Source organism: Podarcis melisellensis (genome assembly GCF_964234715.1).
Source record: "Podarcis melisellensis genome assembly, chromosome: 6".
Taxonomy (NCBI): Eukaryota; Metazoa; Chordata; class Lepidosauria; order Squamata; family Lacertidae; genus Podarcis; species Podarcis melisellensis.
The window spans coordinates 1,472,252-1,603,034 of record NC_138538.1 but is presented as its reverse complement, the minus strand read 5'-3'; the positions used below and the strand labels follow the sequence as shown (position 1 = coordinate 1,603,034).

Here is a 130,783-nt window from a genome sequence, read left to right as displayed (position 1 = left end):
TCTCCTGCCATTGCTTCCCCTCTGCTTAAGATCTCCGTGGCCAGGAATGTTTTATCCGAGGCCGAGGCAAATAAAACAAAGCGAGGCAAATCGGGCGGTTCCTTTCAGGTTTTTGATTCCTGCCCCCTGAAAAATCGATATGTGAAATCGTCACAGAAATAATCCTGATCTGCGGTAATGGGGCTTCCTCTGCAGGGTGGCTGTCTGCGAAATACAATGCAGCGGAACCAGCTAAATAAAGGGAAGCGAGGGGGGCAAATTATTCAAAGCAAACAATCTTTTCACAGAGAAGCAGCTTCGAGGAAAAGAAAAGGGGTGTTGGGGGGGGGGGCACCGTGAGCTCAGTAGGTGTCTTTGCCGCATCGGATATTATTCACACAAAGCGTGAGATAAGCTTCATCCCGCAGATTTCCTTTGCCCACAAATACTCTCAGCTTCCAGATTCTAAAACTCATAGGACTGTAGAGTTGGAGGGAACCCCAAGGCTCATCTAGTCCAACCCCCTGCAATGCAACCCTTTCTCTCCATCTCTGTGCAACTCCACACCTGCCATTCTGTTGTTCTCCTCTCACAGAACTCAATTTCCATCTTGGGCATTGAGGGGAGGGCGAGAAAAAGCTGCCCTCTTTAGGCATTCTAGTTGTCACCCTCATTTACCTAACAAAGAGGATATCCTGCGCCTGGCTAGGGATATAAATAAAAAAATTAAAAAATTGTCCAGTAGCATCTTAGAGACCAACGAAGTTTGTTCTGGGTACAGTGGTACTTCAGCTTCAGGTTACAGACTCCGCTAACCCAGAAATAGTACCTCGGGTTAAGAACTTTGCTTCAGAACAGAAATTGTGCAGCGGCAGCTAAAGTGGTACCTCAGGTTAAGAACAGTTTCAGGTTAAGAACGGACCTCCAGAACGAATTAAGTTCTTAACCAGAGGTACCACTGTATAAACTTTTGTGTGCATGCACACTTCTTCAGATACACTGAAACAGAAGTCACCAGACCCTTATATCTAGTGGGAGGGTGGGGTTTTGGGCTAGGGAGATGTAATAGTTGGGAAGAACTGGTTTGGCCCTCTTTTTTCTCCAGACTCCAGAAGGCATCCATCTCTCTCCCCCCCTTAACAGACTGTTTCCAGATGTTTCTCCCACTTCTATTGGCCCCCTCTTAAGGGTGCGTGTCGAGCCATGATGTGGGAATCAGCCCTGAGTTGTCTGAACTCTTCAGCGGTTCAGTACAAAGAGCTGCTACCTGAGGATTCTTCTCAGAGGTCCAACTATCCCATACGCCTCTCTTCCAGGTTCTGCAACAAAGGTATTTTCCTCCAGACCTGCTGCATCTGCTTCTGGTTTTGGGTTCCTTCTGTAAACATTAGCAGTTAATTCCTTCAATGTACAGATTGCCGCATCCACTCACAGGCCCTAGGAGATGCACACACACAAAACTGCAAAAACATTTGCAAATGAAGCACTTTACATAAATGAAAGGAGCTGGCATTGGCCACTTCCTGCAATAGCACTGAGGATGGAATCAAAGAACGGAATTACATTGCAGGGGGTTGCGTGGCAGGGAGGTTGGACTAGATGACCGTTGAGGTCCCTTCCAACTACAGCTCTAGGATTCTATGAGTCCAGGGCAGGGGACAGAGAAGCAAGGAAGAAGCCAAAGTTTCCTGGGCCTTTGAGGAAATACATGACATCCCATCACGGCACACTAACCCAAGAGAAGGTGATTGCAAGTTCATTTGGCGTTGTCATTGTCAAGAGCATAGGAGCATAAGAGGTTCCTGCTGGATTAGACCATCTAGCCCATCATCCTCTTCTCACAGTTGCTGAGCAATTGCCTGTGGAAAACCAGCAAGCAGGATTCGAACACAAGACCAACTATCTCCCCTCCTGAGGTTTCCAGCAACTGTGATTCAGAAGCATCCCTGTCTCCAGCTGTGGAGTCAGAGCAGAGCCACCTTGGCTGGGAGCCTTTGACAGGTCTTTCCTTTCACCTTTCCCCCCAGCAGCCCAGGGTGATCTACGTGGTTCTGCCCATCTTCATTCTATCCGCACAACAACCCTGTGAAGTAGGTTAGGCTGCATTATAAGTGGCACTTTATATCAGCACATGGGACATGGGTGGCGCTGTGGGTTAAACCACAGAGTCTAGGGCTTGCTGGTCAGAAGGTCGGTGGTTCGAATCCCCACGATGGGGTGAGCTCCTGTTGTTTGGTCCCTGCTCCTGCCAACCCAGCAGTTCGAAAGCACATCAAAGTGCAAGGAGATAAATAGGTACCGCTCCGGTGGGAAGGTAAACAGAGTTTCCGTGCGCTGCCAGAAGCAGTTTAATCCTGCTGGCCACATGGCCCGGAAGCTGTACGTCGGCTCCCTCGGCCAATAAAGCGAGATGAGCGCCGCAACCCCAGAGTCGGCCATGACTGGACCTAATGGTCAGGGGTCCCTTTACCTTTTTTATATCAGCACAAGGAAAATCCAAGCCTCTGCCTCCAAGGAGCTTACAGTTTACATTTCAATGGTGGGGTGAGAGGGAAGGGAGGCCACAGTAAGAAGCCTCTGCGGATTCCGTGTCCTTGGGCTTCTATCGCCAGCACACAATTTCCTACCCCCCACCCCTCCAGCCCCCCCTTTCCCGAAGTCACCCAATCCCACCGGCGTTTAAATCCATCTCCAGCCCGGCATTATTTCTCCCATTGAATAAATAGGGCAGCTCTCCCTGCTAGCGCTGCCATAAATCCTTGGCACAGCCTTCCTTTTGATTATTCCTTTTATATCTAAAATCTGCCCTTAGCTGTCTCCATGGAGCTGTTATCGTTCTTGTAACATGCTTGTGTAATAAAACGCTGCCTTTTGTTTGATCGCTGGCTGCTGGTAATGCCATCTTGTGATGAACACAGATCTCCGGGAACAAGAGGGGGAGGGGGACACCCCCCGCTTTGGGTGCAAATGCTGGAGGGGGGAGTCATTCAGTAAGATGAGGGCGGGTGGCATCAGGTCAGACATCTGCAGTCACAACAACTTGCCCCTGGTGTCTCAAAGAGGCAGAAAGAGCATTAGCTGGACATGAGGGGCAGCAAAAGGTTGGCGTCCTCTTGGACAGTAGCCCCTTATCTGCACAGACCCAAGGAGCAGACCACAGCCTTCCCCATCCTGGTGCCCTCCAGATGCTCAGGGCTGCTGCAGCTCCCTCCAGTATCAGCCTCCAGAGTCGTGCTGGCTGGGACTGTTGTTGTTCTTTAGTCGTTTAGTCGTGTCCGACTCTTCCTGTCCCCCTGGACCAGAGCACGCCAGGCACTCCTGTCTTCCACTGCCTCCCACAGTTTGGTCAGACTCATGCTGGTAGCTTCAAGAACACTGTCCAACCATCTCGTCCTCTGTTGTCCCCTTCTCCTTGTGCCCTCCATCTTTCCCAACATCAGGGTCTTTTCCAGGGAGTCTTCTCTTCTCATGAGGTGGCCAAAGGATTGGAGCCTCAGCTTCAGGATCTGTCCTTCCAGTGAGCACTCAGGGCTGATTTCCTTCAGAATGGAGAGGTTTGATCTTCTTGCAGTCCATGAGACTCTCAAGAGTCTCCTCCAGCACCAGAATTCAAAAGCATCAATTCTTCGGCAATCAGCCTTCTTTATGGTCCAGCTCTCACTTCCATACATCACTACTGGGAAAACCATGGCTTTAACCATACGGACCTTTGTTGGCAAGGTGATGTCTCTGCTTTTTAAGATGCTGTCTATGTTTGTCATTACTTTTCTCCCAAGGAGCAGGCGTCTTTTAATTTCATGGCTGCTGTCACCATCTGCAGTGATCATGGAGCCCAAGAAAGTAAAATCTCTCACTGCCTCCATTTCCTCCCCTTCTATTTGCCAAGAGGTGATGGGCCCAGTGGCCATGATCTTCGTTTTTTTGATGTTGAGCTTTAGACCATATTTTGCGCTCTCCTCTTTCACCTTCATTAAAAGGTTCTTTAATTCCTCCTCACTTTCTGCCATCAAGGTTGTGTCATCTGCATATGCTGGTTGGGGCAGATGATGGGAATTCTGGTCCAAAATTTCAACAGGCAGAAATGTCTGCACTTAGGCAGGAAGAACCAGATGCACAATTATAAGATGGGGGGCATCTGGCTTGCTAGCAACACATGTGAAAAGGATCCAGGGGTCTTGGTGGACCACAAGCTTAACATGAATTAAAAGCATGATGCAGCAGCAGCAGCAAAAAAACCTAATGCTATTCTGTGCTTCGTCAACAGAAGTCTAGTGTGTCCAGATCAAGGAAAGTAATAGTCCCACTCTATTTTGCCTTGGTCAGACCACACCTGGAATACCGTGTCCAGTTCTGGGCACCACAATTTAAGAAAGATGTTGACAAGCTGGAACATGTGCAGAGGAGGGCAACCAAGATGATTAAAGGTCTGGAAACCAAGCTTTACAAGGGGTGCTTGGAGGAACTGGGTATGTTTAGCCTGGAAAAGAGGAGACTGAGAGGAGATATGAGATATCTTCAAATATCTCAAGGGCTGTCACATAGAAGAGGGAACAAGCTTGTTTTCTCCTGCTCTGGAGGGTAGGACTCGAACCCATGGCTTCAAGTTGCGAAAAAGGAGATTCTGACTAAACATTCAGAAAAAACTTTCTGACAGTAAATATTGTTTGACAGTGGAACAGACCCCTTTGGGAGGTTGTGGGCTCTCTTTCCTTGGAGGTTTCTAAGCAGAGGTTGGATGGGCATCTGTCAGCGATTCTTTAGCTCTGATTCCTGCAGTACTTGAAATAGATGACCCTTTAGGATTATGACTACCATGTCCCCAAAGGCCGGGTCTGTATGTCAAAAAACAAGAATGTTACAGCCATTTTCATTTCACAATGCAAGACAATGGAATTTCTTGGTAATTTGCAAAATTTAGATCCGGATCTGGTTGGATCAGGTCCGGAATGGTCCTGAACCAGATTTACAAATTGGAGCCACAAACTGGATCAGTGTCTCTGTGTGCGTGTGATAGGGAAAATTCTGGGTTGAGAGACTACTCAGCAGCCCAGCTCATTGGGGTACCAGTCCCCCGCAGATCCATGCGGTCAGGAAAAGAAGGAAATTCCAGCCAAGCAATTTGGAGCAAAACAGCAGCCAGTAGACTTAGATCCTTTATTGTTGCGCAACAGGTTCAACAGCAGCAAGTGAACCCAGAGTATGGGGCGACATTGACTTTTAAAACTTCCCACCATATCCCAGAATAGTCCTTGGTACAAGATGAGCATAAGCAGACATGGCAGGGCAAGACTCAGGTATAAGATTAGCATAGGCAAAGACCCCTGAAATCCCACCACCCAAAGTACAACAGAACTTCCTTTGCATGTCTGGACCCCTTGGCAAGTCTGGGGATGGGATTAGGCTTTCCTTGGCCAACAATCAGCTCAGCAATTGTCACCTCTGGGCACTTCCTGGGGTAGGAGGTGTGTCTACATGTTTTCATGCTTGGGGAGGTGGCAGGGAAAAGAGTCATTTTTCAGAAGGGCAAAATAGCGCAGAAATGGAGGAAACTGGCAAAGGAGTTGATTTTATATAATTTATAAAGCTAGGTTTCTTCCCTGAGCTGTCAAGTCGAAAGGATACATTCAGGCATAATATTTGTAACATTTAACAACTTTAATTTCCATAACAGCGTGTTTGTGTGTGAGCACACGGGCCTTGTTGTGTATTGAGTCAAAGGATTTTATATCTGTATTATTATTGTCTGTATTTGCATTAGGGTAAAGTAACTGCCTTTTGGTTCCAGAGGGTACAGCTACTATTGGTTCATTTAAGCTGCTGTATTTGGATCCTCTGTCTTATTGGTTTCCTCCAAAAGGCAGGACTGCGATTGCCTGATATTGTTCCCTCCAAAATTTATCCTTTCTAGCTAGTTCCCTGTTCCTATAAATGTAGCTCTCCCCTCCTCAGGCCCCAGTCTTGTTTGCTTTAATAAAGAAGTGTTACTAGAGAACTGTCTCCAGCATATTATGTCAAGAGAGCTGAAATCACAAACCCCACGTCACAACAGGCCTCTTATTTGTCGCTTTATTTTGTGGCTTACTCAAGAAAAGGACAGGGACTCTCAGAGGCTGCCTGTTTTGGATCCGAGCCCTTCCAGAACCACCCACTCAGGAGGACTTCCGGGACAGCGCGAACGGGTAATGGCGGATTCCCTCCGAGCTCCGGAGGGAATCGGCTCCGTCGAGGACGGGTCTTGCCGTGCCGGCGACACGGGGACCCTTAAAAACCGCAGGCGCGGAAGCCTGTGGACCTGATAACTCGGTGGGCACCTTAAACTCCCTCCCCGACCCGCGAAGAGCCTTTTTAAAGGCTGTGGAGCGGACTGGGGAGCGGAGCGGTGCTGAGAGTTCATCGCTACCTCGGCGGAGCGAAGCCGCGAGCCATGACCGAAGAGCGCTGTCTTTCTTCCTGAAATTGGGACTGAAAAAAAGCAACCCGTGAGTAGAAGGAAATTTTGGCACTAAAAGTCTTTATTTTTAAATTCGAGTACGATCGGGGGACGTGTTAAAAAGGAAGTCCACACTCCCCCCCCCCCACCAAAAGACTTAGAGCAAGGAGAGGAGCACTAAGTCGGAAAGACTCTGGTGTTTAAACAGATAACTTCCACAAATTGGATTAAGAAGCTATTTGTGCTGGAGAGGAAGAGAGAGGAATTTCAGAGGTTTTTCTGTTTTGGCTGACCCCCCCCCCCCCGGACCCGGGCAGCGCCCTGTGTGTAAGCCCGAGAAAAAGAATAAAGAGTTTGACAGCTGTCAAAAGAGCTGTCAAACGGGTTGCTAAAGTTTGGAACTGTGTTACAAATATCTCTTTGGATTAAAAGTGCTACATTACAATTGAACTGACTGGAAACAAACCAATTCTGAATAACAAAGTAATGGACTTTTGGAAAAGAACCATGATGGAAACCCCCCTGGAGGGAACTAAAGATACTGCAATGGCTGCTGAAGGAAAATTACTGGCAGAGATAGAAAAAATGTTCTCTCTTGTGGGAACTCTACAAGAGCAGAGCTCAACTATGAGTAAACAACTGGTGACCTTCAATCTTAAACTAAGCAACTCTGTTGATGGAATTAAATTGATGGGAAAAAAATCTGCAGCTGTAGAAGAAGAGATAACTTCAGAATTGGGGGAAAAAGAAGAAGGAGAAGAGGAAGCTCAGGTGCAAAAGATTAATCAAAAGCCTGCAACTTTTGGGAACAAAAGAAATAAAGAAGATAACCAATGGATTACAAATCTGCAAAAAGAAAGAAAGATGGAAGTCCCTGGAACAACTGGAATATTGGACTACAAAAGAATGAACAAATATGATGGGGACTTCTCCTTTAAGCCGGAGCACAGGAGATTTGTTGATCCTGGACAGAAACTGTTTTTGTGTGATTTGGAAGGAGGAAAATACGAGGGGCTGGTGACAGAACTTCCTCGAGAGGAGAAGACCAACAAAAAGGACTATCAACAAAACTGGTGGAGAGAGACTAAATGGGGCCGAAGGGCCTCTGATGTGAGAAATCCGGGTTAAAATTGTTTTTCTTTTTTGAGGACATTGATCTGGGAAGGGGCAGAAACCGGGGTAGGGAGGGAGGGGAGAGCAGGGTGGTAAAATTCTGGGATTTAGAACTGAAATATTATGATTTTTGGTTTAATATAAAGAGGGAGGAATTTGTGGGAGAGAAATTGGGCCGACCTTAGAGAAAGGATTTAATGTGTAAAATGGGATATGTAAAATTAGGATAAGTAAAAATGGAAAAATGATAAATTTTAAGAAAAGATACGAATAATATTCAAGAGATACGAATAAATAACTTGCTGGGATACCCAATGAAATTGGAAGGTGGGTAGGGGGGTGTGGGGAAGTCACTGAAAGAAGGTAATGAAAGTAAGGGTATGAAATTATAGATGTTTTATTTTGTGTTTGTTTTTATGTGTGTGTTTGTTTGTTGAAAAAAATTGAAAACCCAATAAAAATTTATATATATATAAAAAAACAGAACCACCCACTCAGTGTTTAGTCTAGACCCGGCAGACGGGCCTTCTGTTCGAGAGTCTGGCACTGGAAAGGAGGGAGAAGAGTCATCTGTAGCTGCCTCCGCTCCTGCAAAACAGAGCTAAGCCTTCCTTTGCTGACAGGCAGGCTTCGCTAAGCCAGTTTGCCATGGAGATTGGAATGCGCTGTTCCACAAACGTTCAGAGCTGAGGAGGGGATTCGAGCATCTGACTGGGGCCAAAGGATACAGAATCGTAGGACTGTAGAGTTGGAACAGACCCAGTCCAACTCCCTGCAACAGGACGGAAGGAGTTAATAACTTGTCCCTTGATGCTGTTTGGCAAGCAGAGGTTCCGTGGTGAAAGGCACCACAAACTGTGGGCCATCACCTCCTTACAAGAGAAGGCTAAAAGCAGTGACAAGGCAAATACTCAGATCTGTTTGGGCTTGTTTTTAATTTTCTCAAGGCTGTATGAGTCATTTTTTTGTGACTTGCTCAAAGACCACCAAGTCCCACCTATCCAAAGGCCAAACCACCCACCATCATCGACCCATCTAACATCTCTCTCTCTCTCTCTTACACACACACACACACACACAGAGAGAGAGAGAGAGAGAGGGGGGGGTGCCTAGGCAGCCTTTCTCAACCTGTGGGTCCCCAGATGCTGCTGAGCTACAACTCCCATCACCCCTAGCTAGCAAGGCCAGACCTCAGGGATGATGGGAGTTGTAGTCCAACAACATCTGAGGACCCACAGGTTGAGAACCGCTGGCCCTAGAGTGAGATCCCATGGTGCTGAGGAACAAGGGAGGTGCAGGAGCGAGGGGCGCTTTTGGCCAGCCTTTCCCAACCTGTTGCCCTCTGGAAATGGTTGGACTATAGCTCCTATCTGCCTTGGCCAATGTGCTAAGCATTGATGGGAGCTATAGTCAGACTACAGCTCGCTGACCCTGGTCACTGCCCAAGAAAGACAGAGGCTGGAATATGAGGGGAGCCCTGTGCCATCTATTCCGTGGATAGGTGTGCAAAACTGAAAATCCAGAAGTGACTGCATGTGTTTACCTTGAACTAATTTTTTTAAGGGGACAGTCAGTTATAAAGGGATGTGGGTGGCACTGTGGGTTAAACCACAGAGCCTAGGACTTGCGGATCAGAAGGTCGGCGGTTCAAATCCCTGTGACGGAGTGAGCTCCCGTTGCTTGGTCCCTGCCCCTGCCAACCTAGCAGTTCGAAATCACGTCAAAGTACAAGTAGATAAATAGGTACCGCTCCGGCGGGAAGGTAAACGGCGTTTCCGTGTGCTGCTCTGGTTTGCCAGAAGCGGCTTAGTCATGCTGGCCACATGACCCGGAAGCTGTACGCCGGCTCCCTCGGCCAATAAAGTGAGATGAATGCCGAAACACCAGAGTCGGTCACGACTGGACCTAATGGTCAAGGGTCCCTTTACCCTTTACCTTTTACATGTTATAAATGTGATCATTTATAAGCAGTAAGAGCTGGGATTTTGCAGCCCCTGTTGTGTTCTGCATACTGGAGCCCTTTTTCTCCTCCTCCTCTTCTCCCATCGCTTCACAGAGGGAGGGTCTGCAACAAGAGGGTTTCCAAATGCCCCCCCTTGCCCCCCAAGCAAGGGCAACAGCTGCTGTGCAAATGGGCAGGAGCAACAACAGTGGCCGGGCCACTTCCCTCCCTCCCTTGCCTTCCGCTTCCACACCCCTAGCCTCCAAGTGCTTCGATCAATCATGCTTCCACTAATTAACTTCTAATTTACCTCTTTAGTCAAATCTGCTTACAACTGGAGACAAGAAAATATGGCCCCAAACAAAGAGGCAATAAATTGGCTCCTTCCCTTTCTCCAGTCCAAGCCCTGCAGGGAAATGGAGGGAGAGGGAAGGGGCTCAGGTCAGAGGCTGGCTCTGTCCCTCCCTTGAATTGCTGTCATTTGCAGGAGAAACCACACTGGTGTTTGAAGGGGGGCAGACTTGTGTGCACCTGAACGCTTAAAAGACACCTGCATTCGTGCCCTAAATTGGCTTCCCTTTAAGATGCTAAATAAGAATGAAAGATTGTTGTCCCTGGAGAACCTCATAGTATTGTGACCTGCCACCCCAATCTCTGAGCAGTGAGAGACTCCAGGGGTTCCAGGCACTTACTCAGGTTGAGTGGGATGCAGTCAAGTACAACATTCCTAGAGTGAACATGTTTACACATGGGGAGGAATGTTTGTCCAGCCAGCAGGTAAACTTCCTGTTTCCTTCTGGGCTGGGACAGACTTCCTCTGTATGTGACTAGAGGTGGGTGTGGCCTCACCTGTGCAGGTAATGACAAAAGCACAGGGCAGGGCAGCCATCTCTCTCTTTTGACTACATGCATCGAAGAAGCAACATCTGCTTAGCCAAAGATGCTCTCTTGGCTTCCAACCAAGAGACGACAAAGGGACTGTATCCTTATGAGATAGTTTCCAGGTGTATGTTACTTTTCTAAGCTAAGTCTGCCTTCTGGGATCCTATTGTGAACAGAATGATGTGTGAGTAAACCTTTTTATACTTTTATAGAAGACTGTGTCGTGTCTTATCTTTTATGAGGGAATAATACCAGAACAGTTATTATAGAGGTAGCAAACGCATCTGCTGCAAGTTTAAAAGGAGGGATGTTACTCTGCTAAATTGTGAACTTGTTAACACAAGTCGGAAAGGCTATTATCAGACAATATATCCTCTCCTGCATCCCTGGACATCCCCACAGGTTGGAGCGAAGGTCAGTGGGGACTGCGGTGTCTTCAGATGGTTTTATTTGCAACCTGAGTATAGGATGGAAGGGTCACAGCATCAACACCCCAGGAGATCTTCCTTCTCCATTCGTCACAGCTTTGGATCCAGCCCAGAGCAAGCTGGTCTCTGGGTCTCCAGCTGCCAGCCTAGCTCTCTCTGGCACTTGTTCTCCTACCTAGCAGCTAGGAGAGGGGGGGAGGGGGAGGAAAGCCCCCCCCCATTAGCTTGGAGGGCACTGCCACTCCACTGTAGCTCTTGCAACCTGGCTCCTTCTTTTGGGATGCGGGCCAGCTAAGGCCATTGCCTTACAAAAGGAACTTGCCTGACCATCTCAGCAACTTCCTTTATAGTCTAGCCCTCCCCAGGTGCAGGGCCCCAAGCCAGATGGACCCTCACAACCCGCAACAGTGTCAATACCATCACAGACGCTTAGTGCTGAGCTCCGCGGGTCCCTGGAAGTCAAGCCAAGGTGAAAACTGGCAGAGGTGAGCTCCTTTAAATTAAGCTCATAATTAGGTGAGGGATTACAACTTTTGGCCAGGGTGGGGGGTGGAGGGGAATCGCCTATGGAGGAGGGGAGTTGTTTTTTTCCACCTCACAATGGGCATTGGTGTTGTTTAGCTTTGTGTGTGTACATCTGGAACAAGAAAGAGGGGTCGTGTGGTCTTGATTGGGGGGGGGGAGAACAACCCCATGAAATTTTGGGGGGAAATGGGGGGAAGCACTCAAAGAGGGAAGAAACTCCTAGAGACATATAATCATTGTGTAGGAAGGGACCCCTGAATGTCATCTATTCCACCCTCTGTCAGAAAAGACATCCTCATGTCCAGCGGCAATCTCCTTTTTTGAAATTTGAATCCATTGGTTCAGGTCCTCCCCTCTGGAGCAAGAGAAAACCAGCTTGCTCCATCTTCCATGTGACACCCCTTTGGATAGTCAAAGAAGGTTCTCCCATCACCTCTTAGCCTCCTCTTTGCCAGACTAAACATACCCATCTCCTAAAACCAGCTCTGCTGGCTGTTGGCTTCTGGGGCTTCTGCCAGGTCACATTTGACTGGAAAGGTTTCTTTTCCCGGCAAACTGTGCTGTGCTTGTTAGATAACCGAGCACTGTTTGCTGGACGGATTCACATTCCGAACCGGAATCTCATTGCAAATGCAGGCAAGAGCTCTAGTCAGAACATCGGAGCAGGAGATAGCCCCGTTTCCCCAGCAAACCCTCCTTCCCACTGGATGCAAGGCAGCAGATCTTCGCTTGGAATAACTTGCTCTGGGGCCTTTGCTTAATGAACTTGCTGGGGAATTAGGCAGACCAAGCCGGCATGCTTGCCCCAGCGGGGGAGAGGAAAGCTTGGCTCAGCCGCCTTCCCTTCTCCATGCTCAATTAGCAGCAGAAAAAGCCAGTGGAGGAGGAGGAGGAGGCACAGCAAAGGCCTCTCCATTTGGCGGGTGCCGTTGCCTGGCGGGGTGCCAAGGAGACAGCCTAGCTGTGGAGAGGCAACAAACACAAAATTCAAATAATGGAATTGTAGAACTGGAAGGGACCCACCAGGGTCATCTAGCCCAACCCCCTGCAATGCAGGAATCCCAGCCAAAGCATCCATGACAGATGGCTGTCCAACCTCTGCTTGGAAACCTCCAAGGAAGGAAAATCCACAAACTCCTGTGGGGGACACTTCCACTGTCCAACGGCTCTCACTGTCAGAAACTCTACCCTTCTGCGATTCGATGAAATTGTTTTGGAATCTACATGGCATGGCTTCAAGCTACAAGAAAGGAGATTCAGACTAAACATCAGGGGGAATTTAAAGGTCTGTATAATTAAAGCCTAGCAGTTCGAAAGAACATCAAAGTGCAAGTAGATAAATAGGTACCGCTCCAGCGGGAAGGTAAACGGCGTTTCCATGCACTGCTTTGGTTTGCCAGAAGTGGCTTAGTCATGCTAGCTACATGACCTGGAAGCTGTACGTCCTTGGCCAATAAAGCGAGATGAGCGCTGCAACCCCAGAGTCGGTCACGGCTGGACTCAATGGTCAGGGGTCCCTTTACATTTACCTTTATAATTAAAGCCATGGTTTTCCCAGTAGTGATGTATGGAAGTGAGAGCTGGACCATAAAGAAGGCTGATGACCGAAGAATGGATGCTTTTGAGTTATGGTGCTGGAGGAGACTCTTGAGAGTCCCATGGACTGCAAGAAGATCAAACCAATCGGTAATCAGTCCTGAGTGCTCCCTGGAAGGACAGATCCTGAAGCTGAGGCTCCAAGACTTTGGCCACCTGATGAGAAGAGAAGACTCCCCGGAAAAGACCCTGATGTTGGGAAAGATGGAGGGCACAAGGAGAAGGGGACGACAGAGGAGGAGATGGTGGGACAGTGTTCTCGAAGCTACCGGCATGAGTTTGACCGAACTGCGGGAGGCAGTGGAAGACAGGAGTGCCTGGTGTGCTTTGGTCCAGGGCGTCACGAAGAGTCGGACACAACTAAACAACAACAAAGAGCTTTAAAAGAGTGTCACACACATTTGTGGAGGAGAAAAGGGTGATCAATAGCTACCAGCCAGGATGGTCTGCCTGTGAGGAAGATATGCTTCCAGTCCTGAAAGACCTGCATTGGCTCCCAGTATGTTTCTGGGCGCCATTCAAAGCGTTGGTGCTGACCTTTAAAGCCCTAAATGGCCTTTGTCCAGTATACCTGAAGGAGCATCTCCACCTCCACTGTCCAGCCCCGACACTGAGGTCCAGCTCCGAGGGCCTTCTGGCAGTTCCCTCTCTGCAAGAAGTGAGGATAGAGGGAACCAGGCATAGGGCCTTCTCGGTAGTGGCTCCCGTCATATGCAGTGCCCTCCCATTAGATGTCAAGGAGATAAACAACTATCTTTTAAAATACATCTGAAGGCAGCCCTGTTTAGGGAAGTTTTTAAATGTTTGATGTTTTATTGTTTTTAATACAGTGGTACCTCGGGTTAAGTACTTAATTCGTTCCGGAGGTCCGTACTTAACCTGAAACAGTTCTTAACCTGAAGCTAATGGGGCTTCCTGCTGCTGCCGCACCGCCAGAGCACGATTTCTGTTCTCACCCTTAAGCAAAGTTCTTAACCTGAAGCACTATTTCTGGGTTAGCAGAGTCTGTAACCTGAAGCGTATGTAACCTGAGGTACCACTGTATTCTGTTGGGAGCCACTCAGAGTGGCTGGGGAAACCCAGCCAGGTAGGCAGGGTGGGTAGGTATGTATGTATAAATAAGATGATGATGATGATGATGATGATGATGATGATGATGATGATGATAAATGTCTGGATGGGAGAGTTGTTCTTGTGCTCGGATCCTGTTGCTGGTTTCCCATCTTCTTGGCCACTGTGAGAACAGGATGCTGGCCTGGCCTGATCCAGCAGACTCTTCTTTTATTTTTATGGGGTGAGTCAGAGAATCTGACCAAGTGAGCCCTTGGGAGACTGTGTGCAGGTGCCTCTAGACAGAGTTTTCTTGGAAGTGGCGCACACTCTTTGTAGAACGGCACTGCGATGCGGGTGGATTTGTTGCCCTTGCCCACTGGCTGGGCTGCAGCTTCTTCCTTGCTCTATTGCACAAGTGAACAGGCAGTGGAGGAGCCCCTCCCCCCCACCTGCCTTTCCAGAAAGCCCACTTTTCCCTCCACTCTGAAGGGATGGCAGGTGTTCAGCCCTTGCCGTGGGTTTAAAGGCTTTAATCCTCCCAAGTCAGTCTTCTGCATTCATCCACTAATAGGTTTAAGAGGAATTACACACAAAACTTGCTCCATGCATACAGGGGATCTTCGACTCTCCTCTCTTGGCAGGGGAGGAGGAGGCTGGATTGGGACCTGCAAAGGAGGGCAGAAGAGGGGCCAGGCAGACCTGGCCACGAGTGCCCACTCTGGCGCTCTCTTTCTCCACCAGCCCTGCTGGAATAACAGGAGGATAGAATAGTAGAGTTGGAAGGGACCCCTGAAGGTCCTCTAGTCTAACCACTGCAATGCAGGAATAGCTGCTGAAGAATCCCTGTTGGATGGATCAGTATGCAGATGATACCCAGCTCTACCTCTCTTTCAAATCAGAATCAGTGAAGGCGGTAAAGGTCCTGTGAGTGTCTGGAGGTGGTTGAAGGATGGATAGCGGCTAACAGATTGAGGTTGAATCCTGACAAGACAGAAGTACTGTTTTGGGGGGACAGGAGGTGGGCAGGTGTGGAGGACTCCCTGGTCCTGAATGGGGTAACTGTGTCTCTGAAGGACCGGATGCACAGCCTGGGAGTCATTCTGGACTCACAGCTGTCCATGGAGGCGCAGGTCAATTCTGTGTCCAGGGCAGCTGTCTACCAGCTCCATCTGGTACTCAGGATGAGACCCCACCTGCCCGCGGACTGCCTCGCCAGAGTAGTGCATACTCTAGTTATCTCCCACTTGGACTACTGCAATGCGCTCTATGTGGGGCTAGCTTTGAAGGTGACCCAGAAACTACAACTAATCCCTAAAGCAGCAGCTAGACTGGTGACTGGGAGTGGCCGCTGAGATCACATAACACCGATCTTGAAAGATCTTCATTGGCTCCCTGCATGTTTCTGAGCACAATTCAAAGTGTTGGTGCTGAACAGCCCTAAACAGCCTCGGTCCAGTATACCTGAAGGAGTGTCTCCACCCCCATTGTTCTGCCCGGACACTGAGGTCCAGCGCCGAGGGCCTTCTGGCAGTTACCTCCCTGCGAGAAGCCAAGTTACAGGGAACCAGGCAGAGGGCCTTCTCGGTGGTGGCACCCGCCCTGTGGAACGCCCTCCCACCAGATGTCAAAGAGAAGAACAACTACCAGACTTTTAGAAGACATCTGAAGGCAGCCCTCTTTAGGGAAGCTTTTAATGTTTAATAGGTTATTGTGTTTTAGTGTTTTGTTGGAAGCCGCCCAGAGTGGCTGGGGAAACCCAGCCAGATGAGCGGGGTATAAATAATAAATTGTTGTTGTTGTTGTTGTTGTTATCCCCCCTCTCTTTAAAAACATTCAGTGAGTGCTGCTCAAAAGTGGACTGGGCTCCCCAGGAAGGTGGTGGGTGGTTGTTAAACAGGTCGTGTGGCCACCTGTCAGGGATTCTCTAGCTGTGATTCCCGCATTGAGAGGGTTGGACTAGATAGCTACTGGGGTCCTTCTATGAGCCACAGCCACGCTTCCCCGCTGGAGGTCGAGGGGATGCCACGGCAGGTGGTGGCTCTGCCCCGAGACCCAGGCGAGGGCCCAAGGATGAGGCCCGCGGAGGCAGCGAGGCAGGCAGCCGGCCCCCGAAGCAGCCTGGCCGGAGATTTATGGCCCTCGCGCTGCTGGAACGGTGCAGCTTCCTTTCCTAATGAATTTTTACTGCATGTGGGAAGGAGATGCCAGCCCAGCCCAGGCACTGTCCCTATTTAGTGATTACCGTTATTTATGGGCTGGCAGCTCCAGCACCGCCTTGCCAGACACACGCTAAGCCACGCTGCTCTTTCCGGAGCATCTCTCTCCCTCCTTCATGTCCTGATCAAGACCCTTTCAGTGGAGGGAAAAGGCCTCTCCTCTCATACTCACAAGCTCCTGCATTACTGGCCTGCCTGCACCTTCAGCGGGCAAAGGTGGCTGGGGCACAGTGGTGTGGCGCAGTGGTTAGAGTCGGATGAGGACCTGGGAGAGAGCAGGGTTCAAATCCGCACTCGGCCACGAAGCTTGGGCCAGGCACTCCCTCTCAGCCAAACCTACCTCTCAGGGTTGTCGTGCGGATTCAATGAGGCGGTAAAACCCTGTATGCCACCTTGAGTTCCTTGGAGAGTAAAGGTTGGCCTATAAATGCAATACATGAACAAAATAGCAATAAATAAGTTTGGAAAGCACTGGAAGGCACTCCCTCTCTGCCTAACCTACCTCGCAGGGTTGTTGTTGAGGATAAAATGGGAAGGAGGAAGACTGCGCACGCCAGCTTGGAGGAAAGGACCTCTTTCCCCCATAACAGCACCCAACACGGGGCAATTGCTGAAATAATGCCAAATTGTTCTAGAAGGAAAGGAGGAGGAGCTGAACATGACCAGTGCAGAGTGAAGCTGGAACAGGCTTACCAGTTTCAGGGGGAGCAGGGTGCCTTCCTTGGAGGTCTTTAAAGAGAGGTTGGGTCTGTGGGGGGGTGCTTTAGCTGCGATTCCTGCAACACGGGGGGGTTGGTCTAAATGACCTTTGGGATTCCTCCCAACCCTGCAGTTCTGCAATATTTAGCATCCAATCCCAGGAGGGGAGAGTGTGGCTCTTGCACCCGGGTCTTGCTTGTGGGTATAATGTTGGCCCCTGTGAGAACAGGATGCTGGACTGGATAGGCCCCCATGGACCTGATCCAGCAGATGCTCTGCATATATTCCTATTTCTTTTCAAATTTTTGAACTGTGATGAAGTGGTGGGAGAACATAAATCATTCAGCGAACAGATGCTAAATCTATGCTGGAGCAGGGATAGATTTGCTCGTAGCCTGGACTCTGTGACCTGACCGGTCTCGCCTGTTTCCAGGGCTTGTAGTCAACCGCTTGTCCCCTGCTCCTCCCCTCCAGGGTGGCCTAGTGGTTAGAGTGTGGGACTAGGACCTGGGGGGCCAGGGTTCAAATCCCCCCTCATTGGCCATAAAGCTCCCAGGATGTAACCTTGCTCTGCTCACTGCCTCCCAGCCTAACCTACCTTTCAGGGTCGTTGTGCGGATTCAATGAGGAGGCGAAACCCTGAATGCCCCCTTGAGCTCCTGAGAGAGGAAAAGGTGGGTTATAAATGCGATATATAAACAAAATAGCAATAAATAAGTTTGGAAGGCATCGGGATTGCAGAAATTTAGCAGCGTTGGTTAGTGACAGCCAGTCCTGGCCCAGATAACAGGAATTGTGTGCAACATATGGAGCCTCGTTCAGCATCCATCACAGGGACGAGATACCAAGATTGCTTTGTACTCCGATAAGCTATGGCATTTCAGGGTTTTTTTTATAATCCCCTCAAACATTTCTTTCATTTGGGAGAAGAAACGCAGAGAGGGGGCGAGGAGGAAGACAACAAGCAAGAATTATCTTTGCAGGCTTTTTTTTGGGGGGGGGGGAGCTCCCGCTGTTCTTTAGAGCCTCCTTCAATGCGAAGGGAAGCACTTTCATCTTGAAAGGTCGGTGCAAAGCACTCCGTGTCCAAAGATCTGGCGTGTGAACTCCAAGGGTCAGAGCAGGTTCTTGACTCATCCTTTCCATTGCAGGGGGTTGGACTAGATGGCCCTTGGAGCCCCTTCCGACTCTGCGATTCCAGGACTCATTGGAGTTTCTTTAACAGGTTAGATGGTCAGGTCACCTGAACTGTGATTCCTGCACGGCAGGGGGTTGGACTAGATGACCCCCAGGGTCCCTTCCAACTCTACAATTCCATGATCCTTAATGAAAGCAACTGTGTCAAGGAGGTCCCATTCCCTAGAGCTGGGCTGTGGGGCAGCCCTTTCCTCTGAAAACCTGCCAGGAATATCCCAGGGGCCCAGAAACCGACACGTCTGTCTCACCAACTTCCACAAGCAGCTGCACGATTCCCACCACACTGAGAGCCAGTGTGGTGTAGTGGTTAAGAGCTGTGGACTCGTAATCTGGTGAACCGGGTTCGCTTCCCCGCTCCTCCACATGCAGCTGCTGGGTGACCTTGGGCCAGTCACACTTCTCTGAAGTCTCTCAGCCCCACTCACCTCACAGAGTGTTTGTTGTGGGGGAGGAAGGGAAAGGAAATTGTTAGCCGCTTTGAGACTCCTTCGGGTAGCGATAAAGCAGGATATCAAATCCGAAACTCCTCCTGCACGATTCCTTTACCTGCAGCTCAAGAGAGCAGTAAGCAACACATGCATGTGGGTGGTTTTTTCTGTTGTTTTTTTTTTGGTCAGTCTTGATGCCCTGAGTCCCTTCCAGTTCTTGGGTCCTGTACCCACTGAGGGTTAGAATCCAATAGAGGGTTCTGTTGCTGAGCTGGTCAGGAAAGTCTCTTTGTAGGACAATGGCCTTAGCTGGCCAGTTAAGTGTTCTCATCAGCATCCCAAAAGAACGAGCTAGGCTGCTGGAGCTGCAACCCAGCTAGCAAGGTCCTACTGGCTGGCGCTGATGGTAGTTGTAGTCCAAAGCATCTCGAGGGCCCCAGGTTGGGGAATGCCAAATCCAATTTCTATGTGTGCATTAGGGCATTTTCAACTATTTGATCTCCAAATACCCCTTGGCTTGGAGAGAAGTTGGAAAAAATGCAAGTCAATACAGTATGGCCACATCTTACACAGTGGTTTATGTTGCAGATGGCGCATATGTTCAAACCGCCCTCACGTGAGCATCCCTAGTGTGCCAGAGACAGTGGCACAAGAGAGACTTGCCCCCCCCCTCCCGGACCAGAGAGCTCAAAAACCCCTTTTGCGCCAGGTTTTCCTGGCAGAAAAAGCGCATTAAAAGCTCTGCCTTGCTTGCATTTAGCTGGTGGAATTTCAAGCATTCCTGCTGCTAATGGTTGAAATCAAGTGAGCTTAATGCATTTAAGATGCAATTGTTCTGTACAGTTCTCTCTCTCTCTCTCTCTCTCTCTCTCTCTCTCTCTCTCTCTCTCTCTCTCTCTCTCTCTCTCTCATATGCACAGGTACTCCTTCCATATTAATCAGTATTTTGCTTTTCTGGACGCTGTTGCTTGACATGTCTGCAACATCTCCGAGTGGGCAAGACGCAACCTACGCAAAAATGCACAATACGGGTCCACACCTCCCCACCATCTGGTTTTCTCGTGGTTTTGGAAGGAAATGAGTTGCCTGTGGCCTCATTCAACGTGGTCCCAGGTTCTTTTGGAGCAGCTTGCAGCTGCCAGTAAACAGCGCTGCATGGGGAGGCCACGGGGGTCTCTCGTATGGACTCCCTCCAGCGCTCCAAAGAATGGAGGGAGGTTATTTGTACAGAATGCGGAAGGAGAGAGGCAAAGGCCCTGAGAGCCTCCTTGGAAATGCTTCCACTGCTTTTCTCCAGCCAGTGGGCTCTGCAGATCCCAGGCTGGTGACCAAAATAACAGCCTCCCAGCCTGCGATGCCAACAGGCACCTCTAAGCTTCCCTGACAAGGCGTTTTTTTGCAGATAAGGAACAAATGCTGCCAGCATGTAAATCTCTCCAAATGAGGCCCAGCCCAGGTCCACGGGAGAAGCTGTGTGGCTTTGTGCCGATGGACGGGGACAGCACCGAGAGCGGAGGCAGACCCAGGAGGCAGCTGCGGCAAATCCCTTCTGCCCCATAGGGGCACCTTGAAGGGAAAGGCACAGGAGGACCTCACACCCGGGGGGGGGGGAGCCCCCGCATCAGGAACAGGGCTTTTTCGCCACCTTGGAGGAAACAGGGCAGGATCAGCAGCTCAGGCTGGACAGGAAGGTCAAAGCTCTGAGTGGAAAAGAGAACTCTCTATGGCAGCCTTTCTCAACCTGGGGGTCCCCAGATGTTGTTGAACTACAACTTCCATCACCCCTAGCTAGCAAGGCCAGAGCTCAGGGATGATGGGAGTTGTAGTCCAACTCATATAGGGACCCATAGGTTGAGAACCGCTGCTCTATGGGGATGGTACGAGCCTTGGGGGGGTGGAAAGCGACTCCAGAAAAACCAACTGCAGCAGGAGAAAATGTTGGTTTGGCTCTGGTCCTCAAGGAGGTTTGAATCATAAGAGTCAGAAGTGACCACAAGGAACATCCTAGTTTAAGCAGCTATTACCAAAGGAGTGACAGACACATCTTATGTGGGACTCTGTTCCAAAGAGTTCAGCATATGCATGAAAAGTGTGTATGCCAAAACCCTTGGAGCTTCCCCCGTGGCCAGTGGATGTGTGGAGAGAGAAACCTCCATACTTCAGGAGTCCACATACCAAGGAGGTCTTGAAAGCTCTTGTTGCCAGGTCTGGCCGGGATTATCCAGCACACAAAGAGCTTTAATGCTCTCTGTTTTCTGGGGAGGGGGGTAGGCAAGGTTCACTCCGCATGGTGGCTGGGTGATGCTTTCGCTGGACCTTGCCAGGGCTATCCAACTTCCGGGAGAGCAGCCCAGGGCAGCCCTTACCCACACCAGGAGGGCAGAGAGCTTAAAAGCTCTTTCTGTGCTCAACCGGCCACTCCAACCAGCAGAACTGGTGCTGCTACAGAGGCCACACAACATGTATTCACCTTCTGTACAAACTGGATCTATTAGTGTGGCAGCGCCTGCACTTTGGAACTCCCTGCCTATTGAAATAAGCGCTCATTTGGCACCTGCTAAAAACATTCTCGTTCAGACAAGCCTACCCAAATGCTAAGAAAGTTAAGGTAATTTTTATATGTTTTAGTATTTCATATTTTGTAAGCTTTTAAGTAGGGTTGTACATTTTTGATTTTACTGTTTTCTCTTTTGTAAACCACTTGGAGATTTTTTCCAGAATCAAGCCGTGAATAAATTTTATGAAATGAATAAATTTTGTTTACTGATGGTTTAGCAGCTGGTTTTGGTTTGTGCAGTTTTGATTTTAGGAATGCATCGTTTATTTATTTGTTGCGTTTATATTCCGCTGCCCCTCCCGCCCCCACCAGGGCCTCAGAGTGGCATAACACGTGGCTCTCTTCCTCCCCACTTAATCCCCACAACCACCCCGGGAGGTAAGTTAAGGTGAGAGGTAGTGGCTGGACCCCACGGTCACCCCCAGTGAACATCATGAGTAGAGTTTTGAACCCTGGTCAAGAGAGATCCCAGGCCCTAGTCCAATGCTCTAACGACTACACCACACTGGCTCTGTTCACAGCTCTGAGCTCCCATGGGAGAAAGGAGAGCATAAAAATGGAATCAGTCAACCCGAAGGCATCCTGGGCTCCATACTGGGGTAAGGAAGATGGGAATGCAGAGCAGCCACCATCACAAGATCTAATGGATTATGCAAAGGACCATCAAATTGCATCAAGAACCCCTCAACTTTTAGCCTGCCCCAAACCTGGAAATAAAGTGGGACAATAAAGTTGCCCAAAGCAATCCATTCCACTTCAAGGAGGTGGGCCTCATCCTGTGCTCCCACAGCAGAGAATCAGTCTGGAAACGTAAGGAAAAAACCAAAACAAAATATCCTTTAATATCTCAAAAAGCCGCCCAGAGGCTTATTTCCTCCAGCAAGTCCTTTCTGTGGCTCCAGAGTTGCAGCACAAGGTCACGGGGTCCTGAAAGGGGCGGTGCTGCAGCCGCTGAGTGGGGGACCCTCAGAAATTCTCCAGCAGCTCCACAATCCGCTTCTGCTCGCTCTCCCGGAATTCGGGGTTCTTCCCGTCTCCGATGTTCTCCGCATACTCTGCAGGAAGACAAGAGGTGGCTCTCAGGAGAAGAAGCCGCGGCTGTAGCTCCACATCTGGGGCAACCCCACCCCCCAGCAACTGAAAGCCAGGTAAGATGGGAACAGAAAGGGAGAAGCTTTGCCTTCTGAGCTTCAATTAGGAGGTAAGTGGCCCTATTAGGAGATATACTTGGTGCCATGTTGGGGGCTAGTCATGGGGTGGGATATTAATTATGGGACGGAGGGCAGCTGAGGGGAAGCAGAGGGGGGCAGCCAGGAGCTGAGCAGGGCATGGCAAACTGGCCCATCCTGTGACCACATAAGAACTCAAGCAGATTCTGCTGGATCAGGCCAGTGGTCCATCTAGTCCAGCATCCTGTACTCACAGCGCCACCCAGATACCTGTGGAAAACCTGCAATTCTCCCAGTAATTCCAGAGGTGCCTCAGAGGGGAAAGGAGCAGCTTTCTCCGTTCCTGTGCAGGGTGCCACCCGGTCTCCAAAACAGAGCCGTAACAGCTTGCAGGGCAAAGGGCTCCCGTTAATACAGGGCAGGGGGGGTCTGTGAGCCCCCTGATGCATGGGGACGCTGCTCCCCCCTCACCTCAAGCAGCACACACAAACAACGCTGCTCTGCCGCCACCTCTGCCAGGGCTCCTGGGAGGAGGGCCTTGAATATGCATGAAGCTCCAGCCTGGGAGCAGCTGCTGCAATGGGGGCTGGGCCCTCCGTGGCTCAACTTGCTCCAACAGGCAGGGCAGGCTCTGCTCCTCACTTCCAGAGACTGCGGGGAGGAGGGGACCTGAGCGGGAGAAGTCACAGCAGCGAACCCTCTGGGCTTAGGTGAAAGAGAGGGGAGACCTGCCTGCTCAGCAGCTCTTGCAACATTTGCAGGGTGGAGGGGGGCAGAGCGATGGCCTCAAAGCTAGGCTTAAATCCCTGGGCCATTTGCACATCTCTCCCCCCCCCCCAAGTAACTGGGGCACTGTAAGCACAAAAGGGGCAAGAGCCGCAAAACACCTTGCTAGTAAGTGGTGTATTGATTCTACAAACCAGTCCCCCAATCTAGGTTTGCTCATCCCTGCTTCTCCAAACATCGCCTTCTCGTCTCTGGTCTTGTTCCACCACAGCCTCCCTCAGCTTGACCCCCTGCAGATGTTTCGAACCAGCACTCCAGTCAGTCCCAGCCAGCAGGGCTGGAGTCCAAAAGGTCAGCAAGACACCAGCCGCAAAAGGCCGTTCTTGGCTGGGAGTCCTGGGAGACCTTGCAGGCCTTTTCCATCTGGCAGGAGAAGTGGGACTGGGACTGACTCCAGCTGCAAAAGCTGAAGCTGCCGAACAGACTCTTCAGAAGGGGTCTTCTCTGGGGATTTTTGTTTCAGGTTGTTGCTGCTGCTATCAGTATTAATTTGTTGTATCTTTACTTTAGATTTTATTATGCTATATGTGGAAAGTGTTCAGTCTGGTTGCATACTTTTTTATGTTTTATTTATCGTTTCCGCTTTTGGTAATGTTTGTAATTGTGTATTTTTTTCATGCTGATGCAGGTTGTGGGATGCCAATGGGAAGTGGGGCAGGGGCTTGGTCAGAAGAAGTCTGGGCTTAACTCTGCTCCTTTGCAATTCTTTCTCCCTCTCTGTCTGCCTTATCCTACCACACAGGGCTGCTGCATGGATAAGTAAGAATTTCAAAGCATTTTGCACATAACTGGTACAAGAGATGTTCTTTTTGCATGAGCCGATTCTGGCATTTCTCTTACTCTGCTTGGACCTCAGACAAGCTCAGAAGACATGCTACAGCCACCATTTCCTAAGGTGTGAGTCTCATCCCCCTTCCCGTCTGGCCAGAGAAAAGCCTTCGCCCAGTGCTGCTCTGTGCCAAACAAAAGCATCGGCGACCGAGAGCGCACCTGGCAAGACGTGTCAAACTGCAGGCCCATCACTCAACTCCTGGAGAGCCGATTCTGGCCTTACACGCCCCACGGACCATGTCCACGAGTCCTGAGCACAACGAGGCACCACCTAGCAGCCCCATTAGGGAGAGAAATGGCTTCTCCGCATCACTTGCGAAGGCACCTCAAGGTCACTGCTCTCCCCTGCATCTTCAGCGCTGGGCTGTCGAGATGCCATTAGCCACCTAAGGAGGCTAAACTGGAAGAAGCCGACAAGCGAGCCAACACTCTTCTCAACCAACCGCCAGGAGGCCACTCTTTTGGGGTGGCAAATTCAGCAGCGGCAGCAGCAGCAAGTCAAGTATTCTTCTGGAGAAGATGGGAAGGCCTGTGGGCTTCCGATGCCTAGGGAAGTCAGGGTGGGGGTGGAAATGGGAGGGCTACTCATTGCTCTGCCGGGTGGGATGTGCCCCTCCCATGTTCCCCTTCCTCCTGAGAAGTGAGCGGATGCCCACCCCGAGGCACCCAAAAGGAAATCTGCTCCCCCACTTTGATCTAAGGGTAGGATCCACACACAGCTAAACTGATTAATCTGCGCTGTTCAAATGACTATGTGTCCCAGGGAGTGAACGAGACACAGAAGAGGCAGGAAGTACCTGCAGGCAAGGAGCAATTCAATGCATTCAAGCTCAAGCAAATAAGCAGAGGCCACTTGGAGAAAAATATACGAGAACATGAGAAAAGCCTCCTGGATCAGGCCCTGGGCCCATCTAGTCCAGCATCCTCTTCTCACAGCAGCCAACCAAACAACCCAAAGAGATGGCAAGGGCCATTTCATCCGGCTCTCTATTTCTCATTCTTTTAAAACGTCTACTTTTTTTTTATTAACTTTGCTGAATCAAATGTGCATTTTGTAGCTGACCTGTTTTGCAATGTTTTAATTTGAAATTTTTAAAATAGCATTTTAGTTTCCTGTTCATTCCTGCTCTGAGTGTGTGCTTTATTCAGTAATGTTTCGTTCTAGATTGTTTTAATGTGTTATAGACTGCTTTGATATAAAATGGTATAGAAATGCTAATGCTAACAATGATGTTATCTATCCACCACTCCCATCAATATAGCTTTAACAAATCCCAAGAAACATGACCCCATACATGGCACTCAGAGAGAGGGAGAAGGAGCTAAACCCATCACCAACACTTGCTTCAACAGTTATTGGACCTCTCACACCCCAAAGCCCCCTGCCTCAGTGGGGCACCCCGGGTGGTTTGTCTCTCCTAGACGCTGTTGGTTCCCACACCAAGGCAGCTGCACCCCCACCTCCAAAATTTCTCCCCAAAGCCCAGCCTGGTCAGCCATCAGAGAGGAGCCTTAATGAGGCTGTTGCCCCTCCCTGCTTGCCTCCATCCCCACTTAAAATAAATGGAGAGCCCAATTTCTCTCTCCCTTTGCATCCGAAGCAATTCTTGGCCCTCCCCAGGGACCCATCAGCTGTCAGGCTGCCAGAGAAACAGGGAAAATATGTAGGCCATAAAAATCAAACTAAGAAACAGGCTTCCAATTAGCATGCAAAAAAGCAGGAGAGAGAAGGGGACCAGAGCCCTGCATGCAAAGCGGGAAAAGGGAAGGAGGCAGAAGATGCTGAATTAGCTGAGCCTCCGCTGGCGGGGGGGGGGGCGGGGGCGGGAGCGGCTTCTGCTGCTGCTTGGGTGCTCCTGCCACTCCCCACCACCATCTGGCTCCAAGCCCCAGAGAAACCCCCTCCCTCAAGAAAGAACCTGTCTTCTTCCTGCAGCAAGAATGGCTTACGACTCCAGCTGTGCGAGGCTCAAGGTGAGAAGAATCCCACACCGAAGGAGAAAGGCAGGAATCCAGGTCTGCCCCCCCCCCTACGCAGGGGGAGGGGGTGGCTACCTGGAGCCTGATGGAGGACTTGAGGAAGCCCCGCTTGCCCCAGACCCTCCTAGGGTGGGTCAGACTGCCTGAGTGCTGTTGTAACCACACGTGTGCCAGTTCAGGTCAGAAGGTGAACTGTGAATTTCTCAGGGAGACTCAGGACCCAGCAGTGGGAGATCTAGGGCTGGGGGGTAGAGGTGGTGGAAGAGGAGCTCAGCAGCAATTTTATTTTGTTTTTAGTTATTTATTGCATTAATAGTCTGACCCTCTGACCACTACACCACACTGCTTCTCTCCCCAAGCCTTGCCTACCATCAACGCATCTTGCATCTAAATTTAGGGGTCTCCTAAATGCCACCGCTCCTCTTCAGTGCAGAAGCATAGCTGTGAACCTTTCCCTTTTCTTGCGAGGAATCCTATTCGGAATATGGGAATTTCCCTTTAAAAAAAAGGGAAACGTTGACAGCTATGTGCAGAAGCCCACAGGCCAGGAGCCACAGAGGCCAGCCCAGACCTTGCTGCTGGCGACGGCTTTGCACCAAACACTTACTTTCGACAATCTCGCAGGCAGCACAATGGGGCTGGAAGGCAGGGTCTGCCAAAAGGGGTCGCGGCGGCCGGATGAACAGGCAGAGAGGCGGTCTCTTGCCTGGCTCCACGTGCCTGAGGCTGTGAGGCTGGCTCCCTGCTTTCTGCTGGGGCTGCTGGCCAAAGAGGAGCCAGAGTGGGACCTCAGAGGAAGCCGCCCCCCCCCTCCAGGGCTCAAGGACTCACCTTTGATGATGTGCCGAACGATTTTGATGGAGCTTCCCCTCATGTTCAGGATCTGATGGACTCGCTGACGAATCTGGCCAGGGAATGAAAAACAGGTGAGGGCGGGAGAGAAAGAGAGAGAGAGAGAGAGAGAGAGAGAGAGAGAGAGAGAGAGAGAGAGAGAGAGAGAGAGAGAGAGAGAGAAAGCTGCAGTAATTGTAATGGAAACAGAGAACAAAAAACCCACAGGAGAGTTGGGTGTTTGTTTTCCCCAGGGAGGCAGCTTGCTTGAACTGTGCCGGGATCCTGACCCAGCACACTCACACGGCCCCAAAATGGCCAGAAAGGAAAGTGCCTTAATCTGTGCGAGCATGAATGAGCAGCCCTGCATCTGTGGCCTTGGGATCAGGGCATTGGAATCAATGACCCTTTGAAGGCCTTCCAATTCCATGATTCTGCATGTGGAAGCAGCCCATGTGGCAAAGGAAAACCTTGCCGAATCCTTCCCTCGCCCCACTCAGGTGTGTTAGCCCAAGGAGGGGAAGGGAAACAGGGACATCCACCTTCTAGAAAGGCTGCCACCTTAATTAATAATAATAATAATAATAATAATAATAATAATAATAATAAAGATTTTTATATATATTCCGCTCTCCCTCAGAGCGGCTAACAACAATAAAAGTAACACAGCATTCTAAAATCAATTCATTCTAAAATCAATTCAGAGTCAAATTAATGGCAACCATTGGGCTAGAGTTCTGTGTGGATCACCAAAGGAGGCGGTCAGACTGTGCCCTGGCCAAAGGCCTGGTGGAACAGCTCTGTCTTGCAGGCCCTGTGGACAGATGTCAAGTCCCGCAGGGCCCTAGTCTCTTGTGACAGAGCGTTCCACCAGATTGGGGCCACAGCCAAAAAAGCCCTGGCTCTGGTTGAGGCCAGCCTAACCTCCCTGTGGTCCAGGATCTCCAAGGTGTTTTTGTCTGAAGACCGTAAGGTCCTCCATGGGACATACCAGGAGAGGCGGTCCTGTAGCTACAAGGGTCCTAGGCCGTATAGGGCTACTGCCTTACCCCCTAGCCAAGGGAAAACTCAAAAAAGGGGTTGCAACATAAAATGTGTGCACCAAGCACCCCCTGACACAGATGCGCTGAGTTCTGGGTCCTCCCTGGTAGGGAGGGACAGAAGCAAAGACACAGTCCAGTGGGGGCCCCCAGACCATGAACACTGGGGGTGGGGGGGGGGGGTAATGTGGCAGCCGTGCTGCCCTCACCTGGGGAATGCTGGCATTGCAGATCTCCGCCATGATGTAGCAGATGAGCTGCAGGACAAAGAGGCCGGCGTCCAGGCGGCGGAGGTAGAACTCATCCTCCATGTCATCATCAATGATCTCTCCCCGGCGGACCATGTCCTGGAATCACAGAATCACAGAGTTCGAAAGGTCCCCTGGGACGCAGGTGGTGCTGTGGGTTAAACCACAGAGCCTAGGACTTGCCAATCAGAAGGTCGGCGGTTCGAATCCCCGCGATGGGGTGAGCTCCCGTTGCTCGGTCCCTGCTCCTGTCAACCTAGCAGTTCGAAAGCACACCAGCACAAGAAGATCAATAGGTGCCGCTCCGGCGGAAAGGTAAACGGCGTTTCCGTGCGCTGCTCTGGTTCGCCAGAAGCGGCTTAGTCCTGCTGGCCACATGACCCGGAAGCTGTACGCTTGCTCCCTCGGCCAATAAAGAGAGATGAGCGCCGCAGCCCCAGAGTCGGCCACGACTGGACCTAATGGTCAGGGGTCCCTTTACCTTTACCTAGGGTCCCCTAGTCCAGCACCCCACAATTCAAGAGTCTCAACCAAAGCATCGCACGCCAAAGAGAAGCACCAGGAGCAGCTCCGACTGCAAAGTCCGCAGAAATCCCTCGCCCGGTGAAAGAGCCATTTGTTCCCGGGCAAAACATGTCCCTGTGGGCCCCCCACTGCCCGGCGCAAGCCTGCCAGCCCACCCCCTGCTTCTTACTGGCCCTGCGCCAGCAGTAATGCATGCCACACGTGACCTTTTGCTATCCTCACGCTGGAATTTTGTTTTGCCAACCCGCGAGCTCCCTGCTGCTTCTGTGATTTATTATATGGCGGCCCAGCAGGTGCGTGGCAGTCCGCCCGAGCAATGTCTCCTCATTAGAGCGGGCACCCGCTGTACCTGCAAGACTTGGCAAGGAGGGACCCCCCTCCTGTGTGTGTGTGTGTGTGTGTGTTGCAGGCAAAAATAGGGGAAAGGCAAGGCTGTGCGGCAGCGGCAAGCTCCTCCGCCCCCCCCCCAGCCAGCTGCCCAGCCCCAGACCTTCCTTCCCCTTGCACCTTGACAGTTCTATGATTCTATGACCCAGACCCTTTGCTACAACAAGGACCTGCCCTCTTGTGACCAGGCACTGACCTGGCTTGTGGCGGCTGCCTCTCGGGGAATGCGCTGGAGCCTCAGAGACCCTTAAAATCCTGGCTCAGGATTAGCAGGAATGTCACCAGCAATCTACAAGCCATGGCAGGAGGCTCTCCCCCCTTGCCTCTCCAGCTCCTAATTTCTGCCCTTCCGCCTTGACAGCTCTTGATTTTCATTTTTTAGAAATGCGAATGGCAAGTGTTTTCGAAGCCATCAGCCGTGGCAGCTCAAGCTGACATCTGAGGCGCAAGGCGCACGACACCTGCAATCCAGGATAACGAAGTGATTTGGAGGCCGGATCCGCTGATTGCGCAGGCGGAAACCGGGACGGCTCTTCTCTCGCGCAAGGCGGGAACCTCTCCCTGCGGGGCTGGCAGCAAGACAAAAAACGCGGCGAGCTCCGGGAAACTTAGCCAAAGCTGCTTGCCAGTGTGCAGGGAGCTGGTGCGTGGATGGCTGCGACACCACCATGCCATTTTTGAAAGCCCTGTTCACAGCCACCATTCCTCCCTCCTCAAACTGTTGTTAATCTTTTTCTCTCTCTCCCCCACCCCAAACCCTCTGCAGCCGTCAAGATGCTAACCTCCAAATGAATGCTCAGGTGCCATTCCTTATCTGCCGCGAAATGCCCCATGCTGATGGGAGACGACAGCAATAAGATGGGCTCCTGTGAAACTGAAGCAAGCTCCCCTCACAGTAATGAGGCTGGACTGACAGTCGGGGAATGGCAAAATGACGATTGTCAGAGCCCAGCGGGGCCTGTTGCAGATTCAAGCAGGGAGGCTTCCTGATCCCAGCAGAGATTCTGCCCCTGCTCCTCTCCTCACAGCCACCCCGGCCTGCCACAATGGGTGGCAGGATTCTGGGTGCTGGAAAATCGGGCATCAACGCCATTTCCCTTGGGTACTCCGTGGGTGTGCAAGGGGACAGGAAGTGGCTGGCTGCTTTATTGGGGCTTAGGAAGGATCTTCCTCCTAGTCCTCTGCCAGGGGGTCCAGGAATAATAATAATTATTATTATTATTTATTCCCCGCCCATCTGGCTGGGTTTCCCCAGCCACTCTGGGCAGCTTCCAACAGAACACTAAAATACAACAACCTATTAAACATTAAAAGCTTCCCTAAAGAGGGCTGCCTTCAGATGTCTTATAAAAGTCTGGTAGTTGTTTTTCTCTTTGACATCTGGTGGGAGGGCATTCCACAGGGTGGGTGCCACCACCAGGAAGGCCCTCTGCCTGCTTCCCTGTAACCTCGCTTCTCGCAGTGAGGGAACTGCCAGAAGGCCCCTGGCGCTGGACCTCTGTGTCCGGGCAGAACGATGGGGGTGGAGACGCTCCTTCAGGTATACTGGACCGTTTAGGGCTTTCAAGGTCAGCACCAACACTTTGAATTGTGCTCGGAAACGTACCCAGAAGGCTACTCTGCTAGTCCGGCATCTTGTTCCCCCAGTGGCCCACCAAGTGTCTGTGGGAAACTCATAAGCAGGATACTAGCACAAGAGCCTTCCCGTCTTTTGCAGTTCCCAGCAACTGATATTCATAAGCACTGCTGCCTCCAACTGTCAATAGTCTCCTCCATGAATTTGTCTTGTCCCCTTTTAAAGCTCAAGTTGGTGGCTGCCACTGCCTCCTGGAGGAGCAACTTCTGCAGGACATGGCTAGGTGGCACATGCCCTGTTGGCACACCTTTTCATGCCCAGGGGGCACAGCAGTGCAGACCGCTCCGGCTGCTCCGTGCAAGGTAAGCACGAGTGTCAGGCTAGATTATCTCTTCCCGCTTCCCAATTAAAATCAGCTGTCAGGGTGACAGACAGGTTGGGACAGCCCGTCAGGCCAGCTGGGGCGTGAGGAGCAACTGCGGCGAAGCTGAGCAAAGGCTGATGAAGGAGGCTGGCAGAGGCAAGATCTTCCTGCTTCCACCAGCTGGGGCTGCTGGCAGAGGGGAAGAGGCCAAGGGGGCCAGCCCAAATCTATGCCAGGCGGGGAGGGAGGAGGACTGATCCTTGAAGGCCGGCACACACCCCCCCCCAGCCCCATAAAGGGGAGCTCAAACCAAGGGAGGAGAAAACTCTGGACTGAAGGCCTGATTTCTCTCTCCAGCTTCCAGAGTTGGCACTGAAGGGGCATTTCTGTAACAGTTGCAGCCTCAAGAAAAACTTCCTTTAGAGGCTGAAGTGTGAGGGAGAGCTGCAAGTTTGGCACCAGATGTGAGACCCGACACTTGCAGGGCAAAATGATAAGCAATGCAAAAGGCACACAAATGTAGAACCCCTGCAGGATGACTCGGTGTTGGCTAACGGGAGGGACAACGTTGCTTGTTGCTGGTCACATTTGCAGAAGAACATAAGGAGAGCCTGCAGGATCAGGCCCGTGGCCAATCTAGCAAAGCGTTCCCTGTGAGCTGAGTCGTCCCATATAAAACAGGTGCAGGCCTTGCAAGTTCTTTCACTCTGTTTGGGATAAGACGTCATGGGGCTTTTAGGATGAGCAGCTGTGCTCTCAGTCGGCAACGGATGTACTGTATTTTTCGCCCCATAGGGCGCACCGGTCCATAGGGCACACCTTGTTGTTGTTGTTTTTTTGGGGGGAAATAAAGAAAAAAAATATATTCTCCCCCCCCCCAGGCGCGGGGCTGGGGTGGGGGAAGCCCGAGCTTCCCCCGACCCCAGAACAGGCTGCTATCCGCAAGCCGTGGGAGAGCTGCGCAAATTCTCACAGATCTCCCACGGCTTGCAGAGAGCTGCGCGAAGCCCGAAGCCTGGGGCGTGCTGAGCTCAGCGCACCCTAGGCTTCTGGGTGAAGGCAGCTCTCCGCAAGAAGTGGGAGAGCTGCGCGAAGTCGCGCAGCTCTCCCACGGCTTGTGGATAGCTTCCTGAAGCCTGGAGAGCAAGAGGGGTTGGTGCGCACCGACCCCTCTCGCTCTCCAGGCTTCAGCGAAAGCCTGCATTCGCCCCATAGGATGCACACACATTTCCCCTTCATTTTTGGAGGGGAAAAAGTGCGTCCTATAGGGCGAAAAATACGGTAAGGGGCTTCAGCTCAGAGCCCAGGTGAGGAAGGTCTGAGCAGCTGAGGAAGTTCAGCTGGGCTGCGGAGCCTCCGGCCAACGCTGCTGTTCCTCACGCTCTGCATTAACCCCTTTCATGATCACCCTCTCGCAAGGCACTTCTGTGCAATTCAAACCATTTGCTGCCCCACTCAAATTCCAGGTTAATTCCAAAACCTCATTTAGGCTATCAAAGCCCACGGAAGCCGATTCTCCCTTTCAAGGATGGAATGACTTAACAGTGGCACAATTAGCATCTAATTTGTAAGTCGTTATGGCGCAAAGTATCCGGCGAGAGCGCTTTTATTGAATAAACCTGCTGAGCATAATTTCCTCGCAGAACTAAGAAGAAATGCATTAAGTCATCACCTGCCTTTGCCTCCCTTTCTGCAGAGATCACCGCTGAGGCTCTATAATTGCACCTCATCTCTGAGGGAGTTAAAAAGCTGTGGTGGCTTGCCACCTTTTTCTCAAATAAAACATGAAATGGACTGGGGAAGAGGGGAGACTTTTTCACCACAACCTGACACATTGAGATTTTCTGAGCGGCAGCATTCCTTGGGGTTCTTGCCATGTCCTACCTGGGGGGGACACCTGCTCCCTCTCTGACTCTCTGCCGCGTTTCAGGGCTTCAGTGCACAGGGACGGCTGCCTTCTCCACGGGAGAATGAGAAATCTGGCTTCTCTAAGTACTCTACCAACCAAATATAAAGCCACTCTTGGATACACTGTGCTGCTTTTTTGCTATTATTTTTGAATGGATTTGATAGACTTAGATAAAATATTTTTTAAAAACCAAACTCGTGGTAGGTATTGTTTTTATTATTAATAATTATTAATAATAATACTACAGTGGACCCTCTGGATACAAATTTAATTCATTCTGGGGGTCTATGCGCCCCCCGAAAAATTCGTACCCAGAGGCGCCACGTCTGTGCATGCGCAGCGGCGAAACCCGGAAAAATACTTCCAGGTTTGCTGCATTCGAGAGTAACGTAACCCGAGGGTCTACTGTATTATTAATTGAATTTATAAACCACCCTATAATTGCAGGTTTTTTGCAAATTATTCTCCAGTGCTTAATTGAATGGGGAACAACACGCACATGCCCTCTCGCTTAAGCTGGGCAGCAGGCCTTCGTGTCTGGAGGATGCTTTTGGTGAGCTCGCAGGCAGTGGGGCAGGAAGCAAGCAAGCCCTTGAGCAAACCACAGCTGCCTCTTTAAGAACCGAAAAATTATTAATACTATTATTTATTATTAATAATATTAATTGATTGTGTTAGTCACTTTACCTTGCCCGAAGCAACTCAATGCACTAAAAGCACAAAGAGGTAAAAGGAAAACCTGACATATGCATTTTACTGGGGGGAGGGGGTTTACATTAAAAACATCCCACCCACTTCTAAAAGGGCACTGATAGTTAAAGGCTGAAGGCCTGGGTGCAGAGCAAAGTTTAAGCTAGTGCCCAAAGATAATGTAATGATGGCGCCCAGCAAGCCTCCCTGGGAGAGCGTTCCACAAAGGGGGAGCCAATGCAGAAAAGGCCCTGTTCTCGTCCTCTGGATCTCTCACAGAGGGGGCACACAAAGAAGGCCCTTGGATAACGGCTGCAGGGTCTGGGTTGGTTCATATGGGAACTTTAGCATTTCAGGGAACTTGCAGGCACCACCTCATAATGAATTGACAGGAGGGGGTGGGGTGGGGGTGATGACACCTACATGCTTTTCTCCTTCAATCTTCTTATCGGCTGCTTGCATTGCATCCAGGTACTTGAAATATAACTCCATCAGTCTGTCAACCTGCAGGGGGGTGGGGGGGGAGAAGAAGAGTGGAAAAGGTTTGAACTCATCACACAGCCACCCCACCCCAATAATAATAATAATAATAATAATAATAATAATAATAATAATAATACAGTGGTACCTCAAGTTAAGTGCTTAATTCGTTCCGGAGGTCCGTTAATAACCTGAAACTGTTCGTAACCTGAAGCACCACTTCAGGGCTGCGCTGCCGAAGCCCAATTTCTGTTCTTATCCTGAAGCAAAGTTCTTAACCTGAACCACTATTTCTGGGTTAGCAGAGTCTGTAACCTGAAGCATATGTAACCTGAAGCGTATGTAACCCGAGGTACCACTGTAATAATAATTTATTATTTGTATCCCGCCCATCTGGCTTGGTTTCCCCAGCCACTCTGGGCGGCTTCCAACAAAGATTAAAAACACATTAAAATGTCACACATTAAAAGCTTCCCTAAAGAGGGCTGCCTTCAAATGTCTTCTAAATGTCAGGTAGTTGTTTATCTCTTTGACATCTGATGGGAGGGCATTCCACAGGGCGGGTGCCACCACCGAGAAGGCCCTCTGCCTGGTTCCCTGTAACTTGGCTTCTCGCAGTGAGGGAACCGCCAGAAGGCCCTCGGAGCTGGACCTTAGCGTCCGGGCAGAACGATGGGGGTGGAGATGCTCCTTCAGGTACCCTAGCAAGACAAAGGGTCCACGGACAGCGAGGTGCCTCTGCATTGAACAAGTTTGGCTTCTAAAGCCAGGGTGCCACATCCGTACTGAATGGGACACCGGAAAGCAAACAGCCTGCAAGGTCCTGCTGATTCCCTGCTCACAGACTGCACGGCACCCAACAGCCCCAGATGCTCTGAAATCGCATTGATTCTGCTTACCTCAGCACCCAATTCCCTTCCAGCCTGCTTGATCACTGCTCCTCCAAGCTGGCCTGACCTAGGGGATCCCTTTACACTGTTCTCCATCTTGCCAAAGCAGCTGCATCCGCGTCTCCCGAGAAGCAAGATTTCCAAGGCCAAAAGGGGAGAAATCTGCACTAGGCTCCCAGGCAGGTGCTGCCAGGAAACCCACAAGGAGGGCACGGGAGCAACCTCCCTGCCTCTGCCCCTCGTTGACAGCTATCTTGGCCAGCAGCCGTTGCCAGACCTGCTCTCCCACATATATTTCAGGGTGGGTGCGTGCGGAGACGGCAGATTTTATTCCAACGGCAGACGTCTGAAGCTCTCAGGATGCCTTAGCGGCTGCTCTTTGCAGAACAAAACCAACAGCAGCCCCTGGGGACCCACTTTGCAAGTCCCACCAGAAGTCCAGGCTTGCACCGGCCCTCCCCTCCAGCGGGACACCCCTGGTTCCCTCTCCGCTCCTCTAATTGATTTCCAAAGAAGATACAGGTCCTCAGAGCCAATATCAATTTTCAGGAGCACTGAGAGCACTAACCATTTCCTTAGCTTGAAATGCTGGTGGTTGAAACTGCAGGTTTCCCCGGAAAAACCGGGGGTTAAGGACTCCGGCCCACCCTATCCATGCAGCCAGGGCAAGGCTGCACTCAAGGGGGCTGGGGGTCTCAAGAAGGGTCCCTGAAGGAAGCCTATGCCACTACAGCCATACCTCATGTTACATCCGCTTCATGTTACGTTTTCAGATTACGTCCTGCGGAGATCCGGAAGTACCAGATAGGGTTACTTCCGGGTTTCGCCGCTGGTGCATGCGCAGATGCGCAAAATGACGTCATGCGCATGAAGCCAGCGGAGGGGTTGGCAGAATTTGGGGGTGTGCTGTTAAGGGCAGCAGTGTTGCACCACGGGTTAAATAGGAAAGGGGCAACAGCACTGTGGGTCCTGCGCAAGGGAACTTCTTTGGAGGACTGTCATGGAATCACAGAATTGAGCAGCTGGAAGAGACCCTCGGGGGTCATCTAGTCCAACCCCCCTGCAATGCAGGAATCACAACTCAAGCATCCATGACAGGTGGAACATTGTGCCAAATGTTCACTACTAGAACTTGTGGGGGCAGGAAAAAAGATAACTGATTGAATTAAAGGTGGCATGCAAGGGGGTCCCCACGTTTAATCCCAGCCTGAGAGGCAGTGTTTGCCCGCTCACCTGGTGAGCTTTTTATGGCTGAGTGGGGGACTTGAACCCAGGTCTCCCAAGTCCTGCTAGTCCAACACTCTAACCATTACACCACACTGGTTCTCACCATCCTAGGTACCATTTGGACAGTATCACTGAGATTTCTCCCACCCCCACCACTCTGAACCCCCCTCCTGTTCCTAGCTCCCCAACACTGCCCCCCGTCTCTCTCACCTTCTCGCTGTCGTTCTCCGTGAACTTGTTGAGCAGCCGAGTTCTCTGCTGTCCCCTCAGATTCCTCAGGAGGGAGGCCAAGATGGAGCAGATGTGCTCTGGGGGCAGAGAAAGAGATGCACACACTCAGGTTGGGTAGCTAAGGCTGCCCCCCCATCCCTTCACCAAGGGGCAGAGGAGTCGGTGGCTTCTTGCGTAGCTGAGTGTGACGGAATCATAGAGTTGAAAGGGACCTCCAGGTGTCATCTAGTCCAACACCCTGCAGTGCAGTATGAAGAGAAGCAACTCGAGAGAGGCTTGCCCCTTCTCCTGAACAAGCTCCCATTGAAGGGATGGCAATTGGGACATGACAGGAACAAACGGCTCTTGAGCCTGATTTAGCTGCAGTGGATTCTGCAACTAGGCTTGCATCTATTCACAGAAAGGCCATTGTGCCAAACACGGAGTTAGGCACAAAGGCTGCCCAAAATAATGAGCTTTCTCTTGCCTGCTTTGCAGCCTCTCAGATTTTGCTGACGGGTCAAGTTCAAGGCAGCACAAGTCTTGGGAAAAGAGGGAGAGCAGAAGCCCCCAAAGGAAACTACTATTATTATGACTATTCTGATGCCTCCGCTGGGCTCTTGCTGGCACCAAGACCAACAGTTCCATTTTTTTTAAAAAAAATATTTATTAACAGTTTAGAGACTACAAAAGAAAGAAAAAGAATTAAACAAAACAATACAATACAAAAACAAAGACACTACATAACACTAACACTAAAACATTGAATTAACAAAACAAAACAAAAACAATTTAAAACACATCCAATAGTTTCAATATCTTATCTTTCATTCACTTGTTTCAACGACCTCCTCACACCTCCCTTTTTGTATTCCACTTCAATTAACTGTTTCAGCAATTCCTTTCCATCTTCCTCTGTTTTCTGTCCTGTAATTTATCTTAACATGTTCTAACCTTATTTTTTCCCGTTAATACATTAATAATCTATTTGTACTTAGTTCCTTATAACATTTCTACTAAAGCCATATACCTTCATTCCAACATTTTTCTAACATTCACTGATTTTACAGTATTTCTGTAAATAGTCTTTAAACTTTTTTCAGTCTTCTTCCACCGATTCTTCTCCCTGGTCTCGGATTCTGCCAGTCATTTCCACCAGTTCCATATAGTCCATCAACTTCATCTGCCATTCTTCCCGGGTGGGTAGATCTTGTGTCTTCCAATACTTCGCGATGAGTATTCTTGCTGCTGTAGTTGCGCACATAAAAAAAAGTTCTGTCCTTCTTTGGCACCAACAGTTCCACTCCAAATCTCCATCCTGCACCTTCACAGGCCTGATCCTGAAGTGCCCAAGGCGAAGGCATCCTTCAGCGAAATGGGAATTTAGAAATGGAAGAAGAGCCCTGCTGGATCAGGCTGACATCCTGCTCTCCCAGTGGCCAACCAGATGCCCCTTGTGGGAAACAAGCAAGCAGGATTCGAGCACACGAGTCCCCTGCCCTCCTGTGGTCTCCTGCAAGTGGTATTCAGAGGCATTGCTGCCTCTGACGCTGAAAGCAGAGCACAGTCCCGATAGCCGCCTCTCCTCCTCCATGAATTTGCCTAATCCTCTTTTAAAGCCAGGTGGGCTGCTAGCCATCACTGCCTCCTGCAGTTCTGAGTTCCACAGGTTAACCATGTGCTGTGTGAAGAAGTCCTTTCTTTAATCTGCCCTGAATCTTCCAACAACACTTTGCTTCCTTGGGTTCAGGTGCAAGCGGTGGGGCCAGCAGCTACGGCTAGCAGAGGCTTGACAACCATATGTCAGGAGTGCTCTGATGGTGTTTCCTGCTTGGCAGGGGGTTGGACTCGATGGCCCTTGGGGTCTCTTCCAACTCTATGATTCTATGCTTATATGGCACCAGAAGCGGCCTCTGCCAACCTAGTGCCCTACTGAGGTGCCAGCTCACATCCCCAGACAGCACTGCTGTTGGCAATGACAGGCAGCCGTGGTCTAGAGGCACCAGGCTGTGTTTAGCAGGCACCGAACAGAGTCAACATAACAAGTGTTCCAGGTTTTGCATGACAAGGGCCCAGTGGGCTACTGTTCCAAGGCTGCAGATTGGTTTGCTAGACCCTAAAAAGGAAGACTGAAGGCTCACTGCTCTGAACACCTTGTGTCTGTCTTCACTGTAAGAGAGAAGCAGAGCTGTCCACTTTTGCACCGAGGGAGCCCAAGCGCCAATCCTCTTGCCAAGGCAGGTGCGGCTGCTCCCTCCTGCGCTCAGAGCCGGCCTCGCCTTGCAGGCATTTCAGAGCAAATGCAATTCCAACCTCTCCACGCCACCTTTGCTTTAATCCCGCCGATTAAGATTGATGAGGCAAGGGGGGCCATAAAATTTGCCTCTATTGGCTTGCCGGAGGAGAGGGGTGTCAGAATCTGTTATTTTTCAGAGAGGAAAATGCAATGTACGGAGAAGAGGGATCATCTCCTCATTGCTGTCAAGACAGATTAACATGAGTTTCCACAGCTCTGCCTTAGCCCGGGGGCCTGAGAGAAGCCGCGATCAATTGCTCATAGAATAGGAGCGACAGGCACCTCTTTGCAAGGGGCTTTCAATAAACTGGTGTCTCGGCCTTTCGCAGGAAGGGCTCTGCAACAGGCATGGGGGATACCAAGTGACAGAGGAGCCCCTCTCTCGTGCCCGGGGATCCCACACTCTGCACCTGGGCAGCGCAGGGCGACAAGCAAAAGGAGAGCCTGCCGGGTGAACAGGTTTTCTAAGCCACTAATAAATGTTCCTCCTTCGGCAACAGATTTCAACTTGAGGGGGTGTCAATTTTTCATGCACCAAGGAGATTGGTGGAGGGGAGAGAAGAGCTGACAGCAGGAACAGGAGAGGCGATAAACCTGTTATCTGGTGGGCAGCCCAGCTCAGTGGCTCCATTACTCCGACGGAGCAAGATGGAGGTGAGCTGGAGAGACACCAATGCACAACCTGTTTGAGCAAAGCGTACAGTGGCAAGCGACCACATTGTAACACATGCGCGCACACACACACACAGTCTCTCTATCAAACCAGAACCTTCTGCTCTAAAGGAGTGTGGGGAGAGAAATTCAGAACCCCAGGCAAGGCTATTTGCAAAGAATACCAGTCCCGGGAGTTCTTGCCTTTATGTGGAGAGATGCAAGGGTGCATTGCCAACGTGACTTTGGTCCATGCCAAAAAACTGAAGATAATCCCCTTTTCCCATGAAAGACAACAGCAAAAGGGAATTTTGCACTTTCTTTTTAAAGCACAGACACCAACAGCCTAGGAAATGCTGAGGCAGTACCAAATGCCGGGAGTTGACATGGCTCAAGAATTGGCCTACCTTCCCTAAGAAAGGTTCCCTCCTAGCCAAACCCGAGATCCTGCTGTTTTCGCAGCATCTGTGGGGAGGGAGAAAGGGGGAGACGGAGCCACGGCTCTCTGTCCTTGCCTGGCCAATCTGCTGCGCATTTGGTTTGCTTTGTGTTAGCAGCGCCAGCCGCAGGGGAAAGGGGCACAACCAGAGGGGTGCTCCTGATGTTTTGGTACCTGCTGTTTTGGTATCATTACCAAACTAAGCACACTCAAAACAAAAGCACCAAGCACCAGGCTCAGCTCTCAGCCGGATCCGAGGGGGCCGAAGGCGCCATCACACACTTTGAGCCGTACAAAGCGAGGCGCCTGCAGCAGATCGCATTTGATCTCTCTCCCCCCCCGCCCCGCTGCGGGGCCACTTTCAGCATTCCGCAGACTGCTGACAGGCCTTGGGGCGACACTCCAGGCATCGCAATTGAGAGCCTGCAGTTTTGCAAAGGAAGCTCCCAGACAGCGGCAGCGACACAAACAACAAAGTTAACTTTCCCAGCCTCAAAAGTCCCAGGGTGGGACGGAGGAGACAGGAGTTCTGAGCCAGCTAAGTGGGCTGCCATAGGCCTCCCCTTAACAGAAAGGCAGTTGATAATTCCCCATGGAGCCCTGATCTCTGTCTTCAGCCTGGGTCTTTCGGCAGGGTCTACCTGTCCCAGAAAGGGACACAGGTGGCGCTGTGGGTTAAAGCCTCAGCGCCTAGGACTTGCCGATTGAAAGGTCGGCGGTTCGAATCCCTGCGGCGGGGTGCGCTCCCGCTGCTCGGTCCCAGCGCCTGCCAACCTAGCAGTTCGAAAGCACCTCCGGGTGCAAGTAGATAAATAGGGACCGCTTACCAGCGGGAAGGTAAACGGCGTTTCCGTGTGCGGCTCTGGCTCGCCAGAGCAGCGATGTCATGCTGGCCACGTGACCCGGAAGTGTCTCCGGACAGCGCTGGCCCCTGGCCTCTTAAGTGAGATGGGCGCACAACCCCAGAGTCTGTCAAGACTGGCCCGTACGGGCAGGGGTACCTTTACCTTTACCTTTACCTGTCCCAGATCACTGGGCTCCACCTAGCTCTGTGCGGCTTCTACTCTGACTGGCAGCACATCTCGAGGGTTGCTAGGCAGGCAGTGTTTTGCAGCCCTACCTGGAGATGCTGCCTGGGATTGAACCCGGGACCTTCTGCACTCCAAACACATGCTCTGCCCCTTCCCCCAATTAAAGAACGAAACCAAACCCCACGCAGATCCACAGCCCCATGAGCAAAATGCGCAGCACAACGCAGGCACTATCTCCCCAACGACCACTGTTCTCCGCAGATAAGAGGGATGTTCTGCAACTGCGGATCAGGCGCCAGGAAGTCGGCTGCCCTGCTTTGCCATTTGAACCAGGGTGCTGGAAGTCTTGCCCTGCTCTACCCCGTGGAGATTGTGCTCATGCCAGTTCCCAGCCGTCCACCCCTGGGCAAGCGGACGGGACTGGGCTGGGGAGAGACTTTGGGATGCAGGGAGTGTCGAAAACATCCTAATGAGATTGATCTTGACTCTGGCGGCTGAGCGGTGGAATGCAGATGAGTCTATTCCGTGGCTGGCATGCTGGCAGCTGCAGGAGGTCCCGTCAAACCGTGCCTCAACCCGGCAGCGTTGTTCTGCCTTTGTTGTTGTTGTTTCCCCCTCCTTCCCACCCCCTTTTGCACTGCGTTATAATGGACATCTGCCCAGCAGGGGAGGTGAAAGGCAGCAGGCCGAGTGGAAGCCTGTGCACACTCAGGCAGAATACTGATGCCGGCTCGGAAGAAAACACACAGCCCCCTCGGAAAAACCAACACGGCAACACACAAAGCGCTGCGGATCCTCGCAAAGGGAGGGTGTTGTGGACTTCTTAGAGCAGATCCAAGATAAAACGCAGCAAGATAGAGGGTGGAGGGAGCTGGGAGGACAGTTTCCTCGCTAACAAGCTCAGGAAGGGGAGTGGAGTGAAGCCGCAGGAGCCGCCTGAAGACCCTCTCCAGATCCTGGCTTGATTTCTGATGAGGAGCAGAAAGGGAGGAGAGGAGCTGGGCTTCGTGCCCTCCATGCCAATCGGCTTTGTCCGTTTGCTGCGTTTGCCAGGATGGAACAAGGTGTTCGCAAGAGGCTCCGGAGAGCTGCTCCTCACCGCCTGTCATTGTCCCCCCACCCCAAAAAAAGAGGGTCAGGCTGCCTCTTTCGGACAAAGTGCTTCCCGGATCCACGGCTGAGTTGCTAGAACAGAAGGAGACCCCCACAAAGGTGCTTTGCATTTGCCAGAGACTGTCCCCCCAAGCCACCCCCCATCCCCACCTCCACAACAGGCAGAGGCTCCCTCCGTGCCACAGGCACGAGTCTGTCTTGAAAAGCAATGGTCAGATCACTGGCTTTACCATGTAGACACAGAGATGAGAGCAGCTCTTTTAACAAGGGCATGGAATGCTCCCTTAAAGGAAAAGCTGGCTGCAGCCCGCACTTCACCCCAGGTGTTGGAAATCAAAGCCAGGCCAGCAAGAACGTCTGCCTTCTTTATATTTAGCTGTAAAGACAGCAGTGGCCGTGTCTGCCTGATATTTAAGGGGAGGGCATTCCAAAGGCAGGAGGTGCCACAGCATTGAAGACCTGGTCCCTATTTTGTGGGGAATGAACCTCCTGAAAAGATATCTGCAGAGCACAGTGATCTATTGGGTACACAAGGGGTGTGAGACCAGGTATCCTGGTCCCAAGATGTATAGGACTTTGTACACCAACATTGCTACCTTGAACTTGGCCCAGTAGCTAACTGGAAGCCAGGGCAATTCTTTCCACAGTGGGGTGGCATGTTGGGGGTATCCTTCCCCAGTGGGCACTCAAACCACTGCATTTTGCACCGTTTCAAACAATCAGCTACTTTTAAAATGCATTTGCACAATATCAACACTCTCAACAGATGCATTTGTGAGGTACTGAAGGAATCACAGAATTGTGAAGTTGGAAGGGACCCCAACGGTCATCTAGTCCAACCCCCTGCGACGCAGGCGCAAAGGAAGTACGGGATGACTTACAATGCAAAACAGGCAAAGTCGCCACTCATCGCCTACAGGCGAGGATGATCTTTGGCGCAAGCAAAGTCATGGTGGTCCTACCTGAATTTGAGGCTGTCAAGTGTCCCGCCCTCCGGTGTGGCTGCTCCTTGGGCTTGGCCACAGAACCCTGGCAGGCTGACTCTTTTGCAAGATCACAAACAAGGGCACAGTTCTATAAAAGTGCTGCAAGGCGCACGTGGCTGCAGCCATATATTGATAATGAGGCCGCAGTTTTCAATAAAAGTATCATTACAACTGCAAAGTGCACATTTCAGCAAGGTTCACACAGAACCATACAGCACAAAAATAATTATTATAGCGAAGAATGCTTCAAGCAGTTGACAACAGACAGGCTTCCAGATAAGGTCCTGTCTGGAATATCTTCCTCGATGATAACGCCTTAAAAGCATTTCAAGGCCCTGATTGCGGTTTTCACTCCTGGGGTGGACTTCAGGAGTGCTTCTCTCTCCGAAGAAGTTACCAGATTCCAAGAGGATAATGACACTGCAAGACTCAAAAACCATAGGCAGGCGTGTGTGTGTACACAAATAGAGACTTTTGTGACTGTAAGGAAACACAGCATCCTGGCAACAGCCTAGAATGTGGAGCCGTACTGGACTGAGAGGGAGCTGGTGTGATGGCAGCCTTCAGACACGTTGCACGTTGCCTCTGTGTGCAAAAAACAAAACAAAACAAAGCCCCTCTCTTGGTTCTCAGAGCATTGTCAACAGCCGTAGATGTGCTAAAGGGATCTTGTTAAGGTATTATGAAGCTGAAGAGACTGAAAATATTTGCACTGTCAATTAACCATGGTGCAGTGTGGGAGGGGAAAGAGCTTCCATGTAAGACTCACTGAAACAAACAGGGGCTGCAGCAGAGCTCAGCTGTGCTTTCCGCCCCCAGGCTGGCACAGAAGCTCCAGCTGAGGCACAAGCAAGACTTTTTCCAAAGGACCACATGAAACGCAACTGTGGATTTAGGATCTGGCTCCCTGATAAGATCCACCCCTGTCTGAAAACCTGCCAGGGAGTGTTTGGGATTCAGCTGATGCACTTATTTGAAAGAGATCCTTCCATATTTCCCCAAAGGCTCAGGGCAGGCAACACCTCGGAGCATGTAATAAATGCAGCGTCTGCCCAAAACAGGCTCGTCTCCAGCCCCAAATGCTGGCCCAAACAAGCAATATTTTGCTTCTGCTTAGGGAACCATTTCAGGCTGTGCAGGAAAGGAATGTGGAAACTAGGGAGCAGCCGCCAGGAATGCCTTGCTGTGTGACTTTGCAAATTTTGTGTATGGAAGGGAACCCCCTCAACTGTCCGAATACATCTCGGTGGGATACAGAGAAGGAGGCAGATGCAGAGAGGGGGTCTGACCCGCTGATGGACTAGTGAGCTCTTCAGCCTAGCTTGGAAATGTGCATTTGAGAAAGCCTGTGGGCAACTCCAACATGGTGCCAACTCCCAGAGCACAAACCATTCACCCATGGATCTGACTCCCACACCTGCAAAGACAGGAGACACACCCAATATCCGTGGGGTGAAAGAAGCAGATATTGAGGCATTCCACCACACAGCTTGCTTGCTGAGAAATGTATTTGTTACATTTATATCCTGCCTTTCCATGCTTTCTCACTTCCTGGAATAAACAGATCCTTCTGGATCAGACCAGTGGCCTACCCAGTCCAGCATCCTGTTCTCACAATAGCTGCCCAGACACCCATTACGGGAAACCCGTAACCAGGATCCAAGCACAAGAGCAACTCTCCCGCTCCTATGGTTTTCAGGAACTGGGATTCAGAAGCTCTGCTGTCTCCAACTGTGGAAACAGAGCAGAGCCACCAACAGTCCTCTCTTCCATGAATTTGTTTAATCCACTTTTAAAGCAGTCTAGGTTGATAGACACCACTGCCTCCTGTGGCAGCGAGTTCCACAGTCTAACTTTGTGATGCATGAAAAACTAGCACCAGAATGGTCAGCTTTGTTCATGTGCAGCTGCTGGCTTGTTATGCGCACTGCTCAGATCCAGAACAATTCCATAACCTGCAATCTTGCGCTGGCTGCTTGGAGGGGCATCTAAGCCTCTTCCGAGGTAGTGATTTTATTATTCTGATCACACAGCCGCCTCCACTTCCCTCCTCCTGCCAGGGCTCAGTAACAGCAATGAGGTCACAGTTTGCCTCCTACTTGAGCGTTTCCAAGTCTTCCCTTTTATATTACCCCGAGTCTGAGTATGCAGGCAATTAACAAATTCATTTTCTTCAAGCTACTTGACACTTTGATTCATTACTTTCGTGATGCTGCAAGTGAGATGCATGTTTTGGTGGCGAGGCGATTTACACATTTGACGCTGGATGTCAGCTTAGCTTGTCACAGGGAAAGTTAAACAGGCAGCTGATTGAAGCTCAGAAGCACCGCAGCTCTGTGGCCCAAGGACATCTGGCACGGCCGGGCTCTGAAGCTAGCTGAGAAAGGAGGATTCAGGAGCAGGACTGGTTTGTGCCACCAATTATCCTGGGGCAAATCCCTCCACACGCAGAGAACCAATGAATTGTAGAGTTGGAAGGGACCACAAGGGCCATCTAGTCCACCCGCCCTGGCAATGCAGGCATTACAACCAACAAATGCATGACATCTAGCCACTCAACCTGTTTAAAAACCTCCAAGGAAGGAGAGTTCACCATCTTCTAAGGTGGTATATTCCACTTTCAAATAGCTCCTACTGTCAGAAAGAGCATCCTACTGTTTAATTGGAACCTCCTTTCTTGTCCTCTGGAGCAGCAGAAAACAAGTCTGCTCGCTCTTCCAGGGGACAGCCCTTCAGATATTTGAAGATGGCTATCACCGCTCAGTCTTCTTTTCTCCAGGTTAAACATACCCAATTCCCTCAACTGTTTCTCATAAGGCTTGGTTTCCAGACCCCTGATCATCTTGGTTGCCCTCCTCTGCACATGTTTCAGCTTGTCAACATCCTTCTAAAATTGTAGCGCCCAGAACTGGAGGCATATCAACTTAGAATGTGTTTCCACGTCCTCCAAGCATATCCATGCATGAAGTGAGATGAAAAGCAATCCATGGCCACTGGAAAGCTCAAAAAGGATTTTTTTCACTAGCTCCTCTTTCATCTGTTCTACAGATACCACACAAAGAGCTCTATGAATGGCCCAGGTGGGTGCCTGAAATATCTTTTTGCATGCACTGGAGTGCTTGTCAACTCTTCATTTTACCTGTGATTGCAAATTCTGAGTGAACCAGCCTTCAAACCCCACCACCTGTGAGAATGAAAGTGCTGTTCATAGAATCATCGAACTGTAGAGTTGGAAGGGATGCCGAGGTTCATGTAGTCCAATCCCCTGCAATGCAGGAATCTCAACTAGGTGGCCATCCAACCTCTGCTGAAAAAACCTCCAAGAAAAGAGAGTTTCATCCATATCAAGAGCCAAAGGCTTCCTCTTGACAGGCAATGGAAGTCACTTGTCCAAGAAGGAGGCCTCAACTCGGGATGGGGTTGCCTCTTGTCAAATGAACGACTCTGATCATTCTTGTGTATCTGTTGCCGATACACAAATTTCAGGTGCAACCATACCTCCACATGTGGTGGGAGTGCCCCCAAATCCAACTATTCTGGACAACAGCCATACGAGAAATATGTAAAATAACTAAGCAAGTATTAGACACCACCCTAGAACTGGCCCTACTAAACATCTTCCAAGACAACAATGCCCATTTACACCACAAAGAACTCATAACCCACCTACTTTCAGCAGCCAGAAACACCATAACCAGACACTAGAGAGACCTGTCAGAAGTAAGCATGGACCAGTGGTACCAAATAGTATGGGAAACAGCCTTATTAGAAAAATTAATCAATAAACTGAAACTGACACAGGGACAAATAGAAGAAGACGCCTTCACCCCGGTATGGCTCTCCTTTATCACATACACAGCCCAACAAGACAATGACAGTAACCCACCAGCAGCATACAAATCAATATGGCTAACCTGATCCAAAACACCCACCCACCCCACTCACACACGAAAACAAAGATCACCACAGCCAATCACAAACAACCACACCCTGGGCCAACCCCAACCTCTCTCACCACCAAAGGAACACAAGTGAACAGCAGAGAACCGGCATGACACCAAACCCTACATACATTAAGCAAAATAGAAACATCGCCACCCGACCCCACGCCCACCCATCTTCCCCCCTCCACCCCTTCCCCCCTCTAATGTCTCAACAAATGAAACTGATTTGTAAAAATGTTACATGGAAAAAATACAAGAGACATTACACATACTTCTGTAAAACAATAAAATAAAATAAAATAAAAAATCTCAGGTGCAACTATTTCCTCAGAGCCACAAGATGTAGGCGGGAGTTCACGCAAGATGCTGGGCCTAAGATCTGAGCACAGGTGTGCTCTTTGCAGGGGCAGACATCTCCCATCAATGGGAAAGAGAAAGAGCAAGAGTCTCTGCTCCTAGCATTGGCCTTGGCTCTTAGCAGCAACAAAGGGCTCTCTCTCTCTCTCTCTCTCTTGGCTGGTCCAAGCAGATGCCCATCGAAGGCATGGAGACATCTCCATACAGCGCATCATTTGGCTTCAGGAGAGCCTCCCGTAGCCACTGGTTTGTCAAGCATTTTTCTAGTCCCCGCTGGAAGAGGGAAAAGTTTCAGATGCTGAAGAAGCAGGCTTTGGTTGGCCCTCTGGGCACAGTTTGCCTCTCCCATTGTTGAGGAGGAAGTGCCCACCAACGCCTCCAGGTGGCACGCTTCCTGTCAGAGGCCAGCTGTGCCCTGTGCCAACGGAGCCAAGAGCAAGGGCTGCTACCCTCAGCCACAAAACTTCTGCTGAGCTGTCTGGATTAGCTGCCTGCCTGGGAAAGGTCACTCCCTCCAAGCGCGGCGCCGCAATGCACAGTGTGCGCGGCGCTCTGTCGGCTCCTGGGAGGCTTGCCTGGCTTATGCTTCTAAAGGGATCATAATCCTTAATCAAGAAGATTACAACAAGCAGCTAATCCCAAAACAAACAGCCCCAGCGCCAGGCAGAATTAAACTTTTTGGTCGACGCTAATTTCAGTCATTAATGTGACATCACTGGAAGCAATTCCCTGTGCGGCCCCCTCCTCCCTCCGGGTAACGTGTTGTGGGGGGTGGCTAACGGGTTTCATTAACGCTAAAGGCTGCTTTTAATTTATTGTACAGGGCAAACCTGGATTTGCTGCTGTGCCAGTAGATCTTGGTTCCCAGGTGAGCATACCTGTATAGTGTGATACAGGTTGCAGAGAGCCGCGACAGAGGCTCTCCGATTGCGATAGGCACTTCAAAAGTATATGAAGCCAAGAGATATCTTCGTCATTAAATGATCACATTGAGCTGAGGCTATTGGTTGGGTTTCTGTTCTGGCGGAAGTGTCTGTTTCGCCTTGGTGTGACTTTCCTCCTCCTCTTCCTCCCTCTTGAGAGCCAGTGTGGTGTAGTGGTTAAGAGTAGTGGACTTGTAATCTGGTGAACTGGGTTCGATTCCCCGCTCTTCCACATGCAACTGCTGGGTGACCTTGGGCCAGTCACACTTCTCTGAAGTCTCTCAGCCCCACTCACCTCACAGAGTGTTTGTTGTGGGGGAGGAAGGGAAAGGAGAATGTTAGCCGCTTTGAGACTTCTTAGGAAAGTGATAAAGTGGGATATCAAATCCAAACTCTTTTTCCTCTTCCTTCTCTTCTTCTTCTTCTTCTTCTTCTTCTTCTTCTTCTTCTTCTTCTTCTTCTTCTTCTTCTTCTTCTTCTTCTTCTTTCTCCTCCTCCTCCTCCTCCCCCTCCTCTTGGCCCAGCTTACCTTGGCTGCCCATGTGTGATTCTGTCAACAGGTGACTGTGCTCAGGCAAGGTGGCATTGCCAGAAAAATTACCCAGAGCAGTGGCACCGACTGGGTTGAATGGCAGTGAGAGCCTCACCTGAGGTAGAGGAATTGGAGGAAAATGGCGCTAAGAAGAGCACTTGAAACAGGGCAAGGCGTGTTTCACACTGAGGGCAAGGTCAGGAGAGATCAGAAGCAGTTTGCAACAGCCTTGGCAAAGAACACAAAAATGAGGCTGACCGCTTAGGGTCACAGCCAAGGGCTACACCTACTGGAAGGCACATGTAGAAACGCAGTGTTTTAGTGCAACCTGTTTTGGCGAGACCACTAGACAAAATAGTAACTTTAGCAGGCACCTGCAATCTGCCCACCCCTGTGAAAACATTTGCCAGATTGTCCACTGCTTGCAGCATCTTCTTGCCTAGAAAGGACGGTATTTCCAGGGAAACGGAGCTATTTCAGGCCTGCTAAAACCATGACCCAGCCTCTCTTGAGCAAAGTTTGATTTGATCCCATAGCTCACCTGCACCTGGTAGGCAGATTCCCCCTGCTGCCCTCAACTGAGCAAAGTTAACAGAGTCAAGCCCATTTTCTGCCAACATGAAGGCTGTCACGACACAAGGAGACACTGGAAGGCATCACTGGTTCTCCTGGATGTGTTTCCAGATACATGACTACCCTCAAAACTATACGGCAGTCTCCACAGGGACAGGCAAAGGGGAAAAGCAGCTCTCCCTTTTTGACATTTGAAAAGGCTTGGGGCAGCTGCAGCTCCAAGCCACTTCGTTATCAAGATTTTAGTGCCACCTGCGGACCTCATGAATAGCAATTAAATTCTAGATTTTGTCGGCTGCCAATCTTTGCTGCCCTCCATAACCTCGGAGGTTCTGGGTACAGAAATCCAGCTCATCGGGAGTGCAAAAGGTGGCAGGATTCATGAGGCTTTGTTGCAATCTTCAAACACTCCCAAGTTCACCTCGATTAAATTTATACTCCCTATCTCTGCCGCGCAGCCAGGAGATTAGGGCGCATGCTGCGGCCTCCGGGCTGAGGCAGCAAAGGCAAGCAAATAATCTCTCCTATCAAAAGAAGTTTTGTTTGTACATACAAGATCAGAAGGGGGCATAAACAACAGGCAGGCTCTCCAAGCTGCAGCGTTATCGCAGGAGCAGATAAGAGCAATAATTAAAAATTTATAGGAGGAAAAATTGGCTGCTTTGTCTGGATGGAGCAGGTTGGGGGGGGGGGGTTCCTAGCAGAGATCCTTCCCATGCCGGTGTGCTCACTTGTAACCCGGAGGCTGGAAAAGAGGCAGTCGAATCAGTTCTGGGTGTCAAAAGCCCTAGCTCAGACCTCCTGAATCAGAGAACAAGGGACCCCGAGGGTCATCTATTCCAACCCCCCGTAATGCACTAGGTCATAATAGATGCGGAGAAGGCCTTTGATAACGTATCATGGAATTTTCCTGAAAAAATCTATAGAAGAAACAGGACTTGGTGAAAACCTTGAACACTTGAACACTATCCCAGAACGGCCTGAGGGGACTAGGAGTCTCGGGGTGTCAGTCGTCCCCTTTCTCCACAAAACCTCTCCAGAAGGACTTGCGTAAGAACATGCAAAGAGCATCTGCTGGAGCAGGCCAATGGATCTTCTAGGCCAGCATCCTGTTCTCACAGTGGCCAACCAGATGCCTATATGGGTTTTAGCATCACTGCCTGACAGTGGAGTCACAGCATAGCCATTGTAGCTAGGAGACATTAACAGCCCTCTCCTGCAAGAATTTGTCTAATCCTCTTTCAAAGCCTTTGATGTTGGTGGCCCTCCCTGCTTCCTGTGGGAGGGAGTTCCACAGTTTTAACTATGCACTGCTACTTACGGAAAAGTATTTCTCAAATGCTTAGCATTAAAAATCTAAGTGGTATGGTGGCAAATAGGAGAATTAAGAGTTCTGCAGAAATTGTTCCATTGTGAGGCATTGATACCGCACCATAAACTTCCCAGAGATAAATAGCTTTAAAATTTCTCCCCTGTAATATACTTTAATGAGGGCCCATGGAATTCTGTAACAAAAGGAAAGCTGCCCAAGCCACCTTGATGAAATAATACATGCCGGCAGTTGGGGGAAGAGCTTTGGCTAAGAGGATCAATGTTATTCCACACATAATCCGACATGAAATGCAGGAGGGCTCAGTTGCGTTCCATCTCGTCGAGTGTGATGCCAGGGTGGGCACCCCTTGTGGGAGCTCCAGGATAGGGAGGAAAAGGCACTGCCACCCCGCCTTCCAAGTGGGGCTCCTCTCTGCCCATGGAGCCATCTGCCAGGGGAGCTGCATTGCCTTCATAAACCTCGGGCCAGGTGAAAATGCTGCCCCATCCCTTAAGGGCAACACCATCTCTCTGCCCTTGGGCTGTCACTGAATGGTAGGGTTGTTAGGGTCTCCAGAGGTCATCTGTGGAGCAAGAGTGTCTTCTGCTGCTCCACAGGGTGGGATCCAGACCAACGGCTTCAAGTTACAAGAAAGGAGATTCCGATTAAATGTCAAGGAGAATTTTCTGACAGTAAGAGCCTTTGATTGTGGAACGGAGAAGTTGGCAAGCTCTTCTTCATAGGGTTTTTTTAAGCAAAGGTCAGTTGGCCATCTGTCACGGAGTCTTTCGCGGTGGTTCCTGTGTTTCAGGGGGTTGGACTAGATGGTTCCTTCCAGGTCTACAGTTCTATTACCTTGACAGGCAAACCATGTTTTGATTTGATCCACCTGCTGGACAGGTGTGCTCCTCTGTGCGCATTGCATCTGACTCAGAGAAAGAACCAAGGGGTCATCACAGGAACAGCTAATTATCTGCAGCAACAGCCAGGAAAGCGCCCCCTTGTGAGCCGCTGCCAGCAGACCTGCTTTTGTAAGACATCGTTCTCCGCTTAGCGCTAAAGGTGCCCCCTCCCTTCCGGGGAAATTTGCCCTGGGAGCGTGTGCTTCACAAGCAGATGCAACCAACACATTTTTCACTGGCAAAGCGTTTCAGGAAGGTTGTCATCTCAGCTGGCGTAATTAGACTTCTGAGTTAATGGGCCATAAAGGCGGACAAGGAGACGTGTGCCACACGCAGGGCTTGCAAAACGTCTGGCTGGCTGCCGCTTCAGCCCAAGGACGTGTCCTCCTTCCTGCCCCAGGCAAGCCCCGCCCCGCCCAGGTATCCGCTCTGGGCACCAGCTGCCAGGAAGGTCTCCTGCACAAGGGAAGGGCAGGCAAAGAGTTGGGGGGATGGCGCTGAAGCATTTCCTCCTAGGAGAAGAATGCGGAGTGCAAAGATCAAGAATTTTGCAAGGGAGGAACCACAGCCTAGTGACAGAGCTTTGCATGCAGGAGGTCTCAAGTTCGTTCCCCAGCAATGTCTGCAGTTAAAAGGACTGGAAAACAGGTGATGGGAAAGAGAGGCAGAGAGACCACCGGCAAGAGCAGCTGCAGCTGGCCAGAGTAGACAAGACAGGAATGGATGGAGAAACAGTCTGACCTGCAACACGGCAGCTACCTATTTCCCTAAGCAGAGATAAGAAGAGTCTGTTTCAGGATCTCAAGACCATTGACAAAAGAAGTTCCAAGTCTGCTTCTACATTAGCCTTTCATGAGGCTCTGCCTTTAGACCTCAAGGCTGCTGCATAGTCGGATGTTTGCAACCTCACATCTCTGAAAAGGGAGCTACTGTTTTTCATTTGGGGGGAAAGAGACGCTCATGAGAGATGATACTCACCTCCCTAGGCCCAGAAAACAATGGAGGTGAAGCTGAAGGAGCTACTCCAGGAACCGGGCAACTCTTCCCGTCTATTCCTCTCCTGCCTTTTCTAAATGGAAGTGATTCTACATGGTCTTGTTCAGTCCTAGCTGAATTGGATCCTTTCAGCTGGAGGGGCCAGGAACTGCAACTAGCACTCTACACACAAACACACAAACACCCAGTGGATTCTGCCCGCTGTGTTTTGTAGCCCATCTTCCAAGGACATGAAATTTCGAAGATCAATATTCTGTACAAACCCACATGCAAATTCCAAAGCACTAACCCACACAGAAAAAACACCATGAACTGCCCCAAACAGACACATTTGCACACTCAAATTATGTAACGCCTTTCCACCTAAGCTCAACGTGGTGCACAGCGGTTCCCCTCTTTACTTAATCCCCACAAAAATCCTGCGAGGTAGGTTATGCTGATCGGCAGTGACTGGTCCAAGGCACCCCAGTGGGTGAATGGGGATTTGAACCTCAGTCTCCCAGATGTTGATTTTAATGTATGGATTTTAATATCATGCTTGCATAGCAACACAGAAATATATATATATATATATATATAAAAACACTGGCAACAAAACTCTACTCTAGGGTAGCAACATTCTGAACCAAGCTATAGGGAGACAGACAGAGTCTGATCTCCATGCTGCACTTATTACCTCAGAAACAAACACAAACACTGCTAATAAGAAAGTAAAGCTGGTTCCAGACTTCAGTTCCCAGTGGCGCTATTTTTATGAAGTTTGCAGCAGCAAATATTACAGTTTCCAAGAGCCTAATGGAAATCACCATGGTTGATGATGACTTTGTGAAATCCCACCAGGGTATAGAATTGCAACTGCTTCCCTCTCTCTCTCTCTCTCTTACACACACACACACACACACACACACACACACTGTTCTACATTAGTTCATCATTCTCTGCAAGTGTTCAACCCCAGAACTGCTGCTAGTCTTCCAATGACCTTGTACAATCCATTTCTTTCCACTACGGGCTCTTGGACTTGCTTCCAATCCAACTCATGCAGGAGACAGTTGGTGCACTGAAAAAGGCTGGAGCTGGTGGGCCATCTTCAATAATTGGCTGCTCCTTCCCTCCAGTGCTTGGGCTCAGCAAGACACTGAACCTGAACAAGACTCAAGGTGCACCGCTGCTATACAAGGCAAGCTTGAGGAAATGCTCTTTGAGACACATGCACTGCTGCTACGGTCTAGCATTTCAGGTACTTCCCAAACTCCAAATCCCAGCCCTTGAGGAAGTGAGCCCCAAACCTGAGCAGGTGGTTAAAAAGGAGGGAAAGAACCGGAAGCCATCTCTGAAGCAAAGTCAGATGCAGAAAGCAGTAGAAAGGAGAGGCAAGAGTTTGGGAAAGGTTCAGAAAAGAGAAACCAAAATGATCAAGGGGGTGGAGAAAGGCTGCAACGTTTGTGACTTTTCAGTTTAGCGGAAAGGTGACATTATTGCATAGCATGGAGAAAAGGGATAGTGAAGAGGGCTGCTCTTGTACTATAATCCTGCTTGCTGGTTTCCCATTGAGGCATCTGGTCAGCCACTGTGAGAACAAGATGCTGGACTAGATGGGCCAATGGCTTGAGTCAGGAGGCACTTCTTACGTTCTTGCTCCATGCTGAAATGTACTTGAAGGAAGTATGGAAGGGCTAGTGGTCGATGGCTGAAGGTCTGGCCTTATTGTCTTCAGTCCACAATCTCAAGCATCTCCAGTAAGCAGGGATAGGCAAGCCCCCCTGAGCCTGAGATCCTGGAGAGCTGCTGATGGTGAGAACAGACACTAATAGGCTTAGATGGACTAAGGGCCAGGCCTGGCCAATATCCCTTGCAGTGCTCAAATTATGCACCAAGAAAAGCCAGCTTTCTGTAACCTGCAGAAAGCACATGCCTTGAAGCAAAAGCAGGTGTATATTTTTTGTTCGTTTGAAAGAATAGTTTCTGCTTCTTACTTGTCCAGGGGTAGGGGGAATAGCTCTGAACAGCATGGAAGAAACATCCCCCCCCCCCCCCGCTGATGCCAGATCTTGCTGCTCAGCTGACCCAGCTCATTTCTTCTCTTTTCCTTTCCTCACCTGCCCCCTCTTCCCCATCACGCTCTGATTTCTGCAAGGTATTCTCTGCCTGCACTTTGCCACAGCTCCTGGGAACAGGCTTTCAAAAACATCAAGCGGCTGTTCTGAAGCAGAGTTTTCTTTCGGGTGCCGATTTCTGGGTCCGCTTTCAAATTCTGCATTTTGCAGAATCACCCAACGCAGGTCCCTAAGCGTGGATGATGGGGGCACAGGGGCTGGATGAACACTGGGCCCGTGGAGGGGTGGGGAGAGGTGCTTAGAGCCGGCAGGGATGCTGGAGGAATTTCGAAGCGAAGTAGATCCAAGCTCAGTGGTGAGATTTTGTAAACACCACCAAAAACCATCAAGACACACATTTTAATCCTTGTTTAACACAAAGTGCCTGTTAGTGAACAGCTTAATGCCATTCTTTAATTTAAATGGCATTGAGTGTTTAAGGCTTTATAGTCTGGCAGGAAAAAAAAATCCTCTTTGGAGATTTCTGGCTCAGAAGGGTAGGTGGCATGCACACATGTATACACACAAACACGTGCCTAACACATGGAGGACTTTGCACCTCTCGGGGTCCAGCTAGGTGTTGCATGCAGGTACTATCCCAAAGGCTCTGATTAAGCAGGAAAAGCTGACTCCGAAGAGGAACAGCGATAAGGAGCGATGCCAGATCCAAGATGCCCATGCTGGGGTTTAAAGCCCTAAACATCTCAGGCTCCAAATACTTGAAAGACGAGAGCACCCTCCCCACATCATATACATTCCCGGTGGATGCTGAGGATGACCTCTTTACAATGGCCTCTGACACCCAAAGATTTGTGTTTTTAGGAGCCGCCCTATTCTTGTGACTGTAATTAGTTTTGTGGTTTTTTGTGAAATTTTTTTATTAAAGTTTCACATATAATAAACCAACAATAAAAACATAACAAACTCAACAAACACCAACATGTTGTTGTTGTTGTTTAGTCGTTTAGTCGTGTCCGACTCTTCGTGACCCCATGGACCAGAGAACGCCAGGCACCTCTGTCCTCCACTGCCTCCCGCAGTTTGGTCAAACTCATGCTGGTAACCTCGAAAACACTATCCAACCAAACACCAACATAGAGAACATAAACAATACGAAAAAACAAGCATAAATTCATTCCCTTATTTTCTACAACCTGACTTCCCCGACTTCCTCATACCTTCCCTTTCTGTATTCTGTATTCCCTTTCTGTTTAAATCTTTACCTTTCTTTCCCTTTTCATACCCATTACAGCTAGTAACCACTTAATATCTAAACCAACATCGTTTCAACATTCATTAATTTTACAATGTTTCTTAAGATAGTCCTTAAATTTCTTCCAGTCTTCTTTCGCCGTCTCTCTTCCCTGGTCTCGGATTCTGTCGGGCATTTCTGCCACTGTAATTAGTTTTGAACTGTTTTTAATACAGTGTTTTTTAAAAGTTGCTGCTATCTGCTCTAGGGCCTTAGGGTGAAGGGCAGGTGAGAAATCTTCATAATGATGGCCTTACAAGTGGGCGGTGTTGCTAGCTGATTTTATAGACACAAAATCCTATCAAGCTGCCATTCATTCATCAAGGACCAGCAACGCAGACCAGTTCCTTTCCAAGACTAAGGCTTCAACAATAAGAACAAGTACTGACTCTGAGTACCCTTTACCATATCTGAACCATGTCTTTTCTCAGTAACCACCTGTTTACCAACTTTTCAGACAATGGTGGTGCCAAAAGCACAGTTTGAGCATGACTCAGGGTGACTTAAGATCTTAAATTCCGTACGAGAAGAACAGAAAGACGACATAGGAGGAAGGAGGCAATGAAGAGGCCGCTGCTAGAAGAGGAAAAAGGTGCTGCATTCTGTTCTTTAGCAACGTCCTCTGAATTTTGGGTGTTTCCTGACACCCATGAGGTCAGCAATGAACTAGGCACAATGCGACTGAGGTTCATTATAGCATGCAACCCAGCAGGAATCCCTGGGTAAACTAGAACATCTGCCTTTGCAAGCAAATGCCGTCAAGAATGCAAAAGGAAGGTCCTGGTGGATCTTTGGGAGTGGAGGAGACAGTGACATGAGATCTTGCATGCAAGAATCCTGCAGCTGGTCTTCTGAAGATGCTGCCTGGGAGGGTAAGGGGGTCTGTGAGGGTGGGAGATTTTGTGGGCTGCGCCGTACAGTAACTCAGACGAGGACAGATGAAAGCAGACCAAAGCGGTTAAGTTGATGGACACGCCAAGGGACAAACTAAGCCCAGAGTGTTGAATGGTTTCTTTAAATGTAAAGGTTCATCATTGTTCCACCTGATGTGTATGTCTTTAAGGGGCCAGAGCAAGGGCCAGAGCAAAATAATGTGACCCAGCTTTAAAGCTGTGAAACATAGCAGGTGCTGCTGAGTTGCATTGATTAAGCTGTGTTCAGCAATTGGCTCTAGTATATAAGGAGCAGCACATAGCTCTCCCATTACCCTGGGGGAGGGGTTGGTGGTTGGGTCATGTTTGTTTGTTAATGTATTTAGTGTAAAAGGAGTTTTTGTTTTTGTAATTAAAGCCTTGTTTAAGTTATTTTTGAGTCCCTTTTTAATACATGGTCTCCCCAGCAAGCTCTCTGCAGCGCTACCATACTGCAAATAGCCAACACAGAGGTCTCTAATCAGCACGGAGGGCTCTCTGAGTGACATCTGTTGGAGGCAGAATAACATTGGGCTTGATGGCCAGCTGGTTTGAGCTTGTAAATATGCTTGTACTGTTGCACAATTAGCCTTCCTTTTCATTCCCCCCCCCCAATTTCACTAGGGCCGTTCTATTCACTGTTACAGTGTACAAGGGGGTCACATCTGAGCACTGGAGAGAAAGCAACTCCCAAACCAGGTCAACTGGGGTTAACAGCTCCAGAGAATTCAGAGTTTTGCCTTCCCAAAATGGGCATTGTTCTGATAGATTGCTCTTTCTCAACCACTAAGCTGGGCTGAACCCCAAACATTCAGCATTAGTTCTATACAGTGGTACCTCCAGTTATGAACTCAATTCGTTCCGGTGGTCCGTTCTTAACCCAAAACTGTTCTTAACATGAGGTGTGCTTATGCTAATAATGGGGCCTCCTGCTGCTGCCACTCGCATCCTGGGGCAAAGTTCGCAACCAGAGCATCTACTTCCGGGTTAGCGGAGCTCGTTACCCAAAGCGTTCATAAGGAGGATGGTACGTAACCCGAGGTTCCACTGTAACGTTTAAAGACTAAAATATTTTGTGGACACTACAGGATCGCATACAAAGCAGGGGGCAAGCTCTGCATCCATTGCTTACATCAACTGAGTTGAAGATGGTCCAGCTGTGAATATAGGGCCCAGGTGAAAACAATGGCCCAGCAGTGGCTCGTGTGGGGCACAGGATTCAGATTCAGAAACGGCTAGACCTAGAGACCCTCTCAAGCCATCTATGCCTATAGCCCTGCTGGGTTGTCTGAGCACAAGGAGAAATCTAGCATGGCTTGGGAAGGATGTGAAACTGCTGCACCACACACACACAAACACACACGTACACACACTCCTTCATCAGTTTAATGGCCAGCCAAGCTCTAGGGAGGCCGGTTAAACATCTCTATTAACTGGAATTGCTACAATCTCAACAACTCACCTGCCCAGTGATGCAAAACAAAGAAAATTGAACCCACCAAAAATTTTTTTTAAAAAATCCACTATTTTAAGTCTATCAAGTCCACTCCTGGATTCTGTGAATCCTGCCCTCCTCCTCCTCCTTCTTTATTATTATTATTATTATTATTATTATTATTATTATTATTATTATTATTATTATTATTATTATTATTATTATTCCTGGGAACCTTAAGTGACAGGCAGGGCCTGGGAAACAAAACTAACCCATTCTCCCCTGTAACAACCTTCACTCATTGAACGCCCTCTTTCACCAACCAGGGTGGTGAGCTGCATGCTGGGTGCAAGGAAAGCTGTACCCCTGCCAAGTCTCCCGTGGTTCTATCCCACCCCATCTCAGAAGTGAAAACTCCACTTTGCCATACAGAATTGGCTGCCTCTGTGTGGCAAGCAGGCCTCCCTCCTCTTCCCACCTCAAAAGCTACCATCCATGATGGCAGCTTTCCAAAGCCTCCTGGTGCTCTGCCTGGAGTCCTCTCTGCACCCGTTCCCAGCGGAGAATCCAAGGCGCAGAAGCTCAACTGGGCAGCTATTACAGCCCTGTAAAAACGTGCCTTGCCAACCCATTGCCTTCATTAATATAACGTTATCGCGTTCCTAATGCTGGTGCTCTAAAGCAAATGTTCTGTTACCAGCTCACCCACTGGCACATTTTTCAGCAGGGAAACAGCTGCTCGCTGAACCAGTCACACGCACACCCGCCGCCCCTCACCCCCAAGTGCAATCTTGTCAACAGCACAGCACAGGCTTCTGCCCTCTCCTTTTCCAGCAGGCAGAAAAAACACACATCTCTCAGCTTATGTACTGCTCTGGAGAAGTAAGGAGGGTGTGGGAAAGACACCCCATCTCTCCATTTGGAATGTGCATTCCGCTGCGATTTTTGCGGCACTTGTTTTTTCAGTGCATCAAACAATACTGTCTACCTGGTTTGTGTGTGTGTGTGTGTGTTTTTAATGGATAATCCTCACTAGTCAGTGGTGACTCATTTTCATTCGCCACTGCCTGCCACAGGAGGGTCAGCCTTTCCTGCCAGCATCTCCACCCCTTGGCAGTAGCGGCAGCGACGACGCCGAGACCAGTGGCAGATCACGTTGGTGGGGCTTCTGGATCTCCTCCAGGGAGCGGGCGGCTGGGTGGTGGAAGGAAGCCGAGAAGGGGATGGAGGGGGAACACAGGAGAGTCACAAGCAGTTTGTGCCTGCGACGCCTGATGTTCACGTCACACTTCAGTGCGCGGAGCCAGGAAAAAACACGGCTTTGGAGGTGACATTTGCAGTTGGCTCATTACTCTTTTCAAAAGAGCCTGGCATCAAAGAGACAGCTTCAAACGGCAGGCTCACATGCACATATGCAGGAGCTAATTAACCGCCATGCTGGTAGCAGCCAGAGAGGAGGAGACGCTGGCAAGCGACTCAGACTTACAAGCGCTTCCTGGCGGCGCAAGTCTATTGAGGCTGCACTGCAAACTATGAGGCTGGCGAAGGGGTCATGGTCAGCAAGGCAGCCTGTGTGGGATGAAATCCTACCTTCGTGCTCCTTCTCGGAGGTCCCAACCTTCTTTATTTTCTTGGGGGACTTCATGAAGAGTGGAAAGATGGTCCGAAGGCCAAGGATGTCAACAAACTTGTGGCAGTTGTCTGCTCCCTCGGGTCCAATCATGGCGTGGTCCAAAACCTTCAGGGCGCTGCTCCGGGAGATCTTCTTCTCTCTGTAGAAGCAGAAGGACTTTTGTCAGTGAACTGGGCAATGCACTTTGCCACAAGATACGGAAGGTTTTCCTCAGCCAGTAGGATGAGGCTGCACGCAATGATGAACAAGCAGCAAAGTTCAGTCTTAGTCCGCGGAAGAGAGAGGATCGGAGCACTCTCTATTTTGGTTTGGCCACTGAGACACAGGGAACTTCTCTGCCTCCTGTCCTCTTGTACCAACAGCTAAAATGTATTGTTTGATGTATTACAGTATTTTAATATTTTTTTGGAAGCCGCCCAGAGTGGCTGGGGAAGCCCAGCCAGATGGGCAGGGTATAAATAATAAATTATTATTATTATTATTATTATTATTATTATTATTATTATTATTACTACTACTATTATTATTACTAAATGGGCACACTTGCTCTTTTAGGTCCACCGCATAAGTAAGCACCAATGAATGAGAAATTTGCTTGCACATCAGTAGGCAAGAAACCAGTCCTTTCACACAGTTAGAATCAGAAATCTGTAAGTCGGAAGGGACCCCCAAGAGCAATCAAGTTATCTTTCTTTTTTTTTTTTTTTGGTAGATAATTTTATTGATTTTTTCACAGTTAATTTCCACAATTAACCACAAAATCCCCCCCATCCCCATTCACAAAAACATTTCAAAACCTTATCTTTGATGTTCTTTAGACCTCATGACTTCTCTCCATTCTCTCTCCTGGTTCCGTATATTAACAAAATTCTGCATTTTCATACACAAACTTCATCAGTTCTTCTGATTCTAACAAAATTCTTCTGCATTTCCTTATGCATACAGTGGTACCTCGGGTTAAGTACTTAATTCATTCCGGAGATCCATTCTTAACCTGAAACTGTTCTTAACCTGAAGCACCACTTTAGCTAATGAGGCCTCCTGCTGCCGCCGCACCGCAGGAACACAATTTCTCTTCTCATCCTGAAGCAAAGTTCTTAACCATAGGTAATATTTCTGGGTTAGTGGAGTCTGTAACCTGAAGTGTATGTAACCTGAAGCGTATGTAACCCGAGGTACCACTGTACTTCGTCAGTTTTTCTTCTAATTTTATCCAAATTTTGCTGATTGCAAGTGTGTAATCTGAGCCTGCCAATGTATCAATTTATTTACATTACTTTGCACATATACAATACGTATTTCCCATTTCCCCCCTAACTTTGGCATATTTAAATTTCACTGGAAGGTGACTATCAGTTAAGTCTGATTTAAAATCCTGCTCAACTTCCTCAGTGTCTCCTCTTAGTCTCATAGGCTGCAATTCCTGCCTCATTTAAGCCACCAAGGCATTCCCAAATATTTTCTGCCCACCCCCCATGCCATCCATATCTGCCCTTAGTGTCTCCTGCTATTTCTTCATATCAATCACAATTTCCATTTTACTAAAAATTTCCTCTAGCCCTTGCATCCAGTCCTACACCGCTTCTGTTTCCTTTGTCACTGGTTCTATCTTAATAATCAGTTTTGTCACCATTTCGGTATTTTTGTCTGAGAGCAAGCAAGTTCAACCTCCTGCAATGCAGAAATCGCAGCTGAAGAATCCCTGACAGATGGCCACCCAACCTCTGTTTAAAAACACTACTGATCATCATTTGGCACTTTCAATTTGGAGGATGGATGGCGGCTAACTGATTGAGGTTGAATCCTGACAAGACAGAAGTACTATTTTTGAGGGACAGGAGGTGGGTGGGTGTGGAGGACTCCCTGCTCCTGAATGGGGTAACTGTGCCCCTGAAGGACCAGGTGCGCAGCCTGGGAGTCATTCTGGACTCACAGCTGTCCATGGAGGTGCAGGTCCATTCCGTGTCCAGGGAAGCTGTCTACCAGCTCCATCTGGTACGCAGGATGAAACCCTACCTGCCCGCAGACTGTCTCATCAGAGTGGTGCATGCTCTAGTAATCTCCTACAAGGACTACTGCAATGCGCTCTATGTGGGGCTACCTTTGAACGTGACCTGGAAACTACATCTAATCCAGAATGCGGCAGCTAGACTGGTGACTGGGAGCGGCCGCCAAGACCATATAACACCGGTCCTGAAAGACCTACACTGGCTCCCAGTACGTTTCCAAGGACAATTCAAAGTGTTGGTGCTGACCTTTCAAGCCCTAAACAGCCTCGGTCCAGTATACAGGAAGGAGCGTCTCCACCCCCATCGTTCTGCCTGGACACTGAGGTCCAGCACTGAGGGCCTTCTGGCGGTGAGAGTGAAGCTACAGGGAACCAGGCAGAGGGCCTTCTCGGTAGTGGCACCCGCCCTGTGGAACACCCTTCCACCAGATGTCAAAGAGAAGAACAACTACCAGGCTTTTAGAAGACATCTGAAGGCAGCCCTGTTCAGGGAAGCTTTTAATGTTTAACAGACCACTGTATTTTAATTCTTTGTTGGAAGCCGCCCAGAGTGGCAGGGGAAACTCAGCCAGATGGGCGAGGTATAAATAAATTATTATTATTATTATTATTATTATTATTATTATTATTATTATTACTATTACTATTACTACTACCCTAGTGCTTTACAGTCTTCATTGTACTTGCGACCATAGGGCGGATCAATGCTCTACCCATTTCACAGATGTGGAAACAGAAGCTGAGAGAATGACTAGACCAAGACTGCACAACAACCACATGATGGAGATGGGACCCATGTCTCCCAGTTCCAAGTCCAACTGCCTATATGGAAAACCAGAACAGCCCCCAACCATCTCAGTGCCTGAGCTGGAACCCTTTCAATTCCAAAGCTCGATTTCGTACTCTACTCCAGCTTTCTTCAACCTGCTACCCAATCCAGATGGCTTGGACTACAACTCCCATCAGCCCTAGTCGGAACCTGGAAGGCGCAAGGTCAGGGAAGGCTAGGCTAACCTTTCGGCAGAACCTGGATTGTCAACTGCACACAACCTCCCTTTCTGAAGCCAAGAGAGATTCCTTTCAGCTGTATCCCCAGTACAGGGGAGGATGGAAGTCAGCCACGATTACAGTCTAATTCTCAAACATGAAACAGAGTGCAAATTTATTTCACACAAGGTGTTCTTGTTGTTTTATTGACCTTTCGTACATGGGAACTGGGTCTCCCCTCTTACAGTTGTAACTAGCAAGAGGGATGAGGCGCAATGGATATGTCAAGCGAGGGGGAAGCACTCCCTACTCATAGCCACATTGATCCGCTAATAATGTTTCATATTTCTTGTATGGCAGCTACATGTGTGTGCAAGGAAGCAGAAACGGGGAATAGAGCAAAGGAAGAAGCCACATTCAGGCTCTTACACCTGCTCAATTCCGTTTCACATTCTCATTTCAAATGTACGCTTAAAGCATGCAATATGTGAAGTGGCCCTTTATAGGATGCCATCCTCTCACAGCCCCAGAACCCAGCAACCCACAATGGTTTACCAGCAAGCAACTTAATTATTTTAGGTGGATGTGTGTTTTTCTTCCCTGTGTTCAAGAGCAAAGCTGGAACTCAGCCCTCACTTTGGCCTGTGAATGCAGAACACCAGTAAGCAAATCAGCCAGGATTTTCTGCCTTTTTCCATGGATGTTGCCAGCAGGAGGGAATGAAACAGGCACTTCGCAAAATGCTGCTGCAAAATGCCACTGCGGACGTATGTTTGAAATTCATGCCAACAAAGAGAATGCAAGGAAGCGGGCGTTTGATTGCCGACACAGCTCCATTCAGCAAAGCATAACTCCCAATTTGTTCGGGGGCGGGCGTCCGATTTGCAGAAACAAAAATCCTGAAGCAAAACCAAAAGAGAAGAACAGCCACCAAGATGCTTGAATTGGAACATGAGCAGATGAGAGGAAGGGAAGAAAGAGGATGAACAAATCTTGGCAGCTTCTTGCAAGTCAAAGCCAACTCCTTCCAACACGACGCTAAAAAGGCCAGCACAGCCTCACACTGGGCCCAGCCAAGGAGGGTCAATTCCTTGCCTCCTTGATCCCAGAACACAGGGTTGCGTTGCCAAAGACAGAGGCAGATGCCAGGCATCCAGTTTGCCCTATGCTGTGCAGGGAAGCCTCCAGGGAAGCCATGAAGGCATAAGGAGGAAGAGGAGCAGGATCAAGATTGCCCACATGGCAGCGGCAAAGAGCAGCAGCTTCAGGATTAATTCCACCACCACTGCCCTTCCTGCCGTCCAACTTGCCCATGCCCAGAGTGTCTTTCTGTCACATGTTTCACAGCCAGTGACGCAAATGATGCAAAAGAGGGGCAGGGAATTGCAAAATATGGTGGCTCATGGGGTATGCATTAGACTGCAGGTCTGCGGAATCATATGACTGTAGAGTTGGAAGCATAGCTGTCAATGTTTTCCTTTTTTTAAAGGGAAATTCCCTTATTCCCAATAGGATTCCTCACAAGAAAAGGGAAAAGTTGACAGCTATGGTTGGAAGGGACCCAAAGGTCATCTAGTCCAACCTCCTGCAACGCAGAAATCACAGTTAAAGAATCCCTGGCAGATGGCCACCCATCCAAGCAACCAATCAATCAATCAATCACAACTGTACCCGAGAGAAGGCGCTCAAGGCAACAAAAATTCTTCAATGTAGGTGACGCCACTTCTGAGATCTTAACACCAAGAGGTAAACCGAGAGGTAAATTATTGCAACTTAAATGTGCAACCATATTGCCCAGCTGCTTTATTAGAAGCCTGCCCTGATTCATCTATTACGAATACTTCTACACCCCTTTTCACAAGATGTCTCAAAGGGGTGCACAATGTAAAGCAATACAGAAAGCTACCCAAGAAATCTGCACCTTGTACAGTGGAGCAGGCCAAGTGAGTTGATGCTTGGACAGGACATCATTGTAAGACGAACCCATTTCACAGGCTACCTTTTGAGTGCTCAGCAGGGCAGCACAGAGCGCTTACAGGAAGGAGCCTGCTGTGGAAAGTAATCCACTCACCTCCTCCTCCCTCTCCTGCCCTTGCCACTTCCAGCTCTCCTTCACCTTGCAAGCGGCAATAATAAAAGGCTAAAAAATAAAGTTCAGGTTTTGGCTGGAGAACTTCAGGACTCCTTTTTCGGGGGAAGTAATTGCATATTGATCAGCATTTAGGCAGGTTGCAGGGAGCTGATCTCTGGAATATTCATTGGGTTTAAGTTCAGACTTGTAGAGATCAATAGCTGTTTGACTGGACTGTCTCAGGTTGATTTTATTTGAAATATTTATTCTACTAGAGGGCAAGCAGTTTATCTTAGTCTCATCTTGGGCTTATTGAAATCTCTCTTGGGTGAGAACTAATTCAGACACCACAGCCTGGGAGCCTCACCAAACGAGCGACTGACCTGGACCTTAAAAAGACCAGGAACAAACTCATTGCACTGAGAACTTCCTGGCACTGGAAACCCACCAGGCCAAGCACAACTCATGCGAAGGCTCAAAAAACCTCCTGGCTTTGCTACACGTCCAAAACTGAAAGAAATGGTGGTGGTGATATATTAAGCACCCGGCAGGTCACCAAGCACAGCTAGTGGGCTGCCTTTGGCTTGGTGAGTCACAAGTTGTGCAAGCAGACAGGAGAATGAAGGTGGATCAGCCTCCAAGATGGAGAAGAGGACAGTCACAGGGGTGGCAATGGTGGCGGAGGGTTCCAGGAAGGAGGCCGTCTGAAGAGCGCTTCAAAAAGCACCCAGAAAACACTCTTGGCGGACTGTATGCCACATGCTCTGCAGCTGTTAGGAGTCAAGGGCAGCCCCTGTGTGGCAGTCTAACCTCCAGAATTAGAGAGGTGAGAACGGCAGCTGCTGGGTCCAACCCCTCCTTCCCTCCCCAGATACCTTGAAATCCTGGCAATCTATGGAAGAATGACTTCAGAAGCACCCACAGGGCATTGGTGCCAAATGACCAAGAACATATTACAGCGGCCTCTGCCATCCAGCCTTCAAGTGGCCAACCAGATGCCCATTATGGGAAACCCACAAGCAGGATTCGACCACAAGAGCAGCCCTCTCCCCTCCTGTGGCTTCCAGCAACTGGTCTTCAGAAGCACTGCTGTCAAACCCTGCCCATCAGGCAACTCCCTTCCTTGTCCCTGTCAGGAAGGAAGACAAAAGGCCCCCAAGAAACTCCCCCAAAGGAGGGTACCAGAAGCCAAAGTCACTTCACCGAAGGACTGTTATCGAAGGATGTTTGCAGAAGGGTGCGCATTAGGAAACAGTGGCGCGAGGCTCTGATTCTGCTAGATAAACACAGCGTGAGGCTGTGCTGAAAGGAAATTTCAGTAGATACACATTAATTTTCGGGTTTCCAAGGAGCTGATGTGACATGAAAACAAGAGACGTAATGAAATATTTTTGCAGGGGCTGCTGCAGTGTGTTCTGCATGCAAACGCACTCCTGACTTTCATGCCTTATTCCTGACTGGGCCCACAACCCTCTTGCAGCCAGCAAAGGTGGTCAAGGGAAGCCACCACAAATGGCTTTGCAAGAGATCCTCCCCACCCCACCCTGCCGAGAACCTTCTCCCCCACACTCAATATGTGTCTCCATTGCCTGGCACTTAAAAGTCAAGACAAGCTCATTCCCTGCTTGCTATAAATACAGGGTGAGGCCTTCCCAGGCAGCTGCTTGAGAGAAGGAGGGTTTCTCCTCCACACAAGAAGGGGTGTAATAAGTCTCGTGCCAATGTTCCCAAGGCACTTGACAATGCGTTTCTCTCTCTCTCTCTCTCTCTCTCTCTCTCTCTCTCTCTCTCTCTCTCTCTCTCTCTCTCTCTCTCTCTGCAAGCCTCAGAAGGACACCTCACTTTCTCTCCTGGAAGCCTCAGGCAGCTCCCAATCTGGAGAAAGAAATTGAATTGTGCTTGGGGAGAGACCTTAATTGGATGTGACATTTCTAAACCTCCAGTTGGAGGCCACCAACTTGCAAACTGCATTTGCTCATTTGCAGCCAAGGCAAATACGCTCCCCACTGATGGAATGGAGTGCAGACATGCAAGCAAGCAATCTCGCCTCCTCCCTGGCCTGGCCTTCTCTCCTCCTCCTCCTCACGTGGGACGCATCCAATTTACAGGAAGGTGGTCCGAGGGCAAAGGCCCTCCCCACGTCCCTTGCTGAATAAGCAAACAGGAATCCTACCCATGCAGACTCCTCAATTTGGACCAAAAATGATGCGACTCCTTCCAGCGGCCTCCCCTTGCCCTTCACGGAGAGAACACGCCCCATCTCCATATGGATGAGGCACTCCTAACTGCCCCAACCCCGTTCAGTTCACATGATCCACATTCACTCCAGAAAACATTGCTTTCTTGCCACTGAAACAAGCAGCCTCAGTGCACTCTAGATGTTAGTAAAACCAGTGGAACTGGAATTCCAGCAATACCAGTTGCTGGAAACCACTTTGAGGGGGGTGTCCTTGTGCTCGAATCCTGCCTTTGAATTAGCCACTGTGGGAACAGTTCGCCCCAGCCTGGTCCAGCAGGGCTCTTATGTTCCTGTGCTGTCTTCTCCAAGTGAGAGGAGCTCTCCTAGGCCATCTAGAAATGGTTCCTGTCCATGAGCAGCTACCGGAGACGCCAGCGTATTAACCTGAGCCCTTCTGTGTGCAAAGCATGCATTTCACCACTAACCTATGGACCATTCCTCCAGCATGAAGGGAAGGATATATGCCAGAGTTTAATTCCTTCCCCTCTAGAACATGGAAGATTAAGAGTCCAGATTCTCACAACTTGCTGCACCAGGTTCACCTCTAGCCAGGGGCAAAGTCTCTCATTGAAGCTAGTGGAGTTTGAGGAGAAGGTGAGGTTGGGTCAAGTTATACCATGATGATGATGATCTGCCCTTCATCACCAGGTCCAGGACAGGTCACAACCATTTAAAATTCAGATTTAAAATGAAAGAGATTACAGGAAAATGGTAGGTCCTGAAAACACACATCTCAGGGGTCCAGGCAGAGGTAGAGGTGCATCTTCAGCAGTCACCAAAAGCTGTAGAGTGAAGAAGCCAGATGCACCTCTGTGGGAAGGGAATGCCACAACTTAAGGACTGCCACAGAGAATGCCTCTCCAAGACTAACCCCTCCCCAAACTTCTGAGGGAGCTGGAACTAGCAATGGGGCTCTCTCTGCTGATCTCAACACCCGAGAGGGTTTGCAGGGAAGGAAGTGGTCTCTAGGGTACCTGGGGCCTAGCCCTTTAGGGCTTTGAACACTAACGTGAGTTTCTTGAATTGAACGGGGCAACGAACTGGCAGCCAATGCCGCTGTCTCAGAACCGGAGCTGCAGGGGTTCTGAAGGCAACTCAGCCAGGAATCGGACCGCTGCATCTTGGACCAGCTGGAAGTTTCAAGAGTCGTCTTCAAGGGCAACCCCAAGCACGCCACACTGCAATAATTTGGTCCAGATTCTGTGGGCTACAACTGCAGTCAGTCCCAACCAACGGCCAAGTATGATGCAGCTGCAATCAACAGCATATGGAGGCACCATGTTGACTGTGCCCTGGCCTTTAGTATTTGGAGGCCGCAACGCTGTGCCATCTGAAGGCTCACGAATACAGCAATGGGAAATGGCTGCGCATTTTGGGTTGTGCACACACAGACACCCCATGCCTAGCCATCCCTATCAGGGAAAGAGAGGTCCCACTCCATTCTATGGTGGAGGCAGAGGTGCTACAGCAGCAGCAGCAACAGATGGGGCTGCTGGTTTATTTACGCTTTGCCCTTCAGAGCTCCTTTTAAATGCAGCTGCATCCAGGGAGACATTTTCTCCTTGTTGTTATTTGCCAGCTAGTACCAGGGAAGAGAAGGGTGGTGAACAGCACAGCCCCCTCCCCACTCCACCCAAAAAGGAAGGGAAGCCATTAAAAAAAATTAAAAATTAAAATGCAAGGTCCCACCCATATGGCTCAAGGACTCCAGGTGATTAGTTCTGCAAGGCTAGCCGTGCAAGCTTAGCGTTCAGAGGAGAAAAGGACGGGAAATCCAGGAGGCGGGGGGGGGGGGGGGGAGAGAGAGAGAGAGAGAGAGAGAGAGAGAGAGAGAGAGAGAGGGAGAGAGAGAAGAGAGAAGCCTCCCTCTTGTTCAGGGTTTCAGAGCTTTGCAGCTTTGCTTTAATTAGCCTTAAGAAAACTCAGCACTCCGGTCTGAATAATAATCCACGTTCCTGGTTATTTATTCAGTTCCCTGCTGCTGCTGCCGTTGCACATTACCAGCCTTAGTCTGCAGGAATAGATCATTTCTTGCCAGCCAGCACTTGCCAGCCGCCTCTCTGCGCCGCTCAGCCCACCCAGGGAAAGCGAGCGAGTGGGCGGGCAGGCAGGAAGCCCTGGGCAGGGCGCGGTTTGGGGACGGGCAAGGAGAGATGGATGCCAGAGGGGGCAAGGAAGGCATCGAGGCTGGGACTTGGGCACGCAAGGGGGAACAAAAAAATGGGAGGTGGGTCTGGAAGCTTGTTTCATTAAAAAAGCTCACTCTTAGCAGGGTTAACAGAAGGGGGGAGAAAAAGGGAGGCAGAGCTTTGTATCTACCTCCACAGAATGTCTGTCCGTAGCCACTCGTGGGACTCGCAAGAAACAATGATTGAGCAGCCAGCAAAAGCCTCCAGCATAAAGCCTGCTTGGCAGCACTTTGATTCCAGCTGTGAATTTTGGCATCTCTGGGAGAGCAGGAGCTGGCGGCAGAGGGAGGCGTCTCCAAATGGGCTGCAGCCTTCAGTGACCACCATCAACATCTCAGGGTGCCATACAGGCCTTCAGTCTAGTACTTAAGAAGAACATCTGCTGGATGAGGCCAATGGCCCACCTACTTCAGCATCCTGTCCTCACAGTGGACAACCAGGCGCCCCAATGCGAAATGCACAAGTAGGATTGGAGCTCAAAAGCAACTCTCCCTTCCTGTGGCTTCTGGCAGCTGGTATTCAGAAGCATCCAGCATCCCATCCGGGCTAGTCGGCCTCTCCATCGCCCTCTCCTCCATGCAGCTGTCTAATCCTCTTTTCAAGATATCCTCCTTGTCACAACAGCTCCACCAGCTATCGGTCAGTTTCCAGCACAATTCAAAGTGCTGGTTCTGACCTATAAAGCCCTATACGGCTTAGGTCCAGGCTTTCTGAAGAACCGTAATATTCCGTATGAATCTTCTCGGGTTTTGAGATCTTTGGGCAGAGGCCCTTCTCTCAGCCCTGCCACCTTCACAGGCACACTTGGTGGGGATGCGGAAGGGGGCCTTCTCGGTGGTGGCTGCTATCAGGAAACTTTGGAACTCCCTGCCTAGAGAAGATAGTCCATTTGCTGGGAGCTGAAGGCTTTCTTGTTCCAACAGGCCTTGGGGAACTGACTGTTTTTAACAAAAGGTCTGGTCCTTTGCTGTTTTTATTGTAATGGTCTGTATATTCTAACAGGGCATACATACACAGCCACATACTGTTAATGTTTAATTGTTTTTGGCCTACTATGTTTTTATCTGTTTCTGTTTTAGCTGTGAGCAGCCTTGAGTCCCTGGTCAGGGAAAAAGAAGGGATCGAAATGAATATAATACTAGTACTAATACCCAACCCCTAGATATATTGGGGGGGGAGGAGTTGTGGGGAGGAAGGTCTCGCTGCCACAAGGGGCCAGGCACCAGTTTTCACCTGAGCATGAGGTTCATCAGCTGCAGCCCCTCTCCCTTCAGGAAACGGTCCCGGTTGGAGCTCAGCATCAGCGAGGAGCAAAGGGAGTCAAAGAGGTTCTCCATCATCTCCTGCTCTTCTGCCGCACCAGGGTTGTGGCGCTTGAACACCTGCGTGGGGAGGAAGCCGGAAGGCTTTATTGTCTGTCTCGTCCCTCCTCAAAAAGCAACACCCCCTAAAACAATCTCATAAATATCAGCCCCCTAATTACGGACATCCGAGTGCAGTGAGGAAAATAAACTAGGGCAGCACAGGAAGACATAGGCAGGGGACCCACAAGGTCATATCCAGCTCTCACTGGGAGGTGGAGCTGGTCTGCTCATCACCAGCACCACAAGGAGGTTCCTTAACAACCTGCATGCAGGAAGCTTTTTTAAAAAGGTATTCTGAGGCTTCCGGGAGCAGCCGTGGGTGGGTGGGTGGCAGTGAGGGTGGTGTAATAGTATCAGACTAGGACCTGGGAAGCCAGGGTTCAAATCCCCACCACTCGGCCATAACGCTCCCTAGATGTGACCTTGGGGGCTACTCACTGCCTCTCTCAGCCTAGCCTACCTCCCAGGGTCATTGTGGGGATTAAATGAAGAGGGGGAGGACCATGTGTGCACTACCTTGAACTCCTCGGAGAAAAGGGGATTTGGGTGGCGCTGTGGGTTAAACCACAGAGCCTAGGACTTGCTGATCAGAAGGTCGTGGTTCGAATCCCTGCGACGGGGTGAGCTCCCGTTGCTCGGTCCCTGCTCCTGCCAACCTAGCAGTTCGAAAGCACGTCAAAGTGCAAGTAGATCAATAGGTACCGCTCCGTCGGGAAGGTAAAGGGCGTTTCCGTGCGCCGCTCTGGTTCGCCAGAAGCGGCTTAGTCATACTGGCCACATGACCCGGAAGCTGTACACCGGCTCCCTCGGCCAATAAAGCGAGATGAGCACCGCAGCCCCAGAGTCGGCCATGACTGGACCTAATGGTCAGGGGCCCCTTTACCTTTATAAATGCAATGAAATAAAGTAAGTAATGACAAGGAGCGCCTGGTGACCAAATTCTCCATGAATGCCCCAGGAGGTTGGACTAATCCCTTCCAACTCTACAATTCTATGGTTCTTTTAAAGTCATCCAAACTGGCAGCGAGCAAATGGGGCTGTGCCCCTGTCAGGATGGCAGGCATGCGCCTCGAAGCGCATATATGCTGTGAAGCACCTGCCGTTGCCACTGCTGGGAGCTGCTCTCTGCTCCTGCCCTTCCTCCCTGGTTCTAAAAGCCTGGCTCTGGGGCTCCCAATGGCAGGGAAGATGGCAGCGAATTACTCACAGATAACTGCTGAAGCAGCACATCGATTCCATCCAGTTCCCCGAGCAATTCCCTGTTGTCTACAGGAAGAGAGGGAGGGGTGGGGGAGAATGAAGCCAACTGTCAGATTTTACAGCCATCTAACACCGATATATCAGCAAACAAAATCAATATGGCTTGACAGAGTACAGAAGCTGCGGAGAGAAAGAGGAGGGAAGGAGACAGAGAGTGAGCAGAAGGAAGGGGAAGCCAAAGGCAGGAGGGGCGAGGCACCAATGGGGAGGGAAACAGAGGGAGAGAGTGAGTGAGTGCGGAAGCTGTCATGATCTGAAACAAGCCAGAGGCACAGCCCAGCAGAATACCAATCCGCCCAAGTCAGCTCTCTCACCGTCCTTATTCTGGAGGAGGATGGCCAGGACCTCGCTGCAGTAGAGCTTGTTGGCGTCAAAGGGCATCTTTGCCTGTTGGAAGAGTCAGAGCAGAGAAGCAGGTCAGGTGAGAGCGTTAGGAGAGCATCTGCTAGATCAGGAACAGCATCCTGCTCTCTCATGGAGGCCAACTGGGGGAAACCAGCGAGAAGGATCCGGGCACGAGAGCACTCAGCCTTCCTGTGGCTTCCAGGAATTTCCTCTGCAAATTTGTCTAATCCTCTTTTAAATGCTTCCAGGTTGGTGGCCATGGCTGCCTCCAGTGGGAGGGAGTTCCACCGCTTAGCTATGGGCTGTGTGAAGGAGGACTTTCTTTTGTCTGTCCTGAACCTTCCAAAATTCAGTTTCGCTAGACGTCCATGAGTTCTTGTGTCATGGGAGAGGGAGGGAAACCTTTCCCGAGCCACTTTGTCCATGCCATGCGGGATTTTATCAAATTCTATCATGGCGCCTCTTAACTCTCCCTTTCTCCAAACAGGGAGGAGAACCCTGGGAAGTTCACCAGATCACTGCCCCACGAACAGGAAAGCTCCCCATTAATGACCCTCCTCTATACTGGGATGTCTCTGCTACCTGGTCACATTTCATCCAACCCACCGGAACCCTCCAGTGCGGGAAGGAAGAGGGGAAAGGTGTGGATCCTGCACCGAGGACTGGGAATTTTAAAGGTGGCGAGGCGACGGTGGTGCCTCGAAATGGAGGAGCTGCATTGCTATTTCTAGATGCCCCAGTTTCTAAGACATTGAGTTAGCAGGATAATTACAAAGCAGAGACCAGTTTTATGCTCAAGACAGACTTGCATAGAATAAAATTAGAATAGTGGCTTGCGGGGGGCGGGGGAGAGCAGAAAACGTAAGTTCTGTTATCACCTGCAACCAGCAAATTACAAATTGCTTCTGCTAACAAGTGCATAGGGTCACAGAGGAACATTTATGGGTTTTTGCAGCAGGCGGCATATTCCTTACAGGAGTGCGCAGGGGGACTTGTGGCAGCCAGAGAGCAGGGGAAGATGGAAGGACAATGGCTCTGCTCAAACGATAAACTGGGCCCTTGGGCATTCCTGGTTCAGCCAGCTTATCTGAAAGGAAAGGCATGAAGGACAAGGACAGCACAGAGTAGGGGGACACTGCCTTCATCTGCCTCCTCATCCCAAAAGAAAGCACTTCTTCACACAGCGCAGAGTTAAACTATGGAACTCCTTGCCACAGGAGGCAGGCATGGCCACCAACTCGGGTAGCTTTCAAAGAGGATTGGACAAGTTCATGGAATTGGAGAGGGCTGCTGATGGCTCCTAGCCAAGATGGCTCTGCTCTGTCCTCCACAGTTGGAGGCAGCACTGCTTTGGAATACATCTAAATTCTAGGACCTCTCCTGGTATCGATGTGAAGTTGACCAGTCGGGGGGTAGACTTTCCCCCCTTTTAAAGATGGGGACAACATTTGCCTGCCTCCAGTCTGCAGGGACTCCGCCTGCTCTCCAAGAATTCTCAAAGATTATTGACTCTGAGAATAAATCTGCAAGCTCCTTTAGTACCCTTCGGTGCAGCTCATCAGGCCCTGGAGATCCGAAGTCATTTAAAGGAGGTGGGAGAAGAGCTGACAAGGAAACACCTATCTTGGGCCGCAGCTCCCTCCTTGCACCACAGGCTGAGAGCTAGCCGGGGGAGCAATAAAAAGGGAGGACAAGAGGTGCTAAAATCAGTGTCTGGCGCATGAATCAGGAGAGGCCTGGGTGACTTGCCTTCAGCCTCTTGAGGAGCCACTGCATGAGGCCCTGCTGGGCAGCGTCTGAGCACATCTCTGGCCGGAACTCTGCCATGTTCTCAATGATAGCTTTGGAAGGAAGGGCGGGGAAGGAACAGGTAAGAAAAAGAAAGTTACGGCACGGTTTTATTTCTTTTACAGATATTAAGGCAAATGGTGACTCTGTGCTTGTCACAGTACATGCAAATTTCTGGCTCATTTAATACTATATAGAAACTTTATTCTCGATTAGGACAGAACTCACAGATGAAGAATACTTTCATATTTTATAAATCTTTATTATTTGTAAAGGGAATCTTTGTATGAATTAATACTTTACCATCCCTCTTTGGAGTTGTTCTTTATATCTGAACTATTTGCCTCCGGAGCTGGGACACTTTATGATTTAAACTTTTGATTCTTGGTGTGGGGAGGGGTTTCATCTCGTTAAGATTGCACTTTTGGGGCAGTTAATAAATCAACAAAAATTAAAAAGTAAATAAATATCCAGGTTTAAACCAGAATTCATAATTATGAACGCACACACCCTACCAAAAAAACCCCCCACCAGCTGGTCTTCTTGAATTGGTAAAAAGCCTTACATAGCAGAGGGTCTATTGTTTTTGTGGCATTTTTTTCTCTGTCGACAAACCAACCAGCTCTGACACAAGGGCCATTACTTTGGGGTCATTCTTTGCAATGTTGCCCAGGAAGCGCGATTCTGTGTCTGGAAAAGGCATTTATTGGCTGCTGCTTGCTGTGTTTATGGGGAGAAGCAACTTCCTTCTCCAGCATCCAAATAAAGTGAAGAACTCTCCATACACGGAGGGAGAGAGAGAACCTCAAGTTCCTGCATCCCCTGCTACTCCCCCAGCTGCAAAACTCCGTTTTCATCTATCCACATCTACACCTCAATAGCCATTGCACCCAGAAGGAATTTCAGATTCCCAGACTCCAGCACCAAGTCTTCAGGCATTTTCCTTCCCTCTTATCTCCTCTACAGGTATATCTAGTCAGCAAAATATCAACCTTTTTTAAAAACTGAGTGGAAGATGACAGATTCAGAGGGGCTGCTGGCCATTATATTGTGGTGGAGCTGATTTAAGAGACTGCTCCAAGGAAACAGGGCGGTTAGGTGGTCATCTGATTCCAGCACCCGGCTGCAAGGGAAACATCAGTATGAAGGAAAGCAGGGTAGTCGCAGATACACCTCAACTCATTATTTCCACTCAATAATGGACGGCTGAAGGGATGTCCCTACATTCCTAAAGTTACGTGGAAGCCCTCGCTATGGAACAAGGTGAGTGATGGAGTTATTAGTCAGCTGATTGCCTTCAAATATACTGCTAAGAGATAGCACAGCTGACATTTTAAAGGCCTGGCTGCACTCTAAGACCTGCTCCCAGACCCCGACACCAGCAGGTACATCTGCTCTCAAATGTGATCCACCACGTGGAGCTCTATGAACATTATAAAGCAGTGACACACATCTGTGTCCTTGCCGACTGGTCCACGATGAGAGGTTGTCCTTCAAGCCCTCCTTACCCAGAGTGTTATGGACACCATCTGCCTCCTCCTTGACACTTTCATCCAAGCGCTCCAGATTCTGGACCAGCAAGGCAACCACCTGTCCATCAACCTGAGCCACAAAACAGGGAGACATCAAGGTTAGGAGAGGGGGTGGCAGAAAGCAGTGCAGAGCAGAGGAGTTGGTGGAAAATCAGAAGTCAAAACATAATATTATAACAACAACCAACACTGCAGTGAGATGCACTCTGATAAAGGAACAAGCTGGCTCTCAAAGCTCCCCCCCCCTTAAACTCCACTGCAGAGTTTTCCCCGTAATTAATTGGACAACTTTCCTACGTCAGACACAACCGAAAAACACCTGAAGAATGTGAACCTTGTCACAAGTCTGCTATTCCCTAAATCATGCCTTGATTGACTTATAATCTCCCTGAATTCCAAAGTGCCAAGCGGAACAACCCAACTGGGCATCAGCTGCCTGTCAGCCTTGAAAGCAATTGCCAGTTGCGGATGAAGCAGGATTCCAGTCCTGCTTGCCTGCTGAGGGGCTGGGGCAGAATCCAAGGGCCAGCAATTACGCATAATGAAAGCCTTAGGGAAGAAATGCCGGGAGGAGGAACACACACCAAGCAATCACTCCCTGCCTTTTATGATGTAGCCTGCACAACGAATGCAGCTGAAGGCAACTTTATCTGATTAAAATTATCTTTGGACACGAACAACATTCACTCTGAGCACAATTTAGCAAGCCAAGACATCTGCTATTATGCTGCAACCGATTTCACTGAGCTGGTTCTCATTGTTTATTTTTATTATTTACTGAATTTAAGAAGAGCCGGCTGGGGTAGACCAAAGGGGGCCCCATCTACCCAGAATCCTGCTATCACAGGGGCCGACCAGATGTCCCAGTGGGAAGCCCAAAAGCAGGATTCAAGCGCAAGAGCCCTCTCCCCTCCTGCAGTTCCAACAACTTGTACTGAGAAGCTCTGCTGCCTCCAACTGTGGAGGAATAGCAGAGCCATTGGGGCTAGGAGCCATTGACAGCCCTGCGGGTGAACATTAGGGTGGGAAAACCTAAACACAATGTGTTTAGGCTCCGCAAGGACAATCCATAGGACCCTGAGTTCTTAGGTGGGTAGAGTCCACGGGATGGACCTGAAGCAAGGAGAGTCAGTAATGGTGTGGGGGTTCGTGTCAGACTAAGACCTGAGAGACTGTCACGGTCCGGTCTACGGGCAATCAAAGTCCCGGCTGAGGACGTTGGGACCGGGGGCAAGATGGTGGGGTGGGAGCAGGAACAAGAGTCCAGAATCCAGGGGACCAAGGGTCAGGAAGCAGGGAGTCACAAAGTCAAGAGTCACAAAGAGACCAGGGTTCAAATCCCCACTCATCCATGAAGCTCCCTGGGTGTGACCTTGGCCCAGTCGCTGCCTCTCAGTCTAACCTACCTCACAGGGTTGTTGTGGGGATTAAATGAAGGGTGGGAGAACTATGTCCACCCCCTTGAGCTCCTCGGAGGAAAAGGTGGGGTATAAATTCAATAAATAAATGCAGTAAGTAATGAGTTTCCTTGATGCTCCATCCTGAAGATTTGCTGGCACAAGAATCATTCAAGAAAGCATCCCCTGGAATCTAACCATGTGGACAGAACTGAGCATGACCAACTCCTGCCCTTCCAGCAGATCTGACTAGATGGTCCGTTAAGATACCCTATCCAGTTCCACGGACCAGAGCACCCTCACAATTTGATGTCAGAACACCACAACACTCGTGGGGTGTGAAATCACGTTAGCGGGCAATCCAGTGACCTTGGCTCGAATGTCCAGAAAGTAATTATTCCCGTAAAATAAAGGGGAGTCATTCAGAAGTCAACCGTGACCCATTTCGCTCAAGGTAGACAATAAAGCACTCTCGAAACCTGGCTATTGTCAGCAGGCTTGGAAGAAAGGAGCAGGCACAAAGGGAGCTTTTGTCCAGGTTTATTGCTTCTCTGCGCAAGAGATTCAGAACACAGCCTCGGCACCTACTTCTGGTCTCCCCCCCACCCCCACCCAGCCTCGCCATCTCATTCATTCGGCCGGCTCTTGTAACGAAGAGCCGGTAATTAAAAAAGCTCAGAGGCCAGCCAGAAGAACTCATTTGGGGCAACGGTAATTAACCTCTGGAAGGTAACATCACAAACGGAGAGGCAGGAGAGATTGTCGGGGAGAAGTTTGCAGCCGCTGCTCTGCTCCTCCAAACTGACAGCTCCCTGCCCTCTCCACCCCCGCAGAGCAGCCAAAAGGCCGCAGAGCAGCCCAGGTGTTTCACGAGTGCAGCAACCCCTTCCCCTTGAAACGGAGGGTGGAAAGGCTCACATTGAGATGTCTGCACTAGCGCTGACAGCTGGCCTGGCGTCCCTTCCAGCACAGCCCCATAGAGCCCACTCAGCCCGGCAGTTCTGGCCAGCTAAAACTAAAGAATTCTCCCCAGGAAAAGGTGATTAGGGCATGGATGCATTTCCCGCAGTGAAGGAGGAGCGCCCTTCAACTATGTCAGCCGCTTTGCCTACCATTGCTTGCTGCGAAACCAGAGGGGCTGGAAGAGAGAGGTGGAAGGGGAGCTCAGCAGGGAAGAAATGGAAGTTTAGGAGGAAGAAGGGAATGTCAGAACATCAGAAGAGCCTTCTGGATGAGGCCAATGGACCACCTAGCCCAGCATCCTGTTCTCACAGGGGCCAGCCAGATGCCCCAAAGGGAAACCCACAAGCAGGAATTGAGAACAAGAGCAGCCCTCTCCTTTCCTGTGGTTTCCCGTAAGTGGTATTCAGAAGCATGGCTGACTCTAACCAAGGATATTCTCTCCTCTCGTGCATATTCCCATTTAGTCCTTTCTGTCCCCGGATTTCCTGCGGAGAAACCAAAAGGGTGAGCGTATCCATGGCTGCTAGACCCAATGGTTGAGCTTCTCCACCCGCTGTTCAGAGCGTATTCAGGTGTTGCACTCAGGGCCCACCAGGTCCAGCTGTCGGCTGAGAGACCAGGATGCTGGACTAGGTGGGTTCTTGGCCTCACCCTGCGAGGCTTTTGCCATGCTCTCACGAGAACAGCAAATGGCAATGCACCCTGACCCTCTTCTTTCAAGCTGAGTGCTTGCCTTTGAAAGCACTGTTCATCTCTCAATAGTCGCAACCAAACAGATGGCTGTGTATGGCCGTGGTAACCCCGGCTTGGCGTTACAAGGAAATGCAAGCCAAGAGCCAACCACAGGGGGCTCTCACCCGGGCAGGTGGTCTGGCCAGAAGGGGCTACTCACCAGCGCGTCTATGAGGACCTCAGCTCCTTCCTCACTTTCGTGAAGGGTGTCGATATCTGTGAGCTCCTGCAGAAGATCCACCACAGCTATAGACACATGTACAGAACGTTAAGGAACGCCAGATTTTTCAAGTAGGCAAGGCTGCTTGCAGCAGCAATGAAGACACCCCTTTTCCACTGTGCACACACAGACACTGCAGCCACAACAACAGGATCCCTTGCAAAACGAGATTCCAGTAATTAAGTTAATCAGTACCTCTACATGGCAATTGCTTTATTTGGTATGTTTTGACATGCTTTTTATTCATTGCCTGTGACTGCTTTTGTTATATTTTTGTAATTAGGCAAATCTTTTCATGTTGTAAGCTGCCTCGATGGAAAAGCGGCATACAAATCAAAGGTTCTGGCGATGATGAAAGAGGTGCTGTCAAGGGTGACACCTGGCTAGGAAGTGGTGCTGGGGAGCCTGGGAGTGCCAGGTGCTGCCTGCAGTAATTGCATCTGAAAGTGATCGTTAGCCAATTTACATTTATCTTTTTAGCTGTGGCTTGGAAGCAGTGGCTGGACATTTTGTTTGTGGTTGGAGTTTATCTGCAATCCCACCTGGCCCTCTAATTTCTTTTACTCCCCTTTTTCTCAGGAGACAGCCCAGAGTCTCTGCAAGGCCCATGACATCTATGGCTCTACCCAACACCACTCGGCTGCTAATGGGGCTACGACCTGCCCTAAACTTGATAGCCCCATTTATCTTCAACACCAGTCCATGGAGCAGCAGGGGACCGAGGTACCAGGACCCATGTTTGAATGAGCTGACAGCAAGCTAGACCATTTGGGTATGGCTGCAGAGCCTGTCACACAGGCAGAGCAGAATCATAGAATTTGGTATGGACAGCAGCCCTCATTTTATTGACAAGGGATGTGATCTGACAGCCAAGGCATCCTGAAAAAATTCACAGCTTCTGGGGTCAGGCCATTCCTGTTTCCCTGTTTTTTGCTATCTTGCTTGGGAATAATTTCAAAGACTTTCCACAGAAAACAGCGCACTGCAAAAATCCAATCTGTGGATGTCATGCTACCATTGCGAACTTGAAAGCAAAGAGACTCCTAATGAGGCTGCCATGCTCAACTGGGCCAGGATGCTGCTGCCACCAAAAACTTATGGTTTCCAAACTTCTGGTTTCTTGATCCCAAACCTGTAACTCAGGGCTTATGTAACAGATAGATCCTTTAAACCGCAGTGCAGCTCCGTCAGACACATTCCCGCTCGTTAGGCCTACTTGACTATTCTCCCATACGCGGCGATCAATCCTGACCTATTCTCTGCACATCACAAAAGGCAAGCCACATTTTGAGGTGTCCTACATACAGGCCTCCTGAAGTAACTTCCTAGGGCAGCAGAGAAAGCTCACTGCCTTCATCTTGTGCTCCTCCTTTCCCTCCTTCTGGAATGCATAGTTGGACTCCAATGCCAGGCTCCCCAACATAGCGCAGCATCAGAGTTGTCGCTTCTCCACAGAAGATTGAAGCAGCTTGCAGCAGAAAGAAAATGCCCTGCTGAATGTCGAGCCCACAAAGCCTACTTCATAAATGTTGGAAATTTTCTCTGGCCCACCAGGAAAGAGGAGTTGTAGCTGTTATTCATTAGATATGTTGTTGTTGGCCCTCTACAATGGGGTCCCAGAGAGGGCTACAACTAATTAAAAGTACAGTGTAAATCAGTTAAATCAATTAGGTGTCAGAAGCAGATCTGTGGGGAGAGGGCTCCACAGTTTAGAGGCTGCCACAGAGAACACCCAGGCTGTGCTTTCTGGGGCAAGGGGAGGTAGAAACTCCAAGACAAAAGGTGTGATATTAATGCAATAAACAAATAAAATATAATATATGCTGGAGTGATGGCTCCGCCAGCAGCCTCCCAGCCCACTTAAAGGTCCCACTGGGATCACCAGGAGGGTTCTATCGATGAAATCAACAGCATACCAAACAAGCAAGTCATGGGCTCGTGTGTGTATCCTGAAACTTGCTCCAGCATGTAACGAACACTCTTCCACTCTTGCACACCTCCCTCACTTTTGTTAAGACAAGCATCAGAAAGCTGGCTTTCTAGTGAATGGGGGCAAGTACAATGGGAGAAGGGATATTTAGCTTGCAGTCCTTATCTGGGTGGATCAGAGAGTGCGGCTTAGTGTCAAGATTTATCAGGGTGGGGGCTTAACTTATCATTGTAAACTGCGGCCCTTGAGGGATGCAGCAGGATAAATATCTTTGTGCACAGCTCTGCAGGTAGGGAATCAAGAAGATGCTGAAGTCCCTGTGCCGTTAATTCATCTTGGAAAGGGCAAAGGGGGAGAAAAGGAGGGGATAAGGAAAGCAGGATTTGTCTCTGTCAGCCATGCCCTCAAGCCTCAGCTTGGCTACACACACACAGAAAGAGAGAGAGAGAGCGCTCTCTCTTCTGCGTTCCAGTTGCCATCGCTGCAAAATAAAATTTCAAGCTCACACAAGGCCTGTTTCAAGTCTGCAATCCCTCTCCATTAAGAGGCAGCTTTTTCAGAATCAACTTGCTGCAGATGTTGCCAGCTGGGCTGAAGAGGTCTGGAGAAGGAAGCAGCTTCTCTTCCCAGGAGGCTCTCAGCCTTTGCTAATTTAAGCCACCACCTGAGCATTACCGCTTCCTCGCATCCTTGGCTCTGGTTCAGCAGAGGAGCTGCCTTGTCCACAAATTAATTTTATCGCTGGGGATTTTATCCACCTCGCCTCTCCGTCCTCCTTCTGCCAAAGCACCAACCTTAAATCAAGTGTGAAGAGCCAGCTCAGTTTAGCACTCCTTTCGGGGAGGGGCGGGGGGAGCCTTCAAAACATCTCTCTGGTCTCACTTTACACAAAGCCGCATTTGCCCAGGTACTTCACTTCAAATGATCCTTGCATTCTCACTTCTGCTAAAACGCAGCGTTTCAAGTCTACTGCTTTGCCTTCCAACATTTCAGAGGAGTCCCAGCAGCTCTTGGCAACCGCGCCTTCCCCGGGGGGGCTGCAGGTCACCAGCTGAGCCTCTGCCCCCAATCTAAATGACAGATACAGGATGACACCGCTTTGCTCAATGCAGGGCTGAGCGATGGATATTCTGACAAGTCGTCAGCAGTGGCCGTCACTCCCAGGCATTAGCTTCTCAGGGTGGAGAGACACAACACTCTGCATTCCTTCCTCTTAAAGGTCACTGCAAGCAAGACCACCAAGTCCCAGCCAAACCCCCCACTGTTTGTGTTTTTCCCCGAGAATGACAAATCCATGCTGACCTTTGGGTACAAAATGCCACTCTCAAGCTGCCCGCAAACCTCGTCTCCGGTCAAAGCTTTGCACTGCCGCGAACTAAGGGGACAGAGATGGGCAGGCACAGCAGGCACTTCCTGCTTTGCTGCACTTGCTGGGCTTTAATACTCGTTCATTGTTCTGGTAACCTGCTGTTCCTGCAACTGGAGCACAGGGTGGCTAACGTAAACTGAATCAAGTGAAGCAGCAAAACAGTGAGACACAATTAAAACCACAAACCCACAAGTCTTAACAGAGTGCAGCTTACACAATCATCTCCAGCACCACCAAAAAAGCATTTTTCTCCAAACCGTATACCTGGACAAATAAAGATGTATTTAGCCTTTATCTACAGGTTTCTCCTGCAGGGTTATTTGATGTTATTGTTAAGCAACCGGGGGAGGGGGGGAGTTCTGTGAGCACAGGCACCACCACCAAGAATGCCCTGTCTCCTGTGACTGGCCCACTCACCACTCCAGCCAGCGGGACCAAAGACAATTGACTTTGCAATTTTTCCACTCCCTCCAGGGAGAAGATGAGCAGTGGGGTTTGATCTGCAGAACGTTGTTCTCTGCAGAGGCAAGCAAGCAGCAAAAAGCCTAATACAGAATCCCGCTAAACCCAGGAGCAAAGAGCTTGTCTTGCTCTGAATGCCAGGTGAGAAACAGTCACAGGTTGGAGAGCTGCAGCTCACGGGAAAAGCTCTCCAGAAAAACCATGTACATTTTCATGGAGGAATCTGGCCTGCACCTTTTGGACACACACTGCCCAACTTGTGATTAAACATTCCCACTGCAACAGGGCCATCCTTAAATGACTCAGAACTTTGGAAAATCCTTATAAACAAGTCGTGTGTGTGTGTGTGTGTGTTTAGCCTGCCTGCTCATTTGCAGTCCTTTTGCCATGGCACTTCTGTGCCTAGCAGACCAAGCTCGTTTCATTTGATGTGGGATGTGTGGGGAAATGGGGTAGTACTTCTGATGAAGGACATGCCGTACTCCTTCTGGGGTCCTTTGTCCACCTTTGGTCCTCATCCTGCACTCAACTCTCACCTGTGGCTCCTAGCAGGTGTCAGCATGTGTCTGCACCTTCAGAGAAACACTGCGCTCTCTGCAGCCTTGAATTACTATTCCCAGTCTCACCTGCTCCCAAGACGTGGTCTGCTTTTTCTTCTGCTGCTTTTCCCAGACTGGGTTCCTCCCCTGCCAAGACTGACCTCTGCAACATCAATCCTATCAGCACAGCTCAGGCCCCCTCTAGCCCAAGGTCCCCCCGCTGGCTTTGAGGCCGAGTGACAATGCCACAGCATGCTGCTCTGAGCATGCATGCCTGGCTTCAGACTCTCACGAGAATCCCAATTGTGCTGTGAGTGGTAATACACAGAGAGGGGCAGCGGCAGGAAACCAAAACTGCGGGGGGGGGGCACTGACAACAGAGCCTGGCTCATCCACCACAGAAAGGATATCGGTGTTGTCATGGCCAAGCAGCCCGAGGAGGGAGTGCACAGCGTTGAGCTCCACCAGCAGGTGGTACAGGTCCGGCATGGTCGCGATGACGTGCATCTCCTGGATGATGTCGTTGAGATCCAGCTCAGACTCCATGAACCTGAAGGAAGAAGCAGGGCAAAGTTCAGCAGGGCAGGAAAGGTCCAGGCCCCACCGGCCAGCTAAGTGCCCCCTGGGGCAGATATGGCTGCTGCCATCTCACTGGCCATAGGAAACCCCAAAGCAAAGAAGAAAGCAGGAAGGGGCTGAGGGAAGGCCAGCCTGTTGTGCATATAGACCATGTTCTCACAGGGGATGAGAGCTTCCTTCGATGCACCTCTTCCCCTAAGGCTTAATATATGCTTATTAAATACGCAGCATTCTGCAGCCCTGGACTAGCCAAGGTGGGGCGAATTCCCTTTGGGGGCTCATGTACAGAGATGCGCACCAAGTTCCCAACTGCTCAGGCTTTCTTCAGGAATGCATTACGGGGCAGAATCCAAAGAGAGCTCTCCATGGCTAGTCTCCATTGGAATGCAAACTATATAGGCAAGATGTGTGTCCCCTTGGCTGTTTCATCTTCTCCTCAAACACCTTCTGCCAGGCCCATCGCTCATCCAACCACAATCCTTAGAAACACTTACTCAACCCTTTTTTCCCTTACTGTACATATCAGAACCTTCCTTGTACCTTATTTGGAATTGTTTTTTGACTCTAGCATTTAGCTGTTGGGTTGCTCCTTAACTGGCTCTTACTGGTTTTGTGGTCAGACCATACTCTTGCACATTAGAACTGGGCCTCATTGATAACAGGTTTTGCTGGTGCTTTTCTCTTCCATGTTCCATCTTTCCCCTTCCAGGGCTTCTTTGCTTTCCTTCACCCATTTTCCTGACCCTTGCCTTCCCTCATTTCTCTAGACCTAACCCTGCTCAGACTTACATTCCAGACTGTAAGCAGCTGAATGCTGCTCTCACTGAGGCAGTGACGTGGAGCCACCATCTCACCTGCAGGAATTGCCTTCCTATCAAGGCCAAAGACACTCCCCAAATCCCAAACCCAGCAGATCCTGTTTATGCAGACCCTGGAATCCTCCCCCCCACTCCACCCCCGTCCACCCACACAGCCACCAGACTACCTTGTGGGCTCTTCTGTGTTCCAGCAATCCCCAAAATTTAATTTATAACTCTGTCATTTAGAAGAGAAAGCATGCAAGAAGGATCCAGGCATTTTGTGAAATTGAAAGCTACAGGACTGTGGCGAAGACCTGATCAGCCAAAACTGCGCACATCAGCATAACTGCCCATATCAGGGCACCAAGTGCCAAGGCGCTGAATAGAGAACACTGCTGCTGCTGCTGCTGCTGCTGCTGACGACTGATCAGTAAGTTACATGCAGTGCACGTTCTATTAACTTCAATTGGAAAGTAAAGGAGACAGGGCGCAGAACTTCTCAGAGCCCATTTCAATATTGCAAAAAGCAAAGCAGAGTTTGGAGGAAGATTTTGTTGGGTTTTCATTTTGCCGGGACCCAGAAAAAACGTTACGTTGTTCTTTCATAAGACTGTATACTTAGAGCTGTAAAAACACCCACCGAAAATGATGGCACATATTCAGCTCATCCTGGGCATTCCTAAGAGAGTGGCTTCAGGTGTAAATTAATTACACAAATTCCAAATGCATCCAGTTTATACCATGGGGTTGGGAACTGGAAATCCGAACAGCTCAGCCCAGCTCTTTTGCGTGGATGCCGGCAGGTCCAACGCTTTGGGCTATTATGATATTGATCTGCAGGAGATGTTTGTGCACAAACAAGGGAAAGGACCCTCCTCTCACTGCATGTCTTCAGAACTGCCTTCTACCAGACAGGACTGCGAAGTCCAAGCCTGCTATTTTGGGGACACTGACTGCCTTGCATAGAGTCCAGTTAAAATGTGGTTATTTTTCCATGTAGTATTTTAACAACATTTTTTTAAAAAAACACCATCAATCTTCCCTGTGTAATTTGGTGCCATTATACTTGCCAAACAAAAAGTCCTGTTTGAAATTCAGCAAATAAGGCTTGCAAGCACACCGCTGGCAGAGACTAAATTTGAACCAGATACAATATTGTGATTCTGCCCACGGAGCAAAGGGGGGTTTCATTTTGTTTTTCCACACTGCCTTTAACTCGCCCACTGGGACCCTATCAATTCCGTCCAAGGCGTTCTGCTAAGCAGCTTTTTCTCCACACTTGAAGGAAACTCTGCCCTCCAGAAAGGCTCAGGGTGCCCTGGGGGATCCGGCATGGATCGACTGCTTGCAATTCACCAGCTGGGAGGAACAGCCGAAGCAGGGAGCTGCAGCTCAGCCTCAGCACACCCGCCTGATGCTCTCAGGGGACACAAACACGGCCTGATGGGCCGCGAGAGATCTGGATTCTCACTGGGCTCTGGAACTGAGAAAGAACAAGTGCCAGCAGAGGCTAAGCAGGGTAGCAGACAGCCAAGATAACCGGCAGGGCTGATGAACGGTGACAGCAGCTGCGGGAAGGGAGAGCTATCAATGCAAGAGCCCTGAAGAAGGGGAAACGGTTCGTGGTCCGTAAGAAACTGCCACTCAAAAAGGTCTGCAGCAGAGTGGCAAAACCCATTCCTGCCACAGAATGGAGAGCTCCTCCTCCCTTCACCCCAAAGCTCCCTGGGTGCAGCGTCCAATGGCTTTCATGAACCAACAGCCAGCTGCAGCTGGAAGTGCCATTCAGGCGACCTGGCAAGTCCTGAGTACACTCTTAAAAAATGATGGGAACCTGGTGCAGGTGAGCAGGCAGGCCTGCACCTGGCAGACAACAAAAGTCATCCCAGGCTGAGCTTACGAGGAGTGTAGCAGGCTTGTCAGAGGCTAGAGTGGAGATGTGGGATGCAAAAAGACATGGACCCTGGAGCACAGGAGATGCTGGGGCATCTAAGGGGTAAGAGACCGAGCTGCAAAGCAGGAAATCCCGGATTCAAATCTCACCTCTGCTATGTCACTAGGCAGGTGGCCTTGGGGAAACAGCTCTTGCAGCCTCGGTTTCCCCATCTGTAATATGGGGGTGATAATAACTGACCTGCCATTTAAGGTTGTTTTAGGATTACAAGAAGATATTGAGTAGGCAGAGATCTTTGAACGCTCAGAAACCCTACATGAATTCTTTAAAGGGGAAATAAAAGAATAATTGACTGAGAGGAGGTGGACAGAGAGAAAACTGAGCTGTAAGCAAGCATGAGCTCAAAAGCGTTCAAGGAGGAATAAGGAGCAAGCTTGTTTTTGGTACCCAATCCATACAGGAAAGGAGATTCCGACTAAACCTTAGGAAGAAATTCCTGATGGTAAGAGCTGTTCCAACAGTGGAACGGACTCCCTCAGAATGTGGTGGGTTCTCCTTCCTTGGAGGTTTTTAAGCAGAGGTTGTACAGCCATCTGTCTAACTACCAGTGCTTCAAAATGAAGCCATAGTGTTTTGCCCCGATGCTCAGCCAGTTTCTGCCTTATATAGCTTTCTTAAATGCTACTTGAGCTTCAGTGAAGCCCCTCCTGCTACTTTCAAACGCTGTTTCTGAGCTATATCTGGCATGATGAGAATGTAAAGCAAAGCACATCCCTCTGGTCAGGTCTGTTTTCTTGACACCAAGCGACAGCAGGGCAGAGCCTCGCTGTACAGATTTGCACTGAATAACAGCTTGCCAGATCATGTGCAAGAACAGAAGCTGACCTATCGAATTCACAAGCCACTGGATCCGCGAGAAATTGCTGAGAGCTTTGTTTCTGAACCAAGGAGCCGCCTGACTTTGAAGGCTTATTTCCAAAGTATAAAGAGGTCTCAGTTAAAAGCCTCTGAGTGCCCGGCTCTCATTCTGCAAAATAGGTTTCTCTGCATTAAAAAGCAACAAAGATTTATCCACCAGCTGAAGTCTCTCTCGGCCGGACCTTTTGTTAACAGGGAACTCGAGTTAGTAACCTGAGTATGTTGGACGAAGCAAAAAAAAAAAAAAGCGCCAAATCATTACAAGACTTACTTCTCTGGGTTATCAGGGAACTTGATCCGAAGTTCCTGGTTCTTGTAAGACCTCTTCTCAAAAGTGAGGATCATCTTCTTCACGGAACTTTCATCCAGAGGTTCCTCCTGGCCAAACACACCAATTAACTCATTGTACGAGACTGCATGATTTCCTCGGCTCTCACAACCCAGCAGCTGTGAACTGGTTCTAAGTTGTGCAGTCTCCCCACCTGCCCACCCCCACCTCCCTTTACGACCCTTACACAGAAGCAAGCTTGCTAAATGTCTCTCCTCAATCCCCAAGCCTCGTTCTGTCCCTGGCCAAACCTTCAACAGAAAGGGCAGCCCTCCATGAGTGTTTAGATCCCCCAGGCTTGTTAACTGCTACACAAATAGAGTGGAATCAGCTCCCAAGCCCCATGGAATATCTTGCTCCTGCTGTGGGGGGCGGGGGGAGAAGAGGAGAGGAAGAAGTACACTTGTGGGTCCAGAAGGAAGGGGTGCAACTCAAATCTTATCTCCTCCACATAAGCACAAAACGCTGTTCAACCGTAGAGGAAATTCAGCATCCGCAAAAAAAGTGGGCATTTACTAAGCCGAAAACTGAAGGGCACAAATTCCTGCATTGGGTTTCCTTCCAACTCTACAGTTCTGTAATTCTACAAAATAATCCTGTCCAGCAATCAGGGAAATTCTTCCCGTGCTGCAGACCACAAACCATTGTACAGTGGTGCCTCGCAAGACGAAATTAATCCGTTCTGTGAGGCTCTTCGTTTAGCAGTTTTTTCATCTTGCGAAGCAAGCCCATTGACAGCTTAGCGGATTAGCGCTATTAGCGGTTTAGCGGCTTTTAGCGATCAGCTGTTAAGCGGCTTATCAGTGGATCAGCTGATAAGCGGCTTAGGAAAAGGGGGGGAGGGGGAAAAACCCGCAGGAACTCGCAAGACATTTTTGTCTTGTGAAGCAAGCCCATAAGGAAATTCGTTTTGTGGAGCGCCTCCAAAACGGAAAACCCTTTCGTCTAGCGGGTTTTCCGTCTTGCGAGGGACCACTGTACACTGAATTCACGTGCCTTTGCTTTCCAGAGAAAGAGGGGCAGAGGGGCAGCACAGCCTCCTCACGAGAAAAGTACCTCTTCCTCTTCCTCCTCGCCCTTCTCAATGATATGAAGGACCTTCTTCCTCTCGTCCTCCGTCTCCTCCGTCACAGGGGCCTCCTCTTCCCGGTGACGGCCACGCTCCCGCGCACCGCCCTGCTTGTGCCGCACTTTGAGATCATCTTCCTCATCTTCACGAGGCCGTTTTGTCCCTCTGTTTGGCTGTGGACAGGGGAAAATATATATATAATGATCCAAGAGAACCCACTTCCATCCCTTTCCCTCACACAGGCAAAAGTAATAAAAATAAATGGTTATTTCTTTTAAGGGTTGCTCTCGACACATTGGCACGCTTTATAAACTCCAGATACATACAAGAAATCCTCCCTCTAGTACGCAGGCACCCAGATTTCTTAATGTTTACTTAACGTTTAAATGTATTTATACATTGCTGCAATGTCATCACAATCAATTTTATAAATGTATGGGAACATTTGTAGCAGTCATTTAAAAAGTAACCAACAAAAGCACCAGCTGCAGCTCCAATCCTACCATACAGGTAGAGGTGGGAATTGCTGGGATTGGGGAATCAAGTGAAACGGAGACACAAAGCTCCCCCCCCACACACACACACACTTGTTCAGAATCCTCCATCGGGATGTAGGGCAAGTCGAGTTGTCTGGGCAATCCAGCTACAAAGTCGAAGGCTGCTGAACAGGCCAGAGACCATGTTTGGACCTCCTGGCTCACGTTGCCCAGAGACTCTTGGGGTGGGGTTTCATTCAGGGGTTTTTGGCTGGGGTCAAGATTTAATTTGGGGTGTGCTTACCTTTTGCTGCTATTGGTACTGATTTCTTGCATTTCTATTGTTAGGTCTTAACATGGCATATGGAGATTGTGTCTTTTTACTGAGCGCTTATTGAGACCTTTTATTTACTGCTTATGATTTCTTTCGTTATATTTTTGTAATTATGTATTTTTTTCAACGTTGAGTGTGGTTTAACTAGGGAAAGGCAGTTACAGGTAGGTAGCCGTGTTGGTCTGCCGTAGTTGAAACAAAATAAAAAAATTCCTTCCAGTAGCACCTTGGAGAGCAACTAAGTTTGTTATCGGTATGAGCTTTCGCATGCATGCACACAAATGTTCATACCAATAACAAACTTAGTTGGTCTCTGAAGTGCTACTGGAAGGAATTTTTTTATTTTGTATGGAAAGGCAGGGCACAAACAAACAAGGATGTTGATGATGATATGCTAATCCCACTCTCTCCTCCACTCTCACATGAGCTGCCCTTGCACTAGACCATGGATCTGGCCCAATCGCCTTCTAAATCCGGCCCATGGATGGTCCGGGAATCAGCGTGTTTTTACATGAGTAGAATGTGTGCTTTTATTTAAAATGCATCTCTGGGTTATTTGTGGGGCACAGGAATTTGTTAATACATTTTTTTCTCTCCAAAATATAGTCCGGCCCCCCCACAAGGTCTGAGGGACAGTGGACCGGCCCCCTCCTGAAAAGGTTTGCTGACCCTTGCACCAGACCCTTCCAGTGGCAGGGATTGGCATGAAGCAGAGCCGATCAAGGCACATACACTGCAGATGCGGGGGGGGGGACACCCCACATTCAGTCCCAGAAACCACAGAGCTGTTAGGAAGTGCTGTGGGGAAGCACTGTTGGCAACCCAGCACTGCCTTTGTGATTAGAGACACTCTTGGCCTACAAGGAAAACTGATGTGGTTCAGTTTACGGTGCCCCAAAAGGAGGTGTGCCAAGACTGGAGGTGCAGATTAGTCTAGCGTTACAAAGCAACCCTGGCATTTGCCTCGGAATGAGAAAAGAGGGGAAGGGTCCAGCTGGAGAGCCAAAGGTCTTGTGGGCGGGAGGAGGGCCTTAGCAGCAAAAATAGGAAGGTGTAGGAAAGGTCAAGCAAGCACCTCCTGCTGCCCCTCTTTCCCTGCATGCACTTTACTTGGGCAAACAGAAGTCTGGAAATAAGCACTTAATGGAAGCAACATGTAATTCCGCCCTCACTCAGCTCCACTTAAGGGGTGAAAAAACATTCTGGCAGGAAAGATGCCCCGCTAAGCTCGGCTTCCTTGAGAAGGAACGGCTCTCGCACCCAGCTTGAAATTGCAAGTTGAAAGTTCTGAAATGGCTACAAGCGTTTGCTTTCGACTCTGCCTATCAAGGCTGCCGGTTCTTGTTTTTCTCCCTCCATTTTTTTTTTAATTAAAAAGCAATGAGACTGCAGCCGTAATGAGGGGCTAGGGGAGCACACCGTTTGGTTGGACGCAAAGTAATGTACCATAGAAGAGGGCTACATCACCAGAACAATTGCTAAATTAAAACTCCACTACAAAGCCAACTCCATTTCCTCCGAGCCTGCAATCGATGTCATTATCAACAGTTACGATCTGCTTCGACCTCAATTGGGGAAGGCGGGGAGAGAAATCTCCTCTAATATGCAGTAACGGAGTCATTAGGATAAATTATGAAAGTGCCTCGAGTGTAATTATTAATGCTGCCAAGCCACTGGCACCCGAACATCACTGGATTCCTAGACAAAAACTATGATGCGCAGATCCCAAGGCACATGGGAGGAGTCTCTCTACAACCTTCCCCAACTTGGTGCCCCCAGATGTTTGACCTAAAACTACCATCAGACTCAGCATCATACAGCCGTGCCGGTTGGGAGTGATGTGGGTGGCAGTGATGGAAGTTGCAATCTGAAACTTCTGGATGGGACCAGGTCAAGGAAGTATCAAATGATCACCAACAGGAAGCCAAACCATGTCAAAGTAAAACAGCCATCAATACTGCAACAGGGAGATGAGTGATCAGGTCACCAAAACTGTCTCAAAGAACAAACCTTCCATATTCAAGGGCAATACACTTCTGAATGCCAGGGAATGTTGGGGAGGAAGAAGAGGGGAAAGATGCTATTTCTCTGTCCTGCCCCCCCCCGGCCTCCCAGAAGCACCTGGCTGGTTGCTATGAGAGATCATGGGGGGGGCAGACTTTGGGGTCCTCCTTTTCATATCCTCGAAAAGAGACGGAAGAGCATTTTCATCCTGACCATCAGGCTGAGGTTCTTCCGGAAACCCATTTCACAGATTGTTCCTCGCCCCCCACAAGAAGTTCCATACATTTCTAATTAATAAACTTTCAAAGCACCCAGCATGCTATTAGAGACGGGCAATTTTGTGAGGGCCTGGGACATCCACCCAATTTTCCAGCTGGGGAGCGGGTGTCCAGGAAAGGGTTGTGCTCTCCTAGCCACAGGATCAACACAGAACACATCTATACGTATTGTGGCAGTTCAATGGCTTTTTGAAAAAGCAAGCTTTTTGGAAGCCTCGTAAATGCTTCTCTGGCTGATCTGCTGCAGCTGCAACTTGCCGCAGGTGACCAGACAAGGGCCTGTTGACAGCAGCACTGGCTTCCCGAATCAGTTCTTTTCGGAGAAGGCCTCCTTCCCTAGCTCCTTCCAGTAGAAGAGTGAATTGAGGAGCTTAGCTCTAGCGACTGGCAACTCTTCATCAGCAACTTGGTGTGATTGGAAATGTAGAATAAGAAGCCAGGGGGGGGGAGAGAGAGAGAAGGGGAGGGGGAGAAGAATCTGGAAATGAATTAATAAAGTCTGCTTAATAAAAGCAAAGTGCCTGCTTTGCATGGTGCAAAGGCAAAATAACCTTGTTACCGTGGAGCTCAGAAATCATTTGTTAAAAGAAATGTGAAATGAATCTTTGGAAGTGAAAGGGCTCCCTTTGTGTGTGGATCTCCGCCGGTTGAATATAGCTGGAAAGAGCCATCAAGAAGAACTACCTATTAGCTGTCAATTTAGAGAGACTTCAGGAAGCGAGCCTCAAATCTCCAGCGATATCTTTCCAACCTCTTAATCTTTTTTCTAACACCTGTGTTAAGCCAGCCTGCCTTCAATCCTGCTTTTCTCTAGTGCATCTCAAAAGCAATAAGCAGTGTCAGGTAGAGCAAGAGCTAAACATTTCCCCCCCCCACCCTTTCGTTTTAGGAAATTAAGCTGCCTTGCAGAGGAAAATTCATGGGCATTTCTAAAGGGTACATTTCATACTAGCTAACAAGTGAGCACAGAGAAAAGAAATTGCATGCATATAGCTCTGCATAGAGAGATTAGGATCCTCACTGCCATAAACTCCAAAGGGACGAACCTGCTCATTCTCCATCATGGGGGCAGGCTGGCGCAAAGAGAGTGGGCCAAAAGTCTGCAAGTGCCCCCGGGGCCTGCAATGGCCCCCCACTGCCCCATAAGCGCAATTCAAGATAATACAGTGGGGGGGGGGAGTATTTGATCCCCTGCTAAATTTGCTCATTTGCCCTCTGACAAAGAAATGACCAGTCCATAATTTTAATGGTAGGTTTATTGAGACTGATGTGACCTTGCCTGCCCATGTACTAGTTGTACACTGGGTGAAGCATTACAATGCCCTTTATGTGGGGCAGATTGGAAATGGCAGCTGGTCCAGGATGCTGGCCAGGGTATTTCGCAATGAGGGTTCTCCACTTTGGCACACTGCGTTTACTGCGTAACTGTTCCACTGTCTTCCAGCAAGCACAGCAACCCCAAACTCTCCGACAAACCTTGGAGCTACAGGAGAAGGTGAGACAGTCACCTGAAAAAAGTGGTCCCTGATTACACCATCTTCCCATTTGTTCCGTTTTGGAAAGCAACGCAAGGAGGCATAACAAGGGAGCAAATGCAGGTGCAGAGGGAGCAAACTGCCCCCTCCCAAGCCACAGAGACGCAGGAGTGGCCCCCTTTGGTACACCCAGCACTGCTTGGAAGTTCTGCTTTGTCCATCTGGGCCATAATGGAAACAATAAGCAAACTGGCAGAGCTGGAGAGGAGCAGCACCAGAATTCCTACAGTTCAGACACTCCACATCAAAGTCTGTCAAGACAGCTTTTCCTGCTGCCTCCGGAGACATGAGAAAGCAGACAAGCATCCACTTTGCGGAATGTGAAACAGATTAAAGAACCAGGCGACTCTCAAGATTTCCCTGCCTGGCATTTTGCTGAAGGGGTGTGTGAGAGTATGTGTGCCCCATTCTTGTTTTATTTGCCAAGACAGCAAAAAGAGAGCTTTTGACACCAGCCCTCTCAAGAAATGCCTTCGGCTGCAAGAGCCACCGGATCCTTTTCCAGCACCGCTCATCTCCAGTGGGGAAAAACACAGAGTTGCAAGTTGGCCCTTTTATTTTTATTTTTTAATATAATTTTTATTAAGTTTATAGTATACAAAATCCAACTTCCAAACACTTATTTCCATAAATCTAGTGGACTCCCCCCATCTTCCGAACACTGCATTCTCTGTAAATTTAAAACCTCAGCAAATTGTTAACTTATTTTAAACCTAATAATATATCTTCCATTTTATCGTGATATCTGGTCTCTAAACATTTCAGTCCAAATCCATTGTTTTAGTTTCAACACAATAAAATTATTTCATTACACCACTTCTGTCTTGTTGTTCCTTATTTTCCAATTCAAAAAATTAACCGATGCTGAAGCTGTAATTTCCTAAAAAGGAGCATTTTTTAACATTCATACAACTTATAATGCCTTTTCAAATAGTCCTTAAATTTTTCCCAAACTTCCTCCGTTTCTTCTTCTCCCGAGTCTCGGATTCTGCCAGTCATTTCAGCCAGTTCCATATAGTCCATCAGCTGCGTCTGCCATTCTTCCAATGTGGGTAAATTTTGTGTCTTCCAATGCTTTGCCATCAGGATCCTTGCTGCTGTAGTAGCGTACATAAAGAAAATTCTATCTTTCTTGGCCACCCTCTGGTCTACCATGCCCAGGAGGAAGGCCTCCAGTTTCTTGGGTAAGGTAAATCTAAGTACCTTTTTTAGTTCATTATGTATCATCTCCCAGAAGGCCTTCACCTTCGGGCAGGTCCACCAGATGTGTAAGAATGTCCCTTCCTCCTCTTTACATTTCCAACATTTGTTGTCAGACAAGTGATATATCTTTGCAAGCTTGACTGGGGTCATGTACCACCGGTATGTCATTTTCATAATATTTTCCTTCAGGGCACTACATGCCGTAAATTTCATTCCGGTGTTCCATAACCTTTCCCAGTCTTCAAACATAATGTTGTGCCCCAAATCCTGCGCCCACTTTATCATGGAGGATTTAACAATCTCATCCTGTGTATTCCATTTAAGCAACAAGTTGTACATTCTCGAAATTAACTTAGATTTTGGCTCAAGCAGCTCTGTCTCTAATTTCGACTTTTCCTCCTGGAAACCCACTTTTTTGTCCGCTTTAAAAACTTCCTGAATTTGAGCATAATGTAACCAATCTCGCACCTTGTTTTTTAACTTTTCCATACTCTGCAACCTCCAATTATCTCCAATTTTTTCAATTATTTCCCAATATTTAGGCCAGTGGGCCTCCATATTGAGTCTTTTCCGTGCTTTGGCCTCCATCGGTGAGAGCCACCTCGGAGTTTTACTCTCCAATAAGTCTTTATATTTTGACCAGACCATAAAAATTGCCCTTCTGACAATATGGTTTTTGAATGATCTATGAACTTTAACCTTGTCATACCACAAATATGCATGCCACCCAAAAGCATTATCAAATCCTTCCAGGTCGAGGACATCGGTGTTCTCCAATAAAATCCAATCTTTCAACCAGCAGAGGGCTGCAGATTCATAATATAACCTCAAGTCCGGCAGGGCAAACCCCCCTCTTTCTTTCGCATCCGTTAGTATTTTAAACTTAATTCGGGGCTTTTTGCCCTGCCAGACAAATTTAGAAATATCCCTCTGCCATTTTCCAAAACATTCCACCTTGTCCACGATCTGGAGGGCCTGAAACAGAAATAGCATTTTCGGCAATACATTCATCTTTATAGCAGCTATTCTACCCAACAAGGAAAGTTTCAGTCTTGACCATGTTTCCAAGTCTCTTTTGATCTCTGACCAACATTTCTCATAATTGTCCTTAAACAAATTCAAATTTTTGGAGGTCAAGTGCACCCCTAAATACTTTACTTTTTTAACCACATTTAATTCCGTTTCTTTTCTGAACTCCTCTATTTCAATAGTTGTCAAATTTTTTGCTAGAACTTTAGTTTTTTGTTTATTCAGCTTAAATCCCGCCACCCGACCAAAGTCAGAAATTAATTCTAACGCTCTTTTAGTGCTAGAGGCTGGCTCCTGTAGTGTTAATACCAAGTCATCTGCAAATGCTTTCAGTTTATATTGTTTCTCTCCGACCACAATTCCCTGTGCCAACCGGTCATTTCTAATCTTGTTCAATAGCACCTCCAGGACTGAGATAAACAACAGAGGAGACAGAGGGCACCCCTGTCGTGTCCCTTTTTCAATTTTGAACTCCTCTGTCACCACGTTGTTCACTATCAATTTAGCTTTTTGTTCTGAATAAATTGCTTCTATTCCATTTTCAAACCCCCGCCCTACTCCCATCCTTTCCAAATTTTTCTTCATAAACATCCAAGAAATGTTGTCAAAGGCTTTCTCCGCATCAATAAAGATCAACACCGCTCTTGTATTTGAATTTGTCTGTAAAAATTCCAAAATGTCAATGATGTTTCTTGTGTTGTCAAATAAATGCCTACCAGGGAGAAAGCCTGCTTGGTCCTTATGAATCACTTCATTTAATACTTTCTTAAACCTACTTGCCAAAATGTCTGCAAAGATTTTGTAATCCACATTTAGGAGTGAGATAGGACGGTAGTTTTTAAGTTGAGTTTTTTCAGTTTCTAATTTTGGTATCAACGTGATGAAAGCTTCTTTCCACGTTTCCGGTGCCTTCCTCCCCTCCATAATCTGGTTGCAAACTTCCAACAGTGGTTGTATCAAAGAGTCCTTCAATACCTTATAGTATTTGGAAGTGAGTCCATCTGGTCCTGGAGACTTGCCTAGTTGAAGATTCTGAATGGCGCATTCAATTTCTTGGAGCGTAATGTTACAATTCAGGGTTGCTCTCATTTCCTGAGGTATTCTTTGTAATCCATTAGTTATGAGAAATTGATCCGCCTCCGAATCTTTTTGTGGCCTTTGTGAATAAAGTTCTCTGAAATATCTCTGGAAGCACTTTCTAATTTCCTCAGGTTTCTGAACCATTCTCCCTTCAATCTCTAGATTTGTAACTGTATTAAGCTTTTGTCTCTTTTTCAACTGCCAAGCCAGCAGCTTCCCACACTTATTAGCTGATTCAAAGGATCTTTGTTTCATTTGTTTAATTTTCCATTCCACCTCTTGATTTATCAATTTCGAATATTGTGCCTGGAAAAACTTCACTTCTCTCAACATTTCCTTCGATTTAGGCCTGGATCTCAGTTTTTTCTCTCCTTCTCTTATTTTCTCCAAAATCTTCTCCTTCTTTTCATTCCAGAGCCTTTTTTTGATCGTGTTCTGCTGTATTAGAAACCCTCTCATAACTGCTTTACTTGCGTCCCAGATTGTTCTTTTTTCCACGGTTGTCTTTAAATTTATTTCAAAATAATCCTTTAAAACTTTTTGGGCCTTCTTAACAATCTCCTGATCTCTTAACAAAGCGTCATTCATTTTCCATCTGAAAGATCCGGTTGTGTTTAATCTCAGTTCCATTCTCAAAGCATTGTGGTCGGAGCAGGTTTTTGGGCAGATTTCCACTTTTCTAGTCTTAGGTGCCAGTCCTCTAGTTATCCATATTTGGTCGATTCGCGTCCATGTCATGTGGGCCTCAGAAAAGAAAGTTCCTTCTTTCCCTAGAGGGTTCTTGATCCTCCATATATCAGTCAAGTCCAAATTGTCAGTCATTTCGAAAAAAGTTTTTGGTAGTCTGCCGTCTTTCGTTATGTTAGCACTTTGCGACTTATCCATATTCACTGAGACGACTCCGTTCATATCTCCCAACATGATAATGTTGTTGTAATCCAAATAGTCCAGCATAGTCTCATGCAGCCTCTTGAAAAATTCCGATTTCCCTTCATTTGGGGCGTAGATTCCTAAAATTAAAAACTTTTCTCCTTGTGTCTGAATTTCAACCGCCAAAATTCTGCCCTGTTCATCTTTAAATACAAATTTTGGTGACAGGTTCTCCTTTGCGTATATCACCACTCCTCTTTTCTTGACTTTGTCCGATGAAATAAATTCTTGGCCTAACCTTTTATTAATTAACACTTTTCTGTGGAGTCTTGTCACATGTGTTTCTTGCAAGCAGATAATGTCCAATTGTTCTTTTTTCAAAATATGAAATACTTTTCTCCTTTTTTCTGGAGAGTTCCCGCCATTTATGTTCCAACTAAGAAGCTGTAGAGACATCCTGGTCTAGTACTTGAGTATCACAGTTGGGTATCTATGTTATCCTCCGTTCCCGAAGGATGTGGTGCCGGTCCGCCTCCAGATGGTACGTGTCCTGGTGGTAATCCCGGTGGTGGAGGCCAAGAATCTGCGGCTCTCTTTTGGAGGTCCTCCTCGTTGTCGTGCAGGAACTTCTGCTGGTCCTCTAGTGTTTTAATTCTTACCTTCTTTCCTTTATAGGTGAATGATAAACCTTGAGGGAATTCCCACCTGTAAGGAATTGCGTTGTACCTTAACAGTTTGGCCAAGTCTGTATATGAGGCTCTAAGGTCCAACAGATATTTGGGAATGTCTCTATAAATTTCTGCTCTTTTGCCTTCAACTTCCAGAGATTTTTTAAAATGTTGGCCTAGTATCTTGTCTCTTTCCTCTCTTGTTCTCAAGCAGACCAAACAGTCTCTGGACTTGTCTTTCTTAGCCGATCTTCCCAATCTGAAGGCCGTCACAATTTTGAATTCTTTGTCTTCCTCAACCCCCCAAAATTTAGAAAATAACTGCGTCAAAAATTCCTCTAGGTTGCCCTGCTCCAGTTCTGGGACGGCCCTCAGCCTAAGATTGCATTCCTTACTTTTCAGTTCCACCATTGACAGGTAGGCTTGCTGTTCTCCTACCTGTCTTTTCAGAGGTCTTACTTCCCCTTTGATCTCCTCAACCTTTTTGCACGCTTGCTCAGCTTTTTGATTGGCTTCCGCAGCTAATTTATAGTTCTCTGCCGTAGCTCCTTGCAATTTCTCAATAGCCTGGGTATGCTGGGAAACCTGATCTGATAGTAGATGTAGCTCTATCAATTTTAGATGACTGATCGTCCACCTTCTTATTCAAAAGTGCCAATTGTTCCAAGATTTGTTTCAAGACTGGATCAGTTCCTCCAGTTGCCATTTCTTCTGTATCAAGCGTTTCAACTTCTCCCTCCTGTGCCGTCAGCACAGTTGGTACAGAGGATCTACGTTGATGTGTTAACGTTGTTTGAACAAGCTGCCCAGCTCTCTTATCTTTTTCTTTAGCTTCCTTAGCTTTGGCTGCTCTTGTTTTCCCTGGGCCACTCATTCCCCAGCTGCCTCTGTTCAAGGTCAAATAGTCTTTCAATCCATGAGAAAGGCAAGTCCAGAATGTAAACAATTAAACCACAAAGAATCTCAATATAGTACAGTTCCCAGGCCTCTATACCTCTGCAAATCCACCAGGGGGGGGTGTTTCATGAGAAGGAAAGTTTCTTTTCCGCCATCAAAGTTCCTATCAACTTTTATAATCCCCAAGTTCAAAAAGGAGGTTTCCAGATAGTTCTGTTTCAAAATGGTGCCACAAGGTGACAGAAAGGTTCCAGTATCAATATTAAAGCGATAATGTATCCATCCATGCAACAATTTATACTTCAGAAAAAGTTTCAGCAGCCTGACAGTTCTCCTTTGCAACACTGGCAGCCCGACAGCTCGGTTGTCCCCTTTAACTCCACGTCACTCCACAGTAGGGGGAAGGTTCCGTAGCAAAATAAACCAAAAGATTTAATCCTTCATTCCTTTTAATTTCTAAAAACACAGTCTATTGATGCCCCTTCGTACTATTTTCAAAGTCTCTTTTTAAGCGCTTCAGCCCACATCGAATTCTTTGCTTTGCTCTGATTAGCAGGGTCGGGAGACGGACTTCCTGTTACTCGCCTCCCGTTTTCAGCCGAATTAAATAAATTTAAGTCAATCTTTAGTACCCCTTACTCACGGGTAAATTGCAGCCAATTCCGATACTTTTCAAGAAGAAAGGTCGACGCTCATCAGCAGCAGCAGCGCGGCTTCACTTCCGCGAAAAGAGCGATGAACTCACAGCGCCGCTCCCCCTTTCACGTTCCGGAGCCTCTTACGAGGTCCCTTCCTCGCTTCTGGGGGGGCTTCTGGCACCCGCCGAGTCCCACGGCCGCAGGCTCGCTCTGCCTGCGGTTTATCTTAATGGGTCTCCGCTTTGCCGTAGCGGACAACCCTTTTTCGCGGAGCCCCTCTTCACTGGGTAAAGAGGACCGCCATTGCCGTTTTGCGCCGCCTCCGGAAGTCCGCAAGTTGGCCCTTTTACAGGTTAGGAGGGTGAGACTCAACTAGGCTGAACGTTTCTCAGAGTCGCTATATAACCCACAGACTAGAACCGTTCATGAGAGCCCACAGCTGATGGAAAGGTTAAAAAAAAATGTTGGTGTTTAGGACCACTGCTGCCAGGATGAACACAGACAATAGGAAATTAAAATACAGAGCAGATCTATGGATTCCTGACATACTAATGTAGGAACTGCAACAAAATATTGTGGCTAATAATCCTGCAGGACACTCCCGGCTGTAACTCTGTCAAGGTCTCGAGCTGGGTAGTTCACACCCGTCCCCAGTCGTCCATTTTCATCTTCTAGCCAGCACTCAATGCTCTGTGGTTTCTGGAGACCACTGAGCTTGCTCAGCCCCCCATGGGATTTTTTATTTATGATTCCTATTAATTAAATGTATACAGTTACACACACACACAAACACTTCATCCAAAGATCGCAAGGTGGCAAGTTTACAGTACAAAACACAAAATGCGTAACGTAACAACAACCCCCCCCCCCACGGACACATTTAAAAGGCTATAGATTGTTTCATTGGTCAAGGGTCTAGAAGAGGAACGTTTTTTCCTGGCACCTAACAATATGCAGTGAAGGCACCAGGTAAGCCTCCCTGGGAAGAGCATCCCACCAGTAGGGAGCCACTACAGACAAGGCCCATCCTCATGTCACCCGTCGACCAGACCTCTCATGGAGGAAGAACACAAGGAAGGGCCCCAGATGAGGATCAAAGGGTTGGGGTAAATGGGGGGGGGGGTCCTTGAGGTACTGCAGTCCGTTAAGGCTTTATAGGTCAACATTTTGTTCTTCGTGGGGGTGCCCTTTTTTATATCTCTGCATCCCCTGGGGTTCACCCTTCCATACTGAAATCTCCCTATTTTTTCCTGTGGTTCCACTGGGCCTCCACGTCCATCAACACATGAACACAAAGCCTGTTATTCGAGGGCATGAAAACTGAATTTAAAAAATCAGTTCTGGCATGTTTTAGAACTTTGCAACTTCAGGCAAAGCAAGTGGCTGAACTTTCCACTACCCAGGCCCCTCTCCTCATCTCCTGGGTGGCTCTTTGAGGAGTGAGCCAGGGCAGAACTCTCCCAAGGAATCCCACTAGAAAATGGCCTCTCAACTGTGGGAAACACGGGAAGGCTGTGAGGGAAGGGGCTTGCAAGAAGGCTGCGTCTTGTCAAACTGGCAGCCCCTGGCATCTAGTGGGCTCGCTACAGGCAGATTTATAGCCTGTTGCCTACCAGAGCAATCTCAATCGCTTTTGCGCCGCCGGCAGCAGGCAGAGCCCACGATCCATCCTCGTCTTGCCTCTCTCAGCTGTCCTCAAGCATCACGCAGGCGTTCTGTTCCGAGGCCCAAAAGTGGCAACTGGGAATTGACTGACTGCAGCAGCACAAATCAGCTTTTGGCAATCGTGACAATTGCTTTCCCCTCTGCTCTCCCGAGATGGATTGGAAGAGGAACCCTTGGAAATAGCTGGACTTGGCTGCGACCCCTTAATTACACGAAGTAATCAGAAACCAGACACATGGGGTATGGGCACAGCCTTTCTGGGCAAAACAGCAGCAATATTTAATCATCAGTTTAGGCCATCTGCAACTGTTTTGCTGCGCTGTGTAAAAGTTTATGGGTTCCTGAGCTCTTTGCAAACCGACAGGTGCTGTACTCAGTGCAATTGTTGCAGGCGGGTCCCTCCTTCCCTCCCTCCCCTGACCAAATGTTTGGTGCCGAATTAAGAGGCACGGTGCCCAGCGTCGCCCAAGCCAAACCTGGCACGAAGGCAGAGCCACTATTTGATGGAGCACAGCATAGATTAAATGTTTAGAGAAGAGAAATCCAGGACAATCAAAATGGGAAAGCAATTAGTCGAGCTGGCTCAGAAAAGGGGGGAGCCGTGTTCCTAAGGACCTCGGCAACACAATCACGAAGGGCCAAGGGAGCCGTCCAAATGGCACTTCTGCACAACCACCAATCCATTTCCGTGTCGGGACCAAAAGCCTTGCCTGGAGCAAACACATTACACCTGGAAGCAAACTCTCCAAGCCTCTGCACCAGAATTAACTGGCCTCGGAATGGGAACACAATAATACAAAGCTGGCTTCCATTTAATCGGGCTGCTGGCAATGTCAGCAAAACCACGCATGGCTCCTCCCCTGACCCACACCTGCTGCCAAAGAATAGCTCACCGCCAGCTACTGACAGCGGTGCAGACGCAGCATTCTGTCCTCCGGTCCGGAGGGTGCAAACAAATCACCATCTTTTCCCTTGACTCCGTGGAATAAAGATCATAAGCACACTGAACGCAGCCCAACATTGCCTCAAGCTCGGAAAAACAGAGGCAACAAGGGCATGCACGCCATTAACTGCCACTTTAAGATAATGTGTTCAACAATTGCCTCGACGCAGATAGCCCAGAGTCTTTGTTTTCAAAGAACTCTTTCAATGGCATCGGAGGAGGAATGAATGCAAGGCCGAAGGAAGTCCATGGAGGCGGTGCTGAAGCTTCCCCACTTGGAGGCCTGGGCTGAAGCTGATCTACGGGACTCAGTCCTCCAGGAGGCCTTGCCATCCAAATGCAAGACAAGCGGCGGCGGCAGCAGCACCCGAAGGGCATGCGCTCATAAAAACCCTGCTTTCTATTGCACACCACTTCAAAAACATTTGTTCCACTAAGTAAGTAAATAATCACGGATCTTACAAGAAGGATCTTACAAGAACCTTAGACCAGTTGTCCACAAACTTTTTTCTCTGGGCCACACTTTCAGAACAAAAACTTGCTCGCGCCACACTGAATTTTTTATTGGCAAGAAATGCATTAGAAAACGCAACTAGGATTGTGCTTGGTATCACCTGATGCTCTTGCTCTCATTTTGAAAAGGTACCTATCTATATTCTGCAAAATAATAATGAAAATATTTTAATACTATACTGTACTATACTACACTGAGCTGTGTGAATGTTTATTTGATTGTCCTTGAATCTTCCTGCCACCCTTGCCATCCTCTGCTGCCACACCCTTTTGAGAACCTCTGCCTTCTTCCTTCAGGGGTATTTTCACATCTCCCTGTAATCATCAAATATATTGCAAGTCTGGTAGGAAGAAGGTGGCCACAAGCCTCCCTGCTCACAGACTCAGCCTCCGTAATCCCCACAGGTCATGCATGGCACCAGCACCAAATGGGAGTGAACAGGATGCATCCCCAGAAGGGATATCACCAGACAACAGGCAAGTAAACCAAGCCTCACACAACTCCCCGGGGGATGAATGAATGACAGCCTTCTGATGTGATGGGGCCATTTCATTGAAAGCGGCAGGCGGGTCACCCAAGCGCAGCGCAGGCCTGAGGGGTTCTGAGAAGCGGAAGGGAGAGGGAAAACGGGCAGAGGCTGACTCCTAAGTAATACAGTGGTGCCCCGCAAGACGAACGCCTCGCAAGACGAAAAACCCGCTAGACGAAAGGGTTTTCCGTTTTGGAGGCGCTTCGTAAAACGAATTCCCCTATGGGGTTGCTTCGCAAGACGAAAAAAATCTTGCATCCCCCCGCTGGTTTTTTTCGCTTTTTTCGCCCTTTTCTTAAGCCGCTAAGCCGCTTATCAGCTGTTCCGCTGATAAGCCGCTTAACAGCTGATCGCTGGAAGCCGCTTGACAGCTGTAGCGCTAATCCGCTAAACTGTCAATGGGCTTGCTTCGCAAGACGAAAAAACCGCTATACGAAGAGCCTCACGGAACGGATTAATTTCGTCTTGCGAGGCACCACTGTACCCAGACTACGCTTTGAAAACAGGCAAACAAATAAGGAAATGAATGTTTATTTTCCCCAGCCTTGCTTGCAGAAGCCTCATCTCACTGGGAAATGTGGAGCTTGGGTGTGGGGAAAGAAGGGGGGGGGGAAATGTTGCAGGGATTTGAAATATGCCTGAATAGATGCCGGCCCCCCTTTCCTTTCACTGCGGGAGTCTTTCATTTCTAAAACCGGGAAGAAAAAATATGAGCAAAATCAATCTTCTTTTCCAGACGAGCTGTTGAAACAAGCGGAGCTCGATGAAATACAGTGCAGCATTACATTTTCTAATGTCTTCTGTGCCACATGCAAATTGCATCAAAAATACTTAGAATTAAATAAGAGGGTAATAAATAATAACGAAACCCATGAAACCTGGAGAAACAACGACAGGAGAAAAATGAATGTTTTCACTTGGGATTAGAAGCAAGATGAAGAATTTGTACAATGTGTGGAATGTACAGGAGTCAGGTTGGGGGCGCGGAGACGGTGGGGAGAGGGAATTATATCAAGAACCTGTGAAGATCCAAACACTGCACAGAGGGAGAAGGGATTGTGGCAAAGATCAGCCAGAGAAAGGCAATTCAGAAATGTTCCCAGGAAATCCAAAGTATACTCAGAAGTGAAGCTGACAGGAATTGAGAAGTGTCCTTGCAGTTCCTCGAAGGGAACCCTAAAGCATGGGTAGGCAAACTAAGGCCCGGGGGCCAGATCCGGCCCAATCGCCTTCTAAATCCGGCCCGTGGATGGTCTGGGAATCAGCGTGTTTTTACATGAGTGGAATGTGTGCTTTTATTTAAAATTCATCTCCGGGTTATTTGTGGGGCATAGAAATTCATTCATTTTTTTTTCTCTTCAAAATATAGTTTGGCTCCCCACAAGGTCTGAGGGACAGTGGACCGGCCCCCTGCTGAAAAAGTTTGCTGACCCCTGGCCTAAAGCATCCTTTGCCTACCTGGCGCCACCCAGATGTTTTGAACTAACACGCCCATCGGTCCCAGCCAGTGGGAGCTGCAGTCCAGAACATCAGGAAGGTGCAAGGGTTTTCCGGCTGAGGTTGTTGGGCATGTTTAGCCTGGAGAGGAGAAGACTGAGAGGTGGCATGATATATCCATCTTCAAATATCTCAAGGGCTTTCACATGAAAGATAGAGCAATTTTGTTTTCTCCTGCTTTGGAGGGTAGGGCTCAAACCATGGGATTCAAGCTGTATAAGAAAGGAAACTGGACTAAACATTAGGAAGAATTTTATGTTAGTTAAGAGCTGTTAGACCAGCCTTTCTCAACCTTGGGTCCCCAGATGTTTTTTGGCCTACAACTCCCATCATCCCTAGCTAGCAAGGGCAGAGCTCAGGGATGATGGGAGTTGTAGACCAACAACATCTGGGGACCCAAGGTTGAGAAACACTGTGTTAGACAGTGGAATGGACTCCCTTGGGAGGTGGTGGAATCTTCTTCCTTGAAGGTTTTTAAAGAGAGGTTGGGTGGCCATCTGCCAGGGAATCTTTAGCTGTGATTCCTGCATTGCAGGGGGTTGGACTAGACAATCCTTTGGGGTCTCCTCCAACTGTACAACTCTATGATTCTGACGCAAAGAAGGTGTCGCCCCAGCAAGCCTATGCAAAAGGAACCACACAGGGTGAGCGCTCCCCATTACTGTATACTCTAAAAGCAGCAGACTCGCACCCATCTACTCCCAGCCGCTGCCACTGCTGTGAAGAAGATAAAGCATCTTCACGAGTGTGATTGCAGCCGAAGCAACAGCAAGGTTACCAACAGAAGCTGCTCCCAAGACATCTCCAACTGCTAGACTCTGAGGAAATCAATCTAGCTGAACCTCCCTTAAATGAGAATGTCCCTCTGTAATGACTCCGGCTAATGCTTTAACTGCTTTTTGGCTTCCCACTGAATTGTCAGATGAAGAATAAGCTTGTTGGAGCATGAAACTCTGGGCCCTGCGCAAATAAATGGATCAGAACACTGTTATAAAAACATCAGTCAAATTTAGCGAGTCTGCATTCGGCTGCCCTTGCAGGGTTATTCTGGCAAAGGGAGGGAAAATCAACAGTTGGCCACAGCTTCCTAGGAAACTATCCCTGAGCACTCAAAGAGGTTGCCAAGGATGCCAGCCAGCAAAAAAATTCACACCATGGGGCAGTTGTTGGCCTGCTGCCCGTCAATGGAGCCATTTCCCCCAAAGGCTCTTAAAAATGCTTTTCACATTTTTGTGGGTGTCAGAATGATAAGCACTGCTTCTATCTGCACACTCTTAATGCCATCAGCTCCAGAGTTGAAAAGGCTACAGCAGAAGGCAGAGTACGGATTGCCACAGAAGAAAGGGCGTCATTAAGACCCTATCGATTAACGGGAACAGAAAGCACCACCCCACTGCCACATTTCTAGAGGATATCACATGCACAGCCAACCTTTCTGATAACTGTTTTCACATTTCAAACAGCCATGCAGGCAGCTTGGAAATAAATTCCATTTGCCACATGAAGAGAGCTCAGTGAAATGTGCTTAAGATACAGATTTGAGTTTCACAAATGCCTTGTCAAGGGTGGTAGTGAAGTGACGCACAGAGGATATCATTATAACGGCATGGCCATAATGCAAAGGGGTTCTGGATTCGTTCTGGAGGTCCGTTCTTAACCTGAAACTGTTCTTAACCCGAGGTACCACTTTAGCTTTTGAATTATGGTGCTTGAGGAGACTCTTGAGAGTCCCATGGACTGCTAGAAGATCAAACCTCTCCATTCTGAAGGAAATCAGCCCTGAGTGCTCCCTGGAAGGACAGATCCTGAAGCTGAGGCTCCAATACTTTGGCCACCTCATGAGAAGAGAAGACTCCCTGGAAAAGACCCTGATGTTGGGAAAGATGGAGGGCACAAGGAGAAGGGGACGACAGAGGACAAGATGGTTGGATAGTGTTCTCGAAGCTACCAGCATGAGTTTGACCAAACTGCGGGAGGCAGTGGAAGACAGGAGTGCCTGGCGTTCTCTGGTCCAGGGGGCCACGAAAAGTCGGACACGACTAAACGACTAAACAACAACAACACTTTAGCTAATGGGGCCTCCCGCTGCTGCCGCGCGATTTCTGTTCTCATCCTGAAGCAAAGTTCTTCACCTGAGGTACTTTTTCTGGGTTAGCAGAGTCTGTAACCTGAAGCGTCTGTAACCCGAGGTACCACTGTATAGCAGTGTGGTATTTTTAGAACTGGGAAAGGAAGGGAAGAATTATATGAGCCTAACTTGTTTGACCTCATAAGTGTTATTCCCATTTCAGACACTGAGATGATCAGATTGCTCGAGGCTACACAATAGGGGGGCAGCAACTTTTCAGCAAAACAGCATGTGCTCTAAGAGTCGCAAGACAGAGTCCCTTGCAACTACAGGCGCCCCAAGAGCTATTCCTCAGCATCCTCTGCAGAACTGCAAGGAATCCAAAGGTGCAACATTTGGGATCAACCATCACTTTCTGGGCACCTCCAAAAGATTCCTCAAGGGGCTGCTCAGGCTGGCAGAGCAGAAATGCTAGGCCCCCTGGGCATTGTAGCAAAGAGATTTTTTAGAAGGGGGGCTGGAGGCAACTTAAGATTCAGTAACAAACTTTCCTATTTCCCAGCACAAGCAGCTGCTCCCCACAGCCTGAATGTGTTGGGCCCAGTACAATAAAGAGGGCAGACAGCTGCTCTGGATTTAATTGCTCTGTTAGAAGAGATTAGATGGATTTCATTCTTTTATATCAGTTGCCTTGGGACCCCTGAATCAACTCAGCTGCCTTGGTTGTGGGTGGGGGGGACCACTTTGTAGTGGTTCTAATTGCTTTTGGATGAAAGTGGTGCTTGTGGGGGGTGTTCCAATATGGAATTCTACAGCGGATGATCATACCCCCCATGCCACTTAACATCTATACGAAACGGCTAAGTGGGGTCACCTGAATATGTGTTTTGCAATGTCATCAATATGCTGATGACATGCAGCACTATTTCTGCTTTGTACCTCCACAGGTCTGGCAAGAGCCGATAAACTGGAGCTCAATCCAAGCCAGACTGAGGCACTGTTGGTGGGTGGATAGGAGCCAACCTGTTCTGGATAGTGCTGCGCTCCTTGGATCCCAAGAAAGACAAAATGCTGCAGGCTCAGCTGTTCAGTTCCAATCTGTTTCCTCCGAGGATGTGGACAGGCTGCTTGGACGAGTGAAACCAACCACCTGTCTCCTTGATCCTTGCCCATCCTGGCTTATAAAAGCTAGCCGAGAAGGGCTGGGTAATGGGCTTCACGGGGTGGTGAATGCTTCTCTCTGTGAGGGAGCCTTCCCAGATCCACTGAAAGAGGCGGTCATTAAACCACTTCGTAAAAAAATATATCTCTAAACCCAGGCAATATGGCCAACTATCGCCCAGTCTCAAATCTTCCATTCTTGGGCAAGGTGATTGAGCAAGTGGTTGCTGAACAACTCCAGCATGCCTGGAAGAAGCAGACCATTTGGATCCCTTCCAGATTCAGGCCCCATCATGAGATTGACACTGCCTTGGTTGTGCTGGTTGATGGTCTCCGGCAGACTAGGGACAAAAGTGAGAGTTTCGTAGTTCTTCTGGATCTCTCAGTGGCGTTTGATACCATCGACCATAACATCCTTCTGGACCGTCTAGAGGGGCTGGGAGCTGGGGGCACAGTTATACAGTGGTTCCGCTCCTTCCTTCTGGGCCGGTTCAGAAAGTGGTGGGGGGGGGATGAGTGTTCAGACCCCTGGGCTCTCACTTGTGGGGTGCCTCAGGGTTCTGTCCTCTCCCCCATGCTTTTCAACATCTACATGCAGCCGCTGGGAGAGATCATCAGGGGGTTTGGGTTGGGTGTTCATCAGTATGCGGATGATACCCAGCTCTACCTCTCTTTTAAATCAGAACCAGTGAAGGCTGTGAAGGTCCTGTGTGAGTGTCTGGAGGCGTTTGGAGGATAGATGGCGGCTAACAGATTGAGGTTGAATCCCGACAAGACAGAAGTACTGTTTTTGGAGGATAGAAGGCAGGCAAGTGTGGAGGACTCCCTGGTCCTGAATGGGGTGACTGTGCCCCTGAAGGACCAGGTGCGCAGCCTGGGAGTCATTTTGGACTCACAGCTGTCCATGGAGGTGTAGGTCAATCCTGTGTCCAGGGCAGCTGTCTACCAGCTCCATCTGGTACGCAGGCTGAGACCCTCCCTGCCCACAGACTGTCTTGTCAGAGTGGTGCATGCTCTGGTTATCTCTCGCTTGGATTACTGCAGTGCGCTCTGTGTGGGGCTATGTGACCCGGAAACTGCAATTAATCCAGAATGTGGCAGCTGGACTGGTGACTGGGAGCGGCCGCCAGGACCACATAACACCAGTCCTGAAAGACAAACATTGGCTCCCAGTACATTTCCGAGCACAATTCAAAGTGTTGGTGCTGACCTTTAAAATCCTAAATTTCCTCGGACCTGTATACCTGAAGAAGCATCTCCACCCCCATCATTCTGCCTGGACACTGAAGTCCAGCTCCAAGGGCCTTCTGGTAGTTCCCTCACTGTGAGAAGCCAAGTTACAGGGAACCAGGTAGAGGGCCTTCTTGGTGGTGGCACCTGCGCTGTGGCACGGCCTCCCACCAGATGTCAAAGAGAAGAACAACTACCTGACATTTAGAAGACAGCTGAAGGCAGCCCTGTTCAGGTAAGTTTTTAATGTTTAACAGACCACTGTATTTTAATGTTTTGTTGGAAGCCGCCCAGAGTGGCTGGGGAAACCCAGCCAGATGGATGGGTTATAAATAATAAATTATTATTATTATTAATTATTTTCCCAAATATTATGGCCTTGCAGCAGCACAAGAATAGGGAACCTCTGGCCCTCCAGGTGTACCTGCTTCACAGCAGGGGATTTGCAGGTGGTCCTTGTGAGAAGAGGAAGGGAGAGTCCCTAAAACTCACCTAGTAAGGACCCAGGATTTGAAGCTTGGAAAGGAAGAGGCCAGGGGGGTGGGGGGAGTAGGTGAGGGAGGAACAACTTTTTTCTTAATGAAAGGGGCGAGACGGAGCATCAAATTGGTTCTCAAAATCACCTATTTTCGTTACATGGAAACTGGAAAAGCAAATGAGGTGCAACTTTAATTTAACCCATTTCAAATACCTTCAGTCTTGAGAAATTATTCAACTGTTAAATAGAAGCAAAGCTGCATCTCCTCTTAGCTTTCCATGGATAGAATTGCATCTCCGAGCATGACTAGAAACTGTCACAGAGCTATTTATTTCAAATGCACCTCCCAGGTCTGCCTCCTACAGTTTTCCTGCTATCGGTACAACCTTCTCTCTTTTGCATGTTCTGCTTCATTTGAGCACTGAGTTTCAACAGGGGAACCTGAGGCCTTCCAGATGGGTGCTGGAACCCCCCCCCCAACTCCCACCTGCCCCAGCCAGCCTGGTGAGGAATGCTGGGAACCACACACCAGCACAGGTCTCCCATCACTGCTCCATGGCACCTTAAGTGATTGATATTTATGAGGTGGGCATTAGAATGAATGCAAAAGGCTACGTGTCTACCACCAGACAAAGGCCACACGTTCCACCACCCGCATTTCAAGAACATGAAAGTGACAAAGTGTAAGAAAGAATCTAAGATGTTAGCTAGAGGCATCACCATTCTCAGCTACAGCAGCCCTAATGGCTTCCTCTCCCCCCCCCCCCCAAGTGATAAAAATCTTAATACCGTAACTATTAAAAATCAAACAACAAACTCAAAAATAGAATTTTCAGAAAATAGAGAAATCAATCCTGAAGGTAGTTTAGCTTGTTGCAAGAGATGAATTCAAGCGAAAACCTGTGTGATGGTGAAGCCGCTCTCTGGAAAGGGGGCAGAGCCAAGCGCCTGCAATCAGCACATGTACAGTCCAGGTGCAAGAGAGACACATGGCTGCTCCCCAAGAGAGACTTTGTTTCTCCAGCCCTCTCCAGCCACCCATGGATCCCTTTCTTCAGTTACTTGTCTTTCCCCGTTTTCTTCCCCAAAGCTGGAAGGGGAACCCAGAGAGGCCACACGAGGCTTCCTCACAGAACACAAGCCCTGAAGGTGGATCAGAAGAAGGCAGGCTATTTAGTGCAGCAGCATCCTACTCCCCGGTGTGGCTAATCAGAAGCCACTTGAGAAACCCATAAGTATCACATGGAGGCAACCACTTCTCAGCAAATGGTATTCAATGGATGGAGGGCATCATTGGTTCTAGTATTATGGCATCTACCCAAGGCCTTATGTGAGTCCTTCCTAGTCCTGATGACACCTGTGGTCCTTTCAACGTGGAGACGCTGAGCCCTGAACCTAGGAACTTCTACACACAAAGCTGGTGCTTCTATCCACCAAGCCACAGGTTGTTTGTCTTTCTCCAATGTTTATTACTTCTTAAGAGACTTATACAGTCATACCTCGGGTTCAATATGCTCGGGTTCAATATGCGCATGCGCGGAAGCGGCAAAACGCGACACGTGCAGACGCGCTGTCGCGTCTTACGTTCCATTCAGGATGTGAACGGGGCTCTGGAATGGATCCCGTTCGCATCCCGAGGTACCACTGTATACTGCTTTACACTGCAAAATTACCCAACTAGTACAAGAATAAAACAGCACAATAAAATTGCATCAAACTACATGCAGAGACAAGAAAACAGTGAGCAGAGGACAATTAAGCGAACATTTTAAAACCACTTTGAGTTTGTTTTTTTACAATCAAGCGGTGTATAAATTTTATGAAATAAACACCAATGCCCAGTAAATGCTTATGGGAATAAAAAGGTTTTATATATTTAATAACGAAATATTATTATTCTATAGTAATCTAATGATTGCTGAATGTTACTTTATTTGATGCAAGTTGCTTATTTTAAAGTTATGCTTCATTATCACATTTTTGTATTACATTAGGTTGTTATGGTGGTGCTGTGGTCTAAACAACTGAGCCTAGGGCTTGCCAATCAGAAGGTTGGCGGTTCAAGGACGGGGTGAGCTCCCGTTGCTTGGTTTCAGATCCTGCCAACCTAACAGTTTGAAAGCACATCAAAGTGCAAGTAGATAAATAGGTACCACTGAGGTGGGAAGGTAAACAGCGTTTCTGTGTGCTGCTCTGGTTCGCCAGAAGCGGCTTAAGTCATGCTGGCCACATGATCCGGAAAAACTATCTGTGGACAAACGCCGGCTCCCTTGGCCAGTAAAGCGAGATGAGCGCAGCAACCCCAAAGTCGTCCGCGACTGGACTTAACGATCAGGGGTCCCTTTACCTAGGTTGTTATAAGGTGTGCATTCTTTGTTTCTTCGGCTTGTAAACCGCCTTGGGTATTGTAAGATAGAAAGACGGTATACAGGTAGGTAGCTATGTTGGTCTGCCGTAGTTGAAACAAAATAAAAAATAATAATCGTGAAGCTGAGGCTCCAATACTTTGGCCACCTCATGAAAAGAGAAGACTCCCTGGAAAAGACCCTGATGTTGGGAAAGATGGAGGGCACAAGGAGAAGGGGACGACAGAGGACGAGATGGTGGGACAGTGTTCTTGAAGCTACCAGCATGAGTTTGACCAAACTGGGGGAGGCAGTGGAAGACAGGAGTGCCTGGCGTGATCTGGTCCAGGGGGTCACAAAGAGGCGGACACAACTAAATAACTAAACAACAACAAGCTATGTTGGTCTGCCGTAGTTGAAACAAAATATAAAAAAATTTAAAATTCATTCCAGGTAAAGGGATCCCTAAGTATTAGGTCCAGTCGCCGACGACTCTGGGGTTGCAGCGCTCATCTCACTTTACTGGCCGAGGGAGCCGGCGTACAGCTTCCGGGTCATGTGGCCAGCATGACTAAGCCACTTCTGACGAACCAGAGCAGTGCACGGAAACGCCGTTTACCTTCCCGCCAGAGCGGTACCTATTTATCTACTTGCACTTTGACATGCTTTTGAACTGCTAGATTGACAGGAGCAGGGACCGAGCAACGGGAGCTCACCCCTTCGCGGGGATTCGAACCGCTGACCTTCTGATCTGCACGTCCTAGACTCTGTGGTTTAACCCACAGAGCCACCCACGTCCAGTAGCACCTTAGAGACCAACTAAGTTTGTTCTTGGTATGAGCATGCACACTTCTTCAGATACACTGAGACAAAAGTCACCAGACCTTTATACAGTGGTACCTCGGGTTAAGTACTTAATTTGTTCCGGAGGTCCGTTCTTAACCTGAAACTGCTCTCAACCTGAAGCACCACTATAGCTAATGGGGCCGCGATTTCTGTTCTCATCCTGAAGCAAAGTTCTTAACCTCAGGTACTATTTCTGGGTTAGCAGAGTCTGTAACCTGAAGTGTATTTAACCTGAGGTACCACTGTACATAGTGAGAGGGTGGGGAGGGGTGTTACTCAGAAGGGGGGTGGGAACGGGTGATTGGCTGATAGGTGTGGTAAACCTGTTGATGACTGTTAACGACTGCAATTGGTCTTACAGGAAAAAGCAAGGGGTGAGAAGGTGAAAAATGGCTTTGTCATGTATAATGAGAAAAGAATCCAATGTCTCTATTCAGACCAGGTCTCTCCATAGTTTTAAGTTTGGTGATAAGTTGCAATTCAGCAGCTTCTCTTTCCAGTCTATTTCTGAAGTATCTGAAGAAGGAAGTGTGCATGCACATAGAAGCTCATACCAGTAACAAACTTCGCTGGTCTCTAAGGTGCTAATGGAAGATATAAAAATTAAAAGTGATGATGATGATGATGGAATGTTGATTTCCATGTCGTGAGCCGCCCAGTGCGAAAGGCGGTCTTACCTGCACGCATTTAACAAGTGAGAGCAACCATGGGGGGGCAGGGCTCCCCCGGGCCCCTCCCCCACCCCGAAACAACAACACATGATGCAGCCCCCCTCCCCCTGTCGGTAACCATGGCGACACCCCAGGCGCCTCCTCGCCCCCGGGGGGGGGGAGGTTGTGGGGATCCCTCCCCCCTCTCCGCCCCCGCTGACCTGGTAGCTGAGCAGCTCCCCGACGTCCATGCCGGCGGCGCCCCTTCCCCGCCGCGAACCGGCGCTTCTCTCGCCGCCGCCTTCTTCCGGACTGTCGCAAAAGGCCGCGACGCTGCCGCAAAGCGCCCGGAAGGGGAGGGGGAGGGAGAAGCGCGCGCGCCGCACGTGGAGGAGCTGCGGCGGCGGCTATTGCGTCTGGCGCCCCTGGCGGTCGGGCTGGGAATCGGCGCGCTTGCTCGCGGCATTTCTTTCCCCCGCCCTTCTTTCGAGGGAGGCAGTGTGGCGCAGCGGTTAGAGCGGCGGCTCCCAAGCTTTTTTCCCTTTCCCATTATAATTATGATTATTTTCTTGACCTGCGTATTGTTTAGGTGGTTTTGTGGGTGGAGGGGAGGCTGCTGATTTTAATCTTTTCTATCATTGTTTTAGATCTTCTTATGATGTATATAAGGTCCCATCACCTCCTGGCAAATAGAAGGGGAGGAAATGGAGGTAGTGAGAGATTTTACTTTCTTGGGCTGCATGATCACTGCAGATGGTGACAACAGTCACGAAATTAAAAGACGCCTGCTCCTTGGGAGAAAGGCCATGGCAAACCTAGACAGCATCTTAAAAAGCAGAGACATTACCTTGCCGACAAAGGTCCGTATAGTCAAAGCTATGGTTTTCCCAGTAGTGATGTGTGGAAGTGAGAGCTGGACCATAAAGAAGGCTGATCGCCGAAGAATGGATGCTTTTGAATTCTGGTGCTGGAGGAGACTCTTGAGAGTCCCATGGACTGCAAGAAGATCAAACCTATCAAACCTATCCATTCTTAAGGAAATCAGCCCTGAGTGGAAGGACAGATCCTGAAGCTGAGGTTCCAAGACTTTGGCCACCTCAGGAGAAGAGAAGACTCCCTGGAAAAGACCCTGATGCTGTGAAAGATGGAGGGCACAAGGAGAAGGGGACGACAGAGGACGAGATGGTTGGACAGTGTTCTCGAAGCTGCCGGCATGAGGGAGGCAGTGGAAGACAGGAGGGCCTGGCGTGCTCTGGTCCATGGACACGACTAAACGACTAAACAACAACAACATGATATATATGGAAATCTGTTGTGTGCCTATCAGTGTTTTATTTGTTGTTTATGGCTACTTCTGTTATGTGCGTAATTATGCGTGTTTTTTCATGTTGTAAGCTGCCTACAGCGTGGTTTTTAACCATGTAGGGGCAGCATCCAAATAAAATGATGTGTGCATGCATTAAATTTGTTGACTGCTTGTCACCCAAAGGGGAGAAACAAAAACAGAAGGAGATGAAGGGGAAAGAGGGGGGTGTCATATGATACATTAATATTTCATAACACCTATGAAAAAATAAAAACCACACACCCGCTTTATAAATAATAAAGCTATACATTAAAATTCAGCAAAGATAGGGTGGGGGGGCGATACCTCCCTTGATAGGTGGGGGAGCTTCTGTATATGCAGATGTTGTGTCTAGATTCGTATCAGAGCACACTGCATGTAGAAAATCCCAGGTGTGGAAGTTCTATCCAGAGAGGAATGGCTGATGAAGATGATGGATTATGCCAAAATGGCGAAACTGACTGGGAAAATCGGAAACCAGGAAGAGAAGAACTTTAAGGAATGGGGGGGAAATCTATAATGTATTTAAGATAAATACATTATATTTCTCCATCTTTCCTCCATCTTTCCCAACATCAGGGTCTTTTCCAGGGAGTCTTCTCTTCTCATGAGGTGGCCAAAGTATTGGAGCCTCAGCTTCAGGATCTGTCCTTCCAGTGAGCACTCAGGGCTAATTTCCTTCAGAATGGAGAGGTTTCTTCTTGCAGTCCATGGGACTCTCAAGAGTCTCCTCCAGCACTAGAATTCAGAAGCATCCATTCTTCGGCGATCAGCCTTCTTGATGGTCCAGCTCTCACTTCCATACATCACTACTGGGAAAACCAGAGCTTGAACTATACAGACCTTTGTTGGCAAGGTGATGTCTCTTCTTTTTAAGATGCTGTCTAGGTTTGTCATTGCTCCAACACGGCTACCTACCTGAATTTTCAAAGAGAAAGGTGTCGTTGGAGTGATTTCCACCGTTTTAACTAGATGCTGCGTGAAGAAAGTCGTTGTTTTATCCAACCTGACTCTTCCCACATTCAGCTTCACTGAATGTCCACAAGTTCTAATGTTATGAAAGAGGGAGAAAACTTTTTTCTTATCAACCTTCTCCAGATTTGCAAACAAACCCCACTACTATTTCTTGCAAAAGTGTGCTATGTGTTCTCTGCTGGAAAATGATTCTGCAGACCGCTACCCTGAGAGCCCCCTCATTGCTCAAGAAAAGTGGAGAAAAACTCCTCGGTTAAACCAAAGATGTGATCCATGTGCTTCATTTGCAGGAGATCTGAAGTAGTGAAAAGCAAAAACTGCCAGCACAAATTGGAAAGGAAAGCTAATTGCATGGAATCCTGCAAAACATTGTGTAGTATGTCTTTTTCTCCCACCCCCTTTAGGAAAACAAAGCAAACAAACAAACTCCTGTATCATTAACAGCAGAGTACGCACAGTTATCTCTGTGGGAGTTTTCTTGAAAGATAGGCCTGAAATTAAAAACATATATAATTTTTTGACAGACGCCTTCAGCCAGCGCTCCAGTCGTTTCAGTGTAGCTGATGACGAACCAGTCAGGATGAAATTAACTCCACAAATCTCTGCTCTAAAGAAGAGATAAATGGCACATAATTATTGCATCATCCTTTTTATTGAGCATCCAGATAGAGCCAGCTGTGACCAAGAGACGTGAGTGCACTTACGCTGCGGAAATCAGTGTATCCTTGGGAATGTTGAAGAGTTACTGGGAAGCTTGATGACTAGCGCAGAGCAAGAAGGCGCAATAATTTGTGCATAAATAAATAGAGAATAAACACTTGACAGCACAAGCCTACGCATGATGTGCTCAGACCCATGTCCTGTTCAGTTAAGGTAAGTGGACCCTGCTATTGCTTCCAAGTCACAGTTGCTGGAAACCACGGGAAGGAAGAGGGCTCTTGCGCCCGGATCCTGCTGGCGGGTTTCCCACAATGGGCATCTATCTGGTTGTCCACTTCTGAGAACAGGATGCTGGACTTGATGGGCCATTGGCCCTGATCCAGCAGACTCTTCTTCTCGTTTTCTTAGAATGGCCGCCTAGGAAATGTAAAAGAGGCATTGCACAAAAGTAAAAAGCAAAAGAGTTATAGTGCTACCTTGGTTCCCAAACTTAATCCGTTCCAGAAGTCCGTTCCAAAACCAAAGCGTTCCAAAACCAAGGCGCGCTTTCCCATAGAAAGTAATGCAAAACGGATTAATCTGTTTCAGACTTTTAAAAACAACCCCTAAAACAGCATTTTAACATGAATTTTTCCTATCTAATGAGACCCTTGCTCCATAAAATGAAAGCAATAAGCTTATTGCAGTCACACAATCAGTTACGGTAATCATTAGCTGAACTGAACTGGGTTCCACACAGTCACAAAAACAGAACCAAAAAGAGCCACGAAAACACTAAATAGCAAAAAGAGACGGACCTCAGCATAACACTTGAAACAGAAGTGTGGCACTCAAAACGGAGCACGTTCGGCTTCTGAAAAAAGTTCACAAGCCAGAACACTTAGTTCTGGGTTTGCACTGTTTGGGTTCCAAGTTGTTTGAGTACCAAGGTGTTTGAGAACCAAGGTCTGTGCTCCACAAACAGAACTGAAAGCCCAGCAGATGTAACACCACAAGCAAAAGAATCAATTGACCCATCTGAGTGGGTGTTTCTGGGACAGCTCCTCTAGTTCATAGAATCTTAGAGCTGGAAGGGACCCGGGGGTCATCTAGTCCAACCTCTTGCAATGCAGGAATTTCAGCAAATCATCCATGACAGACGGCCACCCAAACCTCCAAGGAAGGAGACTGCACCACCTTCCGAGGGAGACCATCATTATGGCTCTGTCAAGGCTGAAGTCCTTTATCGTTATTATCACTCTAGTATTATATTTGTTAAATTTGTATGCAATCATTGGCAGCGCCAGATAGCAGCCTCCTGTGTCGTCCACAGAATGTAGCCTCGAATCTGCCGCCTGGACCAGGCAAGTGATGCCACCCAAACGCACAGCATTGCCCAGCAACTCATCACCAGGACCTCACCTGGGCCCTTGCAGGTCTGCTGGCTGCCATTCCTCTTTGGAAGGACAGTCCAAGTTTCTTCTGCAGTTCCTGAGCTGAAATTTGTGCACAGCCTGGGGGTGGATTTGTAGTGGAACCTTTGGGTGGAGGCTTTGCACCAGCCAGGCTTCTGGGGGGCATTTGCAGATGTCTTCAGTCACAGAGAGGGAGGTGAATTTGTGTGTGTTGAGCACATGGAAGGAATGAGGGGAACTCTGGCACCTCCTAAGGTAGAGGTAAAGGGACTCCTGACCATTAGGTCCAGTCGTGGCCGACTCTAGGGTTGTGGTGCTCATCTCACTTTATTGGCCGAGGGAGCCGGCGTACAGCTTCCGGGTCATGTGGCCAGCATGACTAAGCCGCTTCTGGAGAACCAGAGCAGCGCACGGAAACATTGTTTACCTTCCCGCCAGAGTGGTACCTATTTATCTACTTGCACTTTGACGTGCTTTCGAACTACTAGGTTGGCAGGAGCAGGGACTGAGCAACGGGAGCTCACCCCATCATGGGGATTCGAACTGCCGACCTTCGATCGGCAAGTCCTAGGCTCTGTGGTTTAACCCACAGCGCCACACCTCCTGGATATACAATAATCACCACATTTTCTGCTTTATTTATTGTTATTTAAATGATTTTTTTATTGACAGCTTCTCTGTTTTTACTGATGCGTTTCTTTGCTTTTTCGGTTTTAATTGTTGCATATGCATTTTTCTTTTAAAAAATCATCTTGCTGTGTTTTATGCAAACCACTTAGGGATTTTGCATTTTAAGCGGTATATAAATATTTTTGATGATGGCTACAATGAATAAATTGGGTGTGGGTTGGAATCCTCAAACAAGTTATCACTGCGGTTGGAGAAGGCTGTCTCCGATGGCTCTTTCCTGCTTTCTCAATTTGCTAACTTGAGAAAAACAGACAAGACCTTGCAGAGGTCTGGCTTTCCCAGAAGCCCCTGGGGCTCCTCTCTCACACACCTCCGAACCGTAGCGCCGTTCCTGGCCTCCGAAGACTCCAATACGGCTTTATTGCTGCCTGGGAAACTAAATTCTCTCCCCCACGATTGCGAGGGAGGATTCAATAACAGAGCAGTGTTATCCAATAAAGGGAGATGGAGCATGGGGACAAAATATTGAATTAAAGGCAAATACAGAAAGCAAACGAAGAGGAGGAGAAGCTGGAGAAAACAGGAGGGGCGGCTGGGAGCAGGTTGCAGGCTGGCTGACTGCTAGGGTGGAACTGTAGCCTCAGGTAAAAAGGAGGCGATGGGAGGGAGGGGGCACCAAGCAACCACATGTCTTCTCTCATTAAATCATTTTTTAAACACATGGAGCCTAATACAGCACAGAGGGAAGTGTACATGTAAGAAGAAAACACAAATTAAATTATCTTGCACAAGTTTTCCAGGTGCTTGGGGTTTAGGAGGGGTCAGTCTGAATGGTGCCCTGAGCTCCTTCCAGTTCTTAGGGTTCCGTACCCAGTCGGGGTGGGAATCTAATGGAGGACTTTGCTGAACTGGTCAGACAAATCTCTTTCTAAGGCTGAAATATACTCAGAGTCGAGAGTGGATTTCATGCTCTTTATTCAGCTCATAGTAGTGAGGAATGGAAGTTCCCCCAGAATGTCTGCTTTATATACATTATTTACACAATGGGCCCCACGTGATTGGCTAATTCCGGGATTCACCTGTAGGCCAATCAGGTTGTGGATTCACTTCCACCTGGAGCTGCATTGGGTGGCTCCTGTGGACCAATCAGACTGCTGCATGCTGAATCCTATTGTTCTAGGACTAATCAGACTGCTGCATTCTGGATCCTATTGTTCTAGGACCAATCAGACTGCTGCATTCTGGATCCTATTGTTCTAGGACCAATCAGACTGCTGCATTCTGGATCCTATTCTTCTAGGACCAATCAGACTGCTGCATTCTGAATCCTATTGTTCTAGGACTAATCAGACTGCTGCATTCTGGATCCTATTGTTCTAGGACCAATCAGACTGCTGCATTCTGAATCCTATTCTTCTAGGACCAATCAGACTGCTGCCTTTTGGATCCTATTCAACTCAGTACATAACAAAGGCAGTGACCTTAGCTGGCCACTTTAGGGTCCTCATCAGCACCCCTAAATAATCAGCTAAGGTTACAGGAGCTACAACTAAGAGATTGGGCCCTCCGAGCTAATGGGTGGGCCTTTCCTCCATTCCCCTCACCTAGCTGCTAGGTACAAGAGCCCAACAGGTGTGAGAGAGCTAGCCTGGAAGCAAATATAGAAGCTGGAGACCCAGAGACCTGCTTGATCTGTGCTGGAACCAAAGCTGTGACTAATGGAGAAGCGAGATCTCCTGGGGTCTTCACGCTTTGGACTTTGCTTGGTTACAGTTGGATGTGAGGTGGTTTCGGTTTAGCCCAGAGGTTCCCTAAGTGATTGGTAACACCCGATGGGGGGTAGTTGGATGGCCGGGGGGTGCACTAAGAGGCAAGGGGGTGGCCAGGGTGTGTGTGCTGAAGCTGTAAATGACCAATAGACTTTGAAAAGCTAGTGTCGCTGGATCAAATCCATCAGTTTTGTTGAATTAATTGAACTCATTTTGATTGGATTTCGAATAAATGTGCAATTGTTGCCATTCTGAATTTTATTCCTCAGTGGGTTGTTAACTATTCTTTTTATAGGGTGGGGTGAGACTCACTAAAGGGGAGTCTATGCAACTGAGAGGGCATTGACCTGAAAAAGTTTGGTAACCACTGGTATAGATAGATGATAGATAGATGATAGATGAACGGGACGCGGGTGGCGCTGTGGGTTAAACCACAGAGCCTAGGGCTTGGAAGGTTGGTGGTTCAAATCCCTGCGACAGGGTGAGCTCCCATTACTCGGTCCCTGCTCCTGCCCACCTAGCAGTTCGAAAGCACGTCAAAGTGCAAGTAGATAAATAGGTACCACTCGGACAGGAAGGTAAACAGCGTTTCTGTGCGCTGCTCTGGTTCGCCAGAAGCGGCTTAGTCCTGCTGGCCACATGACCTGGAAGCTGTACGCTGGCTCCCTTGGCCAATAAAGCGAGATGAGCGCCGCAACCCCAGAGTCGGTCACAACTGGACCTAATGGTCAGGGGTCCCTTTACCTTTACCTTAGATGATAGATGGTAGATAGATGATGATAGATGGATAGATATAGATAGATAGATAGATAGATAGATAGATAGATAGATAGATAGATGATAGATAGATGATAGATAGATGATAGATAGATAGATAGATAGATAGATAGATAGATAGATAGATAGATAGATAGATGATAGATAGATGATAGATAGATGATAGATAGATAGATAGATAGATAGATAGATAGATAGATAGATAGATAGATAGATGATAGATAGATAGATGATGAGATAGATAGATGATAGATAGATAGATAGATAGATAGATAGATAGATAGAGATGATAGATAGATAGATAGATAGATGATAGATAGATAGATAGATAGATAGATAGATGATAGATAGATAGATGATTAGATAGATAGATAGATAGATGATTAGATAGATAGATAGATAGATAGATAGATAGATAGATGATATAGCCACATAGATAGATGATAGATATAGATAGGATCATGTTATCGCAATTTAGATAAGTTGGATTTGCAATGCGCCATATCAACGCTGCTTTCCTTTGTGCAAACAAACCAGCAACTGCAACAGGCACTGCAGCCATTGTCTTCTCTTTCTCTCTCACCCCCAGCTCATTTTTCAGCTGCAAGGTTGCTCCACTGTGACGATGATGAGCCACGCAGGGGATGCGCCTCGCAGGCTGCTTTTGGCCCATCCATCAAACCCCCGACAAAGCGCTCGTCTCCCACAAATAAAGTTATGACAAGAGCCCCCAACCCCTGGCTCCTCTCCCTGCCGTTGCCTCCACAACTCCATCATTGGCGGCATTATGAAGCAGCCGCCGAGCTGTTTGTCAGGGCCTCTGACAATCCCCAGTGAGCAAGTGGAAGCAGTGCGGGGGCAGCCATGGTGCTGGAATTGGGGGGGGGCTCGATACTGAGAGGCTCCCCCCATGTAATGCATGCCAGGAAAGAGAGGCCCAGACGCAGCTGCTTGGAAACAGCTTCCAATGAAGCCCAAAATTAGCTCGCCTGGAAGCAGAACATCATTCAAAAGCTGCCCTTGCAACTCAAAAGGCATTGTCCCTCCCAGGATCACCCTATAGTAGTCTCACTCCCCCACCCCAGTTTTCTGGGGTGCTGATCCTGCTTCTATATTCTGGGATCACCCATATTCTGGAGCTTGAGAGGGAGCCAGTGTGGTGCAGTGGTTAGAGTGCTGGACTAGGGCCTGGGAGATTCAGAACAGATCAGAGGAAGTCCTCCTTCACACAGTTAAACTATGGAACTCCCTCCCACAAGAGGCAGTGATGACCACCAATTTGGATGGCTTTCAAAGAGGATTGGATGAATTCATGGAGACGGCTATGGATGGCAACTGGCCAGGATAGCTCTGCTCTGCCCCCAGAGCCTGAAGGGCCCTGCCCTGCTTCTCTCCACCTGGCTTGGGGCGGGGCCTGACAGGCTCCATAAAGGAGTGCTGCTGCTGCTGCTGCTGCTGCTGGGCAGAGAGGACTCAGTTTTTGTTTGTGTTTTCTCCTTGTTTTCAGATTGCTTTTATTTTTTTAGCTGATATTAATGCTGTACAGTCATACCTCGGGTTACAGATGCTTCGAGTTGTGTGATTTCAGGTTGTGCATTGCGACGAACCTGGAAGTACCAGAATGGGTTACTTCTGGGTTTTGATGCTTGTGCATGTGCAGAAGCATCGAATCACAACCCGCGCATGTGCAGACGTGGCGCTGCGGGTTGTGAATGCTGCGGGTAGTGAACGTGCTTCCCGCATGGAACATGTTCGCAACCCGAGCGTCCACTGTATCCTTAGTTTTAGATTTTATGATTTATGTGGAAATTGTTTCCATTTGATTGTGTGCTCTTTGATGTGTTTTATTTATTGTTTATGACTTTTTCTATGTTGGTAATTATGTAATTCTTGTCATGTTCTCAGCCGCCTTGAGCATTGTTTTAACTATGGAAAGACGGCGTACAAATTAAATGATGATGATGACTTGAACAGTTGGCCTCCATCTGAACTGGGAGACAACGGAGGAGTGCTCCTTCAAGGGAGAAGTCACATTGGTGAAAGGTTGCATCGCCTGCTGTGGCTGTAGAGACTGATATGGGAGAGATGTTTAGTTGCAGCTGGGGCAGAAGAAGGCGTCCGCTTGTGCTGCTGTAGATGCACCAGGGCGATTCTTCTCTTTGTGCTCCTCCCAGCGATCATTCCTCCTCTGGTCACTGCAATGGAAGCAGGATCTCTCTCCAGGCACTGCTGTCCTCCGCAAGGCATTCCCACAGGGCAAAGTTGATGTTGCCATCCTTCATGTCATGTTTGCAGACATCTCTGGTTGCTGGAAACCACAGGGGGAGAGAGAGTTGCTCTTGTGCTTGCTGGTTTCCCACAGGCGTCAGGCTGGCCACTGTGAATACCCAAACAAACCCTGTGTTGCAAAAGAGAATGTCGACAATGTTTAGGCAGCACGATGACCATATACACACGTAATAGACAATCTTATTACATGAGCTCTGCTCCACAGCATTTGATATTTTCATTCAGATATTTTCATTCGAAATAAGATGGGTTCATGAAACAATTCTATATTCTCCCACCACGCTGATGAAGATCTACGAAACAGCGGTCAATATCCGGAATCTCTGTTCAGTGTTGGACATTATATTTGCTGAATACACAAAGCTCTACAGCTTATCTTTCATCATTCAAAGTTTGGTACCTCGCTTCATTTAAAGATTTTCAGAGACTTTGAGACTAAGATTTCATTTTGAACTTGTTATGTCACCCTGCAGATGGTGACAGCAGCCACGAAATTAAAAGACGCCTGCTCCTTGGGAGAAAGGCGATGGCAAACCTAGACAGCATCTTAAAAAGCATAGATATCACCTTGCCAACAAAGGTCCGTATAGTTAAAGCTATGGTTTTCCCAGTAGTGATGTATGGAAGTGAGAGCTGGACCATCAAGAAGACTGATTGCCGAAGAATGGATGCTTTTGAATTCTGGTGCTGGAGGAGACTCTTGAGAGTCCCATGGACTGCAAGAAGATCAAACCTCTCCATTCTGAAGGAAATCAGCCCTGAGTGCTCACTGGAAGGACAGATCCTGAATCTGAGGCTCCAAGACTTTGGCCACCTCATGAGAAGAAAAGACTCCCTGGAAAAAACCCTGATGTTGGGAAAGATGGAGGGCACAAGGAGAAGGGGACGACAGAGGACGAGATGGTGGGACAGTGTTCTCGAAGATACCAGCATGAGTTTGACCGAACTGCGGGAGGCAGTGGAAGACAGGAGTGCCTGGCGTGCTCTGGTCCATGGGGTCACGAAGAGTCGGACACGACTAAACGACTAAACAACAACAATTGTTTGAAGGAATTCAATAAAGGTTGTCTATTACGTATGTATATGGTCATCGTGTTGCCTAAACATTGTTGGCCACTGTGGGAACAAGATGCTGGACTGGACGAGCCATCGGCCTGACCCAGAAGGCTCTCCTTTTGTTTTCCTGCTCTCAACCTCAAGGGGAGGACTGTGCACATAAGCCACCTGGCCACCTCCTATAGCCAGCCGCTGGTTACCTGGACGTTTGCTTGCAGCTGCGGGTTGCGCCCAAAGGGCTGTAGGGACGGAGAGGACTCCCCACTTCTTACCACAAAACTGCCGCCAGGGAAACAGAGGCTTTTCTCTCCAGCCCTTCCTGGGGACCAGACGAGGTGTCTGCAGGGATAAGGCGGAGAATCTCCCTTTTTTCTGCATTGTATTCCTCGGGTCCTTTCGCAATGCCGATGCCTCCAGATCTCATTCCGAATAAATAATTGTACTGAGCCACCCAGGTCCCCCGGTGATTAACTAAACACACGGAGGCTCGGCGAAATTGAATTAGTGGTGTGCACTCAGCCGTCGTGGCCCTCCCCACGTCATGAATATTAATGAGGGGTTATTAAGAAATGTAAATGATGCCTCAGGGGGCTGGGAGTCGGAGTGGGGCGGGGGGGGGGCGCTCGCTCTCTCTGGGAGCTGCAGCTTGATATGACAAACCATTAGGAAAACAGCCTGATCGAAGCCACTTTTTAATTATGTCAGATCTGCCGTTTTCCCGGGCACCGCGGCGTTTCCGGATGCTTTCGTTTTTATTAAAACGAGAAAAAGCGAGCCGCTTATAATTGAAGAGTGAAATTAGCTTGAGCAAAGGCAGCAAATCTGCAACAGCAGCAGAAGCGATGTTTGGAGAGGCCGCGGGCGCGTCTTGTGTTTGGACATCGCCGGCCGGCCGGGCGCGCGCAAGCCGGGCGGGTTTTCGCTTCGAGGGAAAAGTCTCTTGGCAGGGATTTCCTCCTGTGCGCAAAGACGCGCGGCGGAGCGGAGAGGCAGCAAATCGTGGCAGCGTTTTGCTCGCCGGCTGGAACAACCCCCACTCGATCGCTGTTTGCACAGATCCCTCCGTGTGCTGTCCTATTAAGTAATCGAAATGTTCTATAAAATGATGGAACTCCTATTTGGGGACTTCCCTGGCTTTTTTCTGGCCCACGTAGGAATAGTCTGGATAGTTGGCCTTGGTGAAGATTTGACATTTTCATCCCAAAAAAGTTTTTGATTTGAGTTCCTACTGAAATGAGGCTGCATTTTAATGTTGTATTTTAATCTTGTTTCTAAGTTGTATTTCAATCAGTTGTTTTTATACCTGGTGTTAGCCGTCCTTGAGCCCGGTCTTGGCTGGGGAGGGCGGGGTATAAATAAAAATTATTATTATTATTATTATTATTATTATTATTATTATTATTATTACTACTACTACTACAAAGGAAACTGAAGAATCAGGCCACTCACTCTTCTGGATCCATAGTACACACGGGCTGATAGATGCGCAGTACTTTCAGGTCGACGCCTCACCACAAAAAAGGATATTGTAGATTGGGGAAAGGTTTAGTAAAGGGCCACCAAAATGATCAAAGGGAGGGAGAGACTCCCCTGTGAGAAAAGGTTTCAGCGTTCGGGTCTTTTTCGTTTCAAGAAAAAGCGTGGCGTAGAGAAAGCGGGTTGCGGAAACATTTCCTCCCTCTCTCATAATGCCAGAACTCTTGGACATCCCGGGAAGATGAACGTCGGAAGGTTCAGGACGGAGAAAAAAAGTCCTTCTTCATGCAGAGTTAAACTGTGGAACTCCCTGCCACAGCAGTGATGGCCACTAACCTGGATGGCTTTAAAAGAGGATGAGACAAATTTATGGAGGAAGGGAGGACTTTCAATGACTACCAGCCATAATAACGACTATGCTCTTCCTCCTATGGTTGGAGGCAACAAGGCTTCTGAATACCAGGGGAGAGTTCCTCTTGTGCTTGAATCCTGTCATGCTTGGATATGACACTGGAACATGAAGAGGTTTGATCCAAAATCAGAGAAGAAAATGGGAAACAAGAATACCAGTACTAATAGTGGATATTGGTATGCAGTCAGTGCCAAACAAAATCAAATGGCCAGCCATGAGTTTGTTTTTTAATACATTGTCAAAAAACATAAACCATATGGCGGCCTACTCTGTTACAATTATTATGATTGTTGGAAGGGGCCTTGAGGGTCATCAAGCCCAACCCCTTGCAAGGTTCTTCTGAATGATCCACCCCAGGCATTCTCCTAAGCAAGCTAAGCCAGGTAGGCTTGATTTGAACATGCTAAATCTAGTGTCTGGCACCCAGGCATTGGAATAGGAGTCCAGGTACCCCACAAACTCATAACATTATAATTGGAAAAGAGCACCCAAGCCAGATATTCTGAGTAAAGGAGTGTGGAGAATGCTAACTTTGGAAAAGAGCACTCTGAGCAACTATTTTGAGAAAGGGAGCATAAAGAAGGCCAACTCTGGAAAAGGGCACTCTGTGCTACTGTTTCCACTCAGGAGGACCAGAATAGCCCCGTTCTGCTCTAATCAGGATCTTCCGTACTGTCTCAATGAGGCCACAGCAGACAGCCATGAAAAACACTAGTTAACTTTCAACACTGATTTTGCACAAAACTTCCGCTGGTCAGAGGAGAAATCAGCAGTCCGAGGGAGTGCATCTGTTATGAATATAGAATCATAGAACTGTAGAGTTCTATGCAGGGATGCCATAATGTCATCTAGTCCACCCCCTGCAATGCAGAAGTCACAGCAAAGAACCCCTGACAGATAACCATCCAATCTCTGCTTTAAAACATCCAGTGAAGGAGAGTCCACCATTTTGCAAGGTAGTCCGTTCCGTAGTCCAACAGGTCTCAACCTTCAGAAAGTTCTTCCTAATGTTTAGCTGCCTGCTCTCCAGGATAAACAGACCCAGCTCCCCCAATTGTTCCTCATTACGATACAATAATCTTTATTGTCATTGTCCCATAGAGAACAACAAAATTGATAAAATCGACATCAGACATTCAAAAACCAACAAGCCTGCTATCCCAGCCTGGTTAACCCCCTAAAAACTCTGATACCCCATAATTAAATACAATATACTCCCATAGATGCTTTTGAATCCTGGTGCTGGAGGAGACTCTTGAGAGTCCCATGGACTGCATGAAGATCCAACCTCTCCATTCTGAAGGAAATCAGCCCTGAGTGCTCACTGGAAGGACGGATCCTGAAGCTCAGGTTCCAATACTTTGGCCACCTCATGAGAAGACAAGACTCCCTGGAAAAGACCCTGATGATGGGAAAGATGGAGGGCACAAGGAGAAGGGGACGGCGGAGGACGAGATGGTTGGATAGTGTTCTCGAAGCTACCAGCATGAGTTTGACCCAACTGCGGGAGGCAGTGGAAGACAGGAGTGCCTGGCGTGCTCTGGTCCAGGGGGTCACGAAGAGTTGGACACGACTGAACGACTAAACAACAGCAACTCCCATAGAGACTCCTTACATTGCGTTTAAAACCAAAATCGCATTTGGATAGAAACTGTTTCTCAGGCGGCTAATCCTAGTCTTTATAACCCTGTACTTTCTTCCAGAAGGCAGAAGCTGAAAGAGATCATTTCTGGGGTGCACACTGTCCTGCACTTGGTTAGGCTTGGTTTCCAGGCCTTTTTATCAGGACTTAGCTTCCAGGGCAAAATGGAGCCTAGCAATAGTCCTACAGAGGACTTTCCCTCCTATTCGCACTCTTTGTCTCCCTGGCTCTTTCTGGCTAATGCTGCCCTGCCCAGCGCACGTGCGTACATGCACATGGGCGCGCACACCTTGAGTTTGCAGCTGCAGCCCCACAAAGCTGCTTCTGGCAGCTGCGCTGCCTCTCCCTTTGGGCATGATGAAAAGCTTCCTGGGAGAACGCAGATAACAACGTACAAGCTCAGGTCAGCCGAGGCCCCTGTAACCCATCCATCAGGCACTGGGGTGGCTCCGCGCACCTCTCCCTTTGCCACCATCTGATGCGCGTTATCCGGCACAAATGTGTTTCTTCCTCCAAGGTTAAATGGATGAGTGAGGTTTAGGCGGTGACAGCTCCGCTTCCTAGCTGCGACAATAAATGAGCGAAGGAGGCCTGAAAGGGGGAGGAGGGGGAATGGTCCTTCATCTCCGGCGCTTCCCACCTGCCGTGCTTTGCCAGGTTGCAGGGGCTGCGTAGTCCCACCCACCCGCCATGTGCTGCCACCGTGGTTTGGTCAGCTGAAGGCAGAGGTGGCATTTCCAAGGCAGGAAGGCTGGTGGCTCCAGAGGCAGCTGCATTTTAATTATTTTAATGTTGTATTTTAATCTTGTTTTTAAGTTGTATTCATACAACTCATTTTTATTATTGTTTGTTAGCCGCCCTGAGCTCAGCCTTGGCTGGGGAGGGTGGGGTATAAATAAAATAATTTATTATTGTTGTTGTTGTTGTTGTTGTTGTTACTATTATTACTGCTACAGCTCTGCAGGAATTTCCAGAGGCAGCCCCACCTAAAGCATATTACAGTATTATTACAGTAATCAGTTTCAAAGCTACACAGGCACGAACCTGAGGAAACCACCCTGTGATATTCGGATGAAATTGAATGAATACCGGTAATAACCATCGTGACTAGACCAGGATTATCCAGAAAAAAAGATGGAGCTGATGATCCACCAGCCTAAGAAAGGGAAAGGGAAACTTTGGCCATCACCTGATCATTCAGCAGCAATGCCCAAAGTCCAAGAGATTCACAGAAATCTGGGAAGGGGGAGGCGGGTGGAAGCAAAGCAGCAAGAGCACCGCTTGGTCCAATTTCCTCTCTCCGCACCACTCTAAGTTTCACAAGCCCCTCGTTCTTCTAAGCTAAGAAGCGCCCTTGCATAAGCCTCCTTTTGTCCCAGAGTGCCCTCATCCCTGGCAAGCCTTGGGCAAGGGAAGGCACCTCGGGGGCATCTCTCCAGAGCCTGTGAGCCTCAGCAGTGGAAGTAATGGGATCTCTCTAAGCCCCGGCAGGATTAATGAGGGCAGGCGCCAGGCAGCAAGGCAGGCCAGCCACGAGTTTGCTCTGCATCTGAGCACATGGCGCTGATGACCCAGTCTGGTTTGCAGCAGATAAGGGCCGCACAAAGGAGGATCTCAGCAAATCGCCTTTGGGGCGAAGAGTCCGTGTGCCTATGTGTAGAGAGCCTAGTGCTTGGTCTCTTTAGAGAGGCGCTCAGCGCTGGCCAGGAATCAGCAGTGCGCAGCATTGGACACAGGCGTTTGCTTTTCAAAAGCAAAAGAAAACAAATTTGGCTTCTCCTTGGTAGCCTCTTCGTCCTGCAAGGATGCAAGTCTTTTGTACAGCGGTTGTGATAGGAATTTTGAGGTCTTAGTTATATGTTAAGTGTTCCTAAGTGTACCAACCAAGCACATACATAGATCAGCACAGGAAGACCGACCTGAAACCATTTTGATTTTTTTTTAAATGTTTATTAAAGTTTTTCAATAAAAATACATAGTTGGCTCACAATACAATATCTGCCATGACATATTTTCACAACTTCTCTGGACTTCCTCACATCTCCTGCTCCCATTTTCATCATAAAAAAAGAATTTTCCAGCAATTTGTCATCTTATTTGCATTTTATGTCCCACAAGCTTAGTTTATAATCTAGTAGTTCTCCAAATGATTCACATTTTCTCAGTCTCACTTATCTTCCTAATTCTATCTAATTTAGTGGTGCCCTATTATTTATGATTAAGCATCCTGCTTAACATTCAGCCAAATTACAATATTTTTGTAAGTAAATCTTGAATTTCTTCCAATCTTCTTCCGTCCTCTCTTCTCCCAGGTCCCGAATTCTGCCCGTCATCTTGGCCAGTTCCCTGTAGTCTATCAGTTGCATCTGCCAGTCTTCCAGTGTGGGGAAATCTTGAGTTTTCCAGTGCTTCGCTAGGAGTATCCTTGCTGTTGTTGTTGCATACATAAAAAATGTTCGGTCCTTCTTTGCCACCCCTTGGTCGACCATGCCCAAGAGGAGGGCCTCTGGTTTCTTAGTGAAGGTATACTTAAATACCTTTTTCAATTCATTATATATCATTTCCCAGAAGGCCTTCACTTTAGGGCAGGTCCACCAGAGGTGAAAGAATGTTCCTTCACTTTCTTTATACTTCCAACATTTATTATCAGACAGGTGGTATATTTTTGCCAATTAGACTGGGGTCATGTACCATCTATAAATCATTTTCATTATATTTTCTTTCAGAGCATTACATGCAGTGAAGTTCAACCCAGTAGTCCACAACCTTTCCCAGTCCTCAAACATGATATTATGCCCAATATCCTGCGCCCACCTTATCATAGCGGATTTAACAGTTTCATCTTGGGTGTTCCACTTTACGACCTG

General features: G+C 48.7%; 1 protein-coding gene across 1 annotated transcript; it reads right to left on the bottom strand.

Annotated features, from left to right (window-relative positions):
• Positions 1-21,860: 21,860 nt before the first annotated feature.
• Positions 21,861-113,799, bottom strand: CTNNBL1 (catenin beta like 1). Its single transcript, XM_081916934.1, has 16 exons — positions 113,713-113,799; positions 88,541-88,726; positions 87,428-87,534; positions 83,376-83,515; positions 78,606-78,703; positions 75,330-75,423; positions 73,783-73,874; positions 72,003-72,075; positions 71,636-71,694; positions 70,298-70,446; positions 59,528-59,709; positions 36,189-36,286; positions 33,805-33,885; positions 27,892-28,029; positions 26,643-26,715; positions 21,861-22,100 (listed from the first exon to the last, which is right to left on the bottom strand). The coding sequence occupies exons 1-16, from the start codon at positions 113,740-113,742 to the stop codon at positions 22,012-22,014; spliced, it is 1,689 nt and encodes a 562-aa protein (XP_081773060.1). The 5' UTR covers positions 113,743-113,799; the 3' UTR covers positions 21,861-22,011.
• Positions 113,800-130,783: the final 16,984 nt, after the last annotated feature.

Bases quoted from the DNA above. Each gene is read 5' to 3' on its own strand.
- CTNNBL1 (XM_081916934.1), bottom strand. From the start codon at position 113,742: ATGGACGTCGGGGAGCTGCTCAGCTACCAG. The intron at 28,030-33,804 runs GTAGGTGTCATC...CTGTGATTCCAG, and splicing joins AGATTGAAGGAGAAAAGCAT to GACATGGTCCGCCGGGGAGA. The intron at 26,716-27,891 runs GTGAGGGCAGCA...TTCCCTGGCCAG, and splicing joins GCAATGCCAGCATTCCCCAG to ATTCGTCAGCGAGTCCATCA.